This window comes from Cupressus sempervirens, chromosome 8 (assembly GCF_028749045.1).
Source record: "Cupressus sempervirens isolate cs-2001-9-10 chromosome 8, ASM2874904v1, whole genome shotgun sequence".
NCBI lineage: Eukaryota > Viridiplantae > Streptophyta > Pinopsida > Cupressales > Cupressaceae > Cupressus > Cupressus sempervirens.
The window spans coordinates 196,055,607-196,168,921 of NC_143125.1; the positions used below are offsets into that span (position 1 = coordinate 196,055,607).

The following is a 113,315-nucleotide window of genomic DNA, read 5'->3' on the forward strand; positions in this document are numbered from 1 at the left end:
TCTTGGTGCCTTGTGTTCATTTTTGTGTGTTCTATTATTTTCTGTTATTGGTTATATTTGCATGTAGTTTTTATTTCTGTCCGTGGTTTATCCTAACACAAGGCCCAATGGTTAATCTTTGTGTATTGGGAAGAGTAGAAAATGGATCATATGTGAACTCAATAATGAACATTTTGGTGCAAGGCCTAATGGTTAGTCTTGGTATATGGGGAAGAGCAAAAAATAGAGTAGATGTGAAATCAATAGTGAACATAGGTCCTAAAGATGCACTCTCAACCTATGTTGTAGACTCCTAAGCTATGGACCTCTCTCTTCCATGTCTCTTACACTTTCACACAAGTTTTTTCTAATATACGTGGGGCAGAGGAGGAGTGACATCCTATTCCGTAGGTTTAACTAGTGGTTTCATAGAATGCATTTTAGATGGCCGAATTATGGAATTAGGCACTGATACCACAACCCAAGGTACCACTAACTCAGCTACAAGCATCCTTCCTTTTTTTCTTCATGAGGTGTAGTTGGGGGAACCAAGGGTTCTAGAGAAGGATGGGTGAATTGAGCCATAAGTGACCGTCAAAAGTTTTGGGTACTCCTTCCTTGACTAAAGAGGTTAGATTGAGAGATGTTTGAGATGATCAAAATAAAAAGAGGCATACACACTTTCAGTTTGGGTAACATCAATGCCTTTTCTTTTTCCTTCTATGAGGTGGATAAAAAAACATGAGGTGCCACTATGGGTTTCTTAACCTTAGGCTCATTCTTAGGCAATTGGATTGACTTGTCAAGGGGCACGTGCTTCTTCTAAGTCACAATGGTAAGCCTTCAGGAAGAAGAGACATGATAATCCTCATGGATGGATGTAAAAGGTAGCCATATCTCAAAGAGTTGAATCCCTTTTCTTACAATATCTTGGTAAGCGAGAAAGGTTATGTCCTATCTAGGACACAAACACCCAATGAGTTTACACTAGAAATGATCAAGATAAAATCCTCCATAGGATACCAATGGATGATACCTAGTGTCCCTGACCATATAAGTAACCCCTTCCTAAGAAAACTACAATCATTTTTGGACAAATGAGGGCCAGGGTTAACTTTAAGAACTCCCCTCTCCAAAAAAAATTAAATTCGTGCAAATCCAACATTAGTTTTGGGGGGGAAATTTAATTTCTATTGGTGTTTTTTTTGATGTTAGCAAAATTTTAATGTTAGATGTGATTTTTTTTTTGACCATTATGAAATTTCATAAAATTGAGGCGATTTTGTCCCTTTTGATACAAAGGGTATATATTGTATATTGAAAATTTTCCCATTTATTGGAAAAACATATATATTGCATTAGGCAATTTTTCCCGTTTATTGAAATTTATAAATATTTGATTAGGTGATTTTTCTTGTTTATTGGAAAAAAATTATATATTTTTAGGAAATTTTTCCTATCTATTGAAAAAAAACATATACAATGTGTTGGCAAATGTACTAGAAAATGATAGGATTACTCAATGAATCAATGACTAGAAAGTGAGGTTTCTATAGGATGATGCGTATGTGGAATGTCCTATAGTATTTATGGCATAGTAGAATCTAGTGGAAAAACATTCTTTAAATTGTAGACGTCCTGCTTAGTGGTTGCCATTATCAAAAAAGTAGTTGGTTGCCAAAAATGGGACTGCCTATGAAAGAGGGATAGTCGAATGAAAATTCGAGCCTTCTTGTCAACCCAAATTTGACTGTGGAGGAGGATGAGGAACAAAGTGATCTTAATACTGGTCTTATTGTAGCTTTACACGTTCTGTCAACTAATCTCGAGGATGCCATCAAAGAGCTCAAAAAGGAGCAGAAAAAGGAAGACCTCTGAGCAAAGTTTTTTGAAATGGGTTTTAACCCTACTAATTTTAAAGAACAAATTGCAAATGCGGTAAAAAAATAGGAACTTCAATGCTTTTGAGATGTTTTGAAGATAAAAGAAGTGTTACATGAAGAATCGTCAGTTTAGTTAGGGTTTATTTTGTAAAACATATTATTGAAAGTGTATGAATTTAAAATGCAATGGTTTGAAGCTTTGTCGCTTCTCTTTTTGAGGGAAAGCACAACCGTTATTGGTATACTATATATATATGAAGATGAAATGTAAACTAGACACAAAGAATATAATGCAAAGTAAAACCCATTTTGTTGCAATTTGATATTTTAGTGGGAATGATGTTTTCTTTTGGGCTCTAGTTATTTTAGATTAATCAAATGATGTATTTAACTATTGCTTTCTAAATTAGCGTGAATCATAATTTCATTTTCTACTAAATAATTACTGGTTAGTAGTAGTACACAGTACACACTACACATGTTGCATGTGACCAAGAAGTGATGTATGAAGTAATGGCTTTTTGGTAAATGTTTCTAATAACATTTCATATCTCCAACATATGTGTGTAACAAGTAACATCCATTTATAGACTATCATCCGATGATAATATATCGATGGTTCAAAATTTATTTCAGGACAAACATCTTGAATAAAGCCTCGACCATGTTCAAGTCTCTAGAATGGTGACACATTTCCTTCTAGCCTATACCACTTGTAGTGGATAGTAAATACATTGATAGTTTGTGGTAACTAATCAAGGAAGTACTGTACATATTTTATCGCTAATATTTTACCAGTTATTTTGGGCTGACATGTTGTAACCCTAAAGTGGAAAAAATACTTGTATAAAAGGGCTTAGGGTTAGGTATCTTTTCATAAGGTGTGATGCAAAAATAACTTCTTACGTTGGTATTCAGCTATAAGGGATTACATATTGTAATCAAGTTGTAATCACTGGATTGTAATAATATTGGACTTGTTTGTTGGTGGATGTATCCTAGGGTTTGGGTGAACCACATTAAATCTTGGTGTCTCGAGTTCTCTTATGTGTGATTTATTATTTCCTGGTATTGTTTATAGTTGTATGTAATTGTTATTTCTATCTAAGGTTAATCCTAGCAAGTGGTATCAGAGCCTAGTTGTTTTTTAGTTATCCTCTACAAGAAAGTCTCACAATTGAGTGGGAGAGATGAAAAATGAGGGTTGACAAGCTTAATGCGTAGAAGTTTTAGTTATGGAAAATGCAAATGGAGGACTATCTTTATTTAAGAATTTATGGAAGCCATCGGAAGGAAAAACTAAGAACTAGGGAACTATGAAAAATGAGTATTGGGATCTTTTAGATAGAAAGGCACTTGGAAGCATTCGATTATGCTTGGCACCAGCAGTGACATCTAACATTAAAAAAGTGAAGAAAATAGAAGAGTTGATGAAAACTCTAGCGACACTATTTCAAAAGTCCTTCACTTCAAATAAGGTATTTTTCATAAAGTGTTTATTTAATGTGAAAATGGTAGAAGCTAGATTTGTTGCAGATCATTTAAATGTGTTTAATACTATTACTAGTCATTTATCTTCTACGGGTATTAATTTTGATGAAAAAATTAGGCTCTCTTGATTTTGTATTCTTTGCCTGAAAGTTGGAATGGATTGGTAATGGATGTGAGTAATTCTATTTTTTGGATCTAATACACTACAATATGATGATGTGATTAGTGTTATTTTTGTTGATCACAAAATGGTTTTGACAATTGAATGTTAACACATAAGTTCATGCCGAGCTAGTAACATATGTCGAGTATAATATGTACAAGTGCCAAGCCAGAAATATGGTAAGTGCCAAGTCACTCAAGTGCTGAGAAAATAGATAGTGCCGAGCAAGTTTAAGTGTCGAGTGAACAATAGGTGCCGAGCAAGTTTAGGTGCCTAGCCAAACAAAATTTCAGTAAGTGTCAAGAATCAGTATTAGCAAGTGCCGAGCAACACAGAATTGATATAGAAGTTTGTGAAGGAACAAAAAAATATGTAAACCGTTTGCATGCCAGCTAATGGATAGATCTTGAAATCGTAGAGATAAGATTGAATATATTTGATTTCCTATGCAATCGACATGCAAAAAATCAGAAAAATGGAATGGTAAAGAGGCAAAAAGGTTGAATCTCAGTCATAGATTCATACCTAACCCTAAGTCACAAAATATTTATAAGGAAACCAAAGCCCCATTATTCTACAATATATAGAGATTGATTTTGATGCATGTAAGCAAAGAATAGAAGGAGAAAATGGGTGAATTGATTAGAGAACTTTTAAGGTGACATAGAAGAAGGATAGAATTGGAGAACTAGTTAGCAGAATAGAGGAACAATACTACAACAGCTTCATATCAGATCAGTGCAGATCAGATCAGACAGAACAAGTATCTAAAATCAACAATATCAGATTGTAAGTAATTAGATCAAACATTCTACTGTACTCTCTAACAATTGTATCAGTAGGATGAAATGCTATGGACTTAGGTTGGCTTAATAGCCATTGTAAAATCCTTTAACAGGGTGACATTCCAAGTGAATTTTTTGTAAATTCTTTAAAAAGGTACACTTCTAGTAGGGTGTAAAATCCTTTAACAGGGTAGGATCTAATCATCCTTTGTAAGCCTTTAATAGGGCAGGCCTTTCATAGGGAAAACCATGGTTCATGGTCAAACTTTGTAACCTTAACTAGTTACATTATTGTTGTAGTAGTAAGTTGTGGGTATCATGCCCACCCCAATTTTACCTTCTCATTTTGGAGGGTTTCTGGGTGATCATATCTGGTGTCAAGTGTTTACATGTATGCTTTTACTTTCATGTTATTTCATTATGTTTTATGCATGTATGAATTAATGTTAAAATTTTTATTGGTTAAAGTTTGGCACTTCTGATTCAACACCCCCCCCCCCCCCTCTCAAAAGTATATTTCCCATTTGTAAATTCCAACAATTGGTATCAGAGCTAAGTTCTTATCAGGAGAAGCCTTACAACTTAGAGAAAATATCTAGAGATGGAGGTCTACAATCTGGGAAAGATTATAGAGAACTAAGGAATTGAGATTGAGCTCATTCTACACTCACTAGAAGAAGCCAGGGAAGAATTGAGAAAATCCTTAAAGAGAAAGAAAGACATTGCCATTGCAGAAAATGACACTTAGTACAAAGAGATTGACACCACCAAGTTCTTTGCTAATGGAGACTCAAATGAGTTTGATGCAGCAATAACAATGTAATGGAGAAGAACAAAGCTCAAGCAAAAGAGATTAGAAATCTCAAGATTGAGCAAGAATCACAAGCCATGATGCTATGTGAAGTGACCAAACAAAAAAAGAGAGCCGTTGAAGATAAGGTCATGAGAGAAGATGACAAGAGGAATCTAGCCAACAGACTAGAAGAAAAGTCAATTGAGCTTGCCAGAATCTCTAATATGCAATTGGATACACTAAGCTAGATGATGAATGCTCATCATGAGTTAAATGTCAAAGACATTGAGATCACCACACTAAAGTTGTAGAATGAGCAATTGCAAAATGATCTAAGAAGAGAGAAAGAGATAGCTAAAAGCTTCAACAAAACAAATGAAGCTATCAAGTACTTTGAGCAACTACTGAAATCCCCTAGGTCCAACAATGACACATCAGGACTAGGCTATACTAGCACTGAAGAAGGAGAATCATCCAAGAATGCTAAACAAAGGAACGACAAAGGTAAGAATTCCCAACCCACTTGTCATTTTTGTGGTAAGAAAGGACATACTGCTAATGTATGTCGAAGCAAGACCACAAATCAACATGACAAACCTAAAAACATGGGTCACTGTCATAAGTGCAATAAGAAAGGTCATTAGGCACATTAATGCAAGACAAGAACCATGCATACACCAAGATTTGAAGGTCCCTACTACAACTGCAAGAAGTATGGAAATAGATCCTTTGAATGTAGATCTAAGCCTATGTGGTCACCAAACAAACCACCAAAGGCAGGAAGTCATGGACATTTCTATAATTGGGACTACAATACTAGGAAGAGCTGTCACTTTTGTCAAGAGTATGGACACATCCCTAAGAATTGCATAAGAACACACTTTAGTGGAAACTACAATAGATGGTTAAGTCAAACCACATGCTTTAGTTGTTTGAAGACTGGTCACATCAGCAAGTATTGTCCAACAAGGTTAAAGGCACCCAACTTTGAGTTCAACAAATAAAAAAGGAAAGTAGATGTTGAACACATCAAAGGAGAGATGAATAACACATGGAAGAGAAGAGATGAAAGCAACACATCAAATGGAGGGATCACTTTACTTAATAGGTGAAGTGGTCACACCTCATCAAACTAAGCAAAAGAAGGTATGTGGGACTGATATTTAAATGCTTTATCATACATCAGTTCCAAAATTAATTAGTACTAAAAAGAATAAATTAGTATGAATAAAGATACAAGGTCAAACTCTCAAGTTTTCATCTTACTATCGAGTATGAAAAGTTCTCCTCAGATGTGGAGTAAAATTCCAATGTGTGCCGAGCTGTTAGCAAAAGCTTATTGAAGCCAAGTAAGTAATTGTTACCGAGTAAATGTTAGTAGCTACTGAGTGAAGAAAATTCTTATTGTTTTTGAGTAAGGATAATTCTAACAACTGTCGAGTGATGAAAATATCAGTGTATGCCGAGTGAAATAGAAATTACATAGAAGCTGAGTTTACAGCTATATATGCACTAAGCATTAAATGCAACATATTAAAGGGTATAAGGCTGATTTTTGCCCATTTCTCATCATCACGAATACAGAAGAAAGAGAAAGCAAAGAGAAGAAGTGATTTTCAAGCAAGAATGAAGCATTTGCATAGATTCTAGCAATGATTCAACATCATTTCATTAATCTAAGGTATTCCTCAAGTGCCAAGCGATGCTGTTTTAAGTTTGTTAAAACCCTAGATTGCATAATGGCCTCTAGCTCTAAGAATCCCAAGGCTAGGAACCACTTGCTTTAACACAAGGCATGGGAGAAGATGCTGAAGAAGAAGGTGTCAAGGAGGAACAAGCCGAGGAAGCACCTACTAAACTTGAGTCTAAGAAGAGGAAGGTTAGCACACAACTTGCCACACAGTCAAAAAGGAAGAAGGTTGCTCAACCAAGCCCTGCAAAGCCCATTGCTCTAGCTACAAGGGCCAGCACAACGACCACCACACAAAAGGATAAGGAGTAGGCCAAAGAAAAGAAGAAGGCTATTGAGCTACAAGGTATTGTATAGAAGAAACCCAAAAGAAAATATGTTGCACAACCAAACTCAGATGATGAAAGGATCGAGTCAGAAGACATAAGCCAATTTAGAATGGTAAGTCATGCTTCCAAGTCCGACTTAGAAAATATTTGTAATAATTTTAAGGAAAATGCAGACTTAACTCGTTTGAAAAACATTGATTTTGGTAAATTAAGTAGAGAAGATTAGAATAAAGTTGAACAATTAGTATATGACATGATGAAAAAATTCAAGAATACCCTCTTGAATTTGATAATGAAATACCCAAAGATTTGCATTCAATTGTTGAGAATAAATGGCATTATTTCCTAAATATGGAGAAACAAATAAGGGAATCTACCCTATCTCAAGTAATGCTAGAGCTAACAAGGGGATAGATTACCAAGGCCAATAAGAAACATGGCAATAATTTTTCTTCCCAAATATAGGGCATTCAATATTCTCCAAAACAACATTGAAGATGTTGTCAATAAATCCACTAAGATGTGGAAATTAATTTATGGCTTGACTATTGTCAAGGAAGGAGAAGAGGATCCCTTTGAGGGACGGAACAATGAAGAAGAGGAGGATGACAAGGAAGAGGAAATAGAGAAAGAAAAGGAAGATAGTACAGAGTAGGAGACACAAAAGCAAGAAGAAACAACAATAGCTAAGGAGCAACAAACTAAATGAAGTGTGCAAGATACACAATTTCCACCATTAAGCCCTCCACATGATACAACTACACCTGCAGAGAACAAAAAAGTGAAGGATGTTCCTAACAATTCTATTCAGAACATTAACCCATTGACTGTAGAGGATCTAAAGAAAATCCTCGACAAATCAACACTACAAGCACAATTGTATAATAACCTAGTATTGGTTAGCGTAGATGAATTATAGAAAGCTGTAGCTAGCATAACTAGGGATAAGGTGAATCCACAAGAACCACCTTCTACTATCCCTATAGCTACAAGTGGTCAACTTCAAGAGAAAACATCAATTGATACATCAACAAAGGTTGATACCACAATCAAAGTTGTTATGATTGAACAACATACCAAGACTGCAAAGGAGACCACAGAGGAACAAGCCAAACAAATAGATGCCTTTGTATCTACTATACAAACATAAGGTGCATCAAAAATAATGGTAATTGATCAAGTACAGGTGAGGAAAAGGACATTCCAAAGGAGAAGGAGGAAGAAGCAATACAAACATTGGTTAACTTACCAACTACTGACACTCCTACAAGAGTCCTTCAGAAGTCAAGCATTGATGCTATGCCAGTCCAAATTTCTACACCAGGCTTGAGCTCCACAAAGGTTGCAAGTGTACTTCACTATGGAGACCCTACATTAGATGAAGATATGGTCTTTCCAAAATATGACTATGCAACCATTACACTTGAACAAATGAATCTAATGTAGGAGGCATTAGAAAGGAAAAAGAAGTAAGAGATACTTAGATATGAGTACAAACAAAAGAAAGCACTTCATGAGATTAAGGACATCTTCTTAGATGCATTCAACTTGCAAACACCTAATGAAAAAAAGCCTATACTGGACCAATTATCAAAAATAGTGGACTAGGTGAAAAATGAAGACCATGACACTAATGCAAAACTCATGGGATGGTCTAAGAAGAAGTTTCAAGGGAGAGTAAATGAAAAGATATCTAGTGAGATAACACTATCCCAAGTGGAGCTAGCCACACAGATTAAAAAAGTGAAGAAGGTACTTGAGAATATATTCTCAATGTACACTAAATTTTGTGACCCAACAATCTTCACACAAGAGACAAGCCAGAGGATACTAAGTCTAGAGAGAAATTTGAAGATATCAAGCTTGTAGTTGCCATAAAATCTAGCTTAGAGTGAAAAGCACTTCCATACAGTGCTTCACACATAAAAGGAAATAATTGTATTGACAGTAGAAGAGGCTAATACAAGAGCCAAGTTAGTTCAAATACATGCTTTCTAGACTCCTCACATTGAAATTCTATAGAAGGAACTAGCCTATGTTGAAATAGTACTGAAGAAAGATCCAAATCTTTCAACTCTAGATGGCTCAGTTCACCTTGTAGCAAAGACAACAATTCAAATCAAATCCCTAGAAGTTTCCATACAAAACTGGGATGCTTCTTTGAAAATTGTCATCGAAGTTAACAAAAATATTCTGGCCAAATACAGTGTATAGACCCTTTGCCATAAGTGTCAAAAAGGGGGAGAAATTGTAAAAAGGTGGAGATAATCAAAGAGACAAAAGCCAGGGGAGACTTAATTTGCAAGGGGAGACATGTGAAAGAAAAGAGCAAACAAAGGGGGAGTAAACAATAAAAAAGCAGAAACAAGGTATATTAGAATAACAACATGAGGCAAATCTACCCAAAGGAGTAGAAGATCTTGGATACAGAAAAAGATACATCAACTCAGGGGGAGATATACAATTTTGAGGTATATGGTTCATTACAAAATTTTGAATCATTTTGAAGTTTTGTATATATGCCAAATTGTAAATGTATTATACTCAAGGGAGATTAGATTCATAGTTAAGTGTTTTTTACACTCATGTCAAAGGGGGAGATTGTTGATCTCAGAATGGTTTTGACAATTTAGTGTCAACACACTTAAGTTATTTACTAAGTTCATGCTGAGCTAGTAACATATGTTGAGTATTATATGTGCAACTACCGAGTTACAATAAGTGTTGAGCCAGAAATATGGTAAGTGCTAAGTCACTCAAGTGCCGAGCAAACAGACAGTGCCGAGCGAGTTTAAGTATTGAGTGAACAATAGGTGTTAAGCAAGTGCAGGTGCTGAGCTAGACAAAATTTTAGTGAGTGTTGAGCATCAATATTAGCAAGTGTTGAGCAACACATAATTGACATAGAAGTTCGTGAAGGCACAAAAAAATATGTAGACCATTTGCATGCTAGCTAGTGGATAGATCTTAAAATCCTAGAGATTGTTAGTCTCAGAATGGTTTTGACATTTGAGTGCCAACACACTTAACCACTTTCTACATTGGAGTCAAGCTACAACATGTGCTGAGTCAAGAAATCCAATAGGTGCCGAGTGATCTTCAGGTGTCGAGTGAAGATCAAGTGCCGAGTGACTTCAGGTGCCGAGCATGATACAGGAGCTGAGTGATATTTAAGTGCCGAGTCATAGACGATGCCAAGAAAAATAGAAATGCAACAGGAGCCAAGTAAGCCAGTTTGTTATATGTGCCGAGCATCAGGAATCAGTAAGTGCCGAGTAACACATAATGCATATATGAGTTTGTAACTTCACTAATTCAGATGTAAACCATTTTCATGGCTGACATATGATGAATCTTGAAAGATTTAAGTGATAAGATCAAATCTTTTGTATTTCCTATGCAAGCTACATGCAACCAATAAGAAAACTGGAGAAGGCATGCAACCAATAACAAAAGTGCAAGGTATGAGTGGGAAACAGAGATTCAATATGGATCGTAGATCCACATCTAACCCTAAGTCTTCAAATGCCTTTATAGGGAAGACAAAATCTCATTGTATTGGTGATGGATGAAGGAGTGTATGGGGAAATTATACTAGAGTTCAGAGTAAAGAGTATAAAGACTTAGAGGAAGAGAGCAGTAGTTAAATATTCAGTTGATCAAAACAAAGAAAGGGATACAAATGAGTATAAGATCTCAGAGGATCAAGATCAGAGTAATTAGATCAAGTGCCTGTATTTAGCAATCAAAGGATTGTAAGCTATCAGATTTATTATACCTAATACTCTCTAGCAATTGTATTATAAAGGAAACCCTATGTTGATAGGTTAGCTTAATAGCTATTTTGTAGATCCTTTAAATAGGTGATTAAATCCTTTAACAGGGTAACACTTCATGTAAAGTTTTTGTAAATCCTCTAACCAGGTCACTATTGACACAGTGTAAAGCCTTTAACAGGGCAGACCATCAAAAGTGGTCAAACATTATTGCTGCAGTGATTTTGTGGGTATCATCCCCACCCCACTTTTACCTTCTTATTCTTGGAGGGTTTCTGGGTTACCAAAATCTCAAGTGTTATGTGGTGATGCATGTATGTTTTTCATGGTTGTTTGAGATGTTTATATGCATGCAATCTACTTTCAGTTAAAAGTTTTAATGGTTAAGGTCCAATAGTTCTGATTCACCCCTCCTCTCAGAAGCATTCTTCCTATTTGAATATTCCAACAGAGATAAGATCGAATCTATTTGATTCCCTATGCAATCAACATGCAATCAATCAGAAAAATGGAATTTTAAAGGGGCAAAAAGGTTGAATCTCATTTGTAGATTCATACCTAACCCTAAGTCATGAAATCTTTATAAGGAAACCAAAGCCCCATAATTCTACAATATAGAGAGATCGATTTTGATGCATGTGAGCGAGGAATAGAAGGAGAAAAGGAGCGAATTGATCAGAGAACTTTTAAGGTGACTTAGAAGAAGGACAAAATTGGAAAACCAATTAGCAAAATAGAGGAACAACACTACAACAGTTTCATATTAGATTAGCGAGGATCATATCGAATAGAACAAGGATCTAAAATTAGCAACATCAGATTGTAATTAATCAGATCAAACATTCTACTATACTCTCTAACAATTGTATTAGCAGGATGAAATCCTATGGACTTAGGTTGGCTTAACAACCATTGTAAAATCCTTTAACAGGGTGACATTCCAAGTGAATGTTTTATAAATCCTTGAAATAGGTACACTTCTAGTAGGGTGTAAAATCCTTTAACAGGGTAGGATCTAACCATCCTTTGTAAGACTTTAATAGGGCATACCTTTCACAAGGCAGACCATGTTTTATGGTCAAACTTTGTAACCTTAACCAATTATATTATTGCTGCAGTAGTAAGTTGTGGGTGTCATCCTCACCCCAGTTTTATCTTCTCATCTTGGAGGGTTTTTTGGTGATCATATCTGGTGTCAAGTGTTTATATGCATGCTTTTAATGTCATGTTATTTCAATATGTTTTATGCATGTATGAATTAATGTTAAATTTTTTATTGGTTAAAGTTTGGTACTTTTGATTCACCCCCCCTCTTAGAAGTAATTTTCCCATTTTTAAATTCCAACAATTTTGAGTGAGGAAACTCGTAGGAAAACCTCAGGTGGATCTACATCAAGAAGATCTTTGAACACAAAAAGTAGAGGTAGAATGAATGAGAGGGGGAATAATTCTAAAAATTGTGGGAAATCAAGAGGAAAGTTGAAAAATGGAAGAGATTTCAATCCCAAGGACCGAGAGATTGTTGGTGCTATGGGAAACTAGGGCATAGGAAGAAAGATTGTTGGACTTGAAAGAACAATGAAGGAGATAAACCAGAAGGGAACAAGGAGGAAATTGTGGTAAGTAAAAAAGATGAAGAGGATGCTTTGCTTCTACCTTTAGAAATTATTGATGATTCATAGGTTTTAGATTTTGGTTCTTTATTCCATGCTACACCTCATAGGGGTTATTTCATTGATTATGTCCAAGGGGATTTTGAGCTTGTTCATTTGGGGGATAATGAACCTTGTCAGATTGTTGGAAAGGGAAAAGTTAAAATTAAGTTGTAGAATGGGAATTAGGCTACTACATGAGGTAAGACATGTTCCAAGGCTAAGTAGTAATTTAATTTCAGCAGGGAAACTTGGTGATGAGGGCTTTGTAGTTAGTTTTAATGATAAAAATTGGAATGTTTCAAATGGTTCTCTTGTAGTAGAAAAAGGTGTGAAAGTAGGCACCTTATATCTTTGTACAAGTCATATTGTTCCTTCTACTTTGATTGTTTCAGAGAAAAATGAATGATCAGAAATAATTGTTGCCATTAAGCAGGGAGAACAATTAACTGTCGTAGATTCTGATAAAGAATTGTGGCACAATAGACTTGAGAATATGAGTGAGAAAGGTATAAAATTACATAATTCAAAGAAAGTTTTACCAGGTTTGAAATGTGTTAATATTGATTTATGTGAAAGTTGTGTGTATGGAAAATAAAAGAGAGTGCATTTTATGAGGACTGGGAAGGAAATAAAAGTGAAAGATTAGAGTTTGTGTATATAGATGTATGGGGACCAACTCAAGTATCTTCCCTTGGTGGCTCTCAATATTATGTTACTTTCATTGATGATGCAACTAGAAAAGTATGGATTTTGGATAGAAATCTGATGTATTTCAAACTTTTAAGAAACAAAAATGATTGGTTGAAAATGAGGCTGGTAAGAAATTAAAATATCTTAGATCTGATAATGGTGGTGAGTATTGCAGTCATGAATTTGAAGATTATTGCTCCATTAATGGTATTTGTAGATAGAAAAATGTTCCAAGGACTCCACAGAAAAATGGAGTGGCTGAATGCATGAACAAGACTATAATGGAGCATGCAAGGAGCATGGGGTTACATGCTGGGTTGCCCTTAAACATGTGAGTAGAGGCTATCAATATTGTTGTATATTTGATTAATAGAGGTCCCTCTACTCCTTTGGGTTGTGGTATTCCAGAGGAAGCATGGACTGGTAAGAAGGTGAGTTATTCTTTTCTCAGGACCTTCGATTGTGAAGCATTTTCTTATATAGATTTTGAAAATAGAACCAAGCTGGAAGCTAAGTCAAAGAAATGTGTATTTTTTGGATATGGTATTTATGAATTTGGTTATAGGCTTTTGGATTTTGAAAATCATAAAATTGTAAGAAGCAAGGATTTCATATTCAATGAGAAAGTGTTGTACAAATATCTGTTGTAGTAACATGAGAAGAAAGAAGATGATTACATGGTGCTAGATGATACTCCAAAAGATGATGTTCCAACACTTCCTCATGATGTGCAACAACTGTAACAACAAATACCACACACACTAGTGAATGTTAGATGGTCAAAAAGGCTAAGAAGACCTTCAAAACAATTTTCTCCCTTTTTGTATTCTATTTAACTTATTGATGCTAGTGAAATAGAATGTTATGATGGAGCTATACAGGTGGATACTAAGATTCAATGGGAGTCCACAATGGAAAACAAAATGGACTCCTTGCTGAAAAACAAGATTTGGGATTCATGCAAGTTGCCTATAGGTAAACGAGCTTTATAGGATAAATGGGTTTACAGGTTGAAAGAAGAGGATAGAGGTAAGAAAATATTTATAGACAGGTCAGTGATAAAAGTATTTGTGGAGAAAAAAGGCATTAATTTTGATGAGATATTCTTTCCTTTTGTAAAAATGAATTCTATTCGTACTATTTTAAGTATTGTGGCTACTAAAGATTTTCATTTTAAGTAGCTTGATGTTAAAATAGCCTTGCTTCATGGTGTTTATATATATGTGGCACATCTAGAGGGATTTGAGGTCAAGGGTAAGGAGAACTTGGTGTGTAGATTGAAGAAACATTTATATGGCTTGAAGCAAGTACATCAGCAATGTTATCTAAAATTTGACAGTTTTATGCATGAGCATGAATATAGTAGGTGTCATTCAGATCGTTGTTATAGCATGAATATAGCATGAACATTATAGCATGAACATTATTTTATGTTTATATGTTGATTATATGCTTGTAGTTGGGTCTAACATGGATCACATTAAGGGGCTAAAGCGCCAGTTAGTACATGCATTTGGTATGAAGGATTTGAGGGAAAAAAAAAATCCTTGGTATAAAGTTTTGTAGAGATAGGAAGAACATGAAACTGACATTATCTCAGGCTAATTATATTGTGAAGGTGTTGCAACATTTCTCTATGGAGAATGCTAAAGCTATCAACACACCTTTATCTAGTCATTTGAAGTCGACTAAGAAGATGTGTCTAAAGACACAAGAAGAGGAGGATAATATGTCCAAGGTACCTTATGCTTTAGCTGTAGGAAGCTTGATGTATGCTATGGTATGTACAAGGCCAGATATTGCACATGCAGTGGGAGTTGTTAGCAAGTATATGAGTTATCTAGGGCTTGAGAATTAGAATGCTATAAAATGGATTCTTAGATATTTGAGAGGAACATCTAGCAAGTGTCTACATTTTGGGGGCTCTACTACTAATTACAAGGATATGTTGACTCAGATTTGGCAAGGGATATTGATACCAAGTAGAGTACTACATGTTATGCATTCATTATTTTTGGGGCAACACTGAGCTAAGTTTCTAGGTTATAGAAGGTGAATGCTTTATCCACTACAAAGGTAGAGTATGTTGCTACTATAGAGGCAACCAAGGAGATGATATGGCTTCAGTTCTTCCTAGAAGAATTTGTACACCCTCAAAAGGATAATTATTTGTTTATAGATAGACAAAGTGCCATTCATCTTGTGAAGAATTATGCTCTACATTTAAAGACAAAACACATACAGTTGTGGTACCATTTCATTCAGTCAGATTTGGATGATGGATAGTTAAAGTTGGACAAGATACATACAGATGGAAATCCAATAGATATGTTTACCGAGGTAGTGACAAGGGAGAAGCCAAATTCCTCTTTAGTTTCGGTTGGTCTTTTAGACTAAATAGAATAAAAGAACAACAACGATCAGGGTGGTTTGATCTAGTGGGAGCCCCATGTGGTAGCAATATTGCTACAGGATCAGACTCCAAGTGGGAGATTGTTGTCTAGTGTGGAGTCTGATTATTCCCTGCGTGGCAGATTGTTAGTTTGTGGTGACTAATCAGGGAAAACTGTACATACTTCATAATTTTTTGCACCCTATTTTATCAGGCCCTATTTTATTGCTAATATTTTTATCGATAATTTTGGTTCGAGATGTTGTAACCCTAAAGTGGAAAAATACTTGTATAAAAGGGCTTAGGATTAGGTATCTTTTTATAAGGTGTGATGCAAAAATTGCTTCCTATGGTAGTATTGAGCTATAAGGGATTACAGATTATAATTAGGTTGTAATCACTGGATTGTAATAATATTGGACTTGTTGTTTGGTGGACGTAGCCCAGGGTGTGGGTGAACCACGTTAAATCTTGGTGTCTTGAGTTCTCTTATGTGTGATTTATTATTTCCTGGTATTGTTTATATTTGCATGTAATTTTTATTTCTATTTGAGGTTAATCCTAACATACATGTCTTGTCACTATAAGTGGCATTCCCTCTTCCATCATCTTCACACACATTACAACTTTTTCAGTACAAACTTGCATTTGTATTGAAGATTTGTGAAGATTTAATAATTTAAAATAATTTTACTAGAAGCCAGAAAGACAAGTATGTAGGGACTATTTCTCAGTCACTCAACTTATTTATAGTAAATTTAGTTACTTCTTTCATCATTGCTCATCTCATTTTTGGGTAGTTTATAGTCTGGCTATAGGTATGCTTTTAGTGCTCATTCAATTATGGTTTGGTTTACTTGGTGTTGTAGAGTGGTAGTTGTTGCTCTATAGTTGAGATGGATACTCCAATTCGCTTAACATGTAAATTGGAAGAGGAACATAAGGTCTTTTTAGGTGACGTCCCTAATGAAAACCTCTTATAAATTTGCAATGAGGTTGTTCCTATTGTGAATTTCATTATTCATGATGTGAAAATGGTTCTGGGTAGCAAGTTTTTGGAAGCAAGGATCAAAATTTTTTTGCTCCCGAGGAAGAATTTTAAAGAAGAATACTTGGGTGATGACATTAATATTATTTCTCATGAAAAATTAGGAGTGGGGATCCCTTGGGTGGCTGAAATCCACAAGCTTCTAGAACCTGGCCAGAATGTGGCCCTACAACCATTTATGTTGGGTAGTTGAAGCACCATAAGAAATGGGTACAAATTGGCTTTTATTTTCTCCAAAAATGGTATAACCTAGATGAAGTGGCATAGGAAAACCCATGGCTAGAAGAATTTACAACCTTAGTCTAGTCTCGTTCTTTCTACAATGACTAGTGCAGTAGTACTAGGGTTTTTCCCTGAAGTCTGGTTTCACTTTCTATTTTGTTTAATCAAATTGCAATCATTGTACATGCATCTACCTTAGATTGTAATTTTCAAGGAATATCAATGAAAATTTTGGAGTTCCATATAAAATTATATTTCATTTTTATGCTTGCTTATGTAATCTTTTGGCATTTTTGAAATTTTCTATTAAATTGCTAAGAAACAAAATATACCATTTAACATTGAATTAAAATTAACATATTGAGGTTTCACATTTAATAATCAATTTAATTAATAAATCACTTGACACTTACTTCAGTGTTTGGTTTCAACACTAGCAATATAAAATAATAGAATATGTGGAACATAATTGATAATTACTTTTACAATCAGATTTAACTCTCCATTGGATGGGCTTATTTTAAAATCAAATTTAAAGTATCATTGAAAAAATATTTCATTTTTAAAATTATAAGTATTATAATATATTTAAGAATTACGTTAGTAATATTATAAAGGTGACGTCGCAATGATCGGTGGATGAACAAAGATCAACGACTTCAGATGTATTTCAAGCCGAATTCAATAACAACTGAATAGCTTTTCCAAATGCCCCGAAAAGAAGACATGGAAACATGATCAAGTGTGAAATCACTATGCTCATAGTAGCACCATTTGATCAAGTTAGATCAACGACAAAGATGATTTTTAGACAAATATGGGCAATGATCAACCATTTTTATAAATGCATCCAAAAAAAAAACATGTGTAATCTCCAGTCTCTAATAACTAATAAATATGCTATATAAGAGCACTCAATTATTAATATTATAATGACTTTTAAATTTTAATTAAAACTTTAAGTATGCTATATGCATTGGAATAATTTAACTATATTGTATTAGGTCCTTAATTATTTTTTAATCATCGTCAAAAGCATAAAATAAGATAATTATTTTGTTAATGTAAATGGCTCTGTTTGAAATTCAAAGCACAAATACATAGATTCCAATTTACTATTTCTATTTAATTTTTTATGAATATCTTCTTATTATTCAATCACAAATTAATTTTAAAAAGCATAGCACAAATAAGTTAAATTGTTTCTTAAAATAAAACATAAACATATTTATTTTTAATTAGTAATTTGTATCTTTAACTTCTTTTTTTGAAAGAGGGATAAATGCTTTAACCTAGAGCTATGAACTAGTGAAGTCACAAACGGGGGACCTCATCCCCATTAGATTTGAACCTTGATGGCAAGGATAACAACTCAATAACTTAACCATCACAACATGCCACTATTGGTAGTATCTTTAACAAGTGTTAATAGAATTTTGTTATTATAATAATATAATAGTAACTAATATTATAATTATAATTTAATATGATGATGGAAGTTTTAGTATAATAAAGGGGATGCCACCGGTACCATTGGATGAGCAAGGATCAATGAATTGAGATGTATTTCGATCATCACTGAACTCATTTTCCCAAATCACTCCAAAGAGAAGACATGTGGCATACATGTAATACCAGTGAATATTCACTAACCACTTTGACATGGATGGTGGATATCATAGTGACACGCGAGACAAGGCATTAAGCTAACCACTGTTCGATCAACTTAGATCAACAACTTCAAATGAATTTTGAGTTGATTTCGGAAACAATCGACTTGTATTTACCCATTCCCCAAAAAGAGGAAATGTGGCATAATTGATGTAATAGCTATTGAATTTTCAACATCCTTTACAATGTTACACACTATTCGATCAATAAAGATCAAATGGCCTCAGTCATATTTTAGGCCGATTTCAGCTAGAGTAGTCTCAGTTTCTCAAATGCCATGAAAAGAAGACATGTTCCATACATGAATTAGGTGAGAAAGAAGACACATAGCATTGATGTAGACCATGGTGCGGTTATGGGACATGTAAAGATCGATGACTAACACCATTGGAGCATCAAAGATTTATGAGTCATTGATCTATTTTGGGCTGATTTGGCCTACCTTCATTTTTTTTCAAAATTTCCCCAAAAAAGAAGTCTTTAGAAAGAAGTGGAGTCACTGAATCTTCATAAATTAGTGATAATTACTAGAGTTAATCCTAAATTCTACTATAATAGTGTAATTTTATGTTTTCATGAATAATTATAATACTAGCTATCCACTATACAATGTATGTTAGAATTAATATCAAACACATGCTAAAGTCTGTAGATTTTGTAACTTCTAAAATTTGCTTTTGTGTAGACCGTAAGGTTTAGTTTTCATTATTCAATCTTGGATCTCTGCATTGTGCAAAAAATCCAAACTGAAATTCAGTAAAAGCATTAGAGCCAGGAGCATCAGAAAGTGGTTACAGATTACAATTCGCAAGTTGCAATGCAAACCAAGTCTTCCTAGATAGCTCATAGTGTCACAAAAAATAGTTATCAATTAGAGTTTCAACTTCCCGAGTAAGAGATCCTGAACACATTTTTTATTGATAGTTTAATAACTAGAATCAAGGTTTAATTTCCAATTTATCGTGCATTGTAAGCCTAAATTGTTTACTTTCTAGCACCTAGGTAACTTGAAAAGTTTAAAAATAGAAATACAATTTAGGGTTCAAATATTATTCATGTCTATAAATTGTAATTTATGTTTGTGTATAGTTATGTAAATTTTTCAATGATGATTAAAATATACAAAAGGAGTGGAACTGATAGTGGAATTGCAACCCAAAAGAAAATATAGGGGACTCGGAAACTATATTTTGACATGCACAAACTTGTTAAAATGCCAAGTTTTATTGATGAATTCCATGATATTTTGGATCTTGTTATCTATGGAAGGATTATTAAGGAAATCAGAGATACAATTGAAGATAAGTGGAATGATGCACAAAAGGAGTCAAAATATATTAAAATGAACAATACGATAGGATGCATTGTAAAAAAAGTTGCAATGTAGACTGGTGCAATTTCCTACTTGGGGTTCCCTCAAGTATTCCCTTGTCTAGAATTTGTAATAGTTTGTGCTGAAAACTATGATGAAAATAGAAAGGAAATTGTGAATCAAAATAAATAGGAGGTAATTTTGTCTATCACGTAGAGTGAATTTGGTAGACTATTGGACCTAGGGTTTAAAGAACAAAACCCAACCCAGATTAACGTAGAAAAATTGGCAGAAATATATGACAAGCTAGGTTTAGATAAAAAAACATTTTTATATCACAGGGTTAGTAGACACATTCAATCTGCCTTGTGATCATAAATCTCCTTATGAATTGGATATTTTTTTTGCAATGGGTTCAGGATAATGTATCTCTGCTATCAATGTGTTTAGGTTTGGAAAGTAATGAGAAAGTGGGTGCCAACATTTTGGAAATGATTTTCAATATTAATTATCTATAATAACATGTAAGATATAATTATATTAGGCACATTGTACATCACATGAACGAACTTGATTGTTAATGATTAAAAAAGGGTTAGACCCACTATCACAGAAGACATTTTGATACACAACCTACTTGTGCTATCTTCTGTTATCAAAGCATCATCAATTTATTAAAAAAAACAAGCTTCAACTTAAGTTTGATAAACCAATATTTGAATGGACATATGTGATTAGAATGAGTGATCCCAAAGGGAACTACAACCACTTTGTAGACTTCTTTTTGGCACCACTTTATCATAAAATTATAGGCACTTCAATGCCTAGATTGCTTGTGGCTTGTAAATGATTAATTCAAATGGGAAGTCAAATTCAATTGATTGATTGATACTTTATGGAAGAGTACACGATGTTAAGATTTTACGATTCAGTTGTAAAACCCTAACAGATTCTAATACATGTGACAGAGAGAGTATTTGCATTGGAATATGTACGACAGATGGAAAGCACATATGTATTGTTTCATGGCTAGTAAAAGAAAACTATTTTTCCTTCCTCGCCTGTCGGATGTGAAGGGTTCACATTTGAGAGAAGAGTATTCAATGTGGTACAGGAATTTCTTGCAGTTTTAAAATTTGATGTTGCCAAGCACTGACAGTATGATCTGCTAAACATAATTGGTACAAAGCTTGTATAGAATGGAAATTTTGCAAGAAAATGTCAACATGAGAGTATGCCATTGATTGAAAGACTTAAAAATATGGACTCATGGGAAGAGGTCAAAATGGAGATGGAGGAATGCTCCAGTGAAAAATATATTTCAATATAGGAATTATCATCACAAATTAAAGAATTGCACAGACAAAAAGAAAAAGTCCAGTGAGTGACATCCTACGATTTCTACCAAAAAGTGGATTATCCAAGTAAAAAACATCTTCCAGATGCCATACATAAAGATTGTATAGTTGGATAGTGGTGTCGATAAAAAAATAATGCATTTTGGGAGATAAGGAAGACTCTTGGTGAACCTAATACCTCTGCAAATTTTGAGGACTTTCTTGATGATGAAACATTTAGAAAATTATAGAATAATGAGCATCTAGATTCAGCAACAACACAACATGATGAAAAATATGAAGGCAATGAGTAAGAGATTTGTAAGGATCCTTCATCCATAGCCATAGGCACTACCATTGGTCCCAATAAATCCACTACTCTAACTACTACTACTACTAGTATATTTGATTCAGCTAGACAATATGTTGTATGTAATGAGAAAACAAGGGAAAAATATGGCATAGGGGAAAATATAATAAAAAAATGGGTTATCTAGGTGATGGTAGAATGGACATAAAAGTTCAAGGAAATTGGTATCCACTCCCAATACTAGAGGTACTGAAACCTAGTCATAAACCAATCATTGGAGATGAGTTAGATAACCTTTAGGTTCTTTAAAAAAAGGTTAATCCAAACCATTATTCATCCAAGGTGGATTTATAACCTCCCAAGTTGTTTCATCTTCAAAAGTTACGATGAAACTAAAATTTGATTAGATTCCTACAGTTCAAGGTCACTATACAAAGAAGCAAAAGGTTTTAGATACTCATACTAATACAATACTAGTCGCAACTTCCTTAGCACAAAAACTTCAAAAAAATCCAAAAACTCCACTTGTTAGTGGCAATGGGGCAGGATTAGGAAGGGGTGATTCCATTGGTAATCCTCTAAATGCAATTATTTCAACCTTAGACATTGGTGGGGACAAGTATAATGTTGGAAGTGCTCTTTCTCCTTTCAAGCATCATATTGTATCAACAAACCCAAATTTTGAATTCAAAAATTTTGTAAAGAATTTTCAAGAATCCAAAAAAATGAATAGAAAAAATAATAAGGCATTCAAGAAGGATGTACTTGAGGTGGCTTGTTCTCAAGAACCTAAATTGAGTAGGATATTTCCAACATATAACACCAATAAATAAACAATGGAGTTTATGATTGTTTCCCGCCCATAACTAGATAATAATCCACCAAAGAGTGAGCTAAATCCATCAAATTTTCATGTTAGCACACTACCTATGGATTTATCCAAAGTACAAAATGTGAAGAAAGTTAGTGTGGCAAAAAAGACCAATTCTATGGTCTACAGTTCATTGTTCAAGGTGGAGAGAGAAAAAATAGCCGGAGAAGGCAATTGAAAAGTTAAAAGTAGACTTGACAAATGCAAAGGAAAAGGAGAAAGCAGTAGATAGCAGGTGTAAAGAAATAGAGAAAAGCACCTTGCTTCCTCTCAAGGACCAAGTGCACAACCTTAGACAAAAAATATGGAGGCAGAAATGAAAATTCTAAAGGAACAATTGGAAGAAAGCAATAAAAAGTTATTTGATGTAAATGTAGAGAGAGAAGAACTCAAGATGTTGAAGGAACAATTGGAACAGAGAAATAAGAAACTTAGTGATCATTTTGAACCATGTTAATATGGAAGCCAATGTAAAATTCAAAGAACTAAGGGACAAATTGCAAGAATCAAATTAAAAACTTGAGAATGAAAGAGCATCTATAGTAGATATTTTCAAAAGGTTGGCGTCTAGTGGACATACTATCACATAAATAAGGAATTGGACAATGAAAGGGAAAAAGAAAAACAATGGGAAAAGAAAGGAGATGAAATAAGAAACAAAGTGAAAATTAGTTGTCACAAATGGTGCAAGAGGTATAGAAGGCTAATAAAACAATCAAAATCTTTGAGAATAACATGTTTGAATCCAATGAAAAAAAAAAAATTCAGTCAAGCTAATTAAAGAAAAAATGGGGGAGGGGGGGAGGAATTATGACAAATACCAATAGGTTGTGTGATTGGTTTGAATTGCATCATAGTTTTTGATTTGTTTGTGGGAGTATCAAAGAGCAGATTGAGAAGAACAATAATATTTTATAGATTATACACATAATCAACACACATAGTGATAGGTATTTGGCTAGCCAAGGAGTTCATGACTGCATTGGTGCATCAGTAAAGACATCAACTATCATTCAAAAATGCCAGAGTATAAGGGAAGGAGAGTAACATTTGAACTCAATTAGGAGAAAAATCACCAAGATGGATGACAGAGAAAAATTAATGATAAGTCTTGGTTTGCCTAGTCCTTTCTCTAGTAATTCATCAATGACATTCATTGGAAAGGAAGCTTACCAAAAAGAGTTGGAGGCTAAAATGATGTTTGAAGTAGTCAAGTTTCCTTAGAAACTCTTGAAGGCATTTTGAATTGTATCAAACCATTGGTGAATCTGAGTGTACTATTAGATATAGAATTGATTTCAAGTAAATCTTCCAAATATGGAAGTCTGACAAAGTTAAAGGTCATCTACTATAACATAACAAATGTTAAAACTATAATGCCCTGCCCGGAGATCCTTGGAAACAAGGATGAAATACAAGCAAGATATATATATATATATATATATATATATATATATATATATATATATATTTAAAACAAGTGTAAGAGCACAAAGCAACAATCATACATAGATCATAAAGATTGCAACGGAAGACTGACACACAATCCAACACTAATGGATCTCCAAACGCCACTATTACCAAAACCACAAACAAGAAAGAATAAGAGATTGACCAAGCTAAAAGATCAAAGCAGACTCCTGAAAATTGGCTAAATCTAAAATTTGAAGCCCTAAATTTTCCTAGAATCTTTATCTTAGCCCGTAGAGGTTTGAAACCCATCTCAAATGAATCGTTGCATATATTAAAATATATCTTAAGTATAAGGAACTTATACTTAAACGATATATTTTAAACCCCAAAGAACTACAACTGAAAGACGTAAAATTGGATTACAATAGAAACAACCTCAATCCAAAATGCAAAACGATAGGGTTGAAGAACATCGAAGAGGGTATCCAAATCAATTCTCAAAAAGTTTGGATCAGACTAAAAAGTGCCCGCTGCCTGCCTGCGCAGGTTTTTACAAAACTAGGCAATACTTTAATACAACACATAAAAGTATCACACGACATTTCTAAAGAAGGAGGGTGACATTTTTAGGGACTAGGCGATACTTCTCCCAAAGGTGTGCAACACTTTAAGGGTGTCGTATGACATTTCTTATAAGGAGGTATGATAATTTTCAGTATTGCACGATATTTCTCCAAGAGGCGTGCAATAGAATCAGGGGATGCACGATACAGTTTCAATGGGTGTGCGATACAATTTTGTGTCACACCATGCTGATAAATGGTCACCCAGGAAACTAAAGAAAAACACTTAAGGACAAAAAAACAACTAAAACAGAGTTTAGAACCTCCACACTAGGGAGTACCAGATCCACATTTTGAGGCAAGAACACTTGAACCGAAAAGGAAATACAGAAAGAACATCTAACCATCTAACATATAAGAGTAAAAGTATAGAAGGAACATTGCAGTATACTAAAGCAACATTGCAATAACTGAAATAACATTGCAATGTACAAAACAAACAAACTAAGTACATGGTTCCTCCCAACCGTCAATGGGGTGAACCCACAATACTGGGTACCACTTTTGGGGGATGAAGGAAATTGCAAAATTATGAAAAATTCACATATTTTTAGTGTTGTTTTCTAGAAAAAAAATGAAATTGGCTCTTTTGACCCCTAAAATTGAGATCGAATGATCTCCTACTATAAAATAAAAAATGCCAATTTGTGCTGCTCAAAGCAAGCTTTCTAATGACTATAATTATAATACATATTATATTCATTAAGACTTTCAAATATGAGTTTAACTCATTATAGGTTCATTACTGATTGAACATCAACTGATTTCGACACTTTGGGAAAATTAGTAAATTAGGTCAATTTTTTTTTGAAAAATAACTATGAAATAGGTTATTGAGATAGCTTTCTATTCCAAAAAAAAAATTTAGATTTATGATAAATTGAGTTCAAGTTATCTATGTCAAAACAAACATATGTCTGAATTACAATTGGTGTCACTTCAAAACTTCATAAATTATACAATATTCAACCAAATTGAATCAAACCAAATGCATCCTCTAGATATTTATGTTACAAATCCAACACCAAAAGAATTACCTCATTGTCTTTTCTAGAAAAAAAGTTATGTGTGTCAAACAGACTGTCACTCTTTAAAAATATTGAATTTTAACATGTACCACTTTTCAGAGGAGAAGAAAAAATTGACATAAATAAATTTAAAAATAAAAACAAAAAATATGTATACAAAGTAGGAACAGAGTACTACAAATCACTAGTTTATGTCATCTTGAAATTATTCATAGTTTTAAAGATATAGTCACTCGAACATGAGGTTTGTTTCAAAAATATTGATTTCAGTGTCATAATTAGTCAAAAAGTGGAACCCATTATTGTGGGATCACCCAATGATGTCATTAGACTATTGTGGGCCCTAGCCATCCCCCACATGTAACATCCCAAGCCATCGATCAAATCATCGGTACTGTCGTGATAGGGACATCACTACTAAACATGCTAATAACCAAAAGCATAAGGAAATCTAACATGCTAGTAGTACAACAGAAGATAAACCTGCAAGTAGATAACATCACCTATCACATGCTAATCATCATTCTAAGGAATGCATCAAAACTAAGATCATCTACACATGATAAAAAACATCCCAATGAAAGTATAAATCAAAAGAAGCATACTCCGTAAACCGAAGTACCAAGTGAACACATCCAATAGCGGGCGCACTAGGATATAAGACCATCTCTGTACACCGATCCCTAGTAGTGGTGAAGGTAGCTACACCTCCCAACCATGTGGCACCCATAGGTCCAAATATACCATGCTGATGGAGATAATGATCCAACCACAAACACACAAAACAACATCCATGGCTAACACACACGCCAAGCAATATGATGATTGAACCTAAGACAAAGACAATGCATAAACTATAGGTCCTGGTTAGACATCTCAATGGGCTACTATGTAGGGACTAACATCATGGAGGGTCACTCGGCATCAAAAAGCCCAAGTTCGGATCTGTGCAGACTCAACTCCCTCAATGGAAGGCTAATACATTGTGTAGACTCAACTCCCTCAACGAAAGGCTCATACATTGAAGTACTATTTTGTTATCTTTAATGTTATTACCACCCAATATTTTATTTAGTTATCACTTATATAAAGCTTCCTATGCGAACCTCCGGCACCATGAACGCCGAGCTGCGAGATAGAAGCCCCCTCCATATGTTACCCTACCCTACCCATGCTCATCCAACGATGAGTGCCCGTAGGCATGCAAACTCCCAACCCAAACTCCAATGATCACAACTTTTGAAAGTATCACAGAAGATCGAGCCCTGCAAGTCACCCGATAGATGTAAACATGTGTGGCTCATCACCATCAGGAAGATCATACATAAGGACAGGATGCGAACATAAACAAAAGTCAATCAACCGAAAACATAATCGGGATGACGAATGCTACACACATCCCAACGCAACATAAAGTGCAAAAGTGGTCTGATAGATATCTAAACAAATCATCCAAGTCCATGAACCACATTCTGCCAAGAGAACTCGAGAAAATAGGGTAGCACACAAAACGAGGCAACAACCCCAAATTTTGGAAAATTTTTGAAATCAAAACCCATTTGGCCTTTGGGTGCAAAAACCTCGAAAATCCATAAATAAAATCGAACACTGTATGCAAAAATGGCCAGCATAACGACTCAAAAACTCAAACCCCCATTTCAAAAATAGGGAAAACGTTCATACCTGTCCAACCGGGTAGAACCAACAAACAGAAACAGAGGGGAACACTAGTTCTCAGCCTCTTATCAAATTGCTACAAGAACTAGAAGTTGAAAAAGAGCAAAAATAATAAAACGAGAAAGCCCTACCTGACAAAAAAAGGGGCAGAAAAAGTAACTGACACAATAAAATAAATCACCCACCAAATTTGCTGAAAATGACGGCAAAGCATAAACTCCCTGAGTCGAATCCAATGATACCAACCTCACGAAAATCCCATGCTCACAGATCCCAGAATGAACAAAACAAGAATCCTTTAGAAGAGGATTTCCAAAATGGCTCTCAAATTTCAAATTCTAAAAAGTGAGAGGTGCATAATGAATTCACTTTTCCAATACTTATTCATTTTTGAGTGAATAATCGATTATGGAAAATAGCTAGCTAGAGTAGTTAAACTCTGAATCAAACCAAATGAAAATAGTTTATTATCCATAATGAAATTTCACCTAAGGCAAAGCTGCCATCTAAATTAAATTTGAAAAGATTTAAAACCCAAAAACCCAAAGTCATAGAAAATAACTTAACACTTTTGCAACAAATACGAACTTCTAAATGCACAGACACACTCACTAGTCTAATCACATAATGTAGATGAGTTTGAATTTACTAATCACTGAAAGGTTTATATTTAAACAACTAAATAAGGGTACTTCGACCATATAGGGATGACATTGGCAAAATATGAACAACTAAATCACTAACTCCATGTGCCACTGCCAAGGATATAATTCCTGCACATTAAAATATATGATCAAGTGCAATTGCATATTATATCATAGCCAAAGCAACATGTATTAAAATACTTATTCAATCCATTTACATCACTCACATTCGTAGAAAGTGTAAAGATACAAGAATGAAGTAAATAACCATAGCAGAAAATTCATCTCATAACATAATCAACAAATATGTCCAAATAAAACATATAACCAGATATCATCATAGATCTACTGTCATCTCAAAATAGCATCAACATGAAAAATGATAAACTGAACAATATAGCAGCATAACATCTATGGAACTAAGTCAAAGTATAACATCCAACCCTCGGGTCATCATAAGGTACAAAATAAGAGTATCAAGTATCTCTCGAATCAAAATAGACAAGGTACAAACTACAAACATGAGAGGCACTACAAAAACACCAAATGAAGGAAACCTCAACATCCTAAAAAAGTTGGTTGAATATTCAATCATATCATAAGACATCCATCAGGCATCAAAGTATGTGACGCTTGGAAAGTGATTTTAATCATCTTTGTAGTGTTTACTTTATTTCTATTTGTAATTGTTTGATATGATTTTAAAGTTTGAACTTTGTTTCTTGAATAGGATAAACATAGCAGAATCAAAATGTTATTTTGCTTACTAGGCCTATCAAATGCAAAGGCAAAAAATGTTTCTAATACTGAATTTGATGCTAGTCTAAGACTCTTTCCATGACACAAAATGACCTGAATATGTTGTTACCCCCTTATTTCTATATTTATATAGAAGATAATTCAGGGTTGTTTGTTAAATGTTATAGTTGTAAATTTAGTACTTTTAACTCATGATTATGAAGTTGGGCATTCAAATTTAAATTTTGCAAATTAAATTCATTGAATTCTATCAATTATCATGTGTTAAAAAATTAATGAGAATGAATATAAAATTTATCATTTGAATTGCTATATTTTCATAGAAATCATCAATGATTGTACCATAGCAATGTATCATTTGAGCATAATAATGCAAATAAAAAACAATAGTAATGGTACAATTTGAATGAATCTTGATTCATGAATCATGAAACCATCTAACATAAAATGAACTTGTTTGTTTGACATTGGACATTTAAAATATAAGATAACTTATTATGCATGATAGATGAATTATGCATGATAGATGAATCATGTGATTAGATTAAGAGAATACTATCTATCCAGAATCCAAAATTTAGACTGTAGTAATTACTAATAATTAATATTTATTCAGAGTTGACACATCATATCATAACCGTTAAACTTGCCACATCATCTCATCATATGAATATTCAGATTCCTTGCCATCAAGTTCAAACAATCCATCATGCTGCATGTTTTACCCAGTAGGCATACCTCCGTAATCATGATAGTAATCCCCAGCTTCAACATCAATGCTGCCAATATCAGTGGGTGATACCACAATAATGGGTTCCATTTTTTGACCAATTTTGACACTAAAATCAATATTTTTGAAACAAACCTCATATTCAAGTGACTATATCTCTAAAACTATGAATAATTTTAAGATGACGTAAACTAGTGATTCCTAGCACTCTGTTCCTAGTTTGTAACCATATTTTTTAATTGGAAAAAAAAATATTGAAGTCAAATTTTTCTTCTCCTCTGAAAAGTGGTACATATGAAAAATCAATATTTTAAAAGAGTGACAGTCTGTTTGACACACATAACTTTTTTTTCTAGAAATGTAATGAGGTAATTCTTTTGGTGTTGGATTTGTAACATCAATACCCAGAGGATGCATTTGGTTTGATTCAATTTGGTTAAATATTGTATAGTTTATGAAGTTTTGAAGTGACATCAATTGTAATTCAGACATACGTTCATTTTGACACAGATAACTTTAACTCAATTTATCATAAATCTAATTTTTTTTAATAGAAAGCTATCTCAACAACCTATTTTCTTGATATTTTTCAAAATTTTTTGACCTAATTTACAATTTTTTCTGAAGTTTCGAAGTTAGTTGATGTTCAATCGTTAATGAACCTATAATGAGGTAAACTCATATTTGAAAGTCTTAATGAATATAACATGTATTATAATTATAGTCGTTGGAAAGCTTTCTCTGAGTAGCACAAATTGGCATTTTATATTTTATAGTAGGAGATCATTCAATCTCAATTTCGGGTGGTCAAAAGAGCCAATTTCATTTTTTTAAGAAAACAACACCAAAAATTTGTAAATTGACATGTTTGCATGAACACTATGTTCGTGCAAACATATGTTCACTGGAACGTACAAGAAAAATAATCCAATGATTGGAAATTTAAGTTAACGTGTTTGCACAAACATGTAAAATAATTTGTGTTTGCGGGAACATACAAAAAAAGAAAATTTATCAAGATCTCAAAATGGAAAAACAAAATTTTTAATCACAAAATCGTTGTTAAAATATGTTCGTGCAAACATATTAATAAGGTATGTTTGCGTGAACATACCTTATTCAAACTCAATATGTTTGTGTGAACATATAATTGTTTTATGTTAGAGCGAACATAGTTAGCACATTTGCACGAACATACGTAAAATTCAATATGGGAATTTTCATCATTTCACAATTTCCTTCATCTCCCAAAAGTGGTACCCAATATTGTGGGTTCACCCTAGTACCACTACTTGAGTTACTGATCTCATTGTTTGAAATGTTGCCCAAACCTCTTCTTTTGCATTTCTTCATCCACAATTTCAATTCCCTTTCATAAGGAAAAGTATTGATTTCATATCTAGATGTATACAACCTCAAACAATTTTTTGAATTCTTGTCTAGTTTATTTCTTACCTTTGATTTTATGAACCCCAAAGCACTAAAAAATCTCTCATCCTCCACAGACCCCAATTTCATGGTCAAACATAATTCAACAAGCTTGAAAAATTCTAATATTGAATCTTGTAACACTTCACTCTGAGCTAGATTTGTCCAAAGTTTGGTTACTGATCCTTCTTCTCTGGGGTTCTGCATAAGATCATATTGTTCCGTCATTGTACTAGCAAAATGATGGGACTACCCTCTCAAATGAGATTCATTTAAAACTCCATTTACAATCACTCCATTGATTTCTTTGCTTTTGCAAAATTGATCTATCAAAATCAATAACTTATCTCTAAAATATTTAGGACTTCTTGAACTTCAATAATGGGGAAACACAATACACATTGATTTAATAAATTTGTATCGAGGAAATCTTTCTCTAATTTATGAAGAAAGATTATAAGAAATATCCTTGACATAATTCATTACAGACTCAACAATATGTTTAAACACTTCCTTTGTAATAGTTAATTTTGGTTGCATGGATTTCTTTCATTTTTTCATGGACACAGGTCTTTCATAGTAGTGCATTGGTATCTCAACACCTCGTATATTGGCACATAATTCCCCCTTCGCATCAAGATTTAAAAAATTATCAGGATTATCAAAATTTGTGATTCTCATTCACCCTGAAAGTTTTTCATCCACAAAAAATGAATATGGATTTCTATAGAGATTATCAAGGGTTGCACATGTCAGTTTATGCAATGTATTATATTATGCAATATACATAAATCTTTGTTGGATATTCTTCATTATATTTTTCATTTCCTCTAGCATGGAGAGAATGTCTACTAATGTTAAGAGTGTCTCTACATTACTTAACCTTTCAAGTAGATCACCACATTTCCATTGACCACCCTAATCATCGTGAGTTGATTTCATTGTACCAAGCAAGAATGGATATTAAGAAAAAACTCGATGAGTTGGTCCATACAAAGAGATCCATCTGGTATCATTACCCTTAAGAAACTTTCTCCCATTAGTCAAGCCCTCAACAAACTGTTGAAATTCCTTGAATCATTTAGGACTTCAAAAAAAGTGTCTATAGATCTCTTTGATTAAAACTTCAACTCTGTATATTTGTGGAGAGTTGCTGACAATTCCAAAAGCTAGATTCATTCTATGGGTCATGTAGTGAATGCCAACAATGTAAGGTGCAAGAAATTCTTTTAACTTTGTGACAAAACCATTCTTGTGGCCTTATATTATTGAAGCTCCATTGTCATGTCCCCTTTTTAGTGGCATAACTTTACAGGGGATTTGCCTATCATCGACTCTCGTAGGCAAATGATTATGGGAAGAGGGTCATTTTTGTCTTCCGATAATTACAATTTTGCTCTGAAAGAATAATAATTGAGTAAGTGGGGCCTACTCGTCCTAATATTAAATAAAGGTTGTACTCCAACTTTATCAAGTTATTTATTTAATTTTATAAAGTTTTACATCATAAAAGATGATTCCGAAAAACTTCCAGAAACTTCTCAGCGAAGGGATTAAATAGAGGACATAGGGCTCCCATTTGGAACAAGCGATTTTATGGATTCTACTATTTATCATATTGGAGCAATTTGTGGTCTCCGGCCTGCAAATTCCATTTGATCTTCGGGAACGAAAACTCCCTTGGATCTGCATAACTGAGGAAGTGAGATATCTTCCGAAGGGTTGCACATTGGAGATGGTCTCCAGCTAGTTCATGATAATTTGCATAGTTGGATTACGGGAAGGGTGACGTTTTGAAGCTTTGAGGATTGGTAGATTTGGAACTGGGAAACCTTCATTACAGCCAACCATAGCAGCTCAAAGTATCTGGGAACACGATTCCGCTTACTGACTAGGTGCACTACTCACAGATCGCAGGTGCTAACGCTGTCATAAACTGCATCAGAAGTCGATTAGTTGTAACCCTATCTGGGTCACCCGACTGCAGAGAATAAGGATCGCATTGGGTAAAAAGCATTCAAATTTTACCTCTGCACACCGGTTCTATTCCCCCTCGCGACCCGCGGGCCTAGCATTCCCTTTGGGCGACTCTGTAGATCACAGTTTAGACAGGAAAAATCTCAGATCTGAATCCGGCCAGAGCTCCCTCACCATTCGCCGCCAGATTACTGTGGACACGAAGACTTGGGCGACAATGCAGAGCATTCAGAAAGCAGATGAAATAATAAGGAGCGGGTGCTAGTCAAGTAATAATTTCGGACTCGTTGCCAAGGGCGGTTCATGGTAACAACAGTTTGACATTGGCATGAATCCAAGAAAGACACTAGTCCAAAAATCCAGTCCAATGGTGACTTACTTTTGGGCGGCGCTACATTTCATCAGTTCTTGTACAATGGACCTTTAAGTGCTCCTCCTTACAAGAATCCAAAGGCAATATCCTCCTGTTATCACCACAACCAGAGTACCACGTCTTCTTTAATACTGCGCTGGGGTTCTTCTCAAAGGACGCATTCGTTCTTGCCTTCTGCATGGATGAGATATGCTGGTAGCTTGATGAGTTTAGGGTTACAAATGTTGATTTTGTAGTTGTGTAGAAAGTTTATATGTTGTTTCATGTCATTCTGTGATCCATTTAGACAAATCCACAAATAATGTTGTTGTTATTATTATTATTAATATAACCGAGCTTGTCAAACAAAGTGTTTGACGAAATGTCTAACCCATAAAGTTTGAGTTTTTTGGTGTTAAATAAGCAAAAACCTGTAGGGGTTATCTCAGTGGTATCAGAGCGTGTTTACAAATTATTTGACGAATTGCCATAGTACAATATCGGGATTTAGTGCCCTTTATAGTAAGGGTCATTTCATCCATCTACTCTAACACACACCAACTTTTGGCCAATCGTCATTTCATCTATACCTCTATATTCAATTAGGGAACTCTTTACTAGTTCAAATATGTTTTCCACTCTTGAATTATCCTTCATTTTAACAATAGTTAGTAGATTGGGTTGGCAGACAAAATTATGTACAATATAGACATGCAAGCATACCCAGGAAGTATTGTATATTGATGTCACCTCATCTAAAGATAATGCAGTGAAATTTAACTCTTTAATTTTTCTTTGATATTTTCCTTTTCAACATCAACAAGAAAACTTTCCCATTCCCATCTGTTGTTTACTGACTAGTGACTCCTCGAATAATAACAAACTTTTGCAAAGTGTAATAAACTACTCAATGGTGGGTAGTCTATCATGGCACACCCTTTTCTTAAATTATAGAAGACAACACTTAACTAAAGAACTTTATCCATTTCTTGAACTTCCATTGCTTCTCCAAGAAGAGATTCAATGGAGCCCTTTACTCCAATAGGCTTCGTCTGTATTTTCTCTTGAAATTCTAAGATTTCTACATTCTTAACATGTTGAGATTGTTCCTTAGTTTTCCATCTTGTCATTGATTTTTCCACTACATTTATGATTTGCTTCTCATAAACTTTACCCATATGCTTTTCTATTGTGTTAATTTTTAGTTGCAACCTATTTTCCTTTTTATTTATTCTTGTGCATATCGTACATCTGCATTCTACCAAAGAATCACCTTCTTTTGGATTGTGTACAGGTTCAATGAATGGATACTTTAAGGTCCATTCTATTTGAAATTTTTTGATTGATATATCTCAATGTCAATATTTTTTGGATTTCACACCAGTTTTTGCATTAGTGGTACTAGTCACCGGTCCTAGTTGATAAGTCAATAAATGACCACTAATAGTCTAACTTGTATCTACTAAATATAAGAATGAATTAAAATTACATATAACAAACAGATCAGGGTCTAAGCTACTCACATTTGGCTAAAATACATTTGTCGAATTTACAAGTTTTTTGGCAATGATCTCGATAGTATGAGAAATTGAGACTTCACTACTAATTGGAATTGAAACAACCTATTGATCTATGAATGTATTTATACCACTCTTTTTTAGCAAAGTCCACGAGAATATTATAGCGCATACCAAATATTTGGTGAAGCCTACGTAAGAAAAACCCATTTTTAGAATTTCCAAGGTGAATATGGTTTGTCCATTATAGGGCAACACATAATATAGCTGGAAAAATTTGTGTGGACACACATTTGTATATTTAGGGGGCGAATGTTGTCCCTCACCTCAAACATTTTTTAAAACCAAGGGCGAATTGAAGTCGTCCAAAAAGTTCTACTTGGGAATCATAGCTGAATGTGTTTAATTTTTTGTGTGACAAAAAATATTTTTGATTAGCTATTTTGTTTTGAAAGGAGATCTGATGGCATAAATTTGATGGTGATGGGCTTGAAGGTTTGACTTATATTTGGTAAACTTAGTGCAACCCGCCAACTCACATATGTGTAAAAAGTTTGCCAAATTGACATTGGTCAATGGGCAACATTCACCAAATGGCAAATATTTGCCACTAAAGTTAAGCTTGTTGAGGGAAATGAGCTAAGTGATGCCTAGATTTATCCTGAAGAGTTCTAACTTAGGGACTATATCAAATAAGGTTAAGATAGATTTGAAACCTACCTTAATAGTTAGAGAAATTGATCCCATAGTAGTTAGTGACATCCTATTATGCATCTAATGGCGACACAATAACCTTCATACTTCGTATGACTCAAGCTATTAAGGAAAATAACTATCTTTGTGACTATGTTGTCTTACCTCATGCAGTCTACCATGACACCTCTAATAGTGGTATTAGAGATGGAAGCCAAGATGTAGAGTGAAGTAGGATCTCCACTATAGGGCTTGTCTATGAGTATGAAGGAAATGGTAGTCTTTGGTACTAAGAACTAGCTAGAATCTTAGGTTTTTTTTTTGGTAGAAAATAGTATTTAGTGTACATGGGAAGTAGTTAAACCATGGTTTTGTTGGAATGGAGGTGGTTTTTGAAAGGGGTTGTCTTTTAACCAACACAACCTATGGTGGTCTCCATTTCAAATGTTGGGCCTCAAGACTTTGTAGGGAATTTTTTCATAGTAGACTTTCATAGGTCTACTATGTCTCTTTGGAGTTTGGAAGATACACATGCTCAATTTCACCTTATTCATTAGGATTGTGATGTTTTTAAATTTTATAGTCCCTCTATTGCTAATTGAACTTTTGCACAAGATTAACATCACTAGCCTTAGTCTCTAGTGGAAGGATTAATGTTGGTATCTAGAGACTTCCTTCTAGAGAGACAACTCGAAGCCATTTTCTTCCCATGTTGGGTGGAAGAACTTTCTAGGCCTTGATTCTTGATTTACAAAGAACAACCTATTTGACACACAAGGTTTGACCCTACTTGTAAGTAAAATGAGGCTAAGACCACCAAGTTATTAAGCAACATTCTACACAAGAAGCCAAGAAGCTAAGATCTTTGTAGGCCTTGATTCTTGATTTACAACAAACAACCCATTTGACACACAAGGCTTGACCCTACTTGTGAGTAAAAGTGAGGCTAAGACCACCAAATTCTTTAGGTAAGCAACAATATTTCTGAGGTATACAACAACCTACATGACAAAAATATGTTTATTTGCAAATCAACATTTCATACAATCATTTTGAAATTCACAACTTCCAACTAAATAAAATACTACACCTTTGCATACATTTACAATACAATTCTTTAGATTTACATCCAATTGAAAGAGTCATTGATCTCCCCTAAAATAAAATAAAGAGTAGTTCATTTATTAACCTTATACCTTATGTTGAAATTCCTATTGCAATTACTGATAATTAATCTCCTATTGTAAATGATTATTAAACTGTTGAAAATAAATTCCTAGCTAATATAGAAAAATAACACAACTACAACTTCACCAGTAAAAATATAGAAAGAAATTCACATCACAATGAACACAATATTTTTGGATAAATCATCCCTGAAAAACCCCTAAGTGAAAATCAGTTGTATAGATGAGGAAATTATATTAAATTTAGCAAATCAAGAGATACAAAAATTCCTTGCCTCTCATTGGCAGAACTCTGACAACCTCCTAATTTCTCTTGCTAATATTCCTCTACTGCTCTCCCAAATGCTATTAGTGCTCCCTTGCTAACACTGCAAGATAGTTTGCTATCACAACAAACTCATTTGCTAACACTGCAAATGCTTCTACTTGCTTGTTCAAGCTTATCAAAGCTTATTCTCCAAATGCCCCCTAACCCCCTTTATACTACTGTTGGAAAATCGATAGTCGAGATTGATTCTCAATCGACAGTTGAGATTTAAAACAACTTAACAATCCTAACCAAGTCGGTTTCTAGTTACTTCTAAAGTGGTCATTTAATTAACAAATATTTGTCCCAATAATAACCCATTAGTTAGTAGAACAATTACTTGTTAATTAACAACATATGGATGAGCAATTGTCTGAAACTACCAAAACTAACAGCTTATAACCCTTTTTTCTTTATACTACACTATTTTCTTAATACTATACTATTTCTCTAAATTATTAATATTATACTATTTTTCTAAATTAATCTAAAACTAAATAAAATATAGTGGTTATAAATAGCTTCAATAAATACTTGAAATTAATTCTAAAATCAATGCTTGAAAACTGTAACTTATTTTTAGTTCTTGCCGACGGCAATACTAATGCATCAGTTAGATGCAAATAACTTTTTCATCCGACCAATAGTAGGCAAATATTTTTTTGCTTATATACAAATTTTTAATGTTCATACATTTATCTATGATTTTAAAATATGAAAAAAGCTAATTATCTTTATTGCGATTGGTTGGGAGTAAAAATAGTAAAGAGTAAAATTAATTTTCATTACATATAAATATAGATCTTTCAAACACTTTGCAAATACATTGATTTATAAGAACTCTATCAATGCATTAGTTACAACTTTATCTTTTTCACATTTGTGACAAGTGAATTAACTTTAAAAAAAAAATCATTTTTATCTTCCACCTCACAAATGAATGTCTAATCAATATTAATTATCACTATCTATTTTTCTTACCAAGTTCAAATATAGATATTTTAATCAAATATAGAGTTAAATGTTATATCTTTGTATTTGAATTTCTAATTTTTAAAAAAAATTACTATTATTTTACTTTTATAAAAATAAATTAAACAATATTATTTTTTAATTATATTTTATAATAGTGTTTGTAATATGTATAACTTATAAGTGTTACAATTTAAAAATATATCATTTATTATTATTATTATTTATTTAAACAATCAATCATTTAGTTTAAATATTTTTAAAACTTAAATATATATTTTAATATTAAATTAATAATTATATTTTATATCAAAAAACATACTAAAGGAAATAACAAAAAAAAAAGGTACAATTCTAAAACATATATAAATTATTATTAAGTTTTTATAAACTATGTATTAAAATTAAATAGTTATATTCTATTTCTTATTTATTACATTCTATTTATTTATTAACATCAAATTTATATCTATTACATCTATTTATTATTTACAAATGTACATATTAAATTATATAGATATTATTTCACAATTACTTTATTTTATGAAAAAATATGAGCCATATCACAAGCATTTCTGGACAAAAATTAATGGATTCATAATGCTAATTTAGAACTATTTAATGTTATTATCACTCACCTACACCTCTATAACTATTATGCATTAGGAGGAACTACGAGCGTCTCTTGTTTGTTTTCTTTATATTAAAGAACTTTCTTATAAAGTATATTCACAAATAATAAGGTGCTTATAAATAACTTCAATAAATACTTAAAACTAATCCTAAAATAAATGCTTGAAAACAATAACTAGATCATACCGAAACTTTTCTTTTTTCGGTGTTGCACTTCTAAAGGAGATAAAATGTAAAATTATATTTATTAATAAAATAAAAGCAAAATTAATTAATTATTTATCAATCATTAATTAATTAAGCCGAGAGTTAAGCCGAGAAGCTTTCTATAGTGGCAGCCATCTTCAATGTAAACATTTTCCATTTTGAAAAAAAATTGACGTTGATTTACATGTTAGAAAAACAAAATAGAAATAGACTAAATATAATTATAATTAAATTCATAAAAATTATAAAAAGGAAATGGAAGTAAAAATGAGGTAGATCAAGAGTGTCGAATCATTTTCTCATGCTTCTTAGACTCACATAAATATGCGATGATGAAAATTATGTAATTATGAAAATAGATGCCTCAAGAACTCTCAGCGTATTATATATATATAAAAGCTAGTTAGAGAGTTCAGCAACATGTTTAAATGAGAAATAATCTCTCCTATTCCAGCGAAATCATTGATAATTTAAAAGTTTGATAACTTTCATTCATAACCACGCGTTCCAAAAACGTTTTGATCAGTCTGTCACGAAAAATTTCAGCACCGGATATCTCCATACACGGTCTGCATTTTCCTGATTTTCTGACATTTTCATTGTCCATCAAAGATTAAAGATTCCTTATTGAGTTTTCTGCCAAAGATTTACAGAGTGTTTTCGTGAGAAACCCTTCGATAAATAAATAATAAATATGCTTTATTAAACAAAATTCTGCCAAAAGCTCTGTATGAGAAATAGAATGGGTACATTCTCTGTTCGGGTGATATACAAATGTGAGTACAGGTAACATATTTCTTCGTACAGGTAAACCAAGTACACCATCAATGAAGCAGCGCAAAGGTAAAACAATCAGCAGCAATTGATTTGTATATCTGATAAAGAAAACATCTGTGCTTGTTCCTTGCTTCAGGAAATAAACATCTAAATTTTATCCCAGATTACTACGCAGCAGGGGGAACAGATGTGAAAGCAGGATACATCCTGGGCAAGGCAGCCAACAAGGAATTCTCTGTCACTTGTTGAAGGCCAGATATGGTGATCTGAGCATCAGCTACTACGTCTGTCCATTTGAAGTCCAGATTTGGATCGTTGTAAATCTCCCACCACTTGTTGACCAGCATCTTTATGTCTTCCCTCTGCATGTTTTCCTCTTTTCCTGTGTACCTCCACGGCTTCGATCCCTGCACCGCCATGGATCCACGCTCAGGTAAGAACATATGAATCTTAGAGGCCTAAACTTGGAAGTTTTTATTTTAAAACGGTGAAATCATCTTGAAAATAGATCGTAAAAAACTTGCATACTTCAATTCAGATATGTAAAGATTATATCATAAACCAGAAACGTCAACGGTGAGGTAAGAACATAGTGTAACATGAATTGTACAGGCCATAAAATTGTAAAATAATTTAAACAGAGTGAAATAGATCGTCTCTCTTTCCTAGATTATTTAAAACTTTCATCAATTCAGAATTGTTCTAAAGATTTTACTGTAAACCGTAAATATTGAAAAGATAATAATAAAAATACGATATATCGTAAAGATTGTATTATAGACCAGAAGCATTTGTAAAGATTCTATTCTAGACCAGAAATATTGAAAAAATTATAGTATAAACCAGATATATCGTACAGATCGTATTATAGACCAGAAATATTTGTAAAGATTGCGTTATAAACCAGAAATATTGCAGAGGATGCATCATAAACTGCAAATATTGCGAAGGATGCATCATAAACCAGAAAATGTTGTAAAAATTGTGGACTGTATAAATTTCATGTATGTAAAGAATGAAGATACTTACAGCTGCGCAATAGTGCACGACTTTTACTTTATCCAGCTCCACATTTTCCGGATGGCGCCATAACATAGCCAAGACAAGGTTGTAAATCAGAGGAATTGGCTTGTAAATCTTCTGGAAAAACATGTTCAAGAAGTCCTGCTCGGCAAAAGGCGTGGGAGGGGTGATCTGCAGGGTGTGTAGCAGGCTGTCGAAGGTCAATTTGCTCGGTTCAAACACGAACATTCCGGCATTAAAATACAGAGCAGGGGGCTGTCCCAATTCAGAAGGCCACTGGACCTTCTCAGGGCACTGCTGGCAGTAGCCGATCTTATACTGAGGAGTATGACTCCAAGTCTTTTCACAAAAGCAATCCATAACTGCATAGAAATGTCCGTCTGGCAGATCGAAAAGATGATCAATGTTGTCATAGACTTGAATGTCGGCATCCAGATAGATCATCTTGCTGTATTCTTCAAACTAAAAATGATCACAGATTTGACAGAGTTAACATAAATCCTAAACCAGAAAAAACAAGGGAAAAGCAAAATGCAAGAGATTATTTGCTTTCTCGTTCATTTAGCTCTACCTACCTCCCAAATCCGCAGCTTTGAGTAATTGATAACATAATACGCCATGGCAAACTGGATATGGTTCTCTGGAGGATAAATAGGCTGGATTTCATGGATAATACAGCCTTGGCTACTCAGAAGCCTTCTGTGCTGGTCCGGAACATCAGGCAAAACAGCCACAATCAGAGGAAAAGCACTCTTAACCTTGCGCAGGCCCTTCACCAGTCCAACAACTCCCTTCACATAATCTCCATCTCCCGCCAGAAACGTTACATACGCTCGCTTGGAGTAACCCTCGCAAAGGCCCCCGACATTGTCACAGAACGGATCGGCAGGCGCCTCTGGAGCCATTTTCAAAGAACCAGAGCAAATTCTGTAAAAAGAGGTTTTGAAAGATCAGCGTAGTTTAAAAGCGGCAAAGCTTGAGAGCAATTCAAAAAAAAAAACAATTTACCGAGGTAGCGATCATGGCGCGTGATGGATGACTTAAATAGAGGCAAAACTGAAGAAATCTCTGGCGTCCGAAGAGTGTAGAGCCTCTCCATCTAGGGCTGGAAGTTTCCGGTTCTTTTCCGACCGACAGATCGGATGGCCTTTCCAGATCTCCATAATTTCTGCGGTCGCCATGATTTCTTTTCAACCTCAAATCAGTGCTCCCGCATGGGATCGGACACGCGTGCTGCTTAAACAAATTAGGGTTTACGTTTTTTCAACGTGGCGCCCTCCAGGTAAAGTAGATTGAAAAGGATCCTCGGTGGATTACAAGTCATTAACAGCAATGTACTCTGCTTGTAACCTTCTGCCAAGTGTAGGTTCGCCTGTCAATGGAAACTTCCTGTCCAAGACGGACTGCACTGTTCAATTTTGGAACTTTAAATGTACTTTTACGTCAACAGGAATCTTTGTACACCTAGTCCTTTTTCCGAAGAATTGTCTAGACCTCCATTAATGGAGGTTTCAAGTTTCTGGTTATCTTCCTCCATTCTGAAAATCACACTACGAAGACTTTCTTTGTTTTCAATGAATTCTATTTTTTGGGAGAATTAAATGATTTTATTTGCGCATAATGTTTTCGAGATTATTGATGGTAGTGGTTGTGCAATTCTTTAAGATTCCTTAGACAGCTGCCGCGTCTGTTATGAAGCCGCCTCGTGTATTAATTAACTTCTATTTTATTTTTTTCAATTATTTATTTATTTATTAAATTGTTTTTTCACATTTTTTTAATGTTCATATGTTTTAGACATTTAAAAGAGTATGTTTCTTTATTTTGTTATATTCCTTTACAATAGTACCATTTATTATGGATGGTAGGTGGGAAAATATATTATGATATGAAGAATAATATCATATAGATGAATATAATTTTATTTCTCATATCTATTAAAATAGAGAACTTTTTTTAGGATATACTGATAAAAGATATTATGAAAATATAATATTGTATGAATGAATATGATTTTTTAAAATAGACATAAATAATATTAACTATAGATGTTAGGTGAAAAAAGATATTTTTGATTCATAAAAAAAAAGATATTTTTGAAAAAATAATATTATATAGATGAATATGATTTTTATTTATTAAATAGACATGGTTTTTGTGGCCTGTTGCGAGTATTGGTTGAAGAAGCAATGATTACATCATTTCCCCTGTTCCAGTTTAGTTGATTGGTGGCTCTAGCAAGAGAACCAAACAAAGTACAAAGAAAGTTGTTGCTCCTGGTTCGATGGTGGAGGACATCCTTCAAGGGATTGTGGCTGTTGGTAACCAATTGGTAAGGTGATTAAAGAGCTAGCTTAATTGTTGGCTCTGGTTGTTGGTCCTCGTTCTCTATGTGACTATTTCCTTTTTCCAGCTTTTGTTTTCCTAATATTTTGTTAGGTTCCAGGTCCTTGTAAAACTTGGTCTTTTGTTATTGATTTGAATCGTTAGGTTCTAGGACCTTGTAAAACTTGCAAGACTTATTATGTTTTATCTTTTTTGCTAATGTAAGGAGTTTGGGGTCCCCTCAAAACCTGATTTTACCGTAATCTAAAACATCTATTATAGATTATAGGTGGAAGAGATATTATGAATTTTTTTATAATATAGATGGATATAATTTTAATTATTTCTTATATCTTTAAATAGACATAGAGATAATTTATTATGGATGCTAGGTGGGAAAATATATTATAAAAAATAATATTATATAGATGGATATAGTTTATATTTCTTAAGTACTTCTTTAAATCGACGCAAAGAACATTTATCATGGATGTTGTGTAAAGAAAGATATTATGAACACATAATATTATATTTGATTATTATAGTTTTTATTTCTTATATCTCATTAAATAGACATAGAGAACATTTGTTATGAATCTTAGGCTAGAAAAGATATGATGAAAATTTAATATTATATGGATGAATATACTTATTATTTCTTGTATCTCTTTTAAATAGACATAGAGAACATTTATTATGGATTTTAGATGGGAAAATATATAATGAAAAATAATATTATATAGATGAATATAGTTTTTTATTTGATTATCATTAAAATATTTATAAAAGAACAAATTTGTGTAGGCTCGGCTTGCTGATATTTGAAATATAGTTAAGGATATTCTAAGAATAGTCTTTGATCGAGATCCCATTTGCATTGTATTTTGAAGCAAGATTAACACCTTGAAGAGGACCCATTGCTTTTGTACAATGCCTAGTTGGGGTTCCAAGGGGAACATCAATGGCTTTAAGCATTTTCCATTGATAATCTCTAATGATCGCTCACACCCTGCAATACTAGGGTTTCCCTTGGTTGTGCCATCAAAAATCATTTTAATCCAGCTCGGGGGAGGGCAATCCCACCTGGAATTTCCCCTCTTAGCTTTATTAATGGCTTTGATCTCAGCCCTTTAGCCAATATCTCCTCTCACTTTGAAATCCAACTTACTGTTAACCGTGCTCTTATAGTTAAAAGCTATATTCATTTTAATTATTTTTTCCGAAATAGGACGAGCCATATAAGTGTCCCTAAACACATAGTTACTTCTTTCCTTCCAGAGATTCCAAATGACAAGGGGAAAAACCTACAACCATATTTTTTTCTCAATATTATCTTGAATCACACACCACAACCATAAGTTGTGATGAATTGTTAATCCCCTTTTATAGTATTCATTTAAGAATTGAATGACCACTTTTTCCATTATTAGATATTTTAGTTACATTATGATAGAGCACTTACATCATGGTCTAATGAAATCTTCACCTATGGTTTGATCTAAGGTTTCTTTTTCATTTCCATAGCAATCCATCATTCAGTAAAATAATTCATTTAGGTGATTTCATCAAGATGATTTTTAGGTTGTTGAGAATATCAAATTCTTTAATCTTTCTTTGTCATAAATAGACACACACACACACACACACACACACACACACACACACACAGATAGATAGATACATACACATAGATAGATATGTGTGTGTGTGTATACATACATACATACATACATACATCATAAATATGTATATAGATATACATTATATATGTATATATACACATACATACATATATACATATAAATATATGCATACATACATACATATATGCATATATACATACATATATACATATATGTATATATATATGCATATACATATATGTATATATATACATATACCTACATACACATGCATGCATGTACACACACACACACACACACACACACACACACACACACACACACACATATACATATAAATATACTTACATACATATATACATATATACATACATACATACATACATACACACATACATATGACAAATGCAATAACACAAGTTATTCATGCTAATAGCATCATTATAGATAATGTGAATGCTTAGCAAGAACAATATGATGAATTGGAGTGGTTTTAGAACTTCCTTAAAATGAAAAGAATAGCTCAATTATTGACACAACCCAAAAAAATATATTCTAGACCGCTAAGAAAAGAAAAAGATTGGCTAATTAGACCGAGGATGTGAAACTAATTTCTAGTCCCCATGAGAAAGCTATGATTGTATTTCACATAAGTATTAAATATTTTTATTTAGAAAATATAGACAAAAGTTTATTTCTAATTAAAATGAAAGACACATTATTTATTTATTATACTTTAGTAATCATATTTTTATTTTTTTTTCTTATTGTTTGGAATTAAACATTTGATGAATAGTTCAATAGGCTCAACCATGCACATTCTTAGATACTTATTTTCAGTGTAATAAAAGTGTGAAAACATAACAAATACTATTGATCAATCATATATACATATATGAACATTTACATATTTTTAAATTTATTTCTCTTGTCTATCATAATAACACTTATGTGTTGAAAACACACACATTATTTTAAACATGAATACACACATAGGAACACCATGCATATTGGGTTATGGTCTAATAAACTTGTAAGATCATTCATCTAATTGTATGTGTGAGTACACATGCATGCACACATGCGTGTGTGTTAGATATCTACTAAACTGACCATTGCCAATATGCTAACCTCCTTTACATACACCACATTTTTCTCCTTTAATTCTTGCCACCACTTACAACACTTGAGTTTTTATTCTAGTAGGTTCAACTAATAAAACATAATTGTGAAACAATTCTAGTAGGTTCAACTCATAAAACATAATCATGAATCAATTATGTATCAAATAATATAAATTCATTTACTATTTGACCATTCATAATTGTCTAACCATAATATAGACTAAAATTAATCCATAACAGATAATGCATATTCACCATGTATCAATAAGCATAATCACAAACCATATTTTCTACATAAGTTCATAATCCATTGTTTGAGGACCTAAGCCCCACTAACAAGCAACACAATATAGAGTAACCCTCCTTGAAACTTTTATGGTCTTGCTTTCATTAGGCATGCACTCAATTACTGCATATCTCATTGGAAATACTTGGGATAAAAATGACCCTCCTTAAGAAGGAGAATGACCATCAAATATACATGTCCCCCTCTTCCAATAGGTGGTTCTCTAATTAATAGAAATAAAACATATTGTGGTTGCTTCAAAAGTTCGGTATCAACTTTGTTGAAATAACAATAATGATTCTATTAATGTCTCAACAAGAATAAGTCGCAAATTAGAGGATATCTATGCTCCCACAATAGTCTCCTCTCATTTCTAGCTTCCTTTAGAAGAAGGAACCTCTTAATAACTCCTAGAATTATCTCCATTTCCAACATATTTGATGTGCCATTTTATCGCCTTGCTTGTCATGCATGATATAATTTTGTATTAGAAATCTATTTTATTGAGTGTTTTTCTCTTTCCCAATTATAAGTATATTATTTTTGCCAAGTAATTATTTTCTTCATTTGAAATATTATATATATAGTAATATTTTCTTAAAAAATTAGTTGAAAAGATAAATATTTTACTATCTAGTAGAAAAAGGGAAGGAATGGAGAACTCGGGTTAATGATCACCTACTTTTTAAAGATTACACATCTAGAAGGAAGAATCCCCTAATAGGCTCAAGAGGTGATTCAAGCACTAAATGGGGAATTGAAATAAAAATGGTAATAAAGACAAAAATAGAAATTAGGAAAGTTTTTACTGACACACCAAATGCCAGAAGTATATGTAATAAATGTTTTGAGATCTTGACACCATAACTTCCCTAGATGCCAAAGTTGATCTATTTTTTAAGAAAATAGGTTATTCATGTCAACATATACTTGGGTATAGGTTGGTTGTGCTGATCTATACCTAAGTTTTGTGCCAAAAACTTTCAAAATCACTCAAACTATTCCCAATTTACCTAGAAAAGATTTGATATCTATGTAGCCTATTCCCGCGCATAGAAAAATGGGGAAAAAGGTTGGATAAATGGAGTTTTCCTTAGTCAAACCTCCATTTGGAAGTTAATCTTGAAGTTAAATTGAAATTTCATAAAAGAAGGTATGTTAAAAGGTAAATGTTAGATTCACCTAGCATAGACCCCCATGGATGAATGTAGAAATCACTCATGTGTATGAATATGCTTGAATGTCCTTGATATCAAGAAATTGACCTTGATTTGTATAAAAAGAAATAGGGATGTCACCACAAACGCATGAATCTATGAACATCACTTCTATATCTTCAATTTATACATGCTTGATAATTGCTTGCAATGAAGGGGAGATGATTTGAATGGATGGAAGGATCTTCTTTCTTGATTAAAAATTCCTCTACTTGGCCATCATAAGCAAGAAACTTGCTTCAATGGAGAAGATCACCTTGGGATGAAATCAAATAAGTTAGAGAAACTAGATTTAAGATGATTGCCTTCAAATCTTGAATTGAATTGCTTAGTTGCACTTGATTGCAAACTTGTAGATCATGAAAGTATAATAATAGATGTCAAATTGAGGATAGATAAGGTGATTTTATACTTCATCCATCATTTTGGTATTCAAAATTGATCTAGTCCAACCACTAGAACTTTCCTTCATTAACACCTTGACATAGGGCTCTAGGATAAATTTTGGCACAAATCCAAGGTTATAGGTTGGTTGTGTGGACTTATACCTCAGATTTTAGTCTAAAATTTGAATGGGGGTTCTAGATGGTAGAGAAGAAGCAAGAAAATAGGAATCGAGCTACCAAGATCAAGCTTGATAGACATCGTATCTCAAAATCACCAAAGTTGAGTCTAATAAAACATCATTTATGATTGTCAACTTTTCAATACAATATATTTACTAATTTAATATAAATTTTTAATTGATGAATCTCACTCATAAAATTATTAATATATATTTATCTCAACAAAGTGAACTTCTATTAACTAGCAAGAGTCTACAACACAACAATAACTTGTGAGCTTCTCATGTGGGAGGTCTTGGGTTTGAATTTGCTTAACACAAAAAAATTAAAATTATAATAAATAGCAATAATTAATCTAGGCTTCGACCATTTACTAATAAAAAAACAAAAAACTTCTACTATTAATATAAAACCAAACTAAATGAATCCAAAATTCAGATTTAATTTATTGATAAAGCATACAAATCATTCTAAATTTTCATACACAACCATCAATAAAAAAAGAAAATAAGATCTTTAAAATTTTAAGTTTTTTAAAAGAAAAAAATTGAACTATTCTTTGGCATATCTGGTTGGAGAGAAACCAACGAATCTTTTAGGTTGTCCAGATTGGAGTCATGCATCTTTGGTAGAAGATTTCCCACTCCCTTAGGAAACTATTCAAGGTAAGTGTAAGTTAGATGGAGGTATGGATCTTGGTGATCTTGTTGCTTGTAGTCGCCTTAACTTTCATTTTCAGGACGAGTTCTCTGGGGCTGCAGGTCAATGGTATCATCATGTTCCAAACCATCCTAGATGTTAGGGGAAGCGTTGGGTGAATCGTGTGGGTCATTGGTTGCCTCCTCCACTTGTAGTTCTTAAACTCAACATTGATGGTTCTGCTCAGGGAAGTCCAAGTCTTGCTAGCATTGGGGGTGTGGCTTGATGCAGCTATGGAGAAGTTCAATTTCTTTTCTTAGTGCATAAGGGTTAGCATACTAACAATCTCATGGAGGCCCTAGCCATTTAATATGCTGTGGAGCGATGTTTTTTGAGGGGATGGCACAAGCTTATCTGTGAATTTGACTCTCATGTGGTGGTGAATTTGCTTACTTCATAGTTGCTTGAGGATGTTAGTTGGCAATTGGCTTTGGTTGTTAATCAAATTCTTTTCTTTTGTACTTCTCTAGAGTTTGTTAGTTTTAATTGCATTCCTTGATAATGTACAAAGCTGTTGATTGTTTGGCCAAATGGGCTTCTGATCATGTTCATGATTGAAATATTGTAGATAGGGGGCAACAACCCTTGTATCTGTCTTGTGAGCTAGATGACATTGTTGCTTAGGATATAACTCCCTATTGAGCTCTCCTTTTTGTTTCTCCGTCTTAATAAATATTTATCCCTTTTTTAGTAGAAATACAAGAACATCCACCCTATGTGACATGCTAATGTGACAACATTGACATGCATATATCAATTGTACAAATGCCAATTTTTTTTACATTTTGTAACTCATTTTACTCTTTTCCTAATCATTCTCAACTTTATTCAAATATTATTCTTTAATCAAATGACCTTGTTATCCATGATTGTGGGCCATTTTAGAGAAAGATTGCGTATAATTTAATATGGCAAGATGCTTTTCCTAATTTTAATATGACAAGTTGCCCCATTTTTTTCCTTTTCTTTTTGTTTCTTGATTGCGATGGTCCAATGCATCTAGAAATCATTTAAATTTTCTACAATAGTAAGAATTGAAACTAAACACCAAAGACAATCACATTTGGTGATGATGGCCGTCATAATTCTGGCAACTATGACTCCTCTTTCTTTACGCTATGTCATTAGGGAGGGTGCTCTACAAAAACGCTAGACTATCTATAATCAATTAAAAGATAAATTTATGTTTCTTCCAATGTTAATCTCATTATTAAATTATCATTATAAGATTTCATCTCCCAAATCATGTATCTTTACACATCTGATTTATTCAATAGTAAAAATTTCCATTTTCTTTGAACCCATCCATAGCCCCACCAATAAAAAATATCTACAAAAATTAATTGTAGAAAATTAACGCACTCCGGTATTCTGACCAAGGCAGGAAAAGGCGGTATTTTATTATTATTTTAATTTACTAAAAGCAACATGCATACTTTTTATAATTTGAATGTTTACATGTGTAATAGCAAAAGTAAGAAAGATCAAGAAGAATATGCGACACGTGTCATCACCAAAATGACTGCTAAATATCTATAAAACGTGAGCCACAAATTAAAAATTGGGCACGCAGTCGAAGGAAACTCTCCATCATCAATACCAACCGTCGATTTCGGAGTGCTGTAAACGGATTAATCTTGGCCGCTGGTTGTCGGCAGAAGAAGCTTCTAGTTGGTCATAAAAAAATTAATTTTCGCAGGAATTCACGAAGAACGGCCATTAAAATACGCAGAGAAGCTTCTCGGATATTTAGAGGAAGAGTCTAGAGCCCGAAATTTCATTACGTTCAATTTCGTTTCATTTGAGCGTAATTTCACTGAAATGTCTCTATATATACACCACAACCAGCACGTTTGAAGTAACGAAGATCAGAGATTCTGAGACAGTGTAGACGCCTCGCTGAATCTTCTTTACACAGAAATAGGTTGCTAAGTTTCTTCATACCAGTTTAGATTTCAGAATTTTAATCAGCTTCTAGAGATATTTTCCCTAAACCAGTAGAATCCTGTAGAAAATGGCCCCTGAGGTTCCACCCGAGGTTTTTGGAGAAAAAGCTATGACCATTAGCGGTGGATATTCTAAAAGAGCGTACGTGACTTTTCTAGCAGGGAGTGGAGATTATGTGAAAGGTGTGGTTGGGCTGATGAAAGGCCTGCGCAAAGTAGGCAGCGTTTATCCTTTAATTGTTGCCGTCCTGCCAGATGTACCTGCTGAGCACAGAAGATTGCTCAGTAATCAGGGCTGTATTATCAGAGAGATCGAGCCTATTTATCCTCCGGAGAATCAAATCCAGTTCGCCATGGCTTATTATGTCCTCAATTACTCCAAGCTTCGGATTTGGGAGGTAAATTCATCAATTTATGCTTGTTTCTTGTCGTTTCAGATTTTCTTTATTTTGTAGGGTTTCGCTTCGGATGAAATATCTGTACATTTACCTAAAACATTTCCTTGCCTCTTGTGGGAGGTGCAGTTCGAAGAATACAGCAAGATGATCTATCTTGATGCTGATATTCAAGTTTATGATAACATTGATCACCTATTTGACCTTCCGGACGGCCATTTCTATGCCGTTATGGATTGTTTCTGTGAGAAGACATGGAGTCATACTCCTCAGTATAAGATTGGCTATTGCCAGCAGTGCCCTGAGAAGGTCCAGTGGCCTTCTGAATTAGGAAAGCCCCCTGCTCTGTATTTTAATGCTGGCATGTTCGTATTTGAGCCGAGTAAATTAACCTACGACACCCTGCTAGAAACCCTGAAAATTACCCCTCCTACGCCGTTTGCAGAGCAGGATTTCTTGAACATGTTTTTCCAGAAGATTTACAAGCCAATTCCCCTGATTTATAACCTCGTCTTGGCTATGTTATGGCGCCATCCGGAAAATGTGGAGCTGGATAAAGTAAAAGTCGTCCATTATTGCGCAGCCGTAAGTATCTTCATCCTTTCAATACATGAAATTTCTGCACTACATAATCTTTCTTTACAGTATTTGTGATGGGGTCAGATTTATAGATCATATATTCCAGGATCTGTGATATAATCTCTATAGTATTTGTAATAGCGTCAGATCTATAGATCATATATTTCTGATCTGTGATATAATCTTTACAGTATTATTAACATTTCGGATCAGGATCTAAGTTTCACAACTTCTTTTTCAAATTCAGGTCCTGTATATACTTGTATTTCTGTGTATGTTCTTACCCGAATGTTGATTCATGGCCGTGCAGGGATCGAAGCCGTGGAGATACACAGGCAAAGAGGAGAACATGCAGAGGGAAGACATAAAGATCCTCGTCAACAAGTGGTGGGAGATTTACAACGATCCGTCATTGGACTTCAGCCGATCGGATGTGATTCCAAATGCGCAAACTCTGACTGGTTTGCAACAAGTGACAGAGAACTCCTTGTTGGCTGCTATTGCCCCAATCGCCCCACTTGCTCTAAGATCTTTACCGCCTGCTGCGTAAATATCAGATGTTTCTTTCTGTACGGGGATGGAAATGCTGTATGTCCGTATTGCTCGCTCCATTTGTACTCTAAAAACCAACATTTTGGAATATATAAATCTCTACAATTCGCCTTTCTGTGCCGCCGAGTCGGCGCTGACTACCAATACACGATTATATTTGTGTCGACTTCTGAAACCTAACTAAATATAAGCGTGTTTAATTACTAGATGATAATTGCACCATTTTAAAAACGAAATTTACTTAAAAGAAGGAACATTCTGTATGTAGTCGTGAATTTCAATAGCATGCGGTTATTACACTGTTTTTAAAGAAATTTGATGAAAAATTGTTCTGTTTTTAATATTACTATAGTTCATCACATCGTTAATAGAACATTTGACAGCAAAGATACTACCGATTAGTAATTCTAGGTTAGATATGAAGTTGCATAAAAGTTAAAACGACTGGTAATAAGAACAAAATTTTCGGTACATATCCCAGCAGAAATAAAACTAACCATGAAAACATGTGTAAACGTAGAGAACTCGAAGTTTCAGCGTGATTTTAAATCAAATATAAACAATTAAAAAGAAAGTTTTGATTTATTTTTTCTGAATGCTTCTCGTCGAAGCCATAAACCATTTTCATAGCATATTGATATTAATTATCTTTTTATAAAGAATCATAATAAAAAGTTATATCTGTGGTTCAGGTTCATTGTTTTTAAGGATCAGATTGGATTGGGAAGACAATTGACAACAACAGATGCAAATGTCAAAGTTAATTGACAACAACAGATGCAATGTCAAAGTTATGGACAATTAAAGGTAGAATGATAGATAGTTGAAGAGAATTTAAAAAAATAAAAAAATAATATTATAATAAATATATAAATAACAATAGAAATTGTATTATATTGAATTGCAAAGTTAGTTATGAATAATAGATAGTTGAATAGAATTTTAAAAATATTAATAATAATAATATTATAATAAATATATAAATAACAATAGAAATTGTATTATATTGATTCTACCAATTTAGTTGTTGAAATATTTGATTTAAAAAATGAATTGTTGATTATTTAATTCAAACTTTCAAAATATCTAAATGAGTTTGAGGGGTAGTATTAGTTAAGTATTAGTTTTACAATTTGTAAAATTGTATTAAAAAAATTAGAACAAAATTGTAAAATAGTAGCTAGTAAAATATAGTTAAAAAAAAATTAGAACAAAATTGTAAAATAGTAGCTAGTAAAATATAGTTTAAACTTAAAAGAAATAACATTTTACAAATAACAAGAATAAACATCAATAAAAACTAATTAATATATTTAAAATAAGAAATATAAAACATTGAATTATATATTTAGAAAAATAGATACTATAATCAAGATTAATTAGATATTTATTTGTGAGGTGGAAGACAAAAATGATTTTTTTTGTGAAAAGTTAATCTACAAACGTGGAAAGGTGAAGTTGTAATTAGTGGACTCATTAATGCATGATAGATTTGTTAGAAAATATTTGTATTTTTTTTACAAATGACAAAATCAAGGAAGTAAAACAAGATTACATTATATAGTTTTTACATTTAAATTACTTGTCTTGATTTTTTTTTAGGAATCTTGTTGGGGAAAGTTTGCAAATTGAAATCATTTTTTAGTGAGTTTTTCAAATAATTGTGTTGTTTTCTTTCTTTCTTTTTTAATTTTTTCAAAGCTTTTCAAAATGTAAGAAATGGTATTTAAGAATTGAAGTTTTTCAAATTACAGTTAAGAATTATTTCTAATATAAAGTTTAAAATTATTTATTCTTAGGTTGTTAACAATTTCAATTGTTCTTATTTTGATTAATTTGTTATGGTCTACTAATTTTCTTACAATAATATGGTCTATATATAGATGGATATGATAAAGAATAAGGTGTATATAGATGGATAGGGCAAATAATAAGTAAATTAAATCATAAGTTAATCATGTAATGTATAAATTCTTGTTCTTATAGATAGATGGAGTAAATAACAAAACCTATCAAAATCCATATATGTAGACGAGGCAAAGAGCATTTAAACTAAGCACAAGATATTTGTCTCTTTCACTATTGTTTTAGATCATTTGTTCAACAAATTTAATATAATAGAAAGAGCAGTGCTCATTGATTTGACTTGTAATAGTTAATACTTTGAGTTGTTTAACAATAATGAACAATATACAACAATTGAGATGGGCAGGAGAGGGAGTGGGAAAGGGAGCAGGCATGTCTATTTGAAAGCTAGGGTTTTTGGTAGCACTAGGGGCATTGTAGGGGTGCCTTAGCTTGGTAAGGAAGAGTATAGAGAAGATGTTGATAAGGATGCAACTAACTATAGGGAAGGTCTTTTTTTCTATCTTGCCGAGATTTGTCTTTGTTTTGCTTGGACATTGTTCAGATTTCTCTAGCTAAGGTACTTGGACTCTTTGCAGGGAGTTTGGGGCCCTTATCTCCTTTGGATTTGGTGGTCTTTGAGTCTCCTTGCTTTATGGGTTCTAATATGGATATATGGGTCTTATGGTTTCATTTTCATTGGATGGTGAGGTGCAACTTGGTGTGAGGTTTTCCCCATTTGCGTGGGTGCCATGTTGGTTGTGGACAACATAACAAGGGAAGGATTTGCAATGGATGAACACCTACTTCCTCTTCTGGTTGATCTGATGGTGATATTGGCGATGGGTTTCTCCTAGATGTCACTATTTTTGCTTGCAAAATGGGCAATGGAGGGATTAGTGACATTTTCATGTTCTTGATCCATGGCTCTCTGTTTGCTTGGTTCACCTGGTCTTTTCTTGGCTTTTTTATTAAGTATGAAGGATCTTATATTTTCCTTTACTTTTGTTGGGAGTTGTATTTTTTATTGATTTTTTATGGTGCATTATGAGTAATGGTTTGGCAGGGGTTGTCACTTCCCCCTCCCTATGTTGGATGTTTTATTGGGCTATTGTCCTTGGGACAACCTTCGAATGTAGAAGCAGATATTGCTTGGTGGCCATGTGTTTCACGAGCACACAGTTTCAGGGTTTTTCAGTTGCCCTAGAACATTTGGTGGAGAAAATCTTTGATTGGGGGTCTTATTTGTTGGGTATCTCATTTGAGCCTTTCTCCAGGTATGATAAGTTTCTCAACATTTTGGTGTGTTTGGGTATTGGATATTCTTGTGCCTCTGTACCTACTACTCAAGTTTGGTTTCTCCATTTAATGGGTCATTGGTTCCTTATCGGGAGGGCTCTCTAGAGTTCTCTAGTTATGAGAAATGTGTAACTATATAGGTGGTGGGCTTGGATATTTTTGTTCACTTCTTCTTGCATAGTTTTTATGGAGATGAAGCTTTCTCCTATTAAGGTGGAGAGTAGGCGTGAGATTTTGGAAGTGGAGGAGACTCCTATTGAGGGGGAGATTTTTAGGGCTACCACATGTGGAGGGGTTGGGGGATGGTGGTATCACTACCTTAGCCATGGTAGTTTGATATTTCTTCCCTCTATTTCTATTGAGGTGGATCTCTTTTACTATTGAGGTGGAAAAGGAGACTACAGTGGGTTGGAAGATCTTTAAGAGTGTTGACCTAAACAAAAGGTCTAGATTGTTATGGATCTTTGTTTCTAAAAAGAAGAATGCATAGGCAATTTTCTTCTTGAGTTTGGTTATCAGATCTTATGGTGATGAAAGTGTCTTTTTGGATTTTGTCTTCCTATGATTGGGCGTATGTTGGAAGTTTTAAAGGACTAACCTGAGTCCTTTGTTATTGTTTTTGGTTAAAGTTTACAACATTTAAATGGACTTGTCCCAGGTTGACCTTTGTTAATATTGACATTGGTTTTAGTTGCTTTTAGACCTTTGTCTTTGATAGAGGTAGGTCTAGATGCAACTCTTTGATGATTAGGTTTATGGATGTCTGGCACTAGGTATTGTTATTATTGTTTAATAGTGCCTAATGTTTGCTAGTGTACTAGGGGTCAACACTCTCTCGCGACTTTTTTTAATATAAAACAATAATGAACAATGGAAACAAATCCACATGAAGTCGAAATAAATGAATAACATATATCCAACACACATTGCTAAAAGATGTCGACGCAGTCCAATCACAATGAACTAATGTTTTCTTTTGCCCCCCTCTATTTATTTTTCCTTCATATGGCTGCAACATTTTCTAAAGTTTTTGCATTATGATTAAAAAAAATTGATTTTAAAGTGAAAATTCTAAAATTCTGATTGGTGAAGGGCATTTTAGCTGGGATTTTTGTGGTTTTCAAAAAAATAATATTCAAGATAAAAAAAACTATTCAACATTAATGTCCATTCATAGCATGTCAGGAAGGAAGTCGATGGTGAAAAGGATATAGTGAATGCATTTGCAGCAAGCACACCAACCTTAAGAGCAATTAAAATTGGGCATTTTGGTTGAGTTTTCACATTACGATAGAGTTGAAGTGAAAGACACAAGGTATGTATTTCATTTCCTGCTCTATTGTATTCCCTTTTCCAGATAAAATTTATCCATCCATGCCAGTGTCAGAGAAGTAGTGTTGCTATACTAGTCTTGTGAATGTTTGTGAGCAAATGACATTGTAGGACATCATATCTATTTGTTAGTTTTGTCAACAAAGAGTAACCAAGACTATATTTTTTAGGTAAAACAAAAAAATAATAATCATTTTTAATTAGGGCATTTGAAGTACATGAGAAGCAGTCTTTCATAGTGCACAATGTAGGAAAAGCAGTTTCTCTAACTAGTGCACAATGTAGGAAAAGTAGTTTCAAATGAGTGAACCATGAAACAAAAAGTTCACTTCAAGCTGTATAAATAGCCATGCCCTTATCGTTAGTAATCTATCCTGATGTGGCACATGCCCTAGATTTAAGGCAAGTCAAGTAAATTCCTAATAAACTAGAGGTTCTAAATCACCAAGGGTTTTCACATTGCATGGGTCACCTACGCTTGTTATAAATGAAACCCTTCTTACAATTGAATGAGGTTTTGGGATGAGTGATTTATGTGTGATTTTCTAGACATGAGGTCTATCCTTGCCCGTTGCTTATTGTCAATATTATACTCATGTTGCGTGAGATAATATCTATTTGCAGCTTTATCTAGCCTCATTTGATTTAATAAGGAGCCCATCATTTCAACATGAGATGAAGAAACCAAGAGCAATTGACAATGACACATGTTTGGCATTTATTTCATGGCTTTATTGTTCAAGATAAAGACACTCAGCTTTGGTTTAGATATATTTTTTAGTTATTGAATTCGAAACCCCCACAATGTCGAGCTCACTTGTCTGAGTGAAAGCTGATGTTTGCAATATATATTGTCTTAAGTGAATTTTTCCTAGCTATAATCTAGATTTGCAAATTTTTGGTACTGCCCATTTTTAGTTTTTAGCTATAGTAGCTCACCTTGTTCTATTACTATTTTTTTTTTCCCTTTCTTCCTTTGTAAATTTTTTTGTGAGACAGTTGCGATATGGTTTTAAATGTCCATTTCAGACTTGGTACATTTGAACCATGTAACAGTAGGAAGTGCCTTAAATATGGAAATTTTCCATTCAACTTCTTAATATTTCTTTCATTGAACACATGGACTACAACTGACATGTCTTGGACCTTATAATTATGTTCTCTTTGGCTCAAATACATTTTTTAGATTTTTCAAAAATCAGCCATACATGTTATCTACTTTTTGTATGCGATACAATGCTGGTGGATTGGTTTATATATAACTAGTAATTAACTACCATATATTTATGTTCTCTTCAGCTTAGATACACTTTTTCATATTTTTCGAAAATCAACCATACATGCTATGCAGTTTTTCTATAGGATAAAGTTGTTAAGCCTTTAGATAGTTTTGACATTTGAGTGTCAACACACTTAATCATTTTTTGTATTAAAGCCGAATACATAATATATGTCGAGCCATAGTGTGTGTTGAGTTAGTATTTCAACAGGTGTCGAGTAACCTTAGGTGCCGAGCAGTATATAAGTACCGAGTCATGGTTGATGCCGAGCAAGCCAGAATGCAGTATATGCCAAGTGAGCCAGAATCATGTATGTGCTGAGCGAGACAAAGTGTAACAGGTGCTAAACAATCTAGGATAGTATGTGCCGAGCACCAGCAGTCTAGTATGTGCCGAGTAACACAAAGTCAACATATGAGTTTGTGCCCCTAGAAACTCAAATGTAAACCATTTTTGGAGCCGACATAGAGAGATTTCAAAAATGAAAAAGGATAAGGATGAATCATTTACATTCCCTATGTGATCTGCATTTAGCAAATCAGAAAAAAGGAGAAGGCATGCAACCAATCAGAAAAATGCAAGGTATGAGCGAGAATTTGAGATTCAATGTGGATCGTAGATCCATACCTAATCCTAAGTCTTCACAATCTTTAAAAGGAGGTCAAAAAATCCATTTAAAAAAAAGAGAGAATAGTGTATGGGGAGATTATAGCAAAATTTTAGAGTGAAGAAGGAAATACTTAGAGGAACAGAGCAATAGTTTCATATCTAGTTGACTAGAAGAAAACATAGGACACATACAAAGATCAGATAAAGCAAGGATCAGAATAGGAAGAGCAGATCTAGTACCTGAACCCAACAATTGAGGATTGCACTCTATCAGGTCAAACATTCTAATACTTTCTCACCATTGTATTAGATGTTAAAATCCTATATTGATAGGTTAGCTTAACAACTAGGTAGGAAAACCTTTGGAGAAGGTGATGAAAAACCTATGTATTAGGTGGGTTAAACAACCTATTGTAAATCCTTTAACAGGGTGAAACTTCATGTAAAGTGTTTATAAATCCTCTAAACAGGTCACTATTGACACAGTGTAAAGCCTTTAATAGGGCAGGCCTTTCACAGGGGAGACTAGTAGAAGTGGTTGAACATATTGCTGTAGTAATTTTTGTGGGTGTCATCCCCACCCCAGTTTTACCTTCTTATTCTTGGAGGGTTTCTGGGTTATCAAATCTCTTGTGTCATGTGTTGATGCATGCTTTCATTTCATGTTTGTTTATATGTTTACATGCATATAGTTTACTTTCAATTATGAGATTAATGAAGGTTTAAAATAATAAAAATTAGTTGCTTCTGATTCACCCCCCCTCTCAGAATTACTTTTCCCATTTGAACATTCCAATAATTGGTATCAGAGAATTGGTTCTCACAAGGAGAAGCCTAACAACTTGGAGAAAAAGATCAGAAGATAGAAGTCTTCAAACTTGGGAAGATTATTGACAATTAGGTGATTGATGTGCAATTATCTCTACATAAAGTAGAAAAGCCAGAGAGGAACTAAGAAACTCTTTAAAAAGAAGAAAGGAGATAGCCATAGTTGAAAATGACATACACTACAAGGAGATTGACACCGCACAAGTGTTTGCCAATGGAGACTCTAAGGAATTTGATGCAGCAATAGCAGAATTGATGGAGAAAAATAGAGCTCAAGCAAAAGAGATAAGATCTCTTAAAATGGATCAAGAATCACAAGCCATAATGTTATGTGAAATAACTAAACTAAAGAAGAGAGCAATTGAGGATAGAGCCATGCTTGAAGATGACAAGAGAAATCTCACCAATAGATTGGAAAAGAAGACAATTGAGTTTGAAAAGATCTCAAACATGTAGTTAGACACCTTAAGTCAAATGGTGAATGCTCATCATGAGCTAAACATGAAAAACATTGAGATTTCCACCTTGAACATGCAGAGTGAACAATTGCAAAGTGAATTAAAGAGAGAAAAGGAGATAGCAGAAAGCTACAACAAACCAAATAAGGCTATTAGATACTTTGAACAACTACTGAAATCACCAAGGGATAGTAATGATACTTCAGGACTTGGTTACACCAGCACTGAACAAGGAGAAACATTTAAGAATGCAGTAGAAATGAACAACAAAGGTAAGAGCACTAAACCCACTTGTCATTTTTGTAATAAAAAAGGGCACACTACTAATGTTTGTAGGAGTAGAAAGACCAATCATTAGGACACATCCAAAAACAAAGGTTATTGTCATGAGTGTAACATGCAAGGACACTCAGCACAAGACTACAGAATCAAAATCATGAGGACACCAAGATTTGAAGGTCATTGCTACAACTACAAAAAGTATGGACATAGAGATTTTGAGTGCAGATCAAAGCCTATGTGGACAACCAATCAGCTTGCAAGGAGAAACAACTATGCACACTACTATAATTGGGATTACAACACCAGGCAAAGTTGTCACTACTGTCAAGAATATGGTCATGTCCCTCAAAACTGCATAAAAAAACACTTCAAGGGAAATTACAGCAGATGATTAGGCCAAACCACATGTTTTAGTTTCTTGAAGACATGACATGTCAGCAAGAACTGTCCAACAAAGGCTAAAGCACCCAAGTCAGAAGTCAACAAGGGTAAAGAAAAAGTTGATGTGGAACACATCAAGACATAAATGAAAAAGACATGGCAAAGAAGAGATGGATAAAGTACATCCAATGGAGGGATCACTTCACCCAAGAGGTCAAGTGATCACACTTCATCCAATTAAGCACAAGACAGGTACATGGGACTGATATATGTAAAGATATATCATACATCAGCCCAAAAGAACAAAGAAGTGCTGCCAAGAAGAAATCTGCATAAGAAAAGATGTCAACTTAAAAATTAAAATTTTATAGAAGATGCCGAGCTACCCTTGGATATCGAGTGAAAATCCAATATATGCCGAGTTGGAAAGTCTGGTTGATGCCGAATGAGATATGTTAGTGGAAGCCGAGTAAATAAATCACAATGGGAGCTGAGTTATACTAAATCCTTCAAGTGGCGAGTGTACAACTGTAAGCATTATGCAATAAATGCTAGATTTTGAACCTAATAAAGTTGAAAATCACTCATTTTCAAGCCATTCGAACACAAAGAGAAGGCGAGAAGAGCAAAGAAGTGACCACCTAGTGATTTAGCAATGATTTGCATTGATCCCAACAACAATTCAACTCAAACTCTTCGATTCAAAGGTATTTCATCAAGTGCTGAGCTACGTAGTATTTGAAAGTTTATTTAATATTAAACCCTAGTTCAATCAAGATGACATCTAGGCATAAAACCACAAAGGGAAAGGATGATCATGAGATTCAACTTGTTAGCAATGAGATTAAATGGCTTGAATTTAGGCCAATACCTGAAGTTGCCTATAAAAATGACTTAGCAGGTGCTTTGTCAGTCATTCTAGACAAAGTTGTAATGGTCCAAGACATTAGAAAATGTTATAACTGTAAGATTGGAGCCATTAGGTGACCTAGAAATTTTCAATGCCTTTGATAAGCTGTGTGACAAGGGTGTATTGAAGGACGAGTTTCAAATTGTTGATAAGAAGGGTTTAACTAAAGCTCTAGTTTTTCCCATTGTATCAAAACTAAATGGATTCATATAGTGTTAAGCCAAATTCATGATGGATCCTTTTGGTTAGAAACATGACTATTGAAGATCACAAAGAAAATTGTTCATAGGGTTACTGGATTCCCAACCCTAGATTGGCCTAAGACCCTGAGAAGTGACAAAAAGGAGGCCATAGAGAAGAACACTGGTGCCAAATGGAACAATAGGGGAATGACCATAGACACCATCACTTATCCTCTACTTGATTTCACTGTTAGAGTCATATCTCATAAATTCTATCAATCAAGTAGATTGAACAACGTGCCATGCATAGAAGTAGATGTTGCATACAAACTTGTGAAGAAGGATCACACTTATGATCTGGTAGAGCTCATGCTACAACAAATCAATGAAAATTTGGGAGCCATAAGGAAATCTAAAGGAGGTCAATGCAAATTTGGATCAATATTGGTTTGCATATTTTTCTATGTCATGAAAGAATTTCGTTTAGTTGGAAAGGTAAGATGGGATCCTAACAAGACAATTGTCACACAAGTCAATGAGTTTATTGAGCAAATGGGAGAAAATTTTGATGCTCAGATGACAAGTTACTTTGAGGACTTCAAGAAGTCCATGAAATAAAGGATGAGGATACCAGTATCACTGGTTGAGCAACATGTAAATAATATTTGTTTCTTGGTTGACATAGATTACACCTACATCCAAGTAGTGATACCTAGAGTAAGATGGCTTAGGCTAGTTGGATATGAGCTTGATGTAGACCAAGCTTTAGCTGCAATTACTGCTTTACTTGCAGAAGAAATTGACAAGGATGCTCCTCATTTTGGAACTTATGATATTGTCAAATCCAAGGTGGTAACAGATTTGAAGACAACCTCTGTAGTGAAGAAGAAAGATAAAATGATAAGAAAAATAAAGAAGACATTTGGGGTAGATATTGAAGGTGAGGCAGGTGAAGAAGAAGTAGAAGAAGTAGAAGGTGATAGTGAGGAAGAAGGTGAGCAAGGGCAAGAGCCAGAAGAATTGCCACAGGGCCTAGAAGAGGACAAAGAAGAAGGTGCTGAGGAAGAAGAAGTCAAGGAAGCACCCACTAAAGACAAAGCCACCAAAAGGAAATTCAAAACTCAGCCTACACCTTAGTCCAAGGCAAAGAAGGGGACAAATCCCATTGAAGTCAAAGTAAAGAAACCTACTACAAGGGCTACCACCAGGGCTGCAACTCAAAAGGCAAAAGATGAAGCTAAAGAGAAGAAGAAAGCCACAAAGCAGATTGGTGAAGAACCAAGGAAGAGAAGAAAATATGTTGCCCAGCTAGACTCAGATGAAGAAAGAACAGAGTCAGATGATATCAGCTAGTTTAAAGAGGTAAGTCATCCCACAAAGTGATCCATTGACAAGTTATGTGTAAATATTAGAAAAGAAAACTTGAATTGTTTAAAGACTATAGACTTTAATAAGCTCAATAAAGAAGAGCAAAATAAAATAGAGGAATCAGTGTATGCAATGATGGCTGAATACAAACACACACCTCTAGAGTTAGATAGTACAATGCCCAAGGAGCTATATAAGATAGTTGCAGATAAGTGGCATTTTTGTTTGCAAATGGAGGAGATAAGAGAATCAACCCTAGCTAGAATATTGCCAGACCTGACTAAAGGTCAAATAGCTAAGGCAAATAAAAGGCATAATAGCAAATTTTCTCCTAAAAATAAAGCATTTTACATTCTCCAAAATAAGATAGAGGATGTTGTAAATAAATCCACAAAATTGTGGAAGTCAATATACAAGTCAATTGATGATGTATTTGATGAGGAATATAAGGCTGAGGCCAGTTCAAAGAGAAGAGAAGAAAAGGAGACAGGAAAGAAAGAGGAGAAGAAAGGTGAGGAAGGAAGAATAGAAACGGAAGCAAATAAAGAGGAATAATAGGAGAATACAACTAAAGGAGAGGAAAAGGCATTAGATGGATAGGAAGAACAAAGTGTGCAAGACACACAAATGCCAACTCCTAGCCCTCCTCTTGCCACTATCACACTTGCAAAAACTATGAAAATAAAGGATGTTACTGACACCTCATGTCAAAACATCAATCCTTTAATTGAAAAGGATCTCTCAAAGATCCTTCACCAATCTACTCTACAGACACAATTGTTTACAAGCCCTATATTGGTGAGTGTATATGAACTCCAAAAAGCACTAGCAGCACCTCAAAGAGAAAAGGTGAAGCCAAAGGAACAACCTTTTACATACACTGCTAATAAACTCCTTCTACTTCCACCACCATCTCCACCAAAGTAGTAAGTGATGCACTTCAGATGCCGAGTGTAGCAACAGGGGAAGATACAGGAAAACACGAACAGTCAATAGGTTCACCCCCAACAATTGTCAGTGATATAGGGAAATCAAAAGAAAAGAAGGAAGAGACAAGAGATGAGGAGCAAGCTACAATCCAGACATTGGTTGAATTACCAAAAACTGGTACTCCCACTCAGACTCTTCAAAAGTCAAGCACAAAAATGATATCAATGCAAGTTCAAACTAGGCTTGAGCTCTAAAAAGGTAGCCAGGATACTTCACTATGGAGATCCTGAACTTGATGAAAAGATCATCATTCCCTCCTATGAATCTAGCACCCTCACCATAGAAAAGATAAATGAAATACAAGGTGCACTAGATAGAAGAAAGAGACAAGAAGTGTTGAGAAGAGAATAAGGTATAGGCAAGCATTGAATGAGATAAAGGACATCTTCGTGAATGCCTTTAGCTTGCAATCACCAGAAGAAACACGGCCTATAGTAGAACAACTATCAGATATAGTTGATTAGGTGACTAATAAAGACCATGATACAAATATAAAATTAATGGAATGGTCAGAAAGAAAATTCCAAGGCAAAGTAAATGAGAAAATATCAAATGACATAGCATTAGCACAAGTTGAATTGGCTAAGAAATTGGAAAGAGTGAAAATTGTACTTGGGAACATTTTCTCATTATACACCAAATTGTGTGATTTTTCCAAATTCACATAAAAGACCAGCCAAAGAATAATGAGCTTGGAAAGAAATCTCAAGATTTCTAGCATGCAACTTCCAACAAATCTAGCTTAGAGTGAGAAGCATTTTGCATAGACGCTTCACACACAATGGGAATTAGCTGTATTAATAGTAGAGGAGGCAAACATAAAAGAAAAATCAATGCAAATCTAGTCCTCCATAACCCCACCTTTAGAGGTCCTCCACAAGGAGAAAGCATACACACAAACAGTCCTAAAGAAAGATCCAAATCTTTCTAACCTAGATGGACTTGTACACCTTGTTGCAGAGACTTCCATCCAGCACAAGTCACTGGACATTACATTAGAAAATTGGGATGCAGCTTTGAAGATACTCCTGGAGGTAAATAGTACATTTTTGGCTACATATGGTATTACTCCTTAGAACCCTTTGACATTAGTGTCAAAAAGGGGGAGATATATAAAAGGGGGAGATATATATACATTAGGAGGAGATATGTATATATGGAGATATATGAAGATATATGGAGAAATACCAAATTTTGATAATTTTGATTACATTCTTCATCTTGGGAATAAAGTGGAAAGTCTGTAGATAGCCAAAAAGGGACAAGAAATAAGACAAAGTGAGGGGGAGATGCAAAATTTTGACAAGCATGTGGAAACTAGATCTGAAATAGGGAACAAGAACAGGACAAAGGACAGAGAGCATATGGCACATTCAACATAGAATTTTGATTACAAAAAATGCCAAGGCACAAATTAGCTTAGGGGGAGTTAAGGTATTATGATATAATTTTGAACAATTTTGAAATTTTGTGGATAAGGTACTCATAGGGACATATTAACAATGTTTAGTTAAGTTTTTTTGACACTCATGTCAAATGGGGAGATTGTTTAGCCCTTAGATAGTTTTGACATTTGAGCGTCAATGCACTTAAGAATTTTTTGTATTGAAGCCAAATACACTATATATGTTGAGCCATAGTGTGTGCCGAGTTAGTATTTGACGTAGGAAACAAGATGAACAACTAGGGCCAAAGGCTCACCCAGCTATCCAAACCACCCTACAAGAGTTAACACAATGGAAGCAAGCACAAGGAACAACAACCAAAGGAGGAAGAAGAATGAAATACTTTTATTGATTCATCAAATTATCTTTATTCATGCCCAACTATAAGGCCTTCTGGGTTACGACCAATTACAAATACATTCACCTTCAAAGATCCAACTATAAATTCACACTTTCAGTTCTGCTCTCCAATCTACTCTCCCAAAAAATTACCTAACTCTAAGCCAAACACTCTATATATATACTTGCCAAAATGGCTTATAGATCATTCTAGAATCATTACATACAAGGAAGGCCAACCCAACAATAGTCTAGACTCATCCCAAGAAAAGATCCTAACTTAAATGTCACGAATGAAATAAATCTCGCAAGTTGGCCCACAAAAATCACATCCAAAAATTGACACTCAACATACGCTGGGTAACTCAGCACATGAAGAAACACTCGACATACATAGAGTAACTTGGCACATGAAGAAACACTCGGCATACACTGAGTAACTCGACACATGAAGAGTCACTTGACATACACTAGGTAACTTAGCACATGAAGGAATTGCTACAGTAACTCGGCACATGAAGGAATTGCTATAGTAACTCGACACATGAAGGAATTATAACTGCTAGGCACATGAAGAAAACTACATTGCTAGGCACATGAAGAAAACTGCATTGCTAGGCACATGAAGGAAACTAGATTGCTAGGCACATGAAGGAAACTGGATTACTAGGCACATGAAGGAACTGCTAGGCACATGAAGGAGTGCTAGGCACGTGAAGGAACTGTTAGGCACGTGAAGGACTGCTACGCACATGAAGGAACTGCCAGGCACATGAAGGACTACCAGGCACATGAAGGGTTGCTAGGCACATGAAGGAACTACCAAGCACATGAAGGACTGCTAGGTACATGAAAAAACTGCAAAATGAACAAAATGAGCTGGATAACAAGGCAACCTAGGATGCTCCTGCATCAGACAACCAAGGTTGAAAGAAATGATTCTCCTGAATCATTGAGATGTCCCAACCTAAGCTGAATCCAACTTAAATTGAGAAATCCATGAAGCATCTTCAATAGGTCTATTCTTTCACTTCACCAAATATTCATAGTAATCTTTTCCTCTTATGCTCTTGCCAACTCTCTGATCCAATATCTATTCAACTTCTTCAATCTACTTCTTAGGATAATCATCTAATACAACAACTTCATCCTCTAAGTCATAATACTTATATACAAATCAACAATATTGAATATAGGAGATATATCCATGCCATCATGTAACTCAACTTCATAAGCATTACCACTATCAAACTTCTTCAAGATCTTACAAGGTCCAAATTTCTTCATCTTTAGCTTACTGTATGTTCCAACTGGGAATCTTCCTTTTTTCAGATGAACCGTCACCTCATCACCAACTTGAAAATCATGGTGGCTTCTAGACTGATCAACATTCTCCTTATACTTTCGATTATATTGTTCCAATCTCAACTTCACTTTCTTATGCAAAGATTCCATAAAATCAGAAAATTCTTCTCCTGTAGTGCTTCTCTTTTCTTCACCAGCAACATCTCTCAAATTTGATATACCTCTAGGATGCATTCCAGTAACAATCTCAAAATGTGTCTTCCATGTACTCCTATTCATAGAATTATTATATGCAAATTCAACTTGTGCTAATACCATCTCCCAATTACTTGGCTTATTCCCAACTAAACATCTCAACAAATTTCCCAAGCTTCTATTCACAACCTCTATCTGTCCATCCAGTTGTGGATGGAATGTAGAACTAAACTTCAGCTCAGTACCCATCTTCTTCCACAAAGTCTTCCAAAAATAACCAACAAACTTACTGTTTTTGTCAGAAATAATGCTTCTTGGTAATCCATGCAATCTCACAATCTCCTTAAAGAAAAGTTCAGCAACATGCTCAACATATGATGTCTTCTTACATGGTATAAAATGAGCCATCTTAGAAAACTTGTCCACTACAACAAATATGGAATCATACCCTTTTACAGTCTTAGGCAACCCAAGAACAAAATCCATATTGATATCAGTCCAAGGTTTCTTAGGAACAATAATAGGTGTATACAAACTAGTATTTTGACTCACTCCCTTTGCAACTTGACAAACTCCACAACTCTTTACAAATTTCTGAACATCCTTATACATTTGTGGCCAATAATACTTCTCTTTTAGCAAACTCAATGTCTTATCAATTTTAAAATGGCTAGCTAATCCACCACTATGCTTTTCCTTAATCAGATTCGACCTCATAGGACTTCTAGGAATACACAACTGAATACCTTTGAACAACATACCTTCTTGAATGAAATATTCAACATACTTACTTATGTGGTCTATCAGATTTGGAGCTCTACACTCTCTCCATGCCTCAGAAAAATCAGGATCAACATCATATAACTCTTTCATCTCATCAAAACCAAGAACTTCAACCTTCATTTCAGTCAACAAAGAACGTCTTCTACTCAATGCATCAACAACTCTGTTAGTAACTCCACTCTTATGCATAATGACAAATGTAAAACTCTGCAAATACTCAACCCACTTCATATGTCTTTGATTCAATTTATGTTGGCTTCCTAAGTATTGTAAAGCTTTATGATCAGTATACAACACAAACTCCTTAGGCATCAAATAATGTCTCCACTTCTTCAATGCTTGAAAAATAGCATAAAATTCTTGATCATGCACAAAATATTTCCTTTTAGCATCATTCAACTTTTCACTAAAGAAAGCAACAGGCTTACCTTCTTGACTTAATACAGCTCCTATTGCATTACCACTTGCAACACATTCAACTTGAAATACTTTGTTGAAATTAGGCAAAACCAATACAAGTAATTCGACAACCTTTTGTTTCAAGGTCTCAAAACTCTTATTAGCTTCATGTGTCCACTTGAATTCCTTTTTATCTCCCCTCATTGTCTCAGTCATAGCATTGCAAACAACACTGAAATTCTTTATAAACTTTCTATAAAAACTAGCCAAACTATGAAATGATCTTACCTCACTCACATTCTCAGGTGTAGGCCATTCCAAAATTGCTTTAACCTTCTCAGGGTCCATCTTCAATCCATTAGCTAAAATCACAAATCCCAAATACATAATCTCCTCTTGCATAAAAGAACACTTTTTTAGATTAATCAACAACTTTTCCTCTTTCAACCTTTGCAATACTTGTCTAATATGCTCAAGGTGTTCTTCCTTAGTTTTACTAAATATCAAAATATCATCCAAATAAACAATCACAAACTTATCCAAAAATCTTTTCAGAACTTCATTCATCAACCTCATGAAAGTACTAGGTGCATTATTCAAACCAAAAGGCATAACCAACCATTCATACAAACCATCTTTTGTCTTGAAAGAAGTCTTCCATTCAGCACCTTCTCTAATTTTGATATGATGATAGCCACTCTTCAAATCAATCTTGGTAAAATACTTTGCTCCATCAAACAATCCATTATGTCATCCATCCTCGGCATAGGAAACCTATATTTCACTATGATTTTGTTAATAGCTTTGGAATTAGTACACATTCTCCATTCTCCATTATTTTTAGGTGCTAATGTAATAGGTACAATACATGGACTGAAGCTTTCTCTGATCAAACCTTTTTGCAACAACTCATGCACTTGTCTGTTAAGTTCTTCATTCTCTGCAGGTGTCAATCTATATGGTGCTTTGTTTGGAAAAATAGCTCCAGGGATCAGATCCATACGATTAATTATACTTCTTACTGGAGGTAAACCATCAGGAATATCATCAACAATAATGTCTTTATACTCATTCAACAATTCTGTAATTTCTACTAGTACTTGGCTATCATTATCTGTTGTCACTTGGTCATTACTAGCTTCTTCTGCTCGGCCATTACTAGCAACACTCAGTCCTCTAGGAACTATGGAAAAATAGACTTGATTCCTTTTCATTTCCTTTTCAAATTGATTCCCATTAACCATGCAAATTTTTACAGCAGTACAATTAACTTCATCTGGACTTTCAATCAAAGGCAGCAATGTTTGTTTCTTTCCATTTACCCAAAGAGTATATTGATTCACTCTTCTATCATGTACAACATATCTATCGTATTGCCAAGGTCTACCCAAAAAAATATGACAACAATCCATGGGCATAATATCACACAAAAATTCATCAAAGTAATGTCCAATTTTAAACTTCACAAGGCATTGCTCACTTACCAATATCTTATGCTCATCTTTGATCCATGAAACATGATAGGGTTTGGGATGTTTCAGCCTCTGCAATTGCAACTTGGTAACCAACTCTTCTGATGCTAGATTTGTAGAACTTCCACTGTCAATGATCACTTTGCAGCATTTTCCAACCATCTTACATCTTGTCTTGAAAAGACTTCTCCTTAAAATAGTTTCCTCATCACTTCCTTTATTACATAAGGTTTTTCTTACCATTAGATTTTCTTTAGTCTCAGGTCCACTTAGTGAACTCTCAATGTTTTCTTGGATCAAAACATTTCTATTATTCTATCTACATTCATCAGATCTACATTCAAAAGATCTATGCCCTTCTTTGCCACATCTAAAACAATTACCATGAAATCCACCTCTAGAATAAGAATTACCTCTTCCTCAGTAAGAATTAGTGCCTCCTTAGTAAGAATTACCACTTTTCCATTTGGTCTTGCCTTTGTCATCATTCTTCCATTCAGATTTGCCTTTATCTTGCATAGAACTTTTAGATCTGCCACCTTCACCATAAGATCTACCTCTACCTCTTTGGAATCTACCACCTCAACCTCTTTGTCTTTGTTCATGCTTCTTTGTCAAGATCTCCTAAGATTTCAAGGCATATTGATATGCTTCTTCTACACTTTCCAGCTTCACAAAACTTATTTCATCTTGTATTCTAGATCTCAATCCATTAATGTACCTTTCAATCTTCTCAACATCGTCATCCACATGTCCAGATCTGATGTCCAATCTATAGAATTCCTTGGTATATTCTTTCATAGTCATGTCCTTTTGTTTCAAATTTTGCAGCTTTCTCAACAAGCTAACTTGGTAATTAGCAAGAAGGAATTTGTTCTTTACCTTGTTCATTATCTTTGGCAAAGTTCTGATCTTCTCCTTTCCTCTCCTTTGTCTATCAGTTTGTGAGTGCTCCCACCATAGTGATGCATGACCTTTCAACCTAGTGACTGCAATCTTCACCTTTCTGTTATTAGGAGTGTTTTCATACTCAAAGAACTTCTCCACATTAGAGATCCAATCCAACACGACATTGGTATCTAGTTTTCCATCATAGGGAACAACTTCTACACTAGGCTTTGAATTTTCCCTAGACAACACTCATAAAAATCTTTCCTCATCTTGAACTTCTTTAGGTTCTAGATTATGATTTGGTGCTGCTACTTCATCATCACTCACATCTTCAAGATGTGCTCCTCTCCTCTAGGCTGTCTCCACAACATCTAATTTGGCTACAATTTGTCTCCACTGATCCAATATAGCATTATCAAAATTATTTCATCTACCACAAACCATCTTTACAAATCAGGTTCCTACAAGATTGTAACCCTTTGCAAGTTATAGGTCAAATCCGCAGATCTGACACCCTACAACCAAATCCAAATCTGGAATCTACACAATCTAATCTCCACAAGGATGAACCTCAGGCTCTGATACCAATTGATGCAGACAACAGGATGAACAACTAGGGCCAAAGGCTCACCCAACTATCCAAACCACCCTACAAGAGTTAACACAATGGAAGCAAGCACAAGGAACAACAACCAAAGGAGGAAGAAGAATGAAATACTTTTATTGATTCATAAAATTATCTTCATAGATGCCCAACTGTAAGGCCTTTTGGGTTACGACCAATTACAAATACATTCACCTTCAAAGATCCAACTGTAAATTGACACTTTTAGTTCTGCTCTCCAATCTACTCTCCCAAAAACTTACCTAACTCTAAGCCAAACACTATATATATATACTTTCCAAAATGGCTTACAAATCATTCTAGAATCATTACATAAGAGGAAGGTCGACCCAAAAATGGTCTGGACTCATCCCAAGAAAAGATCTTAACATAAATATCGTGAACCAAATAAATCATGCAAGTTGGCCCGCATAAATCATGTCCAAAAACTGACACTCAACATACACTAGGTAACTTGGCACATGAAGAAACACTCAACATACACTAAGTAACTCGGCACATGAAGAAACACTCGATATACACTGAGTAACTTGACATATGAAGAGTCACTTGGCATACATTGGGTAACTTGACACATGAAGGAATTGCTACAGTAATTTGGCACATGAAGGAATTGCTACAGTAACTCAACACATGAAGGAATCAGAATTGCTAGGCACATGAAGGAAACTGCACTGCTAGGCACATGAAGGAACTACTAGGCACATGAAGGACTGCTAGGCACATGAAGGAACTACTAGGCACATGAAGGACTGCTAGGCACATGAAATAACTGCTAGGCACATGATGGAACTACTAGGCACACGAAGGGCTACAAGGCACATGAAGGAACTGCAAAATGAACAAAATGAGTAGGATAACAAGGCAACCCAGGATGCTCCTGCATCAGTATTTCAATAGGTACTGAGTGACTTCAAGTGCTGAGCAGTATATAAGTGCCGAGTCACAGTTGATGCCGAGCAAGCCAAAATGTAGTATATACCAAGTGAGCCAGAATCATGTATGTGCCGAGCTAGATAGAGTGTAACAGGTGTCAAGTAATCCAGGATAGTATGTGCCGAGCACCAGTAGTCCAGTATGTGCCAAGTAACACAGAATCAACATATGTGTTTGTGCCCTCACAAAATCAAATGTAAACTATTTTTGGAGCCGACATAGAGAGATTTCAAAAAGGAAAAAGGATAAGAACGAATCATTTACATTCGCTATGTAATTTGCATGCAACCAATCAAAAAAATGGAGAAGGCATGCAACCAATGAGAAAAATGCAAGGTATGAGCAAGAATTTGAGATTCAATGTAGATTGTAGATCCATACCTAATCCTAAGTCTTCACAATCTTTAAAAGGAGGTCAAAAAATCCATTAAAAAAAAAAAGAGAATAGTGTACGAGGAGATTACAACAAATTTTTAGAGTGAAGAAGGAAAGACTTAGAGGAATAGAGTAGTAGTTTCATATCTAGTTGACCAGAATAGAACAGGGGACACATACAAAGATCAAATCAAGAAAGGATCAAGACAGGAAGAGTAGATCTAGTACTTGAACCCAAAAATTGAGGATTGCACTCTATCAGGTCAAATGTTCTAATACTTTCTCACCATTGTATTAGATGTTGAAAGCCTATATTGATAGGTTAGCTTAACAACTAGGTAGGAAAACCTTTGGAAAAGGTGATGAAAAATCTATGTATTAGGTGGGTTTAACAACCTATTGTAAATCCTTTAACAGGGTGACACTTCATGTAAAGTGTTTGTAAATCCTCTAACTAGATCACTATTCACACAATGTAAAGCCTTTAACAGGGCAAGCCTTGCACAGGGCAGACCATCAGAAGTGGTTGAATATATTATTGCAATAATTTTTGTCGGTGTCATCCCCACCCCAGTTTTACCTTCTTATTCCTAGAGGGTTTTCGAGTTATCAAATCTCTTGTGTCATGTGTTGATGCATGCTTTAATTTCATGTTTTTTTATATGTTTAAATGCATATACTTTACTTTTAGTTATGAGATTAATGAAGGTTTAAAAGAATAAAAACTAGTTACTTTTGATTCACCCCCCCCATCAGAAGTACTTTTCCCATTCGAACATTCCAACAAAAGTGGTGGTTATGGAGATGGATATGCAATCTATTCCTAAAATACTCAAGTATTTTGATCGGAATCATTTTATGTAGACAGGTAATAGGTACAAAGTTGGCTGGGTCAGGATTTGTAGTAACAACAAACAGAGAAGACAATCTTGTTTGACACATATAATACATTTTGTTTCAGGTTGCTTTGGAATTTATCATTGCCATATTTGTATCAATTTTTTTTGTTGACTGAATTCTATACATATGTGATCCATTTTTGAAATACCTAAGTATTTTGATCAGAATGATTTTATGCACACAAGTGATAGATACATAGTTGGCTAGCTCAAGATTTGTAGTAACAACAAATAGAGAAGACAATTTTGTTGCAGGTACAACTACTTGTATATGAAACTTCCATTAATTATAGTTTGAATAGCTAGCCTGCTATAGTTGATTGCTATATATATGCAATCTATTCATAAAATACTCAAGTGTTTTGACTAGAATGATTTTATTCACATAGGTGACAGGTACAAAGTTGGATGGGTTACGATTTGCAGGGACTAATAAATAGAGAAGCCAATCTTGTGATAGGTACAATCTGTATACTCACTAATCAATTGAGAATTTTACATAGCCCTTTAAGCATTTTAATAATAATAATATAATTTTGCTTGGAAGATTTTTCTCTTTTTCCTATTAATCAATTGAATTTTTTATGGATCACTTCACTTGTTTTAGGAAAATTTGAAACTACCATATATAATAATGTAAATACTTACTCTAGTACACTTCATTGCTCTGCCAAATAATAACTAACTTTTGCTTGGAAGATTGTTCTCTTTTTCCTATTACTCAATTGAATTTTTAATGGATTACTTCACTTGTTTTAGGAAAAATTGAAACTAGCATAAATAATAATCTAGATACATACCATAGTACACTTGATTGCTCTGGGAAATAATAACTAACTTTTTCCCAATGAAATTGTACCAGTGCTCTAGTTGTGGTTCTAGTTACAAACATGTTAATCAAATTTAAATGTATATAGTACCTTACAAAATCCCTTTAATTTTGTACATCAAAAGTTTCATTTCTCTTTTGATTTTATTGTTGAAATCGTGTAATGCTTCTAATAGATTGAAATTATGATTCTTTAATTTCTATGGATTCAACATTTACTTTTACAACTCAGTTTCCTTTAGTGAATTCTTCCATTTTAGTGCATAGGCTTTCCTATTTTTCTTTCATTACTTTTATGTTCCCATTTTCACTTAATTGAATAGACCATGATTTTCAAAAAGCTGATTTCACTTTCACACAAAAGCCTATTAGGAAATGGATCTCTACAATACTTGTGATAAATTCGGCTCATCACAATGTGATAAGCCACAAATTGCACCACCCACACCACTACCTGTAGCATCATTTAACATCTCACAAGATACAGACTCGAGAGAAGCAACATCAACCAATGCAAACATTCAAAACTCGCTACAATCCTTAAAAAGAATAATACGTCATTGTAGAAACAAACTGAAAAGTGACCAAAACCAAAAACAACAATCATCATCTTTCATGATAGAAAGTCAACCACCTCAAATAAAATCTACAACATCTGTCAGTCTATCAAGAATAGGCTTAATAACAACACAACAAGGTCATGTGAAAAGAAGACATTCATTGTATTCCCTCAAAAATATAATATGCAAGAGCACGAGCACATGCTTCATTCAACAAAATAGAAAGCAAGAAAAAGCTCACAATGGAACAACACAAAACAACCTCCACTTGCATTTCTATCAAACTAGAAGACACAAGTCTAAATTTTTTTTACCACGTAGACAAATCTCAAAATCAACCAAAGCATACTGATGTATTATAAATGACACACCCATAAACTCGTGCAACTGTTGTGAAATGTTACATTTCCAAAAAAACATGTGAATCATCGACCAAAAATTTGTCAATGATTTCAATTGTCTTCCAATAAGACATGAAGAGAAGAAAATTGAAATCAAGAGATTGGCATGTACCCAATGTTTCAACACTATTATATCTGGAAAAGTTCCTCCTTTTGCTGCACCTTCGAGGATACAAAGAAATAAACATATTGATGTAGTGCATACACTAACATCACTAGAAGAAAGACTTGACTCCTTGTGCATTGCCTTTGCACAAATATGAGAGCTAGGTTACAAAAGGTCATAGTATGGCCTAAACGGAACAATCATCAATGTGCTTGTAGATATTGATAAAGTACAATGAGTATTGCCTTGACAATTAGATGACAATAGAAAAATTGCAACAAGATTGAAGTGAAAACTAGATTATGAAAATGCATATGCCCAAGGCAATATAAGACCCTTGTGTGTGATGAACACATTATCAAATCTAGTAAGAATTCCCTTGTATATTAGAGAGAATGTTGTCATAGATGAGCATTGGGAGGCCATTCTAAGGGGGAAAAAAAACAAGAGATAGCATCTTTGAACAATACAGAAATGTAGGACTCTAATGACAATGATGAACTGAATAATGAACTAGTCTCAGAATCACTTATCCATTGGTTCAATGACACTCATTTAATTAAAGATCTTGACACAATGATAATTGAGATTACACCTTCTGAAGCAATTAGACCTCTTAGAATATTTCAAGATCAAACTCGGAGGAAATGAACTTTCCAACTCTCTTCTATGGTTATCCATGACCACAACACATTGTCTCAAATTTCTCATTCCAAAAAATAGTGAAATGGGAGCTCATGCATGTGGACAATGACTTTTCCACACATATTACAGACATTTTCTTTAAAGCAATAAAACTTATCATTCAAAAAATCTCCTCCATTGCATGATTCTACATAAGAAAAGCTGAGCTCAAAGGTAAAAAGTTGTTGGTAAAAGACGTCCACACCCCTACAAACATTGAACAAATATTAAGATCACCAATTGGTTTCAGATCATTCAAAAGTATTCATACATCACTTGATTACTTGGACAATAAAAGGAAAAACATATTTGTAATGATAAGGCAATTAGGACCCCCAACATTCTTTGCCACATTGATAAGTGCTGCGCACTTGAGGCCACTGCTAGTACAAGCTTTGGATAATATCTATGCTAACAATAACTATAAAGACACTGAGACTATAGAGGATAGAAATTTAGACTTTCAAATAAGATAGAATCCAGTTCTATGCACTTGGTTTTTCAATCATCGACTTAATGCATTCCGTAGAATGATGTTAACAAATACAAAGTTGTTAGGCAAAGTGTCAGACTACTTATTTGTCACCAAATTCCAAAATAGAGGTAATGAATATGTACATTTTATAGTTTGGACTGAAAACACACCCATATATGGAAAATGCATAGATGAAGAAATTGAGAACTTTGTCGACAAATATATCTCTTCTAATTCTACACTTCTAGATGAAAAGCTTGTCAAAGTTCAAACACACCATCACACAAAAAGTTGCAAGAAGTATAGGACATCAACTTGTCACTTCAACTTTCCCATGCCTCCAATGAGAAAAAGAACTATTCTAGAGCCTTTACCAACAATAGATACACGAATGCAAGAGAAAGCAATAGAGCTCTTTAGACAACTTGAGTACAAACAATATTCAAGAGATGTCACATTTGACCAATTCCTCAATGAGTTCCACACTACTGAAGTCAATTATATCTTAATACTACGAATAACATCAAGAAGAAGAGTACAATCACTAAATAGAGAACCAAGTGGCACCTAGACAAATACATTTACAAGACAAGTCCCATCACTATGGTATGCAAATATCGATACACAATTCATACTAGATGCCTATGCTACACATCTTACTGTTGCTCCTATATGACAAAGCAAGATACAACAACGACATTAGTCTTTCAACAATTGCACAAGCAAAAAACAACTTATGAAAACAAAATAGTATTCATACGCAAACTTGGAAATGCATTACTAAACTATCAACAAATGTCTAGTCCTCAAGCTATCCATATTGCATTGTCATTGGCATTACATAGATCATCAAGAAAAACTGTGTTTATCAACACAACACCATCAGAGAGTAGAGTTCTCATGATGAAAAGTCCAAAACTATTGGCTGAAGAACATGAAAAATTTGAGAACATCATGTATCCTTCTGCAATAGAAAAATACATATCAAGGCCAACCACATTAGACAATTTATCACTTGCCGAGTACACTGCACTCTATTATAATAAATCAACTAATTTTTAAAAAAGATGAAAAGCACAAATTATACGCTTCATCGAATACAATCCACACATTGATTATAATAATTATTGTAGAGAGAAACTCATGTTGTACATACCTTTTCAAGTAAATGAGGAAACATTGTTATTAGAACACAACACATGGGTTGATGCATTCAATGCTTAAAAAAATAAATAACAAAAATTGAAAAAATGTTCAATGCACAAATTGATTATGGATGGGGTAACATAGACGATGTACAAAATGAACTAGAGAACAATGAAAATGTAACAATGATATTCAATCGCTACATACAATATGACTTAGCTAATGACTTAATGCACAATAGAAAACTCAAACCAAAGCAAACTATTCAAACTGTACACAATGCATTATTTTCATAAATTACACATCCATTCTTTCAAAGCACACAAGAATACTTTAGAATATGAAGAATTAAACAAAGAGCAACAAACAATATTAAAAGATGTTGTTATGATAAAAAGACTTTTTCCACATAAACCACTATACTTATTCCTAACAGGAGGAGCAAAAATTGGCAAGACCTTCATAGTAAAACTGCTCTATGAGGCTTTGATCCACCTATATGACAAAAAACTATAGAGTGATCCACTCAAACCAAAAGACATTATTGTCACACTGACAAGAAAGGCTGCATACAACATAGGAGGCTTAACTGCACATTTCATATTTCATCTACCATGTAGCTCATCAAAAATCACACCATTAGACTCAGACACCTTGGACAACTTAAGCAAGAGACTAGATCAACTTCAAGTTCTTCTAATCAGTGAGACATCACTGATAGGATCAATAACCTTATACAACATAGACAAAAGACTACATCAAATAAAACCTACTCCAACTCAACCCTTTGGTAACATAGACATCATATTTTCTAGTGACTTCTACTAAGCACAACTAGTATGTGATGGATGGATTTTTGAAGAACCAAGAACTAATGGTGAAAATATTCCATACACATTTTGGACTAACAATATCAAATACTATAACTTGAAAACTGTTGTTAGACAAAGAAATGAATACTTTGTATTTGTTCTAAACCATATTAGAATCTCTGAACAAATAGATCAAGACATCTAGTACATAAATAGAGCATGTTAGAAGCCTATACCTAATGATCCAAAATTGCCACATTTGTTATAGCGCAACTCTTCTATTGATGACCACAATAGAAAAATGTTATGCCTCCTACCAACAACACTCTACAAACTTGAATCAATTGATCAGAAAGATAGAACTTTTGAGAAGAACCCTCCTCAAATAGAATGGACAAGCTTACCCTCGACTATATTCATCAAGCCAGGAATCCTTGTTGAGCTTATAGCAGACAATTTTGACACACAAGATGGTTTGGTCAATGGTGCTGATGGCACATTCCAACTACATACAAATGACAACGAAGACATCCTATGGATCGAGTTCAATGATCCTGATGTTAGAAAACTACGAAGACAATAAATGTAACACATGTACAAACATACAACACTGCCTACATGGACACCACTGACACGAATCATAAGAAGAATGAAAACATTAACATAGTCATACAATCATAATTCCCTATACAACTTGCATCTACAAGAATTATTCACAGAGCACAAGACTTGACAATGGACACTGTTGCTTTTGACCCCACCAAAGTCTATCAGCATGGCCTTTCCTATACTACTCTGTCCCATGTAAGAGACATAGAAAAATTGTACTTGATGAACAAACTGCATCACAATAGTTTTAGGCTCTCCCAAAAAGTCAAAGTAGAAATGCAATGACTGCAAACATCATCACAATGGCTTCTACATTACACTCTTTCTCCTACATCACTAACCACCATGACAATATGTACTTTAAATACCCAAAGCCTGTAATTGCATGCACAAGAAATAGACCACGATCATGATTTACATAGTGCAACTCTACTTTGCCTACAAGAGACAAGGACCAGGCACATTGACCAACTGCCATTGTTTAATGAAAAATTTGACTTCTATCCATTGTATGCTATTCATGGATTGCTCACATGTTGCAACAAAACTACCATAGTACAAAACATCGAAACATATGCAACGAGACACCTCAAATCAATCATAATTGACATTTGTCATATACAAAAATTCTTGCGCATTATAAACATATATATAACACCAACTGCACCAACAAATGATCTCTTTACTTTTATACAAAGCATCACCACCACTCTGTCGAAACATTCAAAACTACTAATTGCAGGAGACTTTAACATCGATATTCTAAAGACATCAACAAAAAACTCACACCTCTTCAACATCATGCAACAACACAATCTCAAAATCACAACTAAGAACACAATAACACCAACTGGAAGAAACCTTGAACATATTTCGATACATAACATGGACATTGAAATCACAAAAGCCACCATTATGGATACATACTGGACTGACCACTTTATAGTTGCAGTCCAATTCCAGCTATAGCAAATGACTTTCATAATCTCTTTTTTACATCAAAAACAAAAAAAAAAAATCATAGGTTACACTTAATCATCCAATATTCACTACATGTTGAGTGCAAATACATTTGAGCAGACCATGGAAATAGAACAGAACAACTTGGCTTTCCAGCTACTCTCCACAACAACAGGCAAAGAGGCAATTAGTCTTACTACTTTGATACTTCTCTACAATGGCTCAACATAAATTACTTACACTAATTGTATTTGAGGATAACTTATTCACTTTTACTGTAGACAGAAGCTCACTACCACTTCCCCAAATTCCATATTTGACATCTGCAACACACAATCAACAACGATCTTTGAGGGTGACATCCTTGCTACATACAACCCAACTTACAAGAACTCTGCACAAAATGAACAGAGATCATCAATTGCACACATAGATTTGACAGAAAAAGAAAATCTACTCACTATAATAGAAAATGTTACCAATGCCTTAATTGATAAATACTTGTACTGGTTGACTCCTGGAACAAGCAACCACATTCAGAAATTTGGAATCAAGACAAAAACTCACAATATGAAAGAGGAGATGTTGACTACTGTATACAATTCAAGTCAGAAAATGAAGTGGAAAAAATATTTTTTGTCTGCAAACACTAGAGATTGTCACTTGATACCAAAATATCTCAGCTGATTCAATCACACAACAACTATCCAACTGGCAGTCTTGGTGTCCTTGTAACTTCATATCTATAGAACCCCACACAATTCCAACTCCATATCAGAGATGGACAATGGCCATGTGACACAACTACTATAAGTAACAAATAACACACACCAACTTTTACCATAATGATTTTATGTAATTTCACTACTCCAATTCCTAACATCTACTTTTCTCTTGCTAGTTCATAGTGCCAAAAATGCACAACTATAGCTACAACAACCTATAAAATATTTGAAGATCAACGAAATCACCAACAACATTGTTGCTACTACAAAAAAATGTCATATGCATTGGCTCACAAGGTTCAATAGCTATCAAATTAGGCCTAGCTACCTACATAGATGAGCTCAACAACAACTATAGTACATAATCGTTACAAGAACTCGCAAACACCAATTTGTAGGTAAGTCAAAAAATAACAATTAGATGAAATTCAATTTTTAATGACAATAAGAATATCACTATAATCAATTACAATTCATCTCAGTGTTCATACTTCCAGGTAACAGGAACATTATGAGCAAAAAATGTCCATAGCTCACCATACCAACCATTGTACATAGTCTGCCAACAAATAGTGTCCATATCAACAACAGGTGATCCAACTAACATTCACTACACTAAGTGTGGAATAGATACAACATTTCAATTCCAACCCTATCCCCAATGTATCATCGAAACAAAAGACAACATCCTTGAATGCAATCTACATAGTAAGCTCTTGCAAGACTACTTCTGAGAACTAACAAAAATTGAGTTTGAAAAGTACACATAAACTATGTCTACAACAGTTTACATGATGCAGAACTTCAAGATTCAAGACACTTTTACACTTGCTATGGGCCATACAATCACATCAATCACAAGAGAGACTCCAATTGTAAGTACTTCTACACAATTTTCTACTACTATAATTACACACAATCAAATTTAGTTCAAACAAATACAAACAAAACTACTAACTCATATTTATTTGCAAATTGCAAGGTACATAGACAACATATGATCCTCAGAATAATTTTTGAAAACTACAACATCGGGCAACAAGGTAAAATGAACATCACCATAAAAATAGGTTGACAGTTAAAACAATTCATGCTCTTCAAATGTTTACAATATTTCATTACAGAATTCACATTAAACTACTGTCTAACTCTAACCACTACATTCTTTTTTTGCAGGCACATCATCTATATTAGAAGCAAACTGAAGCAACAGTTTTGAACATCAATTTTTTCCATCAATCACCTTATATATACAGCTCATACATGTTTATACAACATAACATAATACATATGTCACAATATTATAGAGCTCACAGAGAACTGAATTTTGCAAACTTTTTACTTCAATATATTGTCCTCTCCATCTCACCGAATATATGGACCTTGTAAAACTCAGCAAAAACATAATATAGAATACAATTTTTGCTACATGTTTGTACAGCAAAACATAGAATACAAACCTACATGCTCCATGTAAATTCCTGTAACAAATTTGCTTCTCTTTACTAGTCACTGTATTAAATACTATACAATTTATAAGGGTTTAAAATATAGATACTCATAGACAATTTAAACTTTTCTTACAGCCAACAAACTATAGTTTTGTCATTTTTTTTCTCTCCTCTCTATTTGCTTCATTATTTTCCATTTCATTTGTTTGTTGTTAATGTTTAACAAGTATTATAGAGTTTTTAAATTAATCTACTGGTGTAGTGTGTTAGAGCGTTGTTTTCTATACTTTTAAATTTGAATGATTTCTTAATTTGGAAATGCTAGTTCACAAATGTTTTCTTTGTGAATGTTCAGTTAATGCATATTTTATTTAGAAACTACCATTTGTTTCAGCTATTATCTCACGATAGCTAGTGGGATTTTGCCAGTGCCTACTGTTGGAATGACCTCTGATATGGGGAACATGTTTTTAATGAATTTTGCAGCATTATTTCTAAAGATTAGTCCTGTTCTTAAATTTATTTTCTGGAGAAGAATAACAACACTTGAGGAATTATTGAATGTGCTTAGTAGTGTTTTTCTTTGTATCAAATTGCCTTTTGATTATTTTCAGTTTATTTCATTTCATTTGTGCTAAATTTTTTTTTGTCAAGCCATCAGTAATTCATAAATTTTCAAAGTTTGCTTTACTAACTTTTTTCTGGCTTTTCTTTGTGGCCAGTTTTGAGAAGAAACCTACAAGATATATTGAACACGATTACTTATGATTTTTTGTATGACTGCAATAGAGCTAATAATCTTACCATTTTTCCTCACATCAAATCTTACACTTTATCACACATGACCAATACTACAGCTAAATCATAAATAATTGCCCCACCGAATACATTCTCTGCCAACAATCGAACATATCAACCCCAAAAGGCAAGGACTGCTGCTTGCATAGAGCTCTTGTTCTATCATAAAACTAAAAGCATTTTATTTTATCAAGACTTTATATTACACTGTTAATAAATTAATAAAAATAAATAGAAAGTCAAGTAATTTGAAAGTTTAAATATTATTGTGTGATTTTTTTTGTAATATTTGTATTAAAATTTATAAAACTAAATATTTTATTTGTTAAATTTTAAATTTTATTATAGAAAAAATATTAAATAACAATAGATCATATTTTGTAATAGTATGATACAATATATAAAAATTATATTAATTATTTATGATTAAATAGAACAATTTAAATGAATTTTAAATAACACAAATTTTATTTTTATTTTCAATTTGAAATTAAGCTAACTCTCTCATATAATTTTAAATTTACTTTAACTTTTTTCCAAATGTTTTCAAATATATAATCAAATTAAAACCCAAAAAAAAATAAACCCATACTTTTAATAAGGTTTGTACACCAATCATATATTAAAAATTTATCTTTTAAAAGTATGGATTTAACATGACTATTAGATTCAATCAATTTCAAAATATAATTATTTCTACCTATCAAAATTCTAAACATTTTATAAAGTTTGTTAATTTTATTTATTTTAAAATTAAAGAAATACTATTTATTCAAATGTAGACCAAAACTATAACATATGCACCCTACATTTGTTTTTTCCTTTTCCCATTTTAAAAAAAAGCTAGAAGGCTTCTTTAAAATTTGGATTGAACAAATATTAAATAGTAATTATATTTTAAAATTAGAATATTAAAACAATTAATTTAACTTTTTTTTATATTCATATATTTAAGAACATTGAAGTTTATATTCTATACATGAAAATATTTTAAAATAATATAATAATAATTATTATGTAATTGTAATTTTATTTTTATATTAATAAGGATTTTAGTTAATAATTTACATAAATTTTAAATACAAATGATATAGGCAAATCATTTAATGTTAAAAAAATTACATTTTCTTAATATAAAATTAATTTTATACTTTGCTAAAATTTGTATAATATACATGAAACTTGGTGTCTAAAGAGGAAATTATAGATTAACTTATTTTAAAAACATACATTTTTGGGTTTGTGATTTCTCCATCAAATTCTGATTAAATCAAATAGAGAATAGGAATATGTGTCCCTATTTTCTATTCCAAAATAACAATTCCTATTCCCATATTCGTCTTCCAACAGCCAAACGGATAGAAAACCAAAATACTCCCTTTTGCACTATGCCATTTTTTTTTTTACAGAATGTGGAATTAGCAATTGAGGATAGAGAATATTTAAATGTTCAAGCAAGATATGGCTTATTGTAATCCACTAATTACCCAAACTAATGAGCCACATACCTTCACCAAAAAATCATTAAAGAAAAGCACAAAGAATTATTTCTAGAATGTTAGATACATGTCGCATGCAAAAAGTATAGACAAGACACATGCCTATTCCCAAAATTGCCACATCTGATTAAATGACTTGTTTCATTTGAAGAGAACTAAAAGATTTCGATAGTGTGCAAATTTTGAAGAGAAAGGAAGATGGAGTACTTAATTCTAGTGCCCACAAATGAATTGTTAGATTTATTATCTCATTTTTGTAGCTTATTCATCTTAATTTTAAAACATTTAGATTCATATTTTTGCTATTTGTAACATTGAAAATGTGATTATTAGGTACTAGAGATGAAATTTCCATGTATATACTGGAAATTTTCTGGTAGACATGTATGCAAAATGTGGCAGCATTTAGAAGGCATTTGAACTGTTTGACATAATGCTTCAAAGAAATGTCACTTAATGGAATTGAATGATATAAAATATGTAGAGAGAATTTTTTGAAAATGCTTTGAAAATTTCAACCAAAGTCAACTAGAATGTATAATGTCAAAATTATTTCCAGTGACCTTCTCACATGTACTAAAATTGAGCCTTGTAATGCTTTTCTCTTGATGTTGTAATTGCTAATTCCCAGTAGATTCATTGTTTTTATGAACTTACTACTTACATTTGTACATATTAGAAATGGTCAAATACGATGGGAAATGAAAAGATGCTTGATTAAAGAAGATGGAAGACCCTATGAAGTTTGGAGAGAAAATTGAAGTGAACAGGTCATGGTTGACGGATAAAAAATTAGGAGAGCTTTGAGATGATGACACAAGTAGTGGTCACACTAGTTGTTACTTGGGAAACCCCTAAAAATAAAAAGATGACAAGAAAGAGAAATTTTCTTAGAACTAGTGCATCCTCTGGTTTAGGGTTCATTCATTTGGATCCGTCTTCTTTACAAAGTGTAAACATCAATTGTCAAGTCAACCCCAAAAATGCCGTAGTATGTAATATTAAAACTAAGTACACAGTATAAAAATGCAAAAATATGAATATGTTTATTTATCTTTAAGAGGAAGAATTTTACAATGTTACAAGATTGTAACAATTATATAATGATAATTTCATTGTAATAGTTGTTTTCACTTAATCAACACCTCGTGCCAATGACACAATATATCCTAGTCTAAATAGTCAGCTAAATTTATAATCTTTGACTCCAAGAACACTTGTTTGAGTTACTCTTATATTAGACAATATTTCTATGTTTAGACATCTTGCATGAATTATCCTTAAATAATTAAAAAAAATACTTCTAGGGAAAAGTAAATTGAAATCATGCATATTAGAAAATGACTCAACATGTTAATACCTTCCAAGATACATAAATAAATCACTCTCTTGGAAAGAAACATGTTTTGCACAACACACAACCTATCCTAAAAATATACAAACTTTCCATTCAAGAAGGCCTTTGTCAAGATGTTTGCAACTTGTTTGTTTGCAACAATGTACAAAAACTTTACTCTTCGCTTTTTTACAAAATCGCTAATGAAGTAGTACTTGATCTCAATGCTCTTTCTCATTAAACATTACCAATTCTTCTCTTTTTGCATGAATTAAGTGCATGGGAAATTAATTGGATGACTTCTACATGAGTTTATGTAACATCTATTTAGAAGAACATGTCCAAGCTACACGAAATCAACACATTTTCTTAAACATGATTGTGCCAAGTTGTGGTATTTAATAATGTCTGTAAGCTAAATATAGAAATCAAACTCTCCCTCCTCCAACTTGGTGAATATTTTGACTTCTATCATGTGGTGAGAAACCCTGCTATCAATATATTATTTATTGTAGGAAACTAAGCTAGAGAGATAATTAATGATAAAAAATTATAAGCAAACCGTGTTGTAGACTTGTACACCTTTGCAAGAGATATAAATTGTGTCACCTTTTTCTTGATTTTTTTAAAACTCATTTGAGCATGACTAGTGAACCAATTGATAGAAATAAAAACTCTTCAATTGGATCATATCATTTTTTGTCCCACTTTTGGAAAAAAAAAAAAAACCCTTTACATGGCCCTTTCTTGGTATTTAGCTTTCTCTTTCTTACAACAGCAATATTTTCTTCATATTCAAACTTCATCTTATTTCCCAACAATCACAAGATCTTGCATCTTCTCTTGGAGGAAAAAAAATGCAAAGCCTCATCCACTTGGGTAGGCATTCTTTGTTTAAAATACTCTTGATAAACACATCTTAGTGTAAAATCACTCAAGGCTATGCACATTATATCATCTTCAATAATTGTCTTGCCAACAACAACCAATTTGTCGCCCACATGAGTAAACTTGGACAAGTAAGATGTCATGCTCTTGTACTTGGATATTTTGGTATTGTGTAATTTATCCTTGACCATCATTTTAACTTTTATAGTCTCCTTGATATAGTTTTGTGATTGTATCCCACATCTCCTTGGTGGTATCTTTCCCCAATAGATAGGGAGTCAAGTGATCTCTTACCCCATCAAGGATAATATTCTACGCTTGGATCTCTTTGACTTAGTGCATCTAGGGATATATGAGATCATTCATTGGTGCACCATTGTACTGGCATAAGATCATAATCTATCCTTGAGAAGTGATGTAATTCAAACCTTCCATTGTAAGTAGTTTAAAGAACTTTCAAGCCTATACTCATATCAAGCATTATTTTTGTTGTAAAATGAAAACCTTGAAGAAATTGTTCTAATTTTTTTCTTGAAATCTATGCGACAAAGCTAAGCTTCATATTCAAGCTTTAGAGTTTTGATATCATGTAAAAGATTAACCACTTGACAAATTTTATAGAATAGAAACATGAACAATGTTTGGGAATTTAATTTGTAATAGCCAATACTTAAGGTTATAAACCAATAGTGAACAATGAAAGCTAATTCACGTGAAACTAGAATAACAAATAAAACATATCTACTTAGAAAATCATCCTGCGAGAATAATTACAAAACACATTTATTACAAATACTAAATGTAATTTCTAATGTTTTGTATTTATTATTCATTTTAAAAATTATATAAATCTTATTTTTCTTTCATTTAATTGGTTTATACTAATTTTATTAAGTAGAAAATTTAATTCTCTAAAGTGAAAAATACATATTTTTCACAACAAAAAAAACATATTTTTCACAACAAAAAAAACATATTTGTTTTTACTAAATATATGTATCACATGATTAATGCCACATACAACTTGTATTTATATCTCAAAATTTCAAAACAAAAAAATCATTAAGAAATATATTTTATATTATATTTATTTTGATCCATGCATTTGATAGTCCATTTCATCATATATATATATATATAACTTAATATTTATTACATTTTTTGGCAATGGTTTTACATAGTATATTAATAAAATAACTAATATTATGTACTAATAATTAATTATAAATATAATTTATTGATAATATGTATGAATTATTATTATTATTATACTAATAATGTCATTGTTTAACTTTTAAGAAAAATAGAACAAGGTTTTAATAAATATAATTATTTTTAAATTATATATTTAAATATTTTTAAAAGTAGATTGTATATTTTATTTTAAAATATGTTTAATATACTATATATTTTATTAGATGTTTAAGTATTTTTAAAGATAGATGATATGTGAATAATTTTTAATTAAAAAAACATATTATAATATTACACTATTTAAATAATAATAAAAAATTAATAAAATTAAATATTAAAACTTTAAACATATTATTATATTTATTAAAGTGTTTCTATATATAAATTAATTGTTATTATTTGTTGAAGTTAATTATTATTATATGTGGAGTATGAATAGATTTCTTCTGGGTAAGAGGCTCACTAAGTTAGTGTTATGGTGTAGGCTCTTACCTCTCTACAAGTCATTTCTTATCTTTATCTTTATATTTAGTTATTTTACTCTCAATCTCTCATGTCTCTCACTTCCTATATATTTAATATATCCCTTTTACCTCCTTTCAATATCTTTTTGTTTTTAATTTCTTCCCCCTCTTTATATACTTATCTATTCCATATTTTTTTCATTTCTATCTATATATTTCTACTTTCTTCTTCCCCAACTATTGCTTCACTTGTATAACAAGAGACACAAGCATCATAGTTCCTACCATATGCATAACGGTTGCAGTGTTGTGGATTGAAAAAATAAAAAGTAGAAATAAGATGGAAGAAATAAAATTTAGAGAAGTAAGAAAAAACTAATAGATGTGCATTGATGAACATGGAGTAGTGATCCTATTGCTAGTTAATAGCCAAATGCATGGGGACTTCATGCCCCTAGGCTAGCCGCAACGTTGTTTGAGTGTTGGCTACTAAAATTTATAGGTTCTTTTAAGAAGCTCAAAAGACTACACCGATGGAAGTACATTGTGGTGACAAAGGAACAATGATAGTTGCTGGAGCCTACATGATTCTTTTGTTGAGCCACATATATCCAAAAAAAAAAGCCATTATTATTTGTATTTTAAAGACATATTGAAGAGAGAGTTAAAGAGATATATTCCTCATAATAGTTAGAAAAGAAGGAAGATGAAGATTTATATATATGAAGACAGATTGAAAATAGAGATAATGATAATAGAGATTTATAGATAGAAATGAACGATACAAAGAGATTTAAAAGAGAGAGAATGATGTGTTATTATAGGGACAATGAATAGAGATAGTTGGAAGAGAATTTAAAAAAAATAAAGGATTATGTTATTTTAAGAAATATTTAAATAAAAATTATAAAATTTAGTTAAATAATGAAGTATTTATTTCTACCTTTTCCAATATAAAATTGAATATTAAATTTTAAAATATAAATTGTTGACTACTTGATCCAAACCAACAAAAGGGTTAACAAGTTTGAAGAATAATATTAGTTTTACAAATTTTAAAATGAAAATGAGAATTAAAACAAGATTGAAAAAAAATAGTTAGTTAAACATGGTATGAAAAAAGTTAGCATTTACAATTGACAAAAGTAAGGGAGAATGTAAAACTAATAAATATATTTAAAATAGAAAATAGAAAATAGAAAATATTACAAACTAAATTAAATTTTTTTTGGAATAGAATTAATAAATATTTGTAGTAAAAATTTATCAAATCATTATATTCTTAAAAATATACTTTTGTTATTAATTAATTTAATTATAATTTGGAATAAAAAATTTAATTTTAAAATTAGAATAAAATAATTTTAAGTTATTATGAAGAAAAAATTAAGTAAATGTATTTTTAAATAATATGATAATTAGTCTTTTAGTAAGATTTTAAATAAACTTAAATTAAAAAATAACCCAAATTGATATAGTTACAATATTTAGTAAGAAAAATGATTTAGTTATTGTTGTTGATTAGACATTCATTTATGTCTTAGGTTGTGAGGTGGAAGATAATTGTGAATATGATAAAGTTATTATTTTACATGTCATTATTGTTGTTAGAAAAATATGTGTATTTTTGTTAAGGAAAATTGATTTTTCATTTTTATATCTTGAAACTTCTAAAATGAAAAGTGCTGAAAACTATACCCAAACATCTTGAATACTCGGCACCACGTGTCAGAACCAAAGCGCCTGCTAAATAACTATAACCGTGAGCCACAAATAAAAATTTGGGCGTCGTGATTCCAAAAGTTTCTAGCTGCTCATAATTAACGGCCCAAATTTCACGTGAAAGTTCTCGGATATTCATAGGAAGAGTCTAGACCCCACACTTTCTTTCATTACCTGATTGTGCCTCTTAACTATATATAGATTACAGCTACCACATTCCAGATAAGAAAGTATCACAGATTCCGAGTTATTTCCAGTAAACTTAAGAGTGTTATTTCCAGTAAGGTTTTGTAGAAAATGGCTCCCGAGGTTCCACCTGAGGTTTTTGGAGAAAAAGCTGTGACCCTCCGAGGTGGATATTCCAAAAGAGCGTATGTGACCTTTCTTGCAGGGAGTGGAGATTATGTGAAAGGTGTGGTTGGGCTCATGAAGGGCCTGCGCAAAGTAGGCAGCGTTTATCCTTTGATTGTGGCCGTCCTGCCAGATGTCCCTGCTGAACACAGAAGATTGCTCAGCAATCAGGGCTGTATTGTCAGAGAGATCGAGCCAATCTATCCTCCGGAGAATCAAGTCCAGTTCGCCATGGCTTATTATGTCATCAATTACTCCAAGCTTCGGATTTGGGAGGTAAATTCATCAATTTTAGTTTTTCTGTTGTCGAATCAGATTTTCTTTTTTTCATAGTAGCTAGGGTTTCGTCTCGGATGAAATATCTGGACAATTGTTTAAAATATTTCCGTTTGTGTTTTCTGTGACGTGCAGTTTGAAGAATACAGCAAAATGATCTATCTGGATGCCGATATTCAAGTTTATGACAACATTGATCACCTTTTCGATCTGCCAGACGGCCATTTCTATGCCGTTATGGATTGTTTTTGTGAAAAGACATGGAGTCATACTCCTCAGTATAAGATTGGCTACTGCCAGCAGTGCCCTGAGAAGGTCCAGTGGCCTTCTGAATTAGGGAAGCCCCCTGCTCTGTATTTTAATGCCGGCATGTTCGTCTTTGAGCCGAGTAAATTGACCTACGACACCTTGCTGGAAACCTTGAAAATTACCCCGCCGACACCTTTTGCAGAGCAGGACTTCTTGAACATGTTTTTCCAGAAGATTTACAAGCCGATTCCCCTGATCTATAACCTCGTCTTGGCTATGTTATGGCGCCATCCGGAAAATGTGGAGCTGGAGAAAGTCAAAGTCGTTCATTATTGCGCAGCTGTAAGTATCTTCATCCTTTAAATGCATGAAATTTCTATGCAACATAATCTTGTCAATTTTTCTGGCTTATAACATGATCTTTACAATATTTTGTAATATTTCGGTTCAAGTTCATACACTTATGAATCATATTCGTTCATACATTTATGAATTATAATATGATCTTGAAAATATTGTAGCATTTCGGATCTAAATCATATATTTCTGATTTATAACGTATTCTTTACAGTATTTTAAACATTTCGGATTTTGATCTAAAATATCAATGAAATAAATGCAGCAAGATTATCTTTACCCTTTCAATTTTTTTCCTCCAAATTAAGGTCCTGTAAATATTCATATTTCTGTGTATGTTGTTACCTGAGTGTTGATCCATGGCGGTGCAGGGATCGAAGCCGTGGAGGTACACAGGAAAAGAGGAGAACATGCAGAGGGAAGCCATAAAGATGCTCGTCAACAAGTGGTGGGAGATTTACAACGATCCGTCATTGGACTTCAGCCGAGCGGATGTAATTCCAAATGCACAAACTCTGACTAGTTTGCAACGAGTGACAGAGAATTCCTTGTTAGCTGCCATTGCTCCAGTCGCCCCACCTGCTCTAAGATCTCTACCTCCTGCTGCGTAATTGCCTTCGAATGTTGAATGTTTCTGTATTGGTATGGAATACCTCCATGTACGTATATAGATATGTTGTACTGTATAAACCAAGTTTTGAAAATATATTGATCTTCACAATTCACCATTTCTGTATTTCAGATCAGAACGATTACTGTATTGATGAGTTTTCACGAGAATTCATGAATAACTGAATATAAACATTTTAATTTTCAATAGAGGGAATTATAATAGGTAAATAATATAATTTCAACTGGAACCTTGAAAAATAAATATAATTTAATAAAAAATAGTACTAAGATTCTTTTTTCCCCTGAAAGTTCCTTCTTGTAGATACGATCCATTTCAATAGTATGTGGACATTAAATTATCTTATAAATAAAATCACAATTAAAGAAATTCTATTTGCGGTCCCAAGCTTCCCATGGTAAGGATCAGATTGGAAGAGCAATTGTCAAGAAAAATAAAGTAGAAGTTGAAGGTATAAAAGTATTTTACAAATGCATGTAGATAACGAGAAAATCGTAAGGTGGGTTTCCCTGACACAAATAAAATGGTCAATTGATTAAACAAAGAAATAGTTTTATTGGAGCGCTAAAGTAGATTAAGTTCATTGGAGTTCACTAAATAACGATAAGGTTGAGGAAAGAAAATAGAGGATATATTGATATTGCTGGAATTAAGTTGTTTAAATTCAAAGGGTTTTAACTTATTGATTAATCTTAACTTATTGAGTGTTTAAGGGTGCGGTTCTATGGAGGGGGGCTTTTTAGAAAAATTCAGCGGGTACCCTAAAGAGTTTATAGGATTATTTTAAAGTGGGAGATCCCATGAATTTTGTATTGGAGTTATTTTAAAAAAGTTTAATCTCCATAATTTATGGAAGCAAGCGGTCTCATGAATTATTTTATTTTAACATATTCAATTCACTTACTAAATAAATAAATGTGTTTAAAGAAAATATTGATAAAATTTAGAAATTAGTATATGATTGACAAGTGGCACAAGTAAAGTATAAGCTAGCAAGGCAATTTCTAGCCCTCTACCTTTTCCACCTGCTTAAATATGCACCCTAAAATGTAGGGGCTGCTATTTTTGAGGAGAAGATTCCAATAAATCTTGTGACAAACTATTTTTTGGCTTCATGGGACCATCCACTCCATAGAAATAGATCTTGTAGCCCCCCTCATGGGACCACACCCCAAGTTGTCATTTACTTTGTGGGACCTTTTGGTGAGGTGACATCCTCCATGGAAAATGTTGAGATGACAAATTCCTTATTTTTTAGGAAGTTATGAGAATACATTGTAGTAAATTTCTATTGGCGTGGAAATTGATTTGGCAATTTCTTATGTCCATTACATAGTCATTTTTGGAAATTTATTTTGTGCATTGGAGTTGTATTTTAACAACATATATTTATAATGAAGTTCACTTTTGACAAGTGATGTGAGGTAAGGAAGGTGCCTAATCCTAGTCATGGTAATTTCTATGTTGTACTTGCATTGTATTTGGCAACATTGACCATTATAGATGAGATAGGTGTTATTTCCTTGGAAGTTGCTATGAACAATGTATAATGAAATTATCAAGTTTCTTACATTATGACACATTTTACTTCTTACGTGTTGAAGATGGCAATATAAACCTACTTCTTGTAATGAGCTCTATATATGTTAATGTCTTTGTTAATTTGCAGTATGTGAGAGAGACAAAGAGTTCATTACATAGGGTTCTGTTGTTGGATATTTTTTAGGATGCAACAAAATGTAAATCACCATGTGAAGGTTTTGAGCTTGAAACTGTATTGTACCTTTTTGTTGAATACATTGGTTCAATGTTTTGGAGTGTGGGATTTTTTATTAGGAAAGTTACTTTGTGTGTATATCTTTAGTTTTGTTCTATCTAGTGATACATGGGGTCTCACACCCCTCCCAAAACCTTGAAGTACCCATTCCAAAGATGTATTTGCACTAGGTACTTGGAGTACTTGAGTGCTCCCAACACTTCCATTCTGCAACCATATTGCAGCTGGGATGGGGACTTGAATTTCTATTTGAATGTTACTATTGGTTATGTACGATGTTACTATGTTACATGTTCAATGGTTCTCTTTAGTGTTGTAATTTTTGATGTTCAAGCATTTCAATTTGGTATGTCATACCAAGAGATCATTTCATAACTATCATTTCAAGTTCTACATGTATATGATATGCCGCCACCCTGTCATCATCCTTTTATTGCTAAAAAATTGACACCCTTTGTTTCCCCATCTTGGGAACCCATCCCAACATCTCGACGTCTCCTAGTGTCAGTCTTAGACTAGTTCTATCTCATTCTTCTAGTTTCATGGCTCTAGAAAATTAATTTTATATGTTGTAATGCTATTGAGGTTTTTTAGACCTATAAATTGCAATCACTTGTCTTTAAGGTTGTAATTTTGTGAAATCAACTATGTTTGTTTCCTCTTTTCTGATATAGTAGTATGTGCTTCTATTTTTTCATTAGAAGCTATTGAAGAAATCATTGGATACAAGATGTGCATACTGATCTCAAATGACTTTTTGGGATGCTCTCATTTCCCTTTAGATATGAGTTGGTAACTAGTTGCAAAAAAATTTAGTAAACTTATGGTAATGGTGTTGATGATTTAATTTGTAACTTCATTCATCTTTGACATATGACTTTTGGGCCTTGGTAGTTGGTTGTAATTTGAAATTTTCATTACTTCAAGTGAGATTTCTTGATTTCAATTTAATTTTGACGACAATAGGGTTGTAGTATTTTTTTTTGAAAAAAAAAATGATAATTTGTTTGTGGTCACTTTTGCATTGGTGTGGTTATTTTGGGATGAGGATGGATGATAAATGAGTACTTGGATAATCAGTAATGGTGTCCTATGACATGGATAGTTTAATTAGTTTGGAAATTTTGGTTTCACTTGGTGTGGTGCATGGGCTTGGATGATTTTCAAATTTGGGAGACGGTGTGTCATATCCTTAGAGAGATGACTATCAAGATTCAGTGAGAGCTTTATCGATGATTGTATATTCACCACACAATGATGGCTGATGGTCTTTAGTGTTGTAGATGTTGGAAAATGCCTTAGATCTTGCTCTGCAAAAGGTTCTTTCCTATTATTTTGGTTCACTAGCTAGAGATTGTATCTTCATTTGACTAGAGATGTTGACATTTTTAGGACTCAAAGAGTCCTTGTTGTGGCATAATATAATTATTTCATATGATCATTTGGAGCATGATATCTCTACAAAGGATATGGTTTAGATCTCATTCTCATGTTTTTGTTCTTGATTCTATGGTTGAAGCTTTGATATTGATCTTGGTTTAGTTTCTTGGGATTGAGATCATTTGCTTGATACTTTATGATAGTGTTGTGTTGCATTTTGAGTTCGGCATGTGTTCATGATTATAGGTACTCATGGATACTTCAAGTCTTAGGTATGGTTAGAGTTCTCTTGATACAAGAGGCATGTTGTTGAGATGGATACTCTTACCAAGATTTCAACATAAAGTCCAAGGAGCTTGCACCTAGGTTGCACGTGAGTTCAATAGAGACTTATGAGGAGTTTTTTCTTAGATATGTCATGATGACTTACATATCTTGAAGGAGATTTCTCATTCAATATTCTTGGTATGCTCTAAAATTTATCACTTGGGAGGTATTGGCCGATGTTACTTTCAATTGCTTTATGTTTTCTTTCATATTCAAGGATCTTGAGCTACAGTTAGATGGTTATAAAGGATTTGTTGTGAGAGATGGATAACATGATTATTTCCTTGATGTGTATTTTCACTAATGATGATAATAGGAGATGGTAGTGGGTTATGTAACACCCCGCCAAGGGATCCAAAAGAATTAACCTAAAGTTTTTACTAAGTTTTCCAAACATTTTTTTTTGAAGTAAGCAAGCATAACATACACATCAAACACATAGTAGCGGAAGCAATAACATACAATCAACTAAAAGCATACATAACAGGTTACATTTCTTAAGGATCCCAAGATGTTGAGTCACATTTAAGTCTAATCTAATAAGTCTAACAACTACCACATCCACATGAAAGAATAATCAGAAAGTCCAAAGTCCATAATATACATTTGTTTTGAATGCCTCTTGGCAAATTAATTTAGAATGCTCAATCATCCACTGTACATGTCACAGGGTATGAAAGGCTAAAAGAATATACATATGAAGAAATATAAATACAACATCCTCCTTAGATCCATCATACAAGTATGATAAAATAAATGAAACCATACACCATACATGATATCATGATACATCCATCCATCATAAAAGATAATAAACATCCAACATGAAATACAACTATCCATCATAAAACACAACTAACTAAGTGTGTGGTTTCTCCCAACCATCAATAGCATCATAAGACCATCGTGGGCCCTAGCCATCCCCCACGTGTAACATCCCAAGCTATCGACCAGATTGTCGGTATTATAGTAATAGGGACGTCACTCCTAAACATACTACAACATAAGCATAAGGAAATCTAACATGCTAGTCATCAATATAAGTAAATGCATCAGTAAATGACATCATCAAAACATGATAAACAAACATACCAAGAAGCTTCAGCCACGGTGACTATGGATAGATCTCAATGGTAAGATTAAAAAGCACTACCACCCGACCACGTGAAACCTAAATGGCCCACTCCAACCGCGCTGAGGAGATAGTCTCAAGTCCCAAATAGGATATCAAATCACATAACACAAATATCCTGTAAGTCTAGGAAATCCTAAAAGAATACTAACTCAAAGGTTCCAACACATAGATTAACATCTATACTTAGAGGCACATAAAGACATGTAGGAAACCTACTATGCAAGCAGGAAAGTGTCATCGCACAAATCACGTTGGAAGTTACTCAAGGAATCCCTTAGAAATCCTGAGTCCCCAGTGATCCTATGACCACTATTGTCCTCTCGTATTGACGAGGCATACTATGAAATGCAAGGTCGTAACCAAGCATTCTCCCTACCCCATCCTAGTCTGTACTAGCACTCAAGGGATGAGGGAGAATATACAATTATCTTATTAGGTTCATTTTAATCCCCATTTAGTGTAAATGTTATCACTTATTAAAAACAACTTATAATGAGTCATCCCTAGAGCTACTTAGGGTCTCCCATCCTCCATTGCAAGCCACTTCCCGACACTACACATAGATAACCTACCCTAGGCTCATGAAATAAAAAATCACAAAGTCACCTTAGTCCTATACAAGCGATTGGAAAGCATCAAAAGATAAGCCACAATAATCACATCTGTTCTCCACGAGCAACTGGAAAGCATCAAATGATAATCATAATGATCACAACATTTCTCTATCAACATTTGAAGGCATCAATGATAAATCACAATATCCATCGGTTCTTAACAAGCAATCAAAAAAATATCTCAAAATAAATCACAATACTGATCGAAGACTCCAAAATGGTCAAGTCAAAATATGTCACAACATGACACCATCAAGAACAAATCACTCAAAACACCTCAGTCCTCTCAAAGTGACTGGAAAGCAAATCTATATAACTGATTGATGACCCAAAAATGGTTAAGTCAGGTATCCAATATACATACACCTCAACTTCACATAAGAAGACTGGAAAGCAAAACAATCAACAAACCACACACATCATAGAGCATGCCATTGCATTACCATGGTTGGGTTTGAAAAGATCGAGACCAAAAACAACATAGCATCACAACCACAAAACTCCTGAGCCTTTGGTAAACATCCTAGACTGGTCAACATTCTAGGACAACCCCAAAACCCAAAACATAGACAAGAAAAAAGTCACATAGAAAATAGGATCATCCCATAGTTGGGTTTGATTTGAAAGCACATAGTTTTGAGTTAAACAACAAGGTTCAATTTTCTTCTCAGTGTGAGATTTAGGATTTATTGAATACATTTAATCCAAATAGTTTAACGCAGTTCCCATATTTGAATAAAAGTCCTATTACTTGACTTGATTTAAAATAATTCTCTAAAAAGATCTAAAGGAAAATTATTTATTCAACTTATTTAAATAAATAAGTAAATTCCAATCTAAATAAATTTACAATTTTCACTTAACTATCTTAATCATTATCTAAATTTAATTAAATTAATTAATGATTAACAACCTAAGTACTTACATTAATGTCTCAATAATTATCAATTATTAATAATTAATAAAAATTATCAATAATTTTACTAATTAAAAATAAATTATATTTAAATGCATTATTATTTAAATAATAATAAATGTATCAATATTATTAAATAATAATGAAGTTTACATTATAAAACTGATGAATAAAATATTATTAAATATCAATAATATAATATTAAAATCTTATTATTAATAAAATTACAATTATCAATAATATTACATCTTATTATTAATTTTTTTTTATAACTATTAATAAAATTTAAAATAACTAAATTAATAACTAACAAAATTTTTATTAAAATTAATATTAATTAATATTAAATTTTTTAGTTATAACATTCAAAGTATATTGAAATTTCAAAAAGGTGATTTAAAAATCGTAGGTGTATAGGACTGCGGCTGCTATTGCAGACGTATTGCGATAGTAGTCGCTAGTGCGACTGCAACAGCGAGCGGCGACTCATATATATATGGTTGCTAATCTAAGGTAAGGGTGGGGTGGGTAAAACCCCCTCCCCAATTATATATATATTTTTAATATTTTAATAAAAACTTTCTACATTGATACCCTCCTCCAATGTAATTATATATATATATATATATATATATATATATATATATATATATATATATATATATATATATATATTATAAAGATTTTTGTTTAATAATTAAACAATCCAACTCTCCAATATATATGTATAAATATTTTATTATTATTATTATTATTATTTTTTAATTTTTATTTGACATAAAACCTTAGATGAATATTGCAAACCAATTAAGCTTTTCAATATTAAATTCTCATATTAATCAAACCTTTCTTGAATATAATTCTAATTTTCTTTTACCTATGGACAAGGTTCCAAATTGATTTATTTTTCTTTCAATCATATCATACAGATGATATTTGTAGATTCAGAAAAGAGAACGAAAGATTCACACAACAAGATTTAGGGAGTCGTTTCCAACAATCACGGAGAAGAAAAAATAATCTAATAATCATAATTCTAACTAGGTGAACAAAATTAAAGAATCTACCTAGTTCTAATGTTAAAATCACAACGCCCAAAAGATTCACGAGAGAGTTTGCTTCTACCTAAGGACTTCTCTCCAACAATTTTCCAAAATTTCCCTTCAATAATTTGCTTCTGAAATTCGCATCCAAATTTGTCTCCAAAATTCCTGTCCCTCAATAATGAACCCCCTAATTGTGATAAAGAGTTCTCTCCTTGATTCAAGGCACTAATTATGCATTCACCCCAAGAGAACTCCTTGCTCACAACCCTTAACTCAAAATTAACTTTTATTAATATTTCTTTTATCTTGCATTAATCTTTTTCATGCATGTTAAAAGAATTATTAAATAACTTTATTTAATTTTCCACTTGGCTTCTATTTTAATTAATTTATTAGCTTTAATCCCATGTGCACTTTATGCTGTTAAAATAACATTATTAAATTCACATGTTTAATCTTTTTAATTAATTTCTTATATTTTCAACTCATGCACGCATCATGCGATCTATAATCTTTTTTAATAATTTAATATCTTTTTTTTTATAGTTTTAATTTATTTTAGAAACTTAATTGATAAAATATTTATTAACTCAATTAATAATAATATTTAGCATTTATTTAAAAATAAACTCTAATATATATTATTATTAAATTAAATAAATATTATCACGTTCTAAATTTATCCTTAGAACTTTATCTTCAAATTTAATTCTTTTTATTTAATTAATTAAATATAATTAAATATTAAAATATCATAATAATTTTCTATTAAATTACATCATTAATGTAATCTTTTAATTTGACTTTATTAATAAAAAATACACCAAAGACTCATAAAACAACATATGAAAACCCATCATAGAAAAACACATACTAAATCAAACAAAAGGGTTATAATCATGAATTATTGTCATCCGACACATTCAGAGGGTACTCGACTCATATACTTGTCTTAATTTTCAATTAGGACAAATGGCTTAAAGGTTTAGGATTTGGACTTAAGAATTTATCTCCCCTCTCCTACCATTGAGATAGTACGATAGGGTATGCTCATCCTGGCAATTCAGGGAAGTCGATACCTGGTACCTACAACCTACATAAAATTCATGCATGTACAAACATAATATTCTAAGCTAAATAGGAAATGGTAGGAAGGGGTGCATTGTGTAGATCTTGACTAGCAGGTGACTACGACTCCCTTCCTTAACCACATTAGAAACACCATACATAAAGAAAACAAACACGCACACCATACACATTCAAGTATGGGGTAAGTATCCATAAGAAAACACACAATAATCCATCTACGTAATCATCATCAATAACTAAAAGCACTGAATAATCATTATGCATACATGAAATATAGAGTACCAAGTAATCTCATCATATAATCAATTGAATGTAAAAAAATATCTCATAATCTAAAAGTAATGTTACTAACATCAAGCATAAACTAAACTAAAATAGTTTGGCATTGATAACAAAAATGAAAACTAGGGGCAGGCACTATAGGTTGATTATCTAAAATGAGGAATAGTGTAGCTTGATCTTCATTGAGAGGCATACATTCATAATGTAGATTTCATGTTATTATGTTATATTTGAACTCTTGAGGCTGAATGGTTTTGGATTTTTTCAGGGATTTTCTCTTAGAAATGTGAAGGAGATCATACTTGACACAATGAACATTTAGAGGTATTTGTGGAAGGATACACTACATGAAAGTATGATTTCTAGATTCTCTCTTTGGTCTTGATTATCTTCTGGAATGTTTGGGTTCACATAACATTATGTTTTGAGATCTTAGTGCCCTACCTATATATAGGTAACTAATAAGACATGTGCAAATAAAAATACTGGTTCCCTACCTATGTATAGGAAGTGACTAATTAGTTTCTTAAAGTAGTTTTTCAAGGTGGGTTGATTATCTAAAATGAGGAATAGTGTAGTTTGATCTTCTTTGAGAGGCATACATCCATAATGTAGGTTTCATGTTATTATGTTATATTTGAACTCTTGAGGGTGAATGGTTTTGGATTTTTTCATGGATTTTCTCTTAGAAATGTGGAGGAGATCATACTTGACACAATTGACATTTAGAGGTATTTTTGGAAGGACACGCTACGTGCAAGTATGATTTCTAGATTTTTTCTTTGGTCTTGAATATCTTCTAGAATGTTTGGGCAGACATAACTACTAGGATTAATCTTAGATAGAAATATCAATTACATATAAATATAACCAATATCAAAAAATAATAGATTGCACATAAGAGAACACAAGACACCAAGATTTAACATGGTTGACCCAATCTCTGGGCTATGTCCACCAACAATAAGTCTAATATTATTATTATCTAGTTATTACAACCTAATTACAATCCATATTCCCTTACAACTCAATACCGCTGCAAGAACCAATTTTTGCATCACATATTATGAAAATCCCTGACACTAAGCCTTTTTATACAAGCTTTTTCTACTTACAAAACTGGGGCTAGAATAAGTCGTCCAATAGGAAAAATAGTAGCCAATGCCTTTTACAATATAATCTCATTTTTGGCTTCAGGGGCACTTCCCCCCAAAACCTCCTCAAGGGCATTGCCCCTTGACTCCACCCTATATTACAACAAGGAGTGCACCTGGGGTACTACCCCAGGACCCCACAGGGGAGCTGCCCCTTGACCCCATCTTGGGGGCACTACCCCCAAACACTTGTAGAAATAATATGGGGAGAAAACTATGCTGAATAAACCTTTGAGTCTAATTAGGCTCCACATCACAACAATAACATTATGTTTTGAGATCTTAGTGCCCTACCTATATATAGGTAACTAATAAGACATGTGCAACTAAATGTATTGGTTCCCTACCTATAAATAGGAAATAACTAATAAGTTTTTTAAAGTAGTTTTTCAAGCTTTCCAAATAGAATTAAAAAGAGCCTACAAAACTAATTAAAACAACTATGATTTTTTTTTTAAAGTAGTTTAATGATCATTCCAAATATAATTAAAGCGAATATACCTATGAGTTTTGAAGTGTTGTGCTACAAGAATCTTGTCATTCTAGCCTATAACACTCCAAGAGTGCATCATAGTGGTAATTTGGATGCAAAAGTTAAGTAATAATTTCAAGGATCATCTCTCTTCTTGGCTATAACAATCAATTTTAGTTGTTAAGTATATATATAAAGTATATAGATTCATGATTCATAGTATTCCTTTGTTAATTGGTTGTATAGAGTGTTCTTAGGAAGTAGTAGGTAGGACCATTTTGTTCTTCCATTTTGGCCATAATTTTTCTCAATAAGTTCAATTCATTGATTGCATCATGTTTCTAAAGACAACCAACATGAGGATACACACACAAAACTTTCAACAAAATATTTATTTTCTACTTGGATAGGACTATCTATAGATAAGACTCCATTACTATAGTGAATGAATTTGGATTTTATTTTACTCATTGTTATAAGTTCTACACATCTTTGAGTGAAACTTTTATTCCAAAGGGGATACCATAATATATAGTGATTGGACCATGTTCTATTTCACTCTATTATGTAGGAATCCAAGCTGGATTTGAACAAATTTGGATTTCAGAATGGTATAAAACATGTCCAAAGTATTCATGTTATTACTCACTTCTTTAGTTGCTTTTCTATAAAAATCCTAACATCATCAACAGTGTATTAGTTAAGGGTGGTGGCATTATGTTTGAAGAAAATTGCATCAATAAGTTAATTGGTCTTTCATGATGTTAACTAATAACAACAATTATGAGGACATAGATAAAAGAAATCAAAGGCCAACTTTGGTGGATTGATCTTTGAAGCATATTTTGAGGAGAATGGGAACCATCAAATGCTAGTCTAGCATTAACATCCATGAGAACCATTTGGATATGTTCAAAGATTCTGTAAACAAATCCCAACCATTACATCATGTTAAGGATGAAAGGCCATTGAATACAAATATTATTTTTTTCAAAATCTAGGTTAATGTTTGAAGTATTTTGACTACTTTGTTTAGCCAATTCAATATGTTATTATGCTAGAAAATAATTTCAAGGTTAAATCTTCCTCTTAAGGAACTTTTGCTGGAAATACAATAGGGAAGTAAACTTTGAAAGGGCGCAGGAGGGGGGTGGGGTGAATTAGCACTTAAAATTTTCAATTACCCAAAAACTCTCCAAGAAGAAGGTAAAACTGGGGCGGGGATGACACCCACAAATCTTCACTACTGCAGTAATAAAGTGTATCTAATGAAGGTTACAATGTTTGACCATGAAACATGATCTACTAGGGGTTGTGAAAAGTATGCCCTGTTAAAGGCTTACAAGATTTTTATATCGTACTTTGTTAAAGGATTTAAACACCTTGCTAAAAGTGTGTTTGGTAAAAGTACTTTAACTTACAATAAAGTAAGCACCCTATTAAGGGATTTACAACAGCTTGTTAAGACTACTCTGTTAAGAGATTTAACTAATTCACCTGTTAAAATGTCTCAACAATGATCCTGTGGTTAGCACTCTATTACTTGATGTCAAATCACCTCTATATTGGTATGTGCTTGATCCTTTTTGATCAGATGTATCTTTGCTATCCTTTGATTCCTTTGCTTTGTTCTCCTTTAACCAATTCTACAATGTAACTCAATTCATAACACCTTAATCACCATGAATGCTTTATCTACGCATGAAAACTCTCTTCAATTCTCATTAGAATTTGTTGAAAGTTTAGGGTTTATCTTCCTTAAGAAGACCTAGGTGACTTAGGGTTAGGTATGAATCAACGGTAGTGGTTCACCCATATTGCCACTTAAACCTTCCCTTTTTCTTATTGGATGCATGTAATGCACAGGGATTCACAATTAATATTCACCCTTATCAACAAAAATCATAAAACAATCCTTAAGCCAACTCAAAATTGTTTACATAGTAGTTTGTGCCAATTTAAACAATTATGTCAAAACTATATTATTTGACAATTGAAGTCCTAGGTGCTCAGCACTAACTATAACTACAATGTTGTCACTCAGGATTTGAATGACTCAACATGCATTTCTTTCTTGACACTTGAATCACTCGGCACATACTATCTACTCGACATTTGAGTGACTCGACACTTGAGTAGCTCGATGCTCACTGTTTACTTGGCATGCTCTATCTTATATGTCATGCTTGGTATATTTTACTTGTTTGGCATGAACTAAGTAAATGACTTATAATGACTTAAGTGTATAGACACTCACTTGTCAAAACCAGTCTGAAATCAACAATCTCCCCCTTTGACATTAGTGTCAAAAACACTTGGTCATGCATTAATGATCTTATCCTTACGAGCATAACTTAGATATCTAATATCTATTTGACTTCTATACAAAATTTTGAAATATCAAAAATTTGCAACACAACTTATCAGTCATACCTCAAAATTTCATAACTCCCCCTGAGTTGATTGTTCTCTTCTATACTCTATATCTGAACCAAAATCTTTCTCCCGCTAAATAGATTTGCATAAGATGAGCTCATACTTTGTTTCTGTCTATTTGTATCTATCTCCTCCATACTCTTTCTCATTACTTTTTTTCTTACTCCCCCTTTTTGACATTTATGTCAAAGGGTTATACACTAATAATGTGTTTTTCCAAAAATTATTTGTGGACTTCTAGTATAATCTTTAGAGCTACATCCCAATTATCACAAGCTACCTCCAATGACTTGATTTAGATGGCCAACTTGACAACAAGGTGTAGTAAGCCTTTAAGTGTAGAAAGATGAGGATCTTTCTTCATGAGAGTTTTAGCATAGGATAGTTCCTTGTGTAGTATCTCCATGTTTGGAGTCAATATAGAGTGGATGCATATCATTTTAGCCCTGATGTTGGCTTCATCTACATCTAATGTTGTTAATTAACTTTGGGATTGTAGGAGGGTGCTGAAGTGTTTCTCACTTTGGGCTAGAGACTTTGGAAGAGTTATGCCAGATGTTTTCATAATGCTCTCAAAGTTTAGGATATGACTCCTAACTTCCCTTGTGAAGAGTGTAGTATTATTCAATTTGGCATACAAAGAGAAAATATTCTCTAGTATCTTCTTCACACTCTCTATTTTGGTTATAATTCAACATGTGATAGTGCAATAACACTTGATATCTTTTCATTAACTTTATTTTGAAACTTTCTCTAATACCATTCAAGTAATTTTATATTTGTGTCTAGGTCTATGCCATTAATCATCTCCACTATAATAGTTATTTGTTCAATTATTGGCTTGTTTTCTTTTGGAGCCAACAGATTGAATGCATGAAGAAAAATCTCTTTGAAATCAATCAAGGCTTGTCTTTGCCTATGCCCCCTTCTGAGTAGTTCTTGATTTTTCCTCTTTGCTAGAGCCTCTTGAGGAATTCCCATCTACTCAATTGTGATGGTTGCAAGATCAAATTTAGGAAACACAATCACTTCATCTAAGCTCACATCACCATATGATGTTACCTCATCTACCGTAGATGAGTTTAGACTTTGCCTTGAGGATTTTAATGGTGTAGCTTCTATACTTAGCCTTTGAAGAGCTTGAAAAGGAGGACTACCACTTTCTGGTAAAGTTACCAATGTTTGTATTACTAATTGCTCCTTAGGTTTGGTAGTCATACCTAGCTCTTCAGACTTATCCTTTTCTTTCTCTACATTCATAAATGCACCTTGCTCTTGTGTTGTAGGTGCAAGAGTATCTACCTAACCCATTTGAACTTGTGTTCCTTCTATCTTCTCTATTTCATCTTTTTGCTCTCCAACTGTCTCACCCTTGTCATGTTCACTCTTCTTTATAGTGACCAAGACTAGAGTACTTTGTGCCAATGTACTGATGGTAGAAGTAGTTGTATCCTTCCTTTGATATACCACAAAGGGTAATGTAGGTTGTATCATGAAAAATTGAGGAGGGGCTATAGATGTAACTTGTTTCTATACTTCCTCCCCTATAGATACCTTGTTTTCCTTCTCAATCTCATCAACACTCACCAGTACAAGATTTCACAAAGTTTGGCCTAAGTAGTGGATTCCACCAATATCTTCTTCAAGAAATCCTCTATGAGTGGATTGATGTTATAAGTGATAGTATCAGAAACATCCTTTATCTCTACAATATCATTTTCTATGTTGACCTCATGTGGAGGCCTAACACTCGACACTAGTGTATCTGGTACACTCTATTCTATTTGCTACTCATCCTTAGCTGGTGCCTGTGTATCTACATTTTTTTCAATGTCTTCCTCTTGTGTAACTAGCTCAATATCAACTATGATTATATTAGTTACCTGTTGTTTCTCTTCTTTATCCTCACCTACCTCAATAGGTGCTTACATTATTGCCTTGGGTGTTGTCAAACCATATATTGATTTCCAAATCAAAGTGGTCTTTTGTACAACATCCTCAACCTTGTTCTGCAATACATTGAATGCCCTATATTTTGGTGAAAATTTTCTAGTATGCTTCTTAATAGATTTTGCCATTGCGGTCTTACTCAATTATGGCATTACATGTGCAAGTGCTATCTCTTATATTTGTCTTTCAGTATCCAGGCAATAGTGCCACTTTTGCTCAACTCTATCATGCAAACTTTTGGTTATGGTGTTGGCAAGTTCTAGAGGAGCCTTTTTAAATATTGCCATAATGGCATATACTACCTCTCCAACTTGATTCTTTTCAATCTCCTCAAGCTTGTCAAACTCAATGTGAGAGAGTCCAAATAAATTAACATTATTTCTAATATTCATAGAAATTGTCTATATTTGAAGAAGGAAAATGACTTACCACTTGAAACTGGCCATTGTCATTAGATTTAATCTTCTCTTCATCAGATGCAACTGGGGCAACATGTTTTCTCCTCAATCTCTTCTAAGACTCTTCACCCTTGCTAGCTTGACTAGCTTTCTTTTCCTTTGGCTTGGCTACTTCCTTAGCTTTTGTGTAGTGGCTCTTGCACTAGCCCTTGTTGTAGGTACTATAGGTTGAGTAGATTTTGCAACCTTCTTTGGTTTGCTCACTGTTGATGCTTTAGCTTTTCTCTTCTTTTTTTTGGGTGCTTCATTGGCTTCTTCTCCCTCGACACCATCTATGATTTCTACTTCCTCTTCTTGTTGGTCTTCTCCTTGATCTTGAGTTAAGGCCAATGGTGCTTGGATAGGTGCATTCTCTTCTTCTTCTTTTGCCCCTTTCACCAAATTTCTCTTTTATTTTCTTCACCATCTTATCTTCTTCCTAGTGACTAAAGTAGTCTTCAAGTCCATGGTGATTTTTGACTTAGCCACATCATAGTTCCCAAAAGCTGTAGCCACCTTGTCCACTTCTTCTGCAAGTAATGTTGTGATTGTTGCAAAGGCTTCATCATTGATTTCATATCCCAATGGTCTTAACCATCTAACTCTAGGAATTGTTGCCTGGACATGAATGTAAAATTAGTGCCAACTAGGAAGCAAACATCATCAAAATGCTTCTCCACTATTGAAACTAGTATCCTCAATTTTTTCTTCATTGACTGCTTGAAGTCTTCGAAGTAGCTTGTCATAACTAACTCAAAATTATCACCTAGTTGCTCAATGAATTGACCTATTTGTACTGCAATAGGTTGTTTTACCTTCCATGCAACTTTACCAAAAGTAGGAAATGTATTCTGTACATAAAACAATATACATACAAGAATAGATCCAAATTTGCATTGTGCACTTTTGGTATTCCCTATGGCTCCCAATTTTTTTGACAACTATTGCATCTGCAACTCGGCAAGATCATAAGTATGATCTTTGTTCACTATCTTGTATCCCACATCAACCACAATACATGATACACTGTTGACTCTACTAGACTGATAGAACTTGTGTGCTATAATCCTTATGGCAAAAGCAATTAAAGGATCTATAATTGTATCTATTTTCATCCCTCATTTATTCCATACAACCCCTATATTCCTTTCAATTCCCTCTTTTTCTTCACTTCTCATTGCCTTGGGCCAATCTAGGGTTGGATACCCTGTAACTATATGCACAATCTTCTTGGTGATTTTCACCGGTCCATTCTCTAACCATATAGAATTAACATTTATTCTGGTCAAAACTATCTTTATCCATTTTGTCTTCAAGATGTTGGGGAAATCTAGGGCACGGGTTAACGATTTCTTCTCAACAATTTTATATTCCTCCTTCAATGCTCTGTTTTCACATAATTTCCCATATGTCTCCCTAATATCCATGTCTTCTATGCTTCCAACCTTACATGTATAGTAGCATCCAACATCTTGAATCATTAAAACTCACGGTGGTGTCATTGACAATGAATCAGATGAATCTTGTTTATAAGCTATGTCTAGAATAGCTCTAAAATTAGGTTGTTTAATTTTATTGCTTATCAATTATACATTCAAAAATTCCTTTCCCTCTACAACCTTGGCTTCTAACTTAGAACTAGATACCATTTCATAAAACTAGGTCTTGCAAAAACTTGAACTGCGTAGCTCGACACATGATAAATACCTTTTCAATCCTACTAAGATGGTGTCAAAGAACTATTAAATCTATTTGCAAATGTTCAAGAAATTTTTTCCAATTTTCCTTTAGCTCTTCGTACTTTCCTTCAAATTTGAATGATGTCAAATGAGCAGAAATTGATCATATAGACCTCAAAACCTTACAATTAATGCAAAAAGTGCTTACACAATTGTAAGCTTGGCTTCAATAATGATTTCAACTCACTCGGCTTCCATGAAGTTTTCTCTCAGCAACCACTACAAGCTCGGTCAACACTAACAACTTTGATAGCTTGGCATCAACTAACATTTTGCTTTACAACCATAGTGAAACTTTTCATGCTCGCCAGTAACATGAAAACTAATAAAACTTAAAGATTTCTTCTTGATTCTAAACAACACTTTGCATCTTTATTCATTCACATGTAATCTTTTTAGAACTAAATCCTTGGAATTGATGTATAGTATATCTTTTAGATATCATTCCCACATAGCTCTTGATTGCTTAGTTTGAGGGAGTGTGATCACCTAACCTATTGGGTGAAGTGATGCAATCTTCCTTTCTCTTCCATGTCTTGTTCATTTCATCTTTGACATTCTCAACATCTGCCTTTCCTTTTCCTTTGTTGAACTCACTGTTTGGTGCCTTTGACCTTGTTGGACAATTTTTTCTTATGTGACTAGTCTTCAAACAACTAAAACATGTGGTTTGACTCAACCATCTACTATAGTCACTTCTAAAATATGTTCTTATGCAATTTTCAGCAACATTTCCATACTTTTGATAGTAGTGACAACTATACCTTGTATTATAATCCCAATTATAAGAGTTGCCATTGTGCTTTTCCTTTTTTTGCTTGTTTGATGAACATTTAGGCTTGGATCTACACTCATATGATCTATGTCCATACTTTTGATAGTTATAGCAGCATCCTTCAAATCTTTGTATGCTGTGGTCTTACTTCTGCATTCTTGTGCCTGATGTCCTTGTTTGTTGCATTTATGTCAATGACCCATGAACTTCTACTTAGGATTTTGATTTGCAGTCTTGCTCTTGCAAGCATTAGTAGTATTTGTAGTCTTGCTCCTGCAAACATTAGTAGTATGACGTATCTTACCACAATTATGACAAGTAGGTTTGGAGTTTTTACCTTTGTTACTTCTTTCTTCACCACTTTTGGATGATTCTCCTTCTTCATTAGTAGTGTAACCCAATCTAGAAGTAATATTGATTGGACTTCTTGTTCTCTTTTAAATTTTTGACCTCTTTAGTTAGGGTTCTATTCATTTGCATCAGATCTACAACTGCTATATTAAATTTATTTGTGTTTCCATCTACAAATAATTTAGTAGTGTCAATCTCTTGGTATCGTGTGTCATTCTCTTCAATAGCAATTTCCTTCCTTCTCTTTAGTGATATCTTCAAATCATTTCTTGCTTCATTCAGCTAATGTAAGCCAAGTTGTATTTCAATCTTTTGGTTCTCAATAGTCTTTCCCAATATGTAGACTTCCATCTCCAAGATCTTTCCTCAAAGCTGTAAAGCTCTACTTTCCAGAGAACTCAGCTCTAGTACCAATTTATGAAAATATAATAGGGAAGTAAAATTTCACCACACATCCATCTCACAATCTATGCATATAAACTGAAATACTAAATTAAGGATATACATCCATAGCATGAAGGTAAAATATTCAACACATGTATGACACAAGATATTTGGTTACCCAAAAACCCTCCAATGAGAAAGTAAAATTGGGGTGGGGATGACACCTACAAATATTCACTACTGCAGTAGTAAAGTGTATCCAATGAAGGTTACAATGTTTGACCATGAAACATGATCTACCTTGTGAAAGGTTTTCCCTATTAAAGGGTTACAAGATTGTTAGATCTTTCTCTATTGAAAGATTTAAACACCCTGCTAAAAGTGTGCCTGGTAAAAGGACTTTAACTTACAATGAAGTAAGCACCCTGTTAAAGGATTTACAATTGCCTGTTTTGACTACTGTGTTAAGAGATTTAACTGATTCACCTATTAAAATGTCTCAACAACAATCCTTCAATTAGCACTCTATTTCTTGATGCTAGATCACCTCTATAATGATGTGTACTTGATCCTTTCTGATTAGATGTATCTCTGCTATCCTTCGACTCCTTTAACCGATTCTGCAATGTAATTCAATTCATAACACCTTAATCATCACGAATTCTTTTTTTATGCATGAAAACTCTTTTCAATTCTCCTTATAATTCATTGAAAGTTTAGGGTTTATCTTCCTTAAGAAGACCTAGGTGACTTAAGGTTAGGTATGATCAACAGTAGCGATTCATCCATATTGCTGCTTAAACCTTCCCTTTTTTTGATTGGGTGCATGTAATGCATAGGGATTCACAATTAAAATTTGTCCTTATCAACAAAGATTGTAAAACAATCATTAAGTCGGCTAAAAAATGGTTTACATAGTAGTTTTTGCCAATACAAACAACTATGTCAAAACTATATTACTTAGAAATTGAAGTCCTTGGTGCTTGGCACTAATTGTAACTTCAATGCTATCACTCAACATCTAAATGACTCGGCATGCATTGCTTGCTCAACACTTCAATCACTTGGTACATACTATCTACTCAGCATCCAAGTGACTTGACACTTGAGTGGCTCGATACTCACTGTTTACTTGGCATGCTCTATCTCATATGTTATGCTTGACATATATTACTTGTTCAACATGAACTATGTAAATGACTTATAGTGACTTAAGTGTATAGACACTCACTTGTCAAAACCAATCTAAGATCAACAACTTTTATTTTACTTGGTTTCATTCTTTGTGCCAAATTGTACTTATAGGAAGTTATAAGACTTTAATTAATTTTTGGTTCCAAGTTATCAATTTCAATTCCTTCAAGATAAACACTTTATAATTATTCTTAAAATCAAGGCCACAAAGTTGGATAGGATACAATATGAAGACTATCCATGATTAGTACTTACTTTGTCACATGTTAAAAATTCCCTCGAACTAAGTTCTACCATGGAGAGAGACTTGACAAGAAAGATACTACATTCATCTTCAATTTTGTGAGGAATAAAACCTTCCACACTATCCGCAAAAATGAAAATTAATGAGTCATACATGTAGATTCATTGATGATCTTTGATCGATTAGTGTGTAAGATCTTACTACAGATTTAATGATTAACATTTTCTTGATATTTTCTCATTTTTAAAGAATAATTTGGAGCCACAATCACCATCATTAATCCATTAGAGATTATCACAAACCCCAACAAGTCTTCCTTTATAAATCAACATACTTTTGAGAAAACATTTTCAATGGGTTATACATTTCTTTAAGATAAAAATCACGAGAATTGGCTGGGAGGAAAAAATGACCATGAAAAATTTGTTTGTTAAGAGATTTTACAAATCTCCTTCATTTGGTGTAACTTTTAGACCATAGTCTCATAAGAAAGAAGTACCTTGAGATATATAATTTAATTTCCCATAAGCTGATATGTTTATCTTGTTGAGATTTTGGTTAAATGTATACAATAGATAAATGACCTTTTGTAGTCCCAAAACTAGAGTAAGTCACAGTAAACTTGAAAGGGAGATCATTAAAAAGCTATGGAGATTTAGAAAATAAAATATTGGTTAAAATAGAGAAGTTAGTAGAAAGGGATGTAATAATTTCAAGGTGGATTACTAGTTCTAAAGATAAGGACTTGATACAAAAAATTGGAGAAATATAAAATCTATCAAAGTTACTCATCTTTATATAAAAAATCATTTTTGACAAATAGACAAAGTTTACCAATGTGGCATGTAAAGGTTATTTTTACCTTGTTGAGAGTCATGTGCAACAAAGCATTACGAGTAAGATTCCAAGCCTTGATCCAATTTAGAGAAACAAGTAGGTTTATCCTAACTATGGTTAGTAGGGTGTTCCACCATGTTAAAATCTACTCTTAACACTCAATAGTGGTTTATGATTTTTATAAATTGATTTTGAAGTGATGTAAGCTATTTTGTTTGGGAAAACTAGTTAACATAAATGCTAAGATTTGGACCTTATATTTTATAGTTTGAGATAAGGTGCCTAGCTATTGTAAGTGTCATTGTTCTTACAAAATACCTTTAGTTGGAAAAATATAGGATAAAATAGATTCCCTTTGGAAATCACATAAATGTGTTCTATTTAAAAAAAGAAAAATCAAGATGTTTCTATAGAAGATGTGATCTAAAATAGAAACTTTGCACAATCTATAATAATGCCAAATTATAATTTTTGCATTATGATACAATATCTTATTCCAATGATGGATCAAGGAGCACGATTCAAAATTTTGATGGTAAAAATATTTACATAATCATTCTCATAATTTTTTTGGTAGACCATGTGATATTGAGATATATGATCAAAGTAACTAGATAGGAACCTTTGAAGATGTAGAAATGGAAATGATATAAAAATTATTATTTTTAGAGAAATAATATATTGGAAAAAAGTTCTAACTTGACCTAATATATTATTTTATTCCCTATAGGAGGGCATGCAAGTATTAAAAGTATCATTCTAAGAGGCTAAATTAGAAAGCTTGACCTGATTTATAAATTGAATAATAAAATACATATTATAAATAAGAGATATATTGAGATTGTGAATATAGTGTATAGTCATCATCTAGTAAAGGGATCTCATCTTGGAAATTAAAATAAGAAGGCTTAATATAGTTGACTTGGAGTTCTAGGTTTCAATGGTAAATGGAAAATTCTTAGAATTGACAAAAGCTAATTGACATTTGGTCGAGGTAGAACTTGAAAACTTAGAACCAGAAAGCATCAAGTTACAAAGTTATCTTCTAGAGAGCTATAACAAGCATGGATAGGGGAACATGTGGAAGAATGGAAAATCAATTTTTTTTGGTATCATAAAAGATTTAAACTCACCACCATCTAGATACAC

The 113,315-nt window shown here is 33.2% G+C and overlaps 3 protein-coding genes across 4 annotated transcripts; 2 read left to right on the forward strand and 1 right to left on the reverse strand.

Moving 5' to 3' along the window:
* Positions 1-39,222: 39,222 nt before the first annotated feature.
* Positions 39,223-42,029, reverse strand: LOC149542192 (galactinol synthase 1-like). Of its 2 annotated transcripts, XM_089797212.1 has the most exons (4): positions 41,353-42,029; positions 40,920-41,271; positions 40,351-40,806; positions 39,223-39,728 (listed from the first exon to the last, which is right to left on the reverse strand). In XM_089797212.1, the coding sequence occupies exons 2-4, from the start codon at positions 41,247-41,249 to the stop codon at positions 39,489-39,491; spliced, it is 1,026 nt and encodes a 341-aa protein (XP_089653338.1). In that variant the 5' UTR covers positions 41,250-41,271; positions 41,353-42,029; the 3' UTR covers positions 39,223-39,488. The 2 variants fall into 2 exon arrangements, with proteins under 2 accessions (XP_089653338.1, XP_089653340.1); XM_089797214.1 differs by having other exon boundaries at positions 40,920-41,358.
* An 8,035-nt stretch (positions 42,030-50,064) lies between these two features.
* Positions 50,065-51,820, forward strand: LOC149542193 (galactinol synthase 1-like). Its single transcript, XM_089797215.1, has 3 exons — positions 50,065-50,548; positions 50,675-51,130; positions 51,435-51,820. The coding sequence occupies exons 1-3, from the start codon at positions 50,219-50,221 to the stop codon at positions 51,672-51,674; spliced, it is 1,026 nt and encodes a 341-aa protein (XP_089653341.1). The 5' UTR covers positions 50,065-50,218; the 3' UTR covers positions 51,675-51,820.
* A 38,167-nt stretch (positions 51,821-89,987) lies between these two features.
* On the forward strand, positions 89,988-91,737 carry LOC149542194 (galactinol synthase 1-like). Its single transcript, XM_089797216.1, has 3 exons — positions 89,988-90,390; positions 90,526-90,981; positions 91,368-91,737. Exons 1-3 carry the CDS (start codon positions 90,061-90,063, stop codon positions 91,605-91,607), a joined length of 1,026 nt encoding a protein of 341 aa, XP_089653342.1. The 5' UTR covers positions 89,988-90,060; the 3' UTR covers positions 91,608-91,737.
* Positions 91,738-113,315: the final 21,578 nt, after the last annotated feature.

Coding starts and splice junctions, on each gene's coding strand:
- LOC149542192 (XM_089797212.1), bottom strand. CDS start 41,249: ATGGCTCCAGAGGCGCCTGCCGATCCGTTCTGTGACAATGTCGGGGGC. Junction 40,807..40,919: donor CAAAGCTGCGGATTTGGGAG/GTAGGTAGAGCT, acceptor GATCATTTTTAG/TTTGAAGAATACAGCAAGAT. Junction 39,729..40,350: donor TCGTGCACTATTGCGCAGCT/GTAAGTATCTTC, acceptor ATGGCGGTGCAG/GGATCGAAGCCGTGGAGGTA.
- LOC149542193 (XM_089797215.1), top strand. CDS start 50,219: ATGGCCCCTGAGGTTCCACCCGAGGTTTTTGGAGAAAAAGCTATGACC. Junction 50,549..50,674: donor CCAAGCTTCGGATTTGGGAG/GTAAATTCATCA, acceptor TGGGAGGTGCAG/TTCGAAGAATACAGCAAGAT. Junction 51,131..51,434: donor TCGTCCATTATTGCGCAGCC/GTAAGTATCTTC, acceptor ATGGCCGTGCAG/GGATCGAAGCCGTGGAGATA.
- LOC149542194 (XM_089797216.1), top strand. CDS start 90,061: ATGGCTCCCGAGGTTCCACCTGAGGTTTTTGGAGAAAAAGCTGTGACC. Junction 90,391..90,525: donor CCAAGCTTCGGATTTGGGAG/GTAAATTCATCA, acceptor TGTGACGTGCAG/TTTGAAGAATACAGCAAAAT. Junction 90,982..91,367: donor TCGTTCATTATTGCGCAGCT/GTAAGTATCTTC, acceptor ATGGCGGTGCAG/GGATCGAAGCCGTGGAGGTA.